Source organism: Ammodytes marinus (genome assembly GCF_949987685.1).
Source record: "Ammodytes marinus genome assembly, chromosome: 15".
NCBI classification, from domain to species: Eukaryota; Metazoa; Chordata; class Actinopteri; order Uranoscopiformes; family Ammodytidae; genus Ammodytes; species Ammodytes marinus.
In genome coordinates, this window is record NC_137219.1 from 7,948,112 (window position 1) to 8,092,290 (window position 144,179).

Consider the following 144,179-nt stretch of genomic DNA (forward strand, 5'->3'; position numbering starts at 1 on the left):
AGAGGAGAGATAGAGAGAAAGAGAAAGAGAGAGGGAGACATGTGAGGTGGAGGTGGATGAACACTACATGGCTTCCCACACACTCATACTGGTCCTCAACATGATACATTTGGCCAGTTACTGTACCTCTAAGATGCACAAACCAGCGCAATTATGTTTTCTTTAATACAGAATTAGTCATTGTCAGCAATCTTTACTATATGAATCCCCCCCAAAGACTGTAATTGATCACCAGGGGATGCACATTAGGGCTTTTTTCAGTTTGATTAAAATTCCTCTTGACTGCTTTTAACAAATGTGACACCATTACTTCATCTGAGCAAAAGGCAGGGGTATCTCCATTCAGATATACACACATGGCCATGTGGGCGTCTGCATGTGCACACCCACACATGCAGCACATGAGTGTGTTGGCATGGTTAAGCCAGGGGTAGTAGGCATTAGTGCAGTGACACACATACTGCATACACATATGCATACATATATTAAGGGGAGTCACTGCAGGCAAAAACATATTTTTTTAAAGCACTTGTCAATTTTGGAAGCTTTTTTGCTTCCATAACATGTCTTCGTTGGTACTTGTATAAATAAAAATTCCAAAATGTACATGTAGGTGTTTATTTCACTAAACTCTTTATGTTTGCGTCTGTATATTTCTCCTATAGAACCATCTTTAATGGCCATTTAGAAAAAAAATCATCTTCTAAAGCACTATCGGTATAGGCTATATCATCTAAACTACCATGATCATTCTGAGCACTATTCTGAAGGTTATTACAGTTTCAGAACGATTCGTTTTAAAAGTTGTTACTCGTATGATTTATGATACATTTTGTCCCTTAAAAAACATGCCGAAATTGTACATTTGTAAGACATGTACATAGTCATTTTGATTTATAAAATGGAAAGAGGCTGTATGCAAAAAGCTTTGGACACACACTAAAAGGTTTGAAAAATTTAAATAAAGATTTTAACTCTGACTTTTTTCAACATCTTGATTTTTTGTTATAATTAGTAAAGTATTGCCACATTTGCATAATTGTTCAAATGTTTCTGAAAAATATATATGTTTTTAATGTAAGTCATCAACTGGAAAAGTTTCATGACGATATCTTAAAGTTCAAAATGATACCCCATTCACCTGCAGTGTCTCGCCTTAATAAATGATGTGTTGCATGAGAGTATCCATCTCAGTTACACGTCTGCATGCAGACACATTCACCCATCCTTCTATGAGAGGCCACACAATTATGCGATTGGATTCCAAATTGATTTTTTTTACAACCCATACGGTTCGCCCTGACACCTGACAAAGAGCCCATTGTTTATTTTTTAACCACAAGGAGAGTACGACCATGTGTGAGTGAATGAGAACATGTGATTGATTGGCTTTATCACCGTGCGATTATCTTCACTTTATACAGTCTGGTAGATTGCACCGGCACTAAATCATCAGCATGCTACTCCCATCTCTCTGTCTCCCATCCTCTTCAAATACCCCACACATGTCTGTTAGACCTCATCTGTACTGAAGAATTATATTTTTTTGTGGTATTGATTTCAATTTGCGTCAGGCATCACACAGGCACTCAATTGAAGTTAAGATAGTAAGTGGTATATTAAAAGAGTATTTAATGTGACCATCATTATGTGGTTAAGAAATACAAGGCTATAAAACAATAGGGATGAAATATGTAACAACGATGCTCTGCCATGTCGCCATGTTATCTAGGCCACTGCTTCGTGTGGTGACTGAAGTGTGACTGACAAGCAAACATAAATCAGCGAACACACGCACACACGCACACGCACACACGCACACACACACACACACACGCACACACACACACACACGCACACACACACACACACACACACACACACACACACACACACACACACACACACACACACACACACACAGCATTGCTCACATTCAAAGTCGGCTCTCTGATAGATACACATATTTGAAATGAGTGCATGTTTCCATCACACTCTCACTCAAATATCCACACTATGCAGTCCTATTCTGTGCAGGTATCTCCACTCCACATTTGTGCATATAGGGACAGGTTAAAGTGCCCCTGTGTGGCTGAAAGTTGTCATTACATGACAAATTCAACAATACCATTATGCACCCGGATGAAGTGGTGCTTACATCTTCTCTAAAGTGGCCCCAGGAGCAAAGGCATTTCCTTAAAGAAGTCCATCACTTTACTTTGACTAGACTTGTGTAGAAGGTAGATTATAGCACACATCAGTTTGAACAATGGACTTAGGTTTCAGTGTAATAAAGTAGCTGATTGATGGCTTACGTAGCATTTAAGTTTTATGGGTGTTACTGATAGGATCAACACCTTAATCATGCACACATCCCACATAGATCTATTGCTTAAGTGCTCCACGGTAACACTTTGTTAGTGAGTGTGCATTTACTCATTTAAGGTGGATAGCTTAATAACGTGGATGTATTCTAAATTGTAGTCTGTGTCCTTGCATTTCACTGTGCAGCAGGATTTGACTGTGTAGTCCAATTCTGCACATGTGCAATGCAATTAGTCGATTAAAGAATTCTGAATGGGTTTGATTGGGACCAAATGTGTCAAAGTGATTTTGACAATGTTCTCATTGTTGTCACTGACAGATTATTATCCTTAAATTGTCCCAGGGGGTCAACGCTTTTCGCTGTCCACTTAAAGTATAGCTACTTAGAAGTTTTAGATATTACTAATACTTTTAAACAGTCAAATTTTTCCTCTGATGATCATAAATGACATGTAACAGCAAACGAGACCATCAGTGCAAAGAATGCTATTTTGATATAGTTTTTCTTAATGCCTTTGTCATGGGTACGCTTACCCAGGAACAACAGCTGGCGTTGTAAAAAACACTACCGCTGTTGTCCAAAGGGGCCGCTAGACTTAACACAAACTGAAAGCTCCTCGTATAGCACCTTTACAATATGAGATAATGCAAGTAAATAAGTATATAAATGTTTATTTCAAAACATGAGAATGGTCATTATGATAAAATTCAATAATATGCGGATACAATTTCTTTTTTTTTATAAGGGGTAAATTTAAAAGTATTTGTTTAAATATCCAGTACCACAAGCTCTTTTTTCTCATCAAAGACCTAAAATATATATTTGTTTTTCCTCGTAGTAGACACCATGGCGATGTGAACACAACCACTTCACACACCACAGCAAAAGTTTTTGAAACGTTTAAATGTACATCAGTACCACCATCACGAAAGCCTAAAGTTCTTGTTTCGGTATATATCACTGTCTGTGTCTGGGGGGGGGGGGGGGCCATTGAAATATCCAACACCTGTCCGAAGTGTTCAAGATGTTTTGCACAAAACTGAGTATCCCAATGCTATTAGGTGACATTGCTTTGTGTAGTAGTAGTAGTAGTAGTAGTAGTGCTGGATTGATTTCACAAAAGGCCTTTCTTTCCCCATGGTCCTCTGCCTCGCTGCGTGAGAACAACAGAGAAAAATAGCAGCTCCCATTTGTCACAGTTTTTCACAAGTCAATTGCTTCGATTGATTTATCTGCAAGTTTTTGTTGTTGTTTTGCTGGAATAAAAAAAAACCTCGATCCATAAACGGTCCATTGTTCATAGCCATGGGAAGCAGAGAGGGATGCAGCTCCCTCTGGTGGGGGAGACCTGAATAAGTCCCAACACAAGTCAGCCACTCTCTCTCTCTCTCTCTCTCTCTTTCATTATTCCAGGTTATTGACAACATGAGGCCATTCAAACTTATTTCACCTTGTTTTGAGCAGAAAGACAAAAAAAACATAAGATAATGATGAGCATAACAAAACAGAATCTGAATGTTATCGGAGCTCACTCAGGTCTGCGGGGAGACGGTAATCTTGCTGACTGTGTGAATTCATGCGCAATGAATGTAGTCACTGAGCAAGAAAATAAGAAATATTGCCAGTCTCAAGATACGTTCCATCAGTAATGAATACGGGGGTAAAAAAATTCATTCCAGATTCATAGCATCTTGTTTACAGATCCGAGCAGATATGCAGCTGTTTTGAGCTGTTTGGGGGTTTATTTTCTTTTTGATCAGATAATTAAAAGCCAAGGTTCCGTGAAACAAACTTTGAGATAATTGTACATTTGTTTTGCAGTTTTCCCTTGTCTCCATTATAATATGATATGTGGGACTTTTGAATTATATTATTAAACAGTCTGAAAAAGATATACAGAACCACCATCTTTATCAACCGACTGCTAGATTGCTTTGGACAATGGAAACAATTTTTAACACTGATTTTTAAAACAAACTCTGACCCGTGTTTCTGCAGATATAAACGGACACATTACCCTATTTTCCCTTTAAGAAAAATTGTGGAAAGACATCAATTCCGACTAAGTTTTGCACATTACGACAGTGACACAAGGCAACAATGTGGACAAAAACTATTCTAATGGCATGGTTAGTTGATTAAACCTAGCAGCCATACAGTACCATGGTCTATAGGTGTGTATTTGGCTCCAACCAGCTGGAATCCATTCCACTATAGGCAGTATAACAGACCGTTTTCCACACAAGGTGGATTTTTCTGATTTATAGCATCCCTTTTTATGTGGAACCCATCAAATCTGTGTCTGTTGGCTCAGCTTGCAAGACACCCTTTTTTTTTGGTTATGAATCATTTTACGAGGATGGGAATTTGTTATAAAAATACTTATTAGTGTTGTATGAATAGGGGGACAATACACACAAAAATACAGACGTATCAAGACTCAAAAGGCTTTTACAAAAACTTTCATTGGGATCTCTGGGTACATTAATTCACGGATGTACCACTCCTTCTCGATAATATTCTAAATTTCTTCAATTCACATTTTTGGGAAATTATTACTTGAATAACTTGAAATGGTGGATCTTTGTCTCCACTCGGTTAACGCGGATGATGGTTGTGCAGTTTTTCTTTTCTTTGTTTGTTTTTTCACATTGGGCTAACTTTGTTTTTTTCTGTGCTCTCTCGTCATATACGTCTCTGTGCTTGTGGGCCTCCTAAACCAGAGTAACACGCCATACTTTTAATCTGCTGATAACCTTGAGTTTGATAGTTCCTTCGGGTGAACCACTGGTCTCCCAAATAAGCACTTTGATTGCCTGATCTGGGTTTTTACTGAAATTACTTTTTGGCTCGCGTATTACACAAGATTACATTGCTTATTTAGGATTTAGTGACTGACGCAGACCTTTCAATAGTTTCTTCAAGCTCAGCTAACGGTTTTTAGATGTCATTTCAAGCGAGTGCGGGAATAATTCTGGGTGAGGGTGAAAATGATTTTGGTAAGTAATGGTGTGAGTTAACAAACACTGTCGTTTTTCAAGCAAGCGAGCAAACTTAACCCATTCCACACAGGCCATCTTCCCACGGCTATGCAAGCACACACTTTACAGCTCCCTCTGCGACCCTCCTAAACATCAGGGGCTTCAAAAACACAGTCAAGTCCCGCTGCTTACACCTGATTGGTTGGCTTTTGTCCTGTCCAAAGTGTTCAGAGTGCTCGATAGGTTAACCTTCTGTCTGTCCAGGCTGGAAGTGTTCCGTGAATGGACAGTAGTTATGTTGCTGGCACCTGGAGGTTGGATGATGCGGCTTCGCTCCAAACTGTTGGCGGTGCGGGAGTGGACAGTCCTCTCTCCCGTCAGAGTATTAACGGAGCGTAATTGGTTGGCTCTGCCTCTGTCCAAACTGTTCACTGTGTTTAACTGGCTGCTCCTCCCGTGCTCCATAGACCCAGGACCACCTGATTGATTAACCCTGCCTGTCTGTTGATTATTGAGGGTTTGCAGTTGGCTGGTCCTGTCCCTCTCGGGGATTTTGGACTGAGCGGAGCTGCTTCTGTCCGTGTTAATGGTCTGTGCCCTGCTCTGTCTGTCCCTCTCCAGACTGGTATCCCTGCGCACCACTCCGCTCCTCTCCCTCTCCAGGCTGCTCTGGATCTCGGCTCTCCTGGCCAGGGCCTCCCTCAGCTGGGTACGGAAGGTCTCGATCTTACCCTGCAGGTCCTGGAGCTCCCCTTCCCACATGCTGGTCTGTGCCGCCCGGCTGCCCAGGGTAGAGAGCACCAAACCTGGGGAGGCCAGCGTGGAGACTGGGCCCCCGTTGGCTTGGAGGCTGATCTGACGAGGGGAGGTGAAACTGCCCAGGTTACAAAGCCCGAACCCTCCCAGGCCGAGCCCAGGACGTCCCACCATGCCGGGCCTGCCGCGCACAGAGGCGGTGTGTGTGCGCAGGCGGTAGCTGTGAAGGGTCTCCAGGTCAAAATGCACACGTTTCTCCTTGGGCTCGTGGGAAGGCGAGGAGTTGTCGGTGTCTCCGGCCGTGGTGGAAGCGTTTTGGGATGCGGGAGACGACGGAGGAGGAGGCTGGTGCAGTTTCCTGTGCAGGGTGCAGTTCTCTGAGATACAAGAGGAGGGGCTAGTGAAAGAGAGGAAGATCAACAAGGGCATATATCCAGTCAGATACTTTCCAGCAGTATACATTGAAACATATTTAGCAATAAGCAAACAGAAAACACAAAATAAATACGACATACATAGTAGTACATAGTATATTAGTGGGATAATCTAGGGTATTATCAAGTGCAGACTAAGCAATACTGAGATTCACCTGATTTGTCTTGAATCCTTTCTGTTTTTAACATCGAATATTTGACTAAAAATTTAAAAAAATTGTTTTACTTTCTAACTAAATAAAGAATCCAGATCTCAACAGTTTTGTTTATTCATGTTAAATGGGATTTGATTAGATGAGACAGCAAAAAAAAAACAAGTTTGACAACTACATTTTGAAAAGGTTGACTGTGTTTGAGATTGACCCATTTGGCTGTCACTTAAAAAAAAGAGAAGAAAACTCCCTTCCTAACCAGTCATTTTGTCATAAAAGTGCAGTAAATGAGGCTGCTTCATCCTACTGCTTATACAAATCCACTCGTTTAAAAGAAACAGCTTGACATTTGGGAAATAGGCTTATTTTGCAGAGAGTTAGATGAGAGGATCGATAACTGTCAAATATTATGCCGCAAGCAGCTGTCGAGAAAACGGATCGAAATGAATAAGATATAAGATGTGATTGGGTGAGCTTGTAGACCCTCCCCAAAAGGTCAAACTATTCCTTAAAGGTGAAGTAAGCGATTTATTTATGTTAATATAAGTGTTAAATCGCTCGTTATTCGTACAGTGATCACTTATAGTGTGCGAGTTTTATAAAGCCGATCTCTCAATCGGCAAATAAACTTTTCGGGGATCCCACTACTGTTAACCAATCAGAAGAGAGAACGCTACAAACCGGCACCCGTCTCACTGCCGGTGCACGTGCAGAGCAACAGATGGGTGAATGTGTATGTGCCTACAATGGCGGAGCAGGTAAAAATCCTTCCCAATGTCTTTTTTGATGGTTTTTATCGCATGTTGTATCGCACTTATGGATCTGAGATGATGCTAGATAACTCGCTGCTTGAAGACCGCAGTGCATTAATGTGGTGACGTGGGGACGAGGGAGGGGACTGCTAACTGCAGTCACTGACAGGAAGTTAGCTAAACTGACCATTCCGCTTACTGAACCTTTAAAGAATTTTGATAAATTAGAGGTAGGTTCTTTAAAGGTGCTATGAGGAACTTTTAAATATTTCTGAAACAGTCTCATTTTTCCTGATGATCATAAATGACGTGTAACAGCAGACCAGACCATCAGTTCAAATAATGCTATTTGTATATAGTTTTTTCTTATTGCCTTTGTCATGGGTCCCTCACCCCAGAACTATAGCTGGCATAGTAAAAACACTACCGCTTTTGTCCAAAGGGGCCGCTACCATTAACACAAACTGAAAGCTCTAAATTCTAAACAAAGTATGGATGCATGAGAATGTGGAGAGAAGGTAAGCATTACTTTTCTTCAAGTCCGGTCAGCTCCTTTCCAACGTCCTCATACGTGGTGTGGAGGGCCCTGTGAATTTTCTGCAAGTAGAGAAATGAAAGAAAGAAAAAACAATGACAAGAACTACTAATTAGAAATGTGCAACTGGTTATCAAATAATCAGCTCTGAAAGAAATCAGGGGGAGATGAGGAACCATTTGCATTTCTCAGAGTCATTATTCTACCCAGAAACATCTGTGACAGCTATATTGCTCGCGAAATCCGTCGGCCGTGCGCCTTTGAATTATTTAAATCAAATGATTGTCATTCAGTGAGGGACATTTCTTTTCTGCTTTAGAGTTGTGAGAGAGGTTAAGGTATCAGTTGCTTAAGCCCTTCTATGATTAAGGTGCTTTGGTTAGGCTAAAAATAAAATAACCTTTTGAATTATTATTTTCTGATATGCGTCTTAAGGTGTCTAAAGTAAGAAATTTGACTTTTTCCTCTTGACAGGGATTATGCTGAGGGGGACGTCTGACTCAGGAAAGCTGGTCTGGGTTTTTTTTTTTGTGATGGATGCTCGAGGCTGCCCCGCGAGTAGTTGCCCTTTTTAGCGGAATGTGACAAACAAATGCGAGCCGACTGGATTTTCACACCGCTATAGCTCCGTTTATTAACTCCAAAATATCAGCGCAGACGCCTCGTTTGGTAATGGCTTAACAGTTTCATAAATAACAAAAATATGACCTTTCAATCCCCCAATTTGTAGTTCCCTTCGGCCGTACGTTGTTTTGAAACACAAATTCTCCAACAGTCTGTTTGCAAAAAGAAAACTTCTGTCGGATCTAATTTATCCCATTCTCTTTGTATTTCTTCTTCCTACCAGTCAACATTTTGTAATTTGCATGTTAAATAACGCATAGATGTCAAAGTCATTCTGTGGTGATAAACGAGACAAGACGTGATAGTGAATGAAAAGGTTAATGATGTGTATGTGATGTTTATAAATCATCTCCCCTCAGAATAGAACAAGCCTAACAAAACAAAGGCACGCAGGCGTATGGTGTGGTCATGAAGCGATTAATAAAGCGCAGCTAATGGGAGCGGTTTAATAACTTTTTTCTTAATGAACTCATTCGTTTGAAACAGTCACGTTGTTTACAGAGCACAATTAAAGCAATAATTAGCTAATTAACAGAGTTCTTAGTTTGCACGACTTAGTACATTTAGCTTAAAGTTAAAACTGTACTAAAATGAGATGATTCACTTAAAACATGACTTATTCTTGACTGTTATGAAGAGTTTCCAACAGTAGAGGGCGTAGTTTACCTGCAAAAATAGCAGTTTGCTCCAAAGGGTCTAGGCATGGCTCACCACCAGCAAGTGAATGTGTGTTCTGGCATGTGAGTGTGTGCGTTAGTGTTCTCATATGTGTGTATTAATGAGCACACGTCCATACCGTGACAATTACAGTTGGTCTTTTTTCTTTTTTTTTCCTTCCTTGAGAGACCTTGAGAGAATACGTCAGCATGGTAGACGTGCATGCAAGCGCTCTCACCAATGGCATATTTTACTCACCTGGCTGGTGTGCAGCCAGTACTGCAGTGTGTGTGTGCGTCGGAGTCGGGGGATGACCAGGTGATAGAAGGTGTGTTCACCTGCCAGGGTCAGCAGGGCTCCACACACACCCATACACAGCAGCACAAACAGGCCGGAGAAATGCTGGATCCCCATCTGTAAGGTCTGAGGGGGGGCCATGAAAGAGAGAGAGAGAGAGAGAGAGAGAGAGAGAGAGAGAGAGAGAGAGAGAGAGAGAGAGAGAGAGAGAGAGAGAAAGACAGAGAGAGAGAAAGACAGAGACAGACAGTCACGGAGAGAGAGAGAGAGAGACAGAGAGAGAAAAAGAGAGAGAGAGAGACAGAGAGAAGAGAGGGGTTGGGGGAGTGACACAGTAAACACTTAAGCCGTCGGAGAGGACAAATAAAGACATTGATGATTTGTGTTTACACATTTACCACTGTTTGTTGAATTTGATATTATGCTGTTGTGTTTCTAGTTCGGCTGTGTAAGCCCATAACAATTGATATACGGGGGGAAGAGAGGTCAGAGGCGTAAAAAGGCATGTTTGGATAGAAAAAAAGGGTTGCTTATGGAGAATAAAAGGCAGTGGAGACATAATGCATGGAGGGCTAAGAGAGAGAGAGAGAGAGAGAGAGAGGCCAAACTGAGAGTAATAGAAAGAAACGGTTAGCACGGAGATGGTAAAAGGAGACGATGGTTAATTGAAGAGCGGTTCGTTCCCATTTGGTTCGCCCACATACATTCCCCCCTCTCTCTCTCTCTCTCTCTCTCCTTCTCGCATAATGTCTATCTCTGATGAGGCCTTCTCATTGGCCCGCAGGACGAAGTGGAAGAGACAGTTGGTGGTGGTGTGTGCGCTCTCTAATCATGTTTCCCTTCACCCCGCTCATTTCTGCACCGCCTCCCGTGGCAATTAGCCCCGCGCTGACTCGACAAATTTATCAGCCACGACACTCACTGACCTCCTCATGCCCCCACCGATCGAGAGGGAAGGAAGGAGGGCCCCATCGCATTGACGGCCACATTGTTTGACAGTAGAGTCCATTTGGGGCACTTCCAATTTTGACAAAAAATGGCATTAGCTTGCAGGCGCAGGGCAAAGTTAAGGTTTTTCCACTTCACTGGCTGAAAAAACCTATGACTGTGTAATTGCGTCGATTGCTGTAATATGATTTCAACTTTGAAGTGGGGGAGTTTGAAAGGGAATGGCCAAAGGGGAGTATAGTCGAAGTCGCTCCTCTGTGTTTCACAAACAAGAGATTGCCTTTGGATACAGACGGTGCGCTCGCTTCGTCTGGAGGTTTCGTAGTTCTTAAAAAAGAGATGGAAGAAAAAAACATAGGGGGGGCAAGGGGAGTGAGAGTACTCTGCTGCTGTAGCACACACAGGACACAAATAGCCTAAGTATCTACTCTCAGACACAGTACGTGACTAACTCTGGTTAATGTCAATATATAATCCCGTATGTATGTTTGTCTTTCTCTTCATGTGTGTATGTGTATGTGTAGGTGTGTGTGTGTGTGTATGAATGTGATTGTCTGTGTGCATGTCTGCTCGGCTGGCAGGCACTCCTGTCGCCGTCCCAAAGGGAGACTCATTTATAGGAGTACAGCTTTGCTTTTGTTTTAACACGCCAAACACGTACACAGTCAAATGAACATATACTCTCTCTCCCAACCAATGGCTGCTTACCTCAGTGACTGCAAATACTCGCTTCCCGCAAGGCACAACCTTATACCATTTGTCATGTAGCGCGTCCATGAAGCCGTCCGACTTGTAGCGACTCACAAACTCGGACACATTGCGGGTCAGAGGAGAGCCCTGGGGCAGGCCTATACCGTAGCCTGGGAAAAGAGACAAACAGACAAACAAAACAGAGGCTGATGTAAACACATTATGCTGAGGCAAGAAACAGAATATTTGAGCAATAGTCATGCCCGAGGAAGAGACATACGAATCTAGTCTTAACTTGGTTGTTTTGTTGTTGTCTATAAGCCACAGACAAGTCAGCCCAGTTGCAGTAAGCCAAAGGGAAAGATGCCCTCTGGAAAGGAGATTTATGGGTTCACAGAAACATCCCCTTTTTCCCCTGTTGTCAGTGCATATGTGGGCAAATACCTAGTAGGGTATTTGTGCGGCTAGACAAAAGAACAAAACCCTCCAAAGCCGGTGCAGGACAGGTGTCCCCTCGTGGCACAGAGAATACAGCAGATCAAATTCTGTTATTGAGTTGTTTTGTTTCTCCCCTTTATCACCTTCTCTTACCCTTTATCACCTTCTCTTACCATTCCCTCACCACTGGCAAATGGAATAAAGGTATTTTTTTATTTTCTTTTTTTTAACCACTGTGACTGTGATTGGTTTTCTGGAGACCACTAAATCAAGGCCAATTACACGTCTAGATTGTTCAGTGTGGGCGGGGCTTGACCTTTGACAGAGCTGCGCGCGGAAGTGGTTAGCGTGCGGTCAGTGCGCTCCCAAGTTTCTGGAGGAAGTAAAGTCGAGGAGGTTCGGATATATTGCTGTGAAAAATGACACTATAAAGGAGAGTTACACATAAGGTTAGAAGTGCACGTGAGATATTGCTTAAATTATGCTATAACAGCAAGGCAAGGAAGCGAGGAAGTGCCCAAATAACCCCAGGCAATCTGGGCTTCACCGAGTCAGATGCGAAATCCAGGAAAGCTAAAAAAAAAAAATCACCCACACTCACACAACGTACAATCGATAATGTCACCTGTTCTTCCGTCATGGATACTCTACAAAGATGGTGCCCCCAATACACTCTCCAGAGTAGGCTATATTTATTTACTCCCAAGGGTCACTGCCTCTCAATTACATGTGGCAGCGTGGAGAGATTAAAACTGAACGTCCCTGAACAACTTGACTCTGCTGTCACCGACCGGAGAGTGAGCTGATCACATTCAACAGATGACAATGAGAATCTTCCTCAATGTTCAAACTCCAAACCACGCCGCGCCGCGATGCAAGCTGATGTCCAATGTTGCACACGGTAAGAGATTAAACGCTGCTTTTACGCCCGCCGTGGCCGATGACTGTTAATAAATAATGAGAATGATGCGTTCACTGACAGTGCTGTCTCTGTGTTGGCCTTGCATTTCAAGCGGTTGACAGAGTGAATCGTTTAGTTCTTTTACAAGAGACAATGTCTGCAGTGGTGGTAGAAGTGGCCTATTCAGTTATAGTTTTATTAAAAAGTAGGCTACTTATAAAACACTGTGAGAATACTCCATTAAATCAAAAGGCCTTCATTCAAAACCTTTCTTAAGATATGTAGGCAGGCCTATTAGCAGCAACATGTAGGCTAGTTAAAATATCCAAAGTCAAACTACTAATTTTGAAGAAAAATGGTCCTTGTCAGTGTTACATTTATATGTTTATTACGTAGAGCCTACATGTATGTTTGGGTCATGTGTATGTTACATTATACTACTGTGGATGTTTATGAAAATGAAAAACACAACACAGAGGCATTTCTCTTTTACAGGTGTGTTTTTTTCCTGTTTTCACGACTGCCTCTCAGTAGGAAATAGTAGACAAAACTAGTGCCATGATAGATGACAGTTATGAACGATCACCTGTCACAGTAGATCATGATATAACCCTGCCACGGCATGGCTGAGACATATGTCACAACAAACTGAAACGGCAACAAATATTACCCTGCTGTCTTTCATGACATGCAAGACTTGCAGAGTTGACATAGGCAGTAATGGACTATAGAGTAGGGATGCACTGATTGGGCCAAGACATCTGTGACAATAATGTGACCCATCAATATTAAATACGATTTATTTGTCAATGTCATAAAAAAACCCTGTCTCTCCACTATAAATTGCATTCATTAGTCACAGCAGGCTGCCACCTCAGTTTTATTTTTTTTAGTGCCTGGCCTCGTTAAGTACCAAAAAAAAAAAAAAGAAGATTTCTAGAGTTACTTGCAATGAGAGGTTTACACATATTCAAAGCTGGGGAGGAGAGAGAGAGAGAGAGGGGGGGGGGGCGCACTGGTATCTAATCTGTACCTTGAGTTGAAGCACTGCGGTTGGTATTAGGAGTGGAAAAAAAATATGGATTAGTGGATCCCTAGGCTAGAGATAGACTTCCTGGATCAGTGTCAACATCTAAGGCATCTGGAGCGTCACCGCGCATTCTGTAAACGTTTTCAAAGTGGGGAGTCTTTCTGCCGGGGAGCCTATGTGTGAGGCAATCCCAGACTATAGATTTGTCCATTGCCTGTCATCTTCTAACGTGAGGCGTGTCACAAGAGAAAAAAAATGACACATTGTCATGCTACCACCGAAATACTCATGCCCATTCCCAGCTTCCCAGGCGTCTGTCACACGGGTCTGGTCTGGGGGGTTAAAAGTGGGATTCAAGTTTGGTCTCAGTGCCTCCCAGACTACCTTTTGGTGGATAGGGTGCAAATGTGCTCATATTTTACCTGACTGTGCTCCTAAAAAGGGCCGATTGCGTTCCCTTGGGAGCACATCAGCATGGCCCTCTCCGGTGATTTATCAGCGTAATATAAATGACTGCTGCACGAATGAAACACTGTGTGGGAGGAGTTGGTGCAGCACGACTATGTGTTATGAAAAATGACTCGAAACTTAGGGTGAAGAAATGTCAGTCATGTTTTGTTTTTTTGTCAAAAAGAACAACATTTCCTGGAGAATATACGTTCCCTAAATGACTCTTTTCTCACCTGTGTGCACCAAACACTTTTCCCTTGTCGCCCTCGATTAATGTCGTTAAGTCTCATTTCCCCCCCTATGTGCTTAATTATTTCTGTTTTGTTAGACTTTGCCACCTTTCCATTAGTGCTTTCAGAACACGGGTTGTAGCCGAAACACCCTGAAGGTTGCCTGAGGAATACTAAGAAGTACGCGACACTTTGTACTAGTTCAGCCATCGGCTTGTAATGTATGTATTATTCTATCATCATACTGGCGGCTTTATGGCATACTTTGAAAGAAAATGTTTTAAAATCTGAATAGAGAGAGATAGAGAGAAATAAAAAAAGAGAGAGGGATAGCATCATTTTCCAGATCTGTTTTGTCGCCCCACACACTTCCAGATTCCACAAAATAACAATCGCCCACACACAGCATCAAAAATATAATTGGAACCTCATTCCTCTCAAACTTTTACCTCATCACATGGGCCGCCGGTTGCGAAACGCTTATTGCATTCCGTCATGCAGATCGTCAACCACACACTCACCCCCCTCCGGTTACTGACACAATATAACCACTTTCATACAAAGGGCAAACCAAGGCCAATTTCACTTTCATTTGGAACGGGAGCTTGATAGCATAGCTGACATTAAGCTCCATAAAAAAAGCCTAGTACGCTTTTTTTTCTGTTGTTCTTCTCTTGATAGTGTTCCTTTTGAAATAACTGTGTATTTTTTTGGTTAAACATCGCTGGTCATGGTTGACAGTAGCCTTGGTGCACTACATTTAATAACACACTTGAACTAGTTTGACAGTATTCTAGTTTACATTTCTATGAATAAAAAGCATTGAAGTACATTTGAGTACAAAGCCTAAGTGTTTTGAGAATGTCCTTTAAATACCAGAGGCAAATGTTATACCATTTTCACAGAGGCAACTCACAGTTGATAACTTTGCACAGCGATGATTTTACATGCAAAACATACCATGTGCTAATTAATATATTATGTGCAATTAAGAGTTTGAACCCGCTGTGGTCACAGATATGGACTTAATGGCTTCAGACACAGGCATCTTAATTATGCAGTCAGTAATGCAACTCATTGTTGAAGCACATTAAATATGAACCTTGCGCTTGATTTGCAAGAAATTGTTTCTTCGTCACTTCTTAATTTCCCTCCCGTTAAAGGTAAAACTCACAGCAGTGTGTGCAGTAATGAGTCCAGATAGGGCAGTCCATTTGAAAGTAGTTAGAGCAACCTAATCATGTAACTATTAAGGTTTTTGATTAACATGCAACACTGTTGATTGGAAAAAGCGCCACATTGATGCATCATTACAACATTCCAATAACTGAGGCAAATATGGCTAAATGAGACTTTTTAAAACTGCATTTTCATTTTATTTGCAGTACAGCCCAGGCCACATGTCTGCAGGGTACAAAATGAGAGAAATCTGTCCCTCAGCTCAGAATCAAACGCCCCACCTCTGAGATGTATTGCTCTACAAGATCTCCTGGGGTTGTTTGTTTCATTTCATCTGTGCCGCAGTCAAAGACACAGTCATGCCAACAGCGTTTTAGTGTGTGTGTGTGTGTGTGTGTGTGTGTGTGTGTGTGTGTGTGTGTGCCTGCCTGAATGACTCGGACATGGCGGCTGTTTGTGTGTGTGTGTGTGTGTGTGTGTCTGTGTGTTGTCTGTCAAGGTGTGTGTGTGTGAGCCTGATGGGGGTTGCACGCAGGAAGGGAGAAGAGGAGAAAAAGGTTCACATAACTGTCACACTTTGCTTCCTACATGACAAAGGCTGTCTAAGCTCTCCCTCCCTTTGCTCTCACCCTCCTTTCCCGTCCCTCCGCTACTCGTCATTTTCATCCTTTATTCCCTTCTGTTCTCCCTCGTTTTCCCTGTCCGAGGTCATTCCACTCCCACCATTGCCTGCTAGTCTCCTCCACAGTAATACTGCTCCTTATCTCTGTCATCCCTTCAGTTTCGCCCAATTTCTTTTTCCCTTTTATCTTGCGGCCCCTTCTCTCCCGAGTCCACTGCTTTGTCTTCCGTACGTCTCTCTCCTCTCTTTCTTATTGTCAGCAAAGAGAGACGTTATTTTTTTTCTCCATCTCCATTCGAATTTACTTCTAAAGCACTCAGTCAAATAGTGAAATACAAGTGGGCAGCCACTTGTCATTTGTTTTAGATTTTTTTCTTCCCCCAGACATCCGCGTGTTCCATCCATCACAAGCCTCCAGTCCCCACAGCTGTCACTCAAATCCCCCACACACACCTACTCACTCACTCACTCACTCACTCACTCACTCACTCACTCACTCACTCACTCACTCACTCACTCACTCACTCACTCACTCACTCACATCAAGCTTTTACTCCTGAACTCTTTCTATATGTCTGGGAAATGTTTCTATACTCCTCTCTTTTATTTTGAAAGGCAAAAATCGAGGAACGCCACTGTTTAACAAGCAGAGCAGCAACTCCGCTCTGTTCTTTCATCTTAATTTTAAATTAAAATATTGGTATCGCCGCTTTTGATCTGACATCGTCGCCGCTAAGCGCTGCTTTCTTTTGCGTTTATGTTCTGTAGCTCTGAAAGATTATTTCATAATCAAACCACAGTGGCAAGTGTTGAATCTTCGTCTTTGATTTCTGTTTTTCTGAAGTTGGGAGACTTTGTGTGTGTATGCCGCAGTCCTTTGGTCTTCCATTAATCGCTAGTGGTACAAAAAGCATAATTTCCTGTGTGCCAAAAAATCCCCCCCCCCCTCCCACTTATTAAAATGTTTAGTTTGACTGTAGGAAATGTTAAAGCTTGGTATTGATTGTGGTGATTCAATCAGGGATAGAGCAGTTTTATATAGCATATATTCGGGTTGGGGAGACGTAGCCAAAAAATGGCTGTCAAGATGAATCGCCAGATTTACTTCAAACTTCAGACATAACAATTCTTTATGGATCAGTGGACGCATTTTTTCCCCCAGTCGGTTTGTCCTGTTTAATCACGGTAAGAAGTAAAGACACTTTGGGTTGAACTTCTGTTTCAAAGTTAGTTCTTCTTGGCATCCATATAGCTATCAGACTATACAGTATATCACATTTAATACAAATTACCAGATGAGTACATGTAGGTCAGGAAGAGATTGATAATGTCTGTAATTTAATAAATGTCCTTTAATGTGCAGCCCCTAGTATATATAGTTAGATTAAAATGCTTTGGATGGATAATTGCCACAATTCTAGTGGTTGCAACTGAAGATTCTTCTCATAGTCATTATTCTTTTGATTATTTTCTCCATCAATCACTTGGTCTAAAAATGCCAGAAAAATGCCAGTAGCAATTTCCCCAAGGCCCGAGTGACGTCTTCATTTAGCTTATTTGTCCGACTCACATTTCGAAAACAAAAAGATATGCACTTTTACTATTTCTCCAGAAAGACGAATGCACCAAATCTCCACAACTGGGGCGCTGGAATTAGGGAATGTTTGTCCCCTTTGCTCAATTAATGTTTTTATTCATTTAATGCTTGTCGAAATACTGGCAGATTAAAGGTGGAGTCAGTGATTCTGGAGAACGCTTGTTGTCAAAATCCCTTTTTCTCAATGATATCTGACTCCACCTTTTAATCTACACCACTGAATTCACTTTGATCAGCCCATTCTAGAAATACTATTTTTTGTTATACGAAGGCAGTCTTACTTTCAAAATGAACATCTTCTACCCACATTTCCAAACATACTCTTAGCAGCCAAAAGCCATGGGTACATCAGTGCTGCCAGACGTGAACTAACCGACCGCCCAACAACAGCCCTCAACCCGACAACAGAATCTTCTGCCAGGCTCATTTTGATCTTCAGACGCGCTCTGCCCTGCTTGACTGAGCTCGTGTAGGCCACTTATGCACACAGGAACACACACACACACACACACACACACACACACACACACACACACACACACACACACACACACACACACACACACACACACACACACACACACACACACACACACACACACACACACACCGACACCCACAAACAAACAAGCATTCGAGTTGCTGCTGCGTGTTCGGCGGCAATATTATTAATGGGGTGTGTCTAGGCTGTCGTAAACATCTCCCAACAGCACTCAGTGTAGCGCCCTGCACCCCCCCCCCCCCCTGCACTTCTCAACACTTAAGCAGCCCCAAGAAATTCAGTGGAGCACCTTGCCGGCAGCGACTCCTTAACAGCAGTCCCCCCAATAGTTCTGTTTGTCTCTCTGTATCTGCTCCTGACCACAAACCAACCGCTCTATAAATCCCAGCCTGCATGCATCCTCATAGGGGCCCTTTCTGTCCTTTCTCCCCCTTCCTCACTCCATCTGCTTGGGGGTGAAGGTTTGTCTTGATTAGGGGGGGGACTCTGTTGGCTGCCTCTTTTATCACCCGCAGTGCAGAAGGGCGCAAACTGGCAGTGGGCAAATGAAAGCCCTCTATCTCCTGCTATGTGCTCAACTCCCACCTCGCTCATCCACTCCGCCAGCCCGCCCCTCCAACTGGCCCTCCCTCACTCCTAGCTATGGTGCTCTTCTTTCCCTTACTTTCTTCATTCCTCTCACATTCAGTCTTCTTCTCTTTTTAATGCCATTATATTGTACCAAAATTCACTATTTTGAATACATCTTTTATTACTTTTTTTAATCATTTTTTTAATCCTTTGCATTAATTGCACCTCGGGTCTGAGAGAAACATATTCGACTTCTCTGTATGTCTGGCACATTTAGCAAAAATTCACAATAAAGTTGACATGACTTGACTTTTTCTTTTTTTCCCCCCAGCCCAATCTCTCCTCCTTATCCCTTCTAGCGTTTTCCCTTTCACTCACTTCCTGTCTGGGGGGCCACTTCCGGCTCTTTCTTCCTCCACACAGTCATATCAGACTCATGGAGCTATTCAACCCTCGGTCTCATTCTTCCCGTACCCAGGCCGTGGAGGTGAATAGCTACCAAAGGCGGTGTGGATTTTCCTCGCCCGCCTTTTCCATGTAGACAATGAATCAAGCAAGTCGTCAAGCTGACTCCACTACTCTACATACCAATGAGCCCTGGCTTTCTCATCCTCTCACAGTCCTGAGTAATGCTACTGCGATGCCCCTATGGCTCATTGTGTCTTATTGTGGTGAGGAGAGCACTAGATAATCTCCAGTGAACAAGAGTTTGTACAGTGAGCAGCAGCTGGAGTGTGGGAGCGGGGTCTTTCCGAGGCTATGCTTTTGATCGACAGAGAAAATGTTATCACAAAGTTATAGTGTTGGCTCCCATGCGGCACCCTTTTCAAGTATCAATATCTGTGTGTGTGTGTGTGTGCATGCCTGCCTCAGAGATAGGTGTGGAGAAGAAAAGGAAAGAACACATGAAGTTACACACACACACACACACATGTACGTCAGTGAGACGTGAGAGCGCACACTAATTCAACATGTGGGTGTTTGGGTTAGAAGGTTAAACGCTTGATTCATCTAATCAAACGTGTTGTGTCGGCGTGGATTTCACTTCAAAGTCACCTTCACAAGGCGTACCCATGTGTGCAGAATGACATGTGAGTAGAATTCACCAGCGCTTGCAATAACAGCTTGAACCTGTATTTATCTTAACCGAATGGAGAACCAGCCTTTTATTGGAGCAGCATTTTGACAGCAGCCTTATATTTCTACACGTGATACAATTTACTCTGGTTCTGCAAATGCTCCTATGTATTCATATGAGCATAAACGTATCACTTAGAGAAACTACTTATACCACATCCATGTGTTACTATTACTGCTGCTGTCATTCCTGCTGGAACTAGTCATTATAAATGGTAAATGGACTCCACTTATATAGCTCTTTTCCCTGGTTTTTCACAGACTCAAAGTGCTTTACATTGTTTTGTACACATTCATCCATTCACACACCATACCTACACCGATAGCAGCAGCTAACTATCGGGAGCAATTTAGGGTTCAGTGTCTTGCTCAGGGACACTTAGGGATGTTGCGGGGAGACGGGGGATCGAACCACCAACCCTGCAACCCACTGGACGACCCACTTCGCTACAGCCTCCCCAAAATAAAGTACATCTGGCTTTTGTGGTGCAAAGCCTTTGTTTGAATCAAAAACTAGATTTATTACTAGTAATATATTGTAAGCTATTGAACAAAATGGTAATTAGTCTTGTAACCAACGTATCCACATTAAATAAGACCTTATTGACTTACACAGCAATGCTGCAGTGATGCATGTGGCAGTTATGCTAGGTAAGGATTTCATGTCAGAGCTGGCAGGGAATTGCAACTGTACCCAGTAATACTGTAGGTCTGCTTGTTCCACTAGAGCCAGCAGCATATCTGTTTTTGGTAATAATTTGGATTTGCCTTAGGCTAGGCTATTAATAATGTACGAATTTTGACCGCTTTTGCAATAGTTTCAGCTCGAGTACTACACATACAGGAGTTATCCGTGTATAAGAAGGGGGTGAGGAGAAGGACGTAAGACAGTGTAACATTCAACTTGGTTAAACATGACAGCAGGATAAACTGTTTTTGCAGCGATTATTGGATCTATACTATAGCTTTCATTTTTATCTTGTGGGCCGTATGTTTTATATGTTGATTTTCAGAAAGGAGAAGCTAGGACTTTACTTAGGAAAGCAACTTCATCAAGTTTAACACTGGAAGAAACCTCTTACACACACACACACATCCATGTGCATAAATCCATTAATTAATATAGAAAATGGTGAGAACACGAATATAATAGCCCCCTGTTTAGATCGTTAACACATTTTTTTCATTACTGTTAGTAGTAAGTTACCTGTAAGTGTGAAGTCCAAAGTGTTCTGACTGCACATTGTTGTAAATAATAGAGGATTGAGTGCAATCACATTACGGGGACACATCTTTTCATACAGTCACATTGTGAGGACCCACCTGCCATCTGGGGACAAAAAGCTGGTCCCCACAAGGCCGTTCATTTTTTTATATGATCATAAGACTAGATTCCTGGGTTAGAAATAGAACTATTATTAGTTTATGGTGGGTGTAACATTTGGACTCAGACATTTAGTCTTAGATCGTTACAAAGTGCTTTGTGGGAGGTGGGGGGGGAAGACGATAGAATGTCCTCACAAGTGATAAAGACTAGTGTCTCGTGTGTGTGTGTGTGTGTGTGTGTGTGTGTGTGTGTGTCTGCATGTGCACCTTCAATGGCAAAAGGCTTCCCCACGGTGAGCAGTTTGCATTCGGCGTCGATGGAGACCTCAAAATCCAACAGGGCTTTGTCCATGATGAACGCATCCAGGAGAGGGGGATCTGTCCTTCACCACCGACACACACACACATCACAGGGGAGAGAGTGAGAGAGAAGCATTAATTGACAACTAACCTCAAACTTCATGAAGACCCCCAAACAAACACGTTTACTTCCCCAAACTTTTCTCAGACACACACACTCCCCTAGACCTGTGCAGGAACCCTGTATTCGGGGCTGTCATCCCACTTTGTCATTTGTACAGAGGATGAGATTAGCTGTTTTCTAATACACTCAGTAAACACATATATCATTACCTAAACCAACAGCCTCTGTGGTGGACTGATAAGGCTCTTAACACACCGCCGTAGACTCTCCCACTCAGACGATATCGATCCAATCGACCCTAATTGACCCCTAATTATATAGAGCGTTCCTCTGTCCAGCTGACCACGACTGGCAGGGGATAAGTTTCAGGATACAAAGACGACTCAACACTTTAATAATTTAGCTACACACGAACACAATGATTGAGGGAAAAAAAATATATACACATTTTGTGCACACATCCACACGTACCGGAGTTTTCAAGACACTTTTACTGTCAAGTTGTGGTGTTTAGCGTGTGGACAAAAGGCCCATCGAAAATACCTGTGTACCTTTGGACACGGAATTAAAAGGCAGACGGATACATGAGTGTAAACTGCATTGTGTCTGAAAAAACGTGCACTCACACAGAATCAAACTGAAAAAGTAGAGTACCTGAAACTTATTCAGGATGTTTACTGAAAAAAAAGAAGTTGACTTTACAAAGTCTTTTCCTTGCTGGCAAAGCAAAAAAGTGTTTTTTCCTTTTCTTTTCCCAGACCTGTCAAATACGAGGCACAGGGAGAAGAGAGAGGATAGAGACTTCTTTTAGGGCTAAAGGGGGTCGGAAGTTATCCGATGCTTGGCTTTGGAGAGTTGTGTGTGGGTTTGTGTGTGTGTGTGTGTGTGTGTGGGTGTGAGAGAGAGAGAGTGTGCACGTGTGTAGGCATGTGACAGCATACATTTTAAGCCTGTGTGAAGGAATATGTGCTTGCGTTCTGTCCTCTGAGCCTGTACATTGGTGTGCATGTGTACCTATGTGTGGAGCCCGTCGGCGTTCTGTCTTTCCAGGAGAGAGGCTTGTGATTTTAGTGTTCCCCCCCCCCACCCCTTCTCTCTTAAGATTTGAGTGCAGTATTGGGGTCAGTGGTTCTGCCAACACAGTATTTTACCGCCTCACTCCGGTTCTCTGCTCTGCTGTGACTTCCACTTCTGCCGCGCCTCACGCACAAACAAACGTCGCCTTCATCTCTCGCCTCCCCCCCCCCCCAGTTCTCCTCTCCTCTTTCCTCCCGAACAAGCGCTTTCTATCTTCACACTTGTATCACAGTGTCAGCACATGAGCGCTATCTCAGCATCTCCCCCGGTGTTCTATGGAGTACGCATCGTGTCCTGAGAATTGTATGTGGGTATAGCTGTGAGTGGTAGAGTGTGTCTGTGTATCTTGTGCTTGGTTAAAAGCCACAATGAAAAGGTTTTCGCTATCGTAGCATGGTCTGAATTCCAGTGGTGGAACTTTATTTATTACATTTACTCAACATGTATTTGAGTAACTTGTGCTTTACTCGAGTGCTGGCCATTTCATGATACTTAAATACTTCTACTGACACCTGTACTGGGTCAACTGTAAATGTCTTACACCAGTAATGTGAAGGATAAATGTGTTGTTGCTCTTGTCTTTCATTATTGTTGATCAGATGGGAGATGATGTATCGCGCTCACCATTTAAGTCTGAAGTCTGATAACCATTCCCAGTAAAGATGTAACAATTAGCTCTCTACCTCTAAAATTATTTTCTCTTCTGCCTTTCACTGAACCTTCAAAACTCTTTATCGTCCTGAACCACATCCTATGTATGTTTTTCAAGGTTTTTTATCTTGTACCTTTTTGAAAAATTGTTCCAGCCCTTCAATGTTTTTTTTTGTGCGCTATCAGTGTTTTAATGCATTATGCAGAGTAAATGAATCTGTCTATGTGAATAAGACGCGTTATATAAATGTATTTGCCTTGCTTTCTTGCTTTCATCTGCTCGCAATCCCCATTCGACACCAGATTCATCCATCCAGCGCTCACTTCATCAATTTTGTCCCTGACCTTCGTTCATCTTTGAATTTGTCACTTTTTAATGAAGACATTTTTTTTTTGCCTCAAACGGGATGACTGTGTTAATGTCATTTATGTTATTCCTAAGCTGTCACCTCGCTTACACTTTGTGCTAAGATACAGTGTCTGTGAACAATGGAGGGAAAAGCTCATTGCTAATGCAGGGTGTAAATATATGCAGCTCGCGGAAGGGATGGGGTTTTTTTTTGATCGTATCTCTTGTCAAAATGCAAAAGCAAACAGCTTGTTCACTTTATAAGAAAACATCCCCCGATGGGTTGCGTGCAAAATCTCCGCGGGTGGAAACAAATCAAAGATGAAGAACACGACTTGCACAGTTATTGCATTGATTTTACATAGTAGAAGTCAGTAGGTACGGACATTAAATATTAAAGGGAATCAAAGCATCAGCATTTTGAAATGATGATGCCAATGGGTGATTTCGGAGTTGGCATACTGGCAATTGATTAATCACGGACTTAATGGGCTTGCAGACGTTTTAATTAGAATATCGGATCCCAATTCACATTCAATGGGTGTGCAACTGGCTATTCAGGACATGTGCACATATTCAATGATGCTGTTCAATCATTCGCTGTCTGCGACTTCAAATCCTCCAGGCGACATCGTGAACTCTATCATCTCTTTTACCGCCCGAAAAAATTCATCCGTAATGCGCGCCGGGTAGAGACAAGAAACGGATAAACAGATTTGAACGTGACTAGATTGTTTAGGTCTGGATTAGGGCGGTTGTTTAGGGGTTGCAAATGAGGTCTTTGTCTTACTTTAACATGTGCACGCCTTCCGGAGTGGTGGGCTGGTTGAAGCGTCTCATGTAGTCGTGCATCTCCGGAAAGCTTTTCCTCATGTACTCCTCGGCGCTGCTCTCCCTCACCGTCCCAAAACGGAAGCCCATGGAGGGATGGTGCAGCTAAGGGAATAGACACAGGAAGACATGGATGGAGATTGTTGTGTGGTTGATAAAAAGAGAGAGAGAGAGATATATTTCATAACAGGGCTCATACCAAATTCATTCTAGCTCCGAAATTCCGATACAGGCTTTTGGGAAATGGAAAGCGATAATCCTTCACAAATAATCCCGCTCTTTGCTCATTAGCCTGTCCTTGTGTAAGATTAGTTTGTGCGTTCACGTAGCAGGGGGTCTGGTCTGTAAGTGTGTGTGTGTGTGTGTGTGTGTGTGTGTGTGTGTGTGTGTGTGTGTGTGTGTGTGTGGGTGTGTGTGTTTGTGTGTGGGTTGCTGACATGCATGCAGTTGCAAGTTTACGTCCTTGCACAAAGTCTAACCTTGTCATCATGGATTCCAGAGACCTGTTCGAAGGTCTTCTCTCCGACCATGACCGCAGCGAGGTTGGCGGTGTAGCTGGACAGCACCAGTAAACAGAAAATGGCCCACAGGTTCATCAGGAAGCGCCCGGTCCAGCATTTGGGAGTCTGTAGATTGGAAATATACAGTATATCCAAGGGAGATTTTCCTTTTTTAAAGTTTGTTTTGCTTTTAGCTGCTCATTAGCACATACAAATAATTTCAACTGATAAAAAAGAGGAGGGGGGGGGGATTTGCTAATCTTAGGGATGAGCGAATCTAAAAATATCTGATGTTCAGAACTGAACGATGTCATGGTGTCAACACAGAAAAGCAACCGAAAAGAAACAGTTCAAGAAAGTCAGAAAACCATTAAATATAAAAGTGTGTGAAGAAAGGGGCATTCAGGTGTTGATATACAGTAAATGCAGACACCCCCGCGAAGCTCTCAACCGCCTCCCTCTCATTATCCTCATTATTTAAAAGTCAGGGTGATCAAGGTAAGCAAAACAAACCAGAACAAAAAGCAGAAGAAAGAATCTAGCAATGTGTGAGACACATCACAAATACCTCTCCATGAAATTGCCTGCTGCCTTGGGTATTGAATCCACCTGAACACTGTGATCACAGTGTTATTATTTATTCCACCAATTAAAACCCACTTAGCAGGAAGAAAAGAAACAAGATACACTTCTCGTGTTTTAAAGGCTTTCAATTAATAGGAAATTAATTATACAAACATGGTTGTAACCCATCATTATGAAGGTGTCTTCAATGTTTAGAACCTTAAGCATAATTAGCTGGTGCATTGAAAGGGAGTAAGGCATGCACACCATTACCGCAAACTCTTCAATTGCCTTATATTGTTATTTTGGGAAGAAAGGTGAACTAAGGGAAATTGTAAATATTTCATAGCGTGCAGTGGAGCTTCATTCAAGCTATGATGATCAGAGTGCTTTGAGTGGCCCCATGTACTGTAGGCAATGAGTTTTCCTGACAAGGTATTTTATTTTACGTTGTGCTTACAAGCTATACATTTTAGAGAAAAATGTGACAAATAACACATCTGCGAAGCCATGAAATGTAATAGAAGCCCTGTCCCAGTCAGTTACTGTTGATACTCCTGTCAAGCTATCCATCCCATATGCATTACACAGTGATAATAGGGGCAGAGTCACCACTTGAGTTTGTGAATAATTTAATAAATTACATGTCCTTGATATCAGATTGCTGTAGACAACAACATAATTATATCTCTGTCAATTTTGCTAGCTAAAATGGGACAGATTTTATCGGCTGTAGCAGGCTAGCTAATTAACCTCACCATACCCCAGTGAGATGGTTATAGACACTGTCTAAGACTGACATTTTAATGTTTCCAGTGGACTGGTTTTAAAGCGAGAATCCCGGCAAAGGTCTTAATTGTAAATTTAATGGCTACTTAACAGGATATCATGTTTAAATAGTGAAGCTAAAGCTCCATGTCCCAGGCGGAAAAAGTCAGTGCAAATCAGAAAGTTATTTCAATCTATCACAACCCTGTCTGGCAAATGTAACACTCCGTGGGGTAACGTTGGCCAGGGTTGCTAAATTGTTAAACCAAATCCAATGCAGAGCTGGACAGAGATGCTATCCCCTCTGCTAGTATCAAGGACCAACCTGGAATCCCACAAACCCCATGTAGTTGCTAAATGATGTGCTCCTTGGAAGTAAAGCTCGATTACACCAGTACAATAGGTTGTAGGCTAGTAGCCAGAGACCTGCTCAAAAATTGCAGCACTTTAATAAAAAAAAAACACTTCATTTCCTTACACTTTTTTCTCCTGTGGTTTTTAGTTTTTGGAAATTGTAATTCCATTTGATTGATCTGTTTTGGAAGACTTTAAAATGGTCCGATCCTTATTAAAACTGAACACTGCAATAAAGGTGTCTCCGGGGAAATAAGCCATTGGCAGTGTTACTGGAGCCATCAATTTAGTCATCCACTGTCTTCCCGATGGCCTAAATAATCATGACTCTCTGGCTCTGACCATGGCACACAGAGGGTTCAGAGTGTTGCTCAAGGGCATTTTAGCAGGTCACAAGGCCGCTAATGGACACAAGCTGTTAATTGAGACATTGCCAGTTGCGATCAAACCTGTGACCTTTCAATTATGGGAAGGTCTCTTTAATCACTTGGCCACCGTTCCACCCAAGTCATTTGCACTGCTTCCTTTAGGCACAAAGTGGGATTTTAAAGAAATATTATGATGGGGTTCACACTCGCGCAGGAGGGTAGGATAGACGGGAATAATTGAGGCATATGCTGTGTCAAAAATGTGTCTGAATGTCCTGCATGCAAATTTGAAGAGCAAGCATAAGTTTATCATGCTGATGGATTTTGGCACAGTATATTTTTGATTAAAAATGGACAGAAAATGCAGAGGACACTCTGTTTTTTTATCTGGTGTTGTGGATGGGCATGTGCAGCCGTGTGACTGTGGGTGTAACACGATCGGTCAAATCTGACAGGTTTCTGATGAATGTTGTTACTGCAAAGGTGCATTTAATATTGTCGGGTATTCATAGCAAACAAATTACATGGAAATAAGAGGATTTTTTTTATTTTATTTTTGGCTTTGAAGTAAAATAGATTGTTTCACCTTATGTATTTTTCAAGATGAGTTTTCATTTGGGGGCATTTTCAATGTTTTATTAGATAGTCTAGAGGGACAGGTTTGAAACCGGAAAGAGAAGGGGAATACTGTGCATGCAGAAAATGGTCCAGGCTGGAATTGAACCAGGGACCGCTTCAACAAAGACTTGGCCTTAATTGGTATGCATTCTACCAGTTGAGCTACTGGGTGACCCTTGCTATGAATTTTTAATAGACAGATTCACCTTAGTCTGGGGATTTGACTCCCATTTGTTTATGGCGATCACTTGTCTCGCATAGCACTTGTGTCATACACCTTTGTTGCCTACTCTCCAACTTTTTCCCACCCATTTGCCCTCCACCCTTTACATCATCCTGTCTGCCCACCTTCACACGTCATCCCCCTGACTGTCTCTGCTTGCCCACTTACCCTTTCAACCCTATCTCACCATTTTTTTTGTCAACTTCCATATGACCTTCTTTTTGAAGTCAATTGCCTGATCTGCACTCTCACTTCACACCCACTATTGGCCCTCTTCCCCCCTTTACCCTCTTGTTTTCAACCTCGGGCCGGTCTCACTGCTTCTGGGAGTCGACCTCTATTTTCTCCTTCTTTTTTTCCCACCTTCATCCATCCCCATCATCCTTGCCATAACTCCTTCAATCTCTGTCAGCCCACTTACCCTTTCCCCTCTCCCTCCCTGTATGTGCATTATCCTCCCTGTACCTCTCTACTTCATCACTGCCTACCCTTTTAACCTCTCGCCTATCCATCTTCTCCCCTCCTTCGCCAGTCATCTCATCTCTCTCTCTCTCTCCACCAAGCCTCTCTTAACTTCCTCCTTCCGACTTGCACTCACTGTTTGTGTACTCTTTCCCCCATAACTCACGTCCCAATCCTCTCTTCCCCTGCAATTTCTATTCCCTGCCGCATCACTCTGCATCATGCCTATTCATCACACAGGCGGAGGAGAGAGCTACTTTACCTTGGTGGCGACAGTGCGTCCAAACAGTATCGCGTAGCAGAGATTGAGGGCGGAGGAGTAGGAGAACACACGTAGCCGGTTCCTGCCGTGGGGCGTCATGCCAAAGGGGCTGTTCCACTCGTACAAGGTTAGGAAGAGAGCGGTGAGGTGCAGCGTGACGAAGATACCCACCCACATGGACCAGTGCAGGGGCCACATGAAGGCTCCTATGGGGGCTGCGGTGTCTACGCTACGGACCTGGTGGATAAAAAACAAATAATGTGTGCAAGAGACTGGCTTGATGCAGTAGATACTACGTCTCTGCCAGAGTGACATGTGTTGTATTTTGTGCAAACTTGTGATTATTACTGTTCAACTTCCAGTTTGTAAGATCTTAAGGGCATAATTTGTTTTTTTTTGTTTTTCCAAACGCATACGTTATTTTTTTTTTGTGCTTCTCATTTTGTAAGTGCAAGGAATAAACTTTTTGAAATAATGGGAGTTTTTTCATTTCCAAATGGAACTGTATAGTCAGATTATATTATCTACTGCAGTCTGTCAGCCACAGAGGGGGATTCAACAAATCAAAGAATAACCACAGCGTGTTCGAGGACTCTGCAAAGATCGCTTCTCAAAATGCATCTCAGATTCACACACACACACACACACACACACGCACACACACACTAAAACTTCATTTCGTATGTCCACCGAAGGCTAAGCAAACTAATTATTCACAACTAATCCTCTCCTGTGCCTCGCCAGAAGAACGGTTGAGCGGGGCATAAGGGCAAAAGAGACAGATTGACAAATCAAAGTAACACTGACGATTACGATTCTACCACTGACTCACAATGCAGTGTATTTTTTTTAAGGACATGCCCCCCGTGTCTTCTATTACGATCATTAAAATACAGTCTGAAAGCTTAATGATGACTTCAAGCTATCGTACCAGAATGCCCAGGCTGGTGGAGTAGAAGGGCGAGGTGAAGTCGATGACTCTGCTCCGGGCAGAGTTGATGGAGAACGAGGTGACGGCCATGTCCGCGGTTCCGCTCAGCAGGTCCCCGACTAAACCCGTCCAGCGCCCGCTCCCGCTCGACGCTCCGTACTTGCCGTCTCCCACGATATAAAGGTCAAAGGTGAAACCCATGTCCTCCGCCAGTTTCTCCAGCAAGTCGATGCAGTACCCGTAGCAGCACTTCCTCAGGTCATCCGGTATGTCTGAAGGGAGAGAGATAGCAATCTGAAATGTATCCACTCATTTCATTTTCATTTCATTTAACCTTTATTTATACTCGAGAGATCATTTGAGGGGTGATCCTCATTTGCGATGATGTGTTGAGTCAAACAAATGCAAAGCAAAAACAACAACACAATATACAATGCAAATACATCAACTACACAACAAGCTGATAAAGAGACAACACAATTGAAACATTTAGACAGCGATGTAGAATGGCTGCAATTAAAATGAGCTGGCTGAAAGTCCTATACAGTATAGCCTAATTAAAACAATTACAGGTAGAGTTCGTCAAAATTTAAGTTAATATGTCTAAAATTTGTTAAGGATATGAAGTTATTTATTTTATTTGTTGCTGTAAATTGTTCCAGGAGTCAGTATTCGTAAATTCATGTGCATGTGTTGCAAATGCAGCAGACGTTACAACTCTTGGATTTTGTCCATAACTGTTGACCATAGATCATGTAAATGTAATGGATCATCGCAGGACGGTTAAGCTTAAGTTTTTTTAATGGTCCCTGTGCCCAGGCCTGGAATACATTTAGTCACATTAAGGTTTTGGCTGGAAAAATTCAACAATCCTGAACTACATATAGGGGGAAAAAAGGAGTTGGCATCATCGACATGCTAATATTTTTACGTTCTTTTGCCCTTATTGCCATTTATAACTTTTTTTTGCAAACTCAGTCACTCAGGAAATTCAGCACTATGCCAATTGCTCTTGAAACTTGGCACAAATCTCTGCACTACTTCCGCCTAAGCACATTATGGAATAATGTGATCAGATATTTTATAATTACTCTATAATAATAGAGGAGATGCCACTTACAATTAGGCCTATAGCTCTTGAAACACTGGTTACCACATTTACTTTCCCTTAATTCCTACATCGTCTTCAATTTATATTAGCTGTCTTCCATTTCTCACTTGCTGATGATTAAAGTAAAAGAAAGTTCCCTTGCCTTATATTAACCATGCATAAGGGTTTGGATATAGTTGGCCAATAATCTCCTCAGTCAGAGATGTAGTACCTGGTTTTTCTTTCACATTGAAGTCTTGAACCCGTATTGATTTAGCACCTGCATTCCTCTTCATTCAAGAAACAGATGTTGCAGCCGAGCCTTTGACATTGCCCCGAATACATTTTTGAACTGGCCTGACCAACCATGATCCCTTATTGATTTTCCTTTTAAAATCCACTTCAATCTTGAGGAGAAGCAGGAGAGATGTGGACATTGACATAGCAATGAGATCTAAGCCCAGAGATCGAAGAGTTTTCATAATTTATGACTCAAACTCATGCATCTCCTCCCCACAAGTTCTATGTCATTTCAGAACTTTGCTGTAAACTGCTCTACTCAAAGGACATATGCCAAACCAAACTCACCATTTGCGTCCGTTTCTGTCGCTGTAGAGTTTGGGTTGTGCAACTGGTTGAAGAGGCCCTGGATTATGTCGGACTTGTTGGTCCTGGGGTCTAGACAGAGCTGACCGGCGGGACACAATCCATCCTCGTCCACCTCCCGTGTGAAGACAAAGGGGTGTTCCACCAGTGTCACCACCCTCAGTCGGCGTCCCTCAACCGGAAGTCCCGGCCTCCAGTGTCCTCCGATGTGACTGTCCCCCTGGCCGTCCCCTCCCCTCACCCCGGCACCAAGACCTTGACCCTGGCCACTCCTGAACCCTCCAACCAGTCCCAGGATGCCCCCTTCTAACTCCAGCCTGCCTCGGGTCCATTGGCCTACAGTCACCCAGGCCGGCTGTCCAAGAGCGCCCCTCTTCAGGCTCCATACGTGGAAGAGCTGGGAGGCGGAGACCCGCGAGAGACCGGCGTCCACCTGGATCAGGCCGGTGGCCCCGGTGAAGGAAGTGTTGGAGAGAAACCTCAAAGGGACAGAGAGAGACAAAAACAGACAATAACCAAGAGACAATGACATTGAGAAAAAGTGCAAGATCCTTGCTTTGTTACTGCTGTTCAGAAATGAAACCCGCAATTATACACAGCAGTTACAGCCGGATGAAAAAAAGAAATAGAAAAAAAACATGAAAAAGCAAGGAAAAGGTTACAAACGATTGGTGCAAACCGGCATGGTCCGGTTGTGGAGATTTTGCAAGTCTCCGATGGATAATTGCATCTCCCATAAAGTCATAATTAAAAGTTAATGCAGTGCAGTGAGGGTCTCTTCCTATCCGCCAGTCCATACAGACGGTCATTACTATTCGCCTCACTCGCCTGGTGTCCCTGCACTGGTCTTTACGGCGGAATACATTAGGAGGAGCAATCCCCTTTTGCACATAAATCTGCCCTGGCCTCTTGAACCATGCCGGGATTGTTAGCTCATGTCTCAGCGTTTTATCATGTGACATTGTCAGGAGCTGTCTCGATGTGAAGCCATCCAAGTACTGTTTGATCATGTCGTGATTAGTGGAGGGATTGTCGGGAGGTCATTGAAAATCATAGGGGGTGGTTCTTTAAATGTTAAAGTATGCAGGGATCACTGCGTATGGTATGGTTGTTGAACCGTGCAGGGACTGTTGATTATGTCTGGGTCAAGGCTAGAAATGGCAAGTTTTCTAATGGAAAAGGTTGGCTGTATAGCGCTTTCTCGGCGGAAGAGGAAGCTTTACCCTCTCGCTCTTTGTTTTACTTTCTCTCCTCTGTTTCTCCCTCTGTCGTCTTTAAGTTGTGTGTTGAACTGATGCATACAGAATATTTAACTTTTCCCATTACATTTGGGCTATGTGATGGAAAACGGAAAAAAACCTCAATAGATCATGAGGGTCATTAACCTCATCTCCAAACTCCAGCCTGCACTAAAGCCTGTCTACACCCCACGGAGAGCAATACAACATGTGCATCTATGTGAGGTTGTTGTGTATTCTGCTGGTGCTTTTTTGTTCATTGCCCTTCTTCCCTCACATTGTGATTTACTCCAATGGCACAATATCAATTTATAAACCCATTCTTTGCGCCATAATTCTCGAGAGCCTGATTAAAAGTGCCTCTGATTTGAAAGTCATTCCCATCCCATTCCGCGTTAACTTATGTTTTCTCATCAGCGGCTCCCTCTGTCTCCGTGACCATAAAGCCCAAGTGCTAGCCATGCCTTGAGCTGAAATCATTCATGCTAATAGTGGGGCCTGAATCATCATATCCCACAGACAGCAGATTCATCAAGCCAACCCACTCCAGACTCATATACCATACTGTAGTGGCTACTTCTGGCCACGGGAAAAATTAACCATACGCTTCAATTTACATCTCTTAGCTGGGCAGAGACTTTCAAAAGCCCTCTCCCCCCTCTTTTCGGCACTTTGTGACATTTTTGGATCAACGCCCATCGCCCAGGGAGAAGACAAAAGTGAGTTAAGAGTGTGAGATAATAAAGAGATAAGAGCAGCAGGGGTTTGAAAAACGACCACACTTTCAGACGGCGGCACCTTTTTTAGTTATGGGTTTTTCAGGGTTGTTGTGTCGCATCAGGCCAGAGTCGGACGCTGCATTTTTAGAGAATGACTGTGGATGTCAAAGACGTTTGACAAGTCAGCCAGTGGTGGCAGAGAGTGATGGCTTCCTCCCGCTAACACCTGGCCCCGGTTTACACCACTCAAGGAGCAACTGTCAGCCGAGTGGCCGGTAAATAATGACTCTATAAGAGAGAGTCCCTAGCCCGGCGTGGCTCTCACTCCCTTATCACTTCATCTCCTTTAGTTTGGTTTAGAAAGTTTACTCCCTCTGTCTTTTGTATGTATGGGATGCGAGACACGTCTCGCTTGTTTCAATGGTTTTAATCTCTTCAGGGGGGAGAGATAGGATCATCGTGGCAGCTGTGTCGAACGACTGGCAGATCTCACCTTGATAAGAACAAACCTCTTTATATCAATTTCAGTGTTTAGATCAGTGTTTTTCTTACTTTTCTTTGACTTTATCTCTCTGTTTTATCTGAAGCCATTTCTGTCTTCCCTTGCCTTTCATCCATCTGTTTTGTCTTTGACTACTTTCTTCTTCTTCTCTAATGTATTTTAGGGGAATAAGCACCCAGGGATTTTTTTTTTATTATTCAAGACATTAAGAAGAACCACATGAAAGTGTCTAGTTTCTCATATCTTTATACTCCGGCTTTACCCTCATTGCTTCTCTGCTTTGAATTAGAAACAGTAATATTGTGCAGTATCTTGCTCTTGTCCTCCCTCATATACCTTCCTCTCTAGCTTGTATCTCTAGACTTCCCCTCTTCCTCCCTACCTTCCTGGCTCTGTCCCTTGGGCATTGAGCTGTTAATTGCCTTTTCCGCGTGGAAGTCTCTCACTTCCCCTAGCTTTGTTATGGCTCTCCCGAGCAGTGGCATGTCTGGCTGTTGCAGGGGGAGGGATAAGAATCAGGCAGCACACACTGGAGGGTTATGGAGTCTTAAGTGGACCGGCTTGAATAGTGCGATAGAAGAACCCTCTTTTATCAGTCTCTCTAAGAGGCCAAGAAGAAAGGTCACTGACACTTTATTGTGGAGGACTCTATTCTAAATAGTCTATTCAGATACTCTTAACTATGTCCTAATTGGCCCCTCCACAGAAGGACGGTGAATTTGTCTGGTGTCCAGATGAAGCTGGAGTCAGTTTAAGTGATTGGCTAATTACCCCTAAGCATATAGGTTGGCTGTGCTTTTGAGGCTGTAGCTCCTAAATTTTGCAGCTCTCTCCTATTGGATTTACGATCTTGGGAGTCTGTAGAATTTTCTTTTTTTTTACAGCTAAAGACCCATCTTTTAAGACGTGCTTTGCCTTAGCTTGTTATATCTCAATGTCATGTCTGTTTTCCCAGTGTTGTGTGTTTTTGCTTTTACTGTCTGTTGTTCTCTTTTATGTTGCACTTTGTGACATCTGCCCTTGACAGGTGGCATGAAAATGTACATATTGTTATTATTATTATGATTATAGAGTGCAATTGAGGTTTGATGGGAATGTCATTGATTTACAGGTTTTTGGTATTCACTGGGGATGTAACTACTAGTTATTTTGCGTGTCCACTTGTCCTAGGGATGAATCGACAAATCATTAGATAGAATTGACAAGTGTTATACAAACTAATGCTGCATGAGTTGCACTGCATCCCTAGTATTAACTAAATAATTGGACAAACACAATTTTGACATGATGATCGCACTAGAATGGTAAATTTAAAGGATCACCAATGCTGTTATACTATTTCAACCAGCCTGATATATGAATACCACATTTTCCATGGCATTCCACCCTACAGTTGTCAAGGCATTTCATTTTCAAACTCAAAATGTCAACTTCATGGTGGCACTAGAACAAAAGTCAGGGAATAACCTAATGAGTGCACTTGATCCTTTTGGGACCATGATGTCTGCGCGACATTTTAAATCCATCCATTCAGACATTACCATCCATAAAAAAGGAGCAATTTAATCACATTTAACATAATAAAGTTGTTTTAATTCTAATGATGAATCGTCCCATAATAGCTCTTTGTAACCCAACTCCCACTCCACTTGTTTTAGCCCCTGGCCCTCTGTGCCAAATTGTTCTGGCATCCTAACGCTCAACTTAGCTGTGGAAGGAGGGAGCACTGTGAGAAGACAGCCTGTGATTATGTGGGTGGCGTTGATGATCACTCTTGGCTGGCAGGCAGGCACTGTGTGTGTGTGTGTGTGTGTGTGTGTGTGTGTGTGTGTGTGTGTGTGTGTGTGTGTGTGTGTGTGTGTGTGTGTGAATGTGTGTGTGTGTGTGTGTGTGTGTGTGTTCAATATTTGCTATGAGCCCAAGCTCAAACCACATATCCTTCTTTCACCAGTACCATATGACCACAGAAGTTGGATACGTGCGGTTTTATCTACCGCTCCGATTGAAAAATATCCACGTCAACTGGCAGAGCAGAGATATTAAACTTGAGAATGAGTTTATGGCATGGGGCTTCAATGCATCACCAGGCATCAGACACACATTTCGCTTTAGCTGGGTTGCAACGTACGTGAGCGAGTGTTCAATTGGTTTCTCTTTTCTTTTTGCTGTTTACAAAAGTGAATATTTCATTTTTTCTGCTTTTTAGGAAAACGCATTTATGATTTAATATGTATTTCAATATTCTTTTATCCCTCTCCTTTGTGGATGCGTTTGTTATCACCGCACCTTGACAGAGCCCCGTGATAGCTGTCAAAGAGCCCCCCCTCCCCCTTTTTAAATGCTGCAGGGATTGAAGCAGCAGCAACAGTGGAGCACGCCAGACAAAACTCTCTGGTGTCAGTGTGTGAATCTGTATGCCATAAAGACCACCTCTCCCGGTATGACTGAGCTATTCAGAAGGCGCCACCCCCATGGTGCAGAGGACAGACAAGGGCAACAACTGGAGCATGTAGTACCAGGAGTGGAGCCAACAACTACTCACGAAAAAAATGCCAAAGTGTCACTCAGAAAGCTAACAAGCTTACAGCCATTAAGTGGTGTGACCACAGGAATCCAATTGCTTTTTGTCAGTGTCTTCCATATATTATTTGGTTGATTTAAATGTGTACACTTTTGGTTTAAAGCATTTGTGCGTGACCAGGAATCATAACAAAAAACTGGATGGTTTCTTGGCAGGGTGCACAAATACTATTCAAGGTCTGACCCTGACCAAAACATTACTAATCCTATCTTGCCTAAAGCAATGAATGTTATTTTTGGGAAGGTAGAATTTCATCCATCGTCAACCGTGCTTTGGGTTGCTTGAACAAATCTGTACCAGCTACAGGTATTCTGCTCTGGAACTGGCCTTGGTCCTGACTCTCTGACCAATGGTGCACTGTGTATATTAGCCTTCATTTTAAGCTATAAGTTAAAAGAAATACATTTAAAAAAAAATACACTCTATCAAATGAAGTCAACAGTAAAAAGGTTAATAAGGTCTGTGGATCATCTAGGGGATACTTACCAACGCTATTGGAAAGATATGTCTATGAATTTTTTTGAAGGTACATTTTAAATATTCACGTCTATTGTAGTGGGATGGAAGAAGACATTTCAGAGGCAGATATTTCAAGTAAGCTCTAAGTGTAAGCTAGTTAGGGAAAGTGAAAGTTTGTTAGCCTATCTTGCTATCACCTGCTGAGTAATCGAGCACCAACCTCCCGGGCTATAGGTGTCAAAGAAGAGGGTTTTACCTAGTGTTGGCTGTTTCTCTTTCACAAGTCCATATTGGATGATGGCAAGTGACCAGACTATCAAAACTTTCACAGCGAGTGAGTTAACTAGTTAACTCTAGATACTGCTAAAGGTAAATGTAAAGGTTAAGGGGCAATGTAGACAAAAACAAAAGTTCTCTGTTTCTTTGGTATTGGGGTAAACGGACCCTTTTTTGATTAGTGTTCAGTTTACTATGTGTTCAATTACCTGGCCAGATATTGTCCTGAAGAAGGAAACTCGTGTTGGCTTGGTTTGTCGTAACAGTTCACCGTGTTCTGAATCAGCGCCAAGTCCGGCCTCACCATGGTCGCCGTGCCCACTGCTCGGCTGATCAACTGCAAAGCGTCCCGGATGTAGAAGCTAATGGGCTTCCTGCCTACCTCCCCGTAGGCCAACAGTCCCAGGGGGCCTCCTAGAGTGTGGAGCGAGTCTGGAGACAAGGGATATCCCATGATCCACTGCAGCGCCGGTAGCGACGGAGCGAGGTGCTGAGCGGCCCTCAGTACAGAGGAGAGACACTCTGGATCAGAACCCAGGAGGAGAACGGAGGAGATGGGAGAAGGGGAGCGCAGGAAACGGGCGGAGAGGATCTTCAAAGCCTCCTCTTCCTTCTGGTCCTCGTTCCTCTCGGCGCTGGTGTCCCCTCTTCTCTCCCCGGCCCCGGACCCTGAGATGTGGGTGAGGTTGATGATGTCCCACAGGTGCCAGGTAGAACCGATGTGGGTCTGCAGGTGAGAAAGCAACCCCTCCCCGCCCTCCTCCCAGCCGGGGCAGACCACGGCTGCTCCTCCCCGGCTCCCTCGGTCCCTGTCCCCGTCCTTCCCCTGCAGCACAGCCAGCAGCAGCCCGCCCAGGGTGGAGGGAGGCACGCGGGCCGACATGTGCAGGTGGAATGGGTTCTGTAACAGGAAAGAGAAGAAGGAAGATTTTAGTAATACAATTCACTTTGATATTTTTATTTACTTTTTATTTTGTATAGATTGATCCATTCACTTCTTTACATTTTTTAAAAACTTTTTTTAATAAAAAAACAAATCTTTAACCTTTATTCAACCAGAAGAAAACCCATTGAAAATCTCATTTTTAAGGGTGACCTGGCCAATACAGGCAGCAGCATAAAGAACACATAGTGTCGGAAAAGAAACACACAGGGACAAAGTTAATAGAACTTAACTAAAGCAAATCAATTTACATTGCATCAATTTAAAAGACCCATTTTTGTTGTAAACAAAGGTTGTAAACTTTCTTCGTGCTGTGTGTTGCTTTAAGGTGTTTGTCTCTGTTCCTTTCTATCTCTATTTATGTATCACTTTTGTATTATACCTCAATGTGTGTCCGAGGAGGACCCCCTTTAAAAACAAGATGCTGCATCTCAAGGGGTTTATCCTCTAATACACTTTTTGAACCAGTAAAAAGGTGTTGAGGGAACAGAAAAATGATTGTAAAGAGAGGCAGAAAGAAAGTTAAAAGCAAATTAATAGAGGAGTGAAATCAAAAGGCGATTAGAAAAGGGAGGAGAGAAAAGAGAGGGCAAGATCAAAACGAGGAGATTAATAGACATAACCGAAACCCAAACACCTCGGGGTGAATACTATACAATCACATTAAACACAGTCTGAGTGCTGCAAAACAATCCCTGTCGCTGCGGTAATTCACCACAACACTGATCAGAAACAATCAGTCACATTTGTTCATTATCTCTAGCCCCCTGAATGAAAAGAGTCGTGCCGGTGCAAACAAGGAGTCAATGATACGCGTCTAATCTGAACAACATCACAGTTGAGCTTGGCAAAGCAACAGTGGCGTCCACAGTTCATCCAGACTCCCCGCATTTCCCCCAAACTCCGCTGAAAACACTGGCTTGTTTCATACGGTTCCAAAATGGATAACACTGTTGTCCTTGAATGAAGCCCACAGATGGACCTTCCCGCACTCCTTCCCCTTGGGGGCTTCTATCCATTTTTCATCCTTTTTTCAGCGCTCCAGGCAAGGTCGAGGGGGGACGCTTCTTTTATATAGAAAAAAGCCACAAGTTTAACTTTGACTTAAGATTTCGCACCATCTCATTGAACTGCGATGATAGGAATGCATTAGTTGTTATACTCATAAAGACCCTCGGGCACAATTGCAGACATATTTTTAGCATCCTATTGTTATGTATTTTTGGGTAATGTTTTTAATGTATGCAGAACATATACAATGCTTAATTAAATCCGTACATACACTGCAAATCTCCATGCAGGTGCATACAGTATTCAAGAAAAACGTACATGTGTGCCTGAAGATGAGGTATTTAAACCCAACTGCAAACACGTTCATTCAAATGGAAATATCCCGCCCCGGGAGTACAAAGCAAACAGACCCAACCCTCTGCTGAAAGTCCTTGAGTCCCATAAGAAAAATTGACTGAAGTCTGAAAAGACATGGATGAATTAATGCAGAGTTCGTATTTATCCCACTGGGAGAGGCTAGGAGTGTGTGTGTGGGTGTGTGTGTGTCTGTGTTTGTTTGTGCGTGTGTGTGTGTGTGTGGACAAGTCAAGACCGGCTCCTTCGTTTGAACTCTATGGGTGGCCAGAAAGAAGTCAGAGGTGGTTCTAGGAGGGGGCTGTCGGCGAGACTTCAGGACTAGAGATAGAAAGTGTGTGTGTGTGCGTGTGTGTGTGTGTGTGTGTGTGTGTGTGTGTGTGTGTGCTACAGGTGTAGGTGTTATCCAGCATATTACCCCCCAGTAATATACCAGACATCATGCATATTTGGTCAAAGAGAGTCCAAAATGTGATGAGAGAAGATCAAACCAGAGCCTCAAGGCAGCTGTAGGAATAAGTATGTAAATCTATAGCGGCTCTCTCTCTCATTCTCAAGTTACTCTGGGTAAGATCCATCTTTGCCATCTATCCTTCAAACACAACTGTGCATCATGGACACACAAAAAGCTGTAAATTATGCCCTCAGTGAATACTGTACAGCTTGTTAGAAAACCAGAGAAGGCATCTTACTAAATATATCGTTGTCAAATTAATTACAATAATGATCATCTGTGCTACACCCCCCCACAGCTGTGTCAGTTGCTTTTGTACCGGCGCTATTACATTATTTTTCTCTTTTCACTGACAATCACGGCTAACTCCTAATTTGCTCGACTTTAAGGGGAGATTCTTTTAACAATTTCATTTACATTCGAGGCGTTTAGCCGCTCGCTCTTATCCAGAGCGATTCGCCAAACGAGCACAACAGTAGAATTACTTCAAGAGTGAGGACGTGACGATAATAGTAAGTGCCAACTGGAGCTTTGTAGGAGTTGTATTGGTAGTGGCTGCTGTTAGGAGAGAAAACAAATTAGTGTGAGGGGGAGGAGGCGAATGGTGGGGGGGGGGGGGGGGGGAGCTGTGATGTGAGGGTAATATGAGCCTTTTTGTGAAGACACGAGTTGCAGCCCTTAAGATGGGGAAAGCACTCTCTGCTGTTTTGACTGCGAGGAGGGAGGACTTATTCAAACATTCTGTGGCCAGTCAAACGTGACGGGCACCAAAGTGGACCCGATTTAACTTCAGCACATCACTGGGGTTATTGCCTGTTACGACTGCAGTCTCCTATTGCCTTGCATTTGATTGTTTTGGCACAATTAATTCCAATGATATATCGGAGCCATAGCTCACGAAAGAGCATTTTTTACTCTACTGTGCTTTTTAAGTACAAATGCGATGCACCGTGGTTCCTCAAAGGGGTTTTTGTTTGCAGTAGTGTACTTTAATACTAACAAAACAGAATTAAGTAAGAAAAATCACTAAAGTCCAAGTGTGGTGGAAGTTCTTCAGGGATCAGAGGTCAGCTCAGGTGGAAGGAGACTTTGTGAGACCGGGATGACTCATGCGGCAATATTTATAGGAGCTCGGGCCGAGGAGAACAGGACAGCAGCTGCAGGTGTGTTGCTATACCCAATCCTGCCACTCACTCCCTGAGATCAGTGTCTTAACCTTGTGCTATCTCTGAAGGCACCAGGATTGGGGCGCCAGGCATACCAATGTGTTGGGTCAGAGCTGGACACAGTGAACCATAACAACCCTCAGAGTCCAGGGAGATGAGTCTGTATCTACAGCTGACCCCACAGTGTCTCCTCACAGGTGACAGAGTTGAACTAACTGTCAGAGAGAGAGATAGACACATAAGCCATCTAGCTTAAAGTTGCTCCGAGGGAACTTTTTAGATTGTGTTCATTCTTGCACCCCCTTTGGACAAAAGCAGGAGTGTTTTTACTACGCCAGCTGTAGATCCTAGGTGAGCGTACCAATGACGAAGGCATTAAGAAAAACGATATACAAATATAGTATTCTTTGCTCTGATGGTCTCGTTTGCTGTTTCAGAAATATTTGCAAGTTCCTTGTAGCACCTTTTAATGAATGGAAATTCCTTCACACTAAGTGAACATAAACCTACAGCTTGTGTTTAGTTTCAATTTAGAGATTGGGCGGCTGTGTGTTAGGCTTGGTATTAGGTTCATAGCTGTATTAGATACGTTTCAAACCTTGTATAACAGCGTGGGATGTTGACTTTTCAAAACTGTTGAAAATGTGCTACGCAGGTTCAGGGGGGACAACAGCACGGAATGAACAAATGAAGCCACGTCATTCATTTGAATGAGGCCACTTCAGTAATGCAGGGAGGGTGCCAAGGTTGTCCTTCTTAAAGCATTCATTTCTTTGGTAGATTACTTTGTAACGCTTGAACAAGGTCATTCAGGTGTTAACCACACAGTAAGTTGCAATTAAAAATATAATGATTGCTGCTCTGTTAACTCTCTAAAGTGGTAAAATTCTTTCTCAGTGTTAGAAACCTCTGTACCGTTTTAAGGCACCATCCCGCTCTTATTTCATTTTCTCAACAGTATACCTTCAGCAACATGCCTTGCAGGATCATTCTTGGTTTGGTTGCACCCCTTAAACTGACTATCTTTGGATTGCTTAATTGATGACCAATCACAAATAACCAATAGGCAATGACAAATAGGATGTCTTTGACTAAATGCTGCAAAGTGGGCCACTCTTTGAGCTACAGTGTAGCTGCCTATGATGTTTTTTTTTCCCCAAGTCATATTCTCCCTTCCTTTCCTTCCACACAGATATTTGTGAGTGTGTTTTAAAATGAAAAGGTTCGTTTTGGGCCACTGATAATGAAGCGTTTGCCATTCATTCCCCAAAACAGTCTCTTTTTATCAAACAAGGACAACACCCTACATGTAGCATCTTGAAACATTTCAGTCTATCGAGAGAACAATGAAATCCCTGCCTGTCATCACTCCAGCTTAATCCAGCGTGTCTAAAAAAAACAAGCTGGCGGCATCAGAGTTTATCCCTGTGCCACAACAAATGTATGTATGATTGTGTGTGTGTAATGTTAATGTATGCGTATATGTTTGCATACTTGAATGAATGCTAAAAACAGATCCTCAAGTCAACTCGGGCTGTCTGCGTGAAGTTGTGTTTGGTTTCTGACAATGTGTGCTTAGATAACCACAGTTTAGTTTTCATATTGAGAGGAATGTAGGCAGTATTTTTTCTTTATGATGTCGCAGTCTAGACAAGATGTAAAAGGTGGCTGTATACCATCTGGTAATGTTGGCCGACTATTGGCAGTATCTTCTGAAACGCAGAAGCACACACACAGACACAGACACAAACAGACAGCACCTCCATGGCTGACAGGATCAATCCTGAACCCAGCTCTACTGCTCAGGTCAATCCAGGCCCAGGTCTGTGTTTTTCGAAAAATACAAAGGTCTATAATAGGCCTGGTAAGGAATGCAATGCATGTTTTTTCTAAAAAAGCTGTTTAGATCTCCATTGTGTATCTTTGTGTGTGTGTGTGTGTGTGTGTGTGTGTGTGTGTGCGTGCGTGTGTGTGTATTCATGTGTTTTGGGTATTCTATCTTATCTTTCTTCTATTCTCTATTTTCAGGTAAAAGCTAAATCCGTAAACACAAGGTCACACGGATGCAAGATAAGCACAGCTATAGAAGAACTGTCAGCATTATCCCGGTATAAAATATAAAAAATCCATACCTCTTTTCACACATCTGCAAATGAGGTGCCTTGAACTGAACCTCTGTCTCTCTGCTAAACCTGGCCGGTGCTGTTTGATCCACTGGCCTGAAGATTTTCAGGTTTTCAAATTCTCCGTATGTGCACGAAAGCATGCACCGAAGCCGCCACCCACACCACCACCAAAACAACACAGACACACACACACAGATACAAAAAAACACACACACACACACACACACACACACACACGTGTAAAAGGCACAGCCAAACAGGCACCAGTGCAAGAACACACAGATAAAGTACAAACACACGGCGCTTGCGAATACGCTTGCATAAACCCAGAGGGATGGTTGGGCAGCGTGGAGTAAGCAAACCGACAGGAGTGCGTTGAATCAGAACAGGAGGGAGCTGCTCCCTGTTATTACTAAGCTCATTCTTTATTTAGGCCTCCGTCAAAAAAATCAAAAAGCATCAACACTTGGAAGGTGTGCAATCGAATGCACAATGCCAAAAAAGAGGAGAGGAAAAAAAAGAGATTTCCCTGTACAAAGAAAGGAGCAAAGAAGAAAGAGCAGCACCTGCAGTTTCAGAGCTTATTAAAAGCAAGTCGGGGCAAAGTGCATGGAGGTGGGACTCGGGAGTGTGTGTGTGTGAGAACTTGTGTTTCTGTGCGTGTGTGTGTGTGAACTTGTGTTTCTGTGAGAGTGTGTGTGTGTGTGTCTGTGTGTGTGTGAGAGTGTTTTTGGAGGTTTTTTGGTGGTTGAGAGAGGCTAAAGGAGGCCTAAGATGTAAGTCGAAGTTCTGAAAAACCGGGTATCTCCTCTTCGTCCCTCCTCATCCACAGCCCCGCAGGCTAGGGGGATCTCTTTAACTCGGTGCAGCTTGACTCATTGCCAAAGCCCACTTTAGCCCCGGTTGGGCTTAAAATTGCGCTCATGAATCATTAAAAAGACGAGAGAGAGAGAGAGAGGGGGCCCCTGCTTTTGAGTTGTCCTCGCCCGTTTCATCCATCAGTGCTGTCCTCGTGCCCTAGCCTCTTGAATGGATGCTTATAGCTTTCTATTGTGTCCGTAAAACAAAGCTCATGGTCGGGGCAGCACTCCAAAACAAAACAAACAACAACCACACTTCACTGAACACATTCATATTTCACAGTCACCAGGTGAGCTGGCTGTACGTAGAGCACCATGGATACAGAGATGGGGAGAGCGAGAGAGAGAGACAGACCGGGCGACATCATTGCCGCGGATGTGAAGATATGTTTGAGATGAAAGGCGGAAGAGAAATTGATAAGTGGTTTAATATCCGTATTTGTGAAAGCAGGGAAAAGGGAGGGAGGGTGTGTGTGTGTGTGTGTGTGTGTGTGTGTGTGTGTGTGTGTGTGTGTGTGTGTGTGTGTGTGTGTGTGTGTGTGTGTGTGTGTGTGTGTGTGTGTGTGTGTGTGTGTGTGTGTGTGTGTGTGTGTGTGTGTGTGTGTGTGTGTGTGTGTGTGTGTGTGTGTGTGTGTGTGTGTGTGTGTGTGTGTGTGTGTGTGTGTGTGTGTGTGTTAGCCGGGAAGGAGCAGGCAAGACAGAAATGGTAGTGTGCTTGACAAAGACGGAGAAAGATTTTCTCAGCGGGGTGTCGGTCTTAGACTTCAGAAAACCCTGAGATGAAAACTGAGCGTATCCTAACCTGAATGTCAGACTGAAATGTCACAGCACATGTGTAGGCTCACGTACAGGTGTAAAAATAATCTCTATCCAACCTGGCCAATTTGATTCAGCCTGCAGTGCAGAACTGGATTCCTGTCAAAAGAGCAAAACAAGAGCAAATAGCACCATATGCTTGCATTTAGCTAATACACAATGGATAGGAACTGTTGAATATGTCTAATTCTTTCAAACTTCCGAACAGTCCGAAAAAAGCAGCAGTGATTGAATAAGGCCAGCCGGAGATGTTTGCATAGTTAATGAAGCGCCGCTCTTTAGTTCACCAGACAGACGGCGGGGTAACCAAGCTGTTTGCCTTGTTGTTATGTAATTGTATGCAAATAGCATTGTTTAATTTTCTCATAATTTCCCCGCGTCTCCCGGCGCTAAGTGTAATACGGGTGACTTTAATCTTACTCAGCCATGCTGCTGGCTGAGTAAGCTTGGAGGGGACAGCACAGATGCAGCAAAGACGCACGCGCAAACGGCACACACACCAAAAACTACAATAAAGACACAGCAGGCAGGGAGAGCAGAAATTACTTCCACGTACGTACTTACACATGCATTGACGTATGCCACACATACCCACACATGCACGTATGCACACAACTGTGAAGCAATCAGCCACTTAACACACAGCAAATGACTGTGGTTATCTAAGCATAACAGCCTGTTGGCTCAGAGAAACGGAGTGATAAGCAGTAAGATACACACTATTAAGTGCCACCACTAGCAACAGATTGAAAACAGGAGTTGAATCTTGTTTCACAGTTGATGGAGATGAAGCCATATGTATCTCGTATTTTAACCACTTAATAACATGTGCAAATTCCTCAACCCCACATAATTCCACCCTCCATCTACCATACAGGGATGGAGGGGAACAGTATGCTGGAGAATGTGGCCCATGGGGGAGCATGACCAAGAACGGCAGTCGGAAAGTGGAGAGTGCACATTTGGAATTAGGTTTGATTATAGGGAAATGGTTGCTCGTCATTTAGGCGTCTCGTAGCCTAACGTAACAGCTTTGTGACTGCTGGAAGGCATATGATATGAATATGTTGAGTCCATTAAACTTAAGCACCTTGTTAGTTTCCTTGGTGGCCTTGCGGGTCGGGAGGGAGATGGGGTGTTATATACGGTAACATCGTAAAAACACCATTGTTGTCCCGAGCGATTGTGGGGAGAGCCATTAAAGTCTTGACGGGCCCATGTCTCTTTTCCTCCAGGATGTGAGTTTATTGGGACCATTCTGAACGGGAGAAAAAAAGCTTGAGAGGAAATGTGATTTTGCTCATTTCGTGCATCGACATGGACGCGGTTGTGCGATTAAAACTATGCATATGTGTGTAAAAAGTATTAGTACGTCCGTGAGTGTCTTCAAGCGTGTGTGTGTGTGTGTGTGTGTGTGTGTGTAAAAGAGAGAGTGAGAGAGTGAGTGTGTGTATAAGTATGATTGCCTGTGATTTACAAACCATTAAATAGAATATTGTTCTCTGCACAGCTCCAAATTAATTTGAATGATCAAGACACATGGCACTCCAGCAATTTTTCCCCCCTGAAGCACTGCAAGCGACTGAAGAACTGGGCACACACACACACACACACACACACAGTTACAACACACATACCCAAACAGTGTATCACATACTCAAACCAGCCAAATGCTTTGGGCTTTGTGCATTACTCATGAAGAAAACAAAAACGTTTGCTATGTGATTTGTAGTCACACAGCTCAATCGAGTGGCATCCAGAGGGAAGAAATAAAACGCATACACATATCAAAGTATGCAAATGCTTCCCTGCTAATCCGTAGTGTTTAGTAAACGTAAAAAGTAATCCAGTGCAGAGTGTTCACTTTTATAATCAGTCCAGTTGTGATTTAATCAACCTCCGCGGGGCCTGCGGATGTCCTGGTGTCATCAATAATAATCAGATAAAGGCAACAGCGGGGGAACTGAATTTTGCTGTTGTGGACTGGTTACTCAGGTCCCTGTAGTCAGCCAATGTTAGTGCTGAGTGCACTGCTAGCATTGGTGAAGGCTGTCATCTCAGCACGCTGCATCGGCTCCTCTTTTGTCAGGAGCTCCTTTGATCCCTTCCGTTGAGATACAAGCCCGCAGCAGAAATATGCTGAATGGATTCCGTGTCTTATCCCTCCCCCTTACAAACAGCCTCTGGCCCCCTTCACTATTTATGATCATAATAGTTGCAGTTATTTATTAAAGAGAGCGATTGTTGTCCTTGCTCTCTATAGACAATGTTGTTCTCTGTCTTTGTCGGAAAGAATAATATTTGTCCTTTTTTTTTGGCGCGGGGCCCCGTGTGCGATATGAGGCGGTGTACTGAATGTGATGGTGATTGATCCCTGTGTGGAGCGGTGGGGAAGAGAGGTACAGCGGAAAGGCTAATCTGAGTTATGATTGCCACTGTAATCGCATTTTCTCACCCCCTGACTCATCCATCCATAGCTCTACGCTAGTAGCGCATTCATATGCTATACCGTATTCTGATTACGGCGCTCATCTGTCGATAAGGAATACTGCACGATGGAGAAGGCAACATGTGCCTTGTTTCCTTTCTTGATCACCTTCTGCTGGTTTTCCATCACCATGATTTTCTGGATCATAAGTCTCTCTCTCTCTCTCCTTTCACACAGGCCTTTTAGGTTTATCATCCTATGATGTTGCTGCATGGCTTGCCAACCTGCTGGAGGTGGCGTCAAGCGTTTGCGGTAATCATGCCATCATGTTGGGGGTAAAATAAGCTGTTTTGGGGGGTGTTTGCGGGTCCCAGCACAGTGGATGTCAGGGTTAGAAAATGGTTTCTTGCTGTGTTGTAATTCGACCAGCCGGCAGCTGGACCAGTAAGACGGCAACATTATTTAGGGGGGGGGGGGGGGAATGTTACCAACAGTTCCCTAAGTACAGACGCAGAGTGCCGTGATGTCATTAGCAGTCAGCCCACAGGGAGCATAGCGGCAAACTTCAGGGGGCACACATTTGTTCACAACACCCCAGCGGTGAAAACACGCCATGCCAGTAATGAGATGTCTAGAGCTTAGGGCACCAGGGTGAGTGTCTGAATATGTATCTTGGCGTCTGTGGGCATATTTCTGTGCTTGTGTGTGTGTGTGTGTGTGTGTGTGTGTGTGTGTGTGTGTGTGTGTGTGTGTGTGTGTGTGTGTGTGTGTGTGTGTGTGTGTGTGTTTGTTTTAGTGAGCGTCTATGCACAAATGTGCGACTGAACAACTTCTTAATGGAAAATATCCATTTTTGCTGTGCCGACGTGTTGAATACTGAAACTCATACCAGGGCCTCCCAGGAGTGAAATAACACACCTAGAGAGAGATGGAAGTCATTTAGGGTGCGGTGAGTTTGTGCGAGAGAGTGTGTATGCTGAGAGAGTGTGTGAGTGTACGTTTCTAGGATGGATGTGCTGGCGGGTGAGTAAATGACCTGCCTTGATTCCGCCTATCAGCTGAGCTCTCCACCCAGTCTCCCTGATATCCCCGTTCATCCATCTCTATAAGAGAGAAATGACGGAGAGATGGAGAGATGGAGGGAGCAGAGGGAGAGAAACGGAGGTGATGAATATGCACATAGAAGAGAAGGGAACGATTTAAAGTGCTAGAGCCGAGCGGAAAGGCGGGCTAATTAGAGTAGAGGGAAAAAATTTGGGGAGAGCAAGAGTGACGGAGACAGTTAGGAAGTGAAGAAAATGACTATTATTCTGAATCCGGGGTAATATATGTTTGACAAACTGCACCCTGTTCACGCCATAAGTGACTCTCTAATGTGAACCGAGAGTCCCAGTCGATTGGGGGGGGGGAGGGGGGGGTCATTTGGGGTGAATTGATTTGGGACACATTTATAAGCATGTTGTTGGGCCTCATCCCCGCTTCTGGCTGCTACGTTATGAAATATGCAATGCTGCAGCTGCAAAAAGAAAGCAACTAGCGGCAGCAGGACTGAGCATGAGCGTGAGAATATGTAGAAATGACGAATTTCAATCATAAGTCTAGTGTCGACCATTTGAAAAAAAAGATGTCTCTTATAATGAAAACAATTCCTTTTTTCAGATTAGTATTATTATAAAAAGGAGTGATTTGCATACCTTTTTCTTACCAGACGTTTTTTCTTTTGCTTATCAGATGAATGTATAGCTTTTCGCAGGAAATGGAATCCATCAGTATAATGTCCTTGCGGTGTTGCTGTTGCCGTACCAACCTAATCCACCGTCGTCGTCCCCACCCCGCCCCACCACCCATCCTCAGGGGGGAATAGCTTTGAGATTTCTGATTTGTTCTCAGTGTCAACTTTGGTTTTCCGTAAACGCTCGAGAAAATGGGCTGAGAGAAAGTCGTTTCAAAGGACATGAGATCTGTGTAAGAAAAGTTGTTACAAGGGCACGGATACAGATGCTGATAGAAACATACGCAAACAGAACAGCTGCAGTCAAACCACTGCTGCCACAGACCTTAAAGGAAAGTTTTACAACTTATGTTTGTAGTTTTGGACCATTACAGTACCATTGTGCTCACTCAAGCAAGCACAACAATGGCAAGTTCATCAGGTCAAAGTAGTTTGTTTAAATATGTTGATCATTATCAGATTGCTTATATGTAATGCCCTGTCACATTTTTTTTAGATGTTCCCAGATCTCAGCAATTACGTTGGTGAATACAATGCTATGATTACCAATATCACCTTTGTCCAAAACTATGAAAAAGCAAAGTTTGCTCTTCCAGACTATAGGTTCTCTTTTACTGGTGTTCCTAACTAGATACATGGGCAATCGTAAGGCACATGTCCAAATAAATGTTGTGCACCCGGGCCTTTCATTAGCTGAGTCTGCCAGTAGGCTGTGATTAAACTGAACTAATGTTGTTCAAATGAATGACTTTAAAGAGAGGATTACTCACAGTGGCTGCTGCAGCACTAATGCAAGGAAATATGAAGACAGTTTTCCTGCAGCCGCTGCCTTTTGTTATATCTATATTTAAACCTTTATTTATCCCGGGATGATTTGCTGAGCATGCATGTTCATTCACACCAACAAACTGGTACATTTACACATATATTCATATTTAGATAGCTGCACGACGCGCACATCCTTCTAGACCAGGAGTAAGTGCCTTTCCCATGGACATTCATAAGGCTCAGGAAAAGTTGTTCATTCATTCACATATGTGGGATTCGAACCACTGACCTTGGCTGCCAGCTGTTTGCCCCGGCGAGCTGCTGCATCATGATTATGCATCCCTCACACTATGTTTTTCATCAGCGCCTAAACTACAATACATAAACAACAGCAGTGCAGCTGTCAAATGCAGATTTCAGAATGCAGTAAATGTCTCTGGGGAGATAAATGTTTTGGCCTGTTTTTCCTTCCTTGGATAAGCATAAACAGTCGTATTTTGTTGTGCAGGTTGCTTGATTATTCATCCAAACAGAGGGTGGCGTAGAGTTTACTCCCGGCTTATGTTGATCTCATGGTCAAACCGCCGTAGAATAAGGTTTACCTGCACGCAGAATGCCATTGGAAACCTTGCAATGTTGTTGGAAAAACAAGCATTATACCTTCTGTTGCTGTTAAAAAGTTGGCTGAAGGCTGAATCAGATTACCAAAGTGCAACATTTCTGTTTTTTGAAAGCAGTTTTATGTTGTCCTTTCTGTTAAGAATCTAAGCTAATATACATTTTTTTACAGTGGGTCTTTGCCAGCTTTTTGCAACAATTGAATTCATAAACGGTGATAGCAACTGATGTGTTCAACAGGATAAGACACTGTCGCCCCGCTCACTTAAGGAATCCATTTAAATACACAACCAGGGCTGAAGTATGTACTTAACATACTCTGGAGGGATGATACAGATTAGAAAAAAATCGCTAGCAACATCACAAGAACTTTGCACTTAACATAGCACCCCTGAGCCCTTTTTCCCATGTAAATATCCCATTACTTAGTTTGATGACTCATACTGTGTGTAAAGGTCTAGTAGGGTGCAGCAACCTCTCCCTTCAGATTCAACCTTTAAGCAACCTTAAAAGAGGCACATGCATTGGTTCCTTCACAAGTGTTTCAGTGCTATTCATAACATCAGCATCAAACACACATTAAGCTGCCTGTAGGTGAAAGCACATAGAATATTTCCTACTGCCTGTTCAATTTTCAGCTGTTATTACATCCGACCCTGTGCTTCGGCTCTTTGGTAACTAATGCTGGTATCACGGAGAGAGCCAATTATCCCAGTATGGGGCCTCTGTGCTTGAATGAGCTCATGGCCCTATCTGGATCCACAGGTATACAGCACATGAAAGAAATCATTCTCTTCCAGGAAAAGCATCAAACAGCGTCAGTCGTTTTAAATAAATGCCCCCCAGAAATGAAATGTCGGACGTGACAAAGCGTGTAGTTTATGTGAAAAATATAATGGTTGAATTCAATATTTACTAACCCAAAATGCATTGTTTCCATGAGTTTTACAAAGTACATTTTGAGATCTGCTATGTTCGTATTCATGTTTTCCTTGCTTGCAGTGTTCTTCGTCTCCTCTTTATTGGTACACTGCTAAGTATATTGGCTCATTACTGCCACCTGTTGATTAGTGTGGAACCTTCATCACGTATGGTAAGAAAATAGGGGAACTGCCTATGAAAAGGCTCCCACATAATGGTAAAGCGTGCACCTTTTGAATAATTTTATTTAATCTAACCCAACCCAGGAGATTTCCCTGGTTTATTTTGACCTAAACCACCCAAGCATAATATCGACTGAATTAATAAATGTTTTAAAACAGGATTAACACTAACAAAATGGCCTGAAGTTTTAGGACCAAAACCATTTTTAGTTCATAGTGTTCTTTAGCGGTGCATGCCAAAGACATTGGCTATCAGTCAAATTGCCACTTGTAATCTCCAAACATTTTACCTCAGGCATTTGGAATGGACACCCTGCAAGCTGGAGGCTCCTGTGTGTAGTCCTATTTGGACTCTTCACTTTGCGCTGTGGAAGAAAATGAAGTCTGTAATCTGGTTTCTCTGGTTACCTCTGTTTCAGTAGTAATTGCTGCATCAACTAAATGGGCCAAATCGCTGCACTAGGTCCTGATCACTTATCTGCCATTAGTGCTTCTAGCCAGGGGGTGTAATTGGAGAAACTCACATTTGTGGGGAAAAACAACTTGGTGGTGTTATCAGAGAGAAAGGCGCAAGGGTGGCCCACATAGAGCCAGAGCAACTTGAGCCAGAGTTCAGAACAAAAATAAAAGGGAATAGATGGCAACTTCTCTGGCACTGAATTTTTAATGCGTGTGCTGTGTGCTATGTGAAACAATGTGCCTTGCTGTCCATGCATGTACTGTACAGAACACAGGGCTCTGATGTTCAGATGAGTGTGTGTTTCTGTTGGTATGTACGCTGAAAGGCCACACAGACACATCCAGAAATAAAGTCAACCGCTGATGATACTTGCCTCTGAGCGTTTAGTCCCTCTCTTGACAGAACCCAGATATAACTGCAGCTCAAAGCAAGGGGGAAGTAAAGAGGGCAATGGTTCTCTCTGTAGATGCCAGCTCAGAGTTTAAAACTCTACAAAGTCACCTCCAATTTAAATAAAAATAAAAAAATAAAAAAAGATTGCATGCGTCAGATCTTCCCTAAGTAGTGGGACTTTTTAAGAGCCAAACGTAATTTCCTTGCTTGGCAAACACCTCTGCAGAATGTGTGATCTTTTCAATTAGAGGCAGCAGCTGGTGAGCTCTGTTTGATTTGTGTGTGCGTGCGTTGTGCGTACTTCAGCAGAGTTACTGTGGTCCACAATGACATTTGACCCTTTTTATTTTCTAACTGAATGGAAAGCCATATTCACTGATCTGTGAATGTCCTCCCCTCCCATCCGCGGCAGCATTTTTTTCAGTCTGAATTTATATGAAGAGCTGCGTTTCCAAGGGTTGATTGATGTTGATTGAAACATGTATAGGGCATCAAAGAGCAATAAGGTCTGGCTTATTGGCCCACACACACACACACACACACACACACACACACACTCACACACACACACACACACACACACACACACACACACACACACACACACACACACACACACACACACACACACACACACAGTCACAGACACACACACACACACACACACACACAGACACACACTCAATTTGGGCAATGCAAATTCAAATTATCTCCACTATGTCTGTCAGCTGGTAGGTATGCCCGGGTGCGTACCCCCTTGTCCACTCAGTATGCCTGAGGTGGAACACATAATTTACCAAATATCACAGATAATCATGTCGAGATTAACGATCTCATTTTGATTAATGTTTAATTAACTCAACTTTAGCTCTTTGCCTCGTCAGAGGCCCCCCTTGCATAGCAAATAGGCTCCTTTCTCAGTGTCAGGTAAACCGTGGCCATGAGTGTGCATGCCGGTGAGAAGCGGGACAGATACATTTTGTAGTAATCTCCCGGGATGATATTTGTGGGCTGCCATGTGCAATGAATAATTAATAATACCCATGCAAAATGAAGAATAGCCCAATGATGAATAGCGTATATCAGCATTTGTGTAATGGAATGTCTAGTATGGTTTGAAATGTGTGTGTGTGTGTGTTAGTGTGTGTGTTTCACATTTGCTTGCTTCTTCTTAAGAGCATTGCTTAAGTCTCTGCAACGCATATCAAACGTGTGAGTGTGTGTGTGTGTGCTACAAGCACTAACATGCTGTGTCTAATATGATGCATATACCATAAACATAGAAGCACTTCTAGAGTGTGCATCAACATGCCAAAAAGCAGGGGAGATTATGCCAACGCTGTGTACTCTCTGTGCACGAGTATGTGTGAGTGCATATTATGTCGGCGATTATACGCTCCTCTTTCTATCGAAGACATTTCTTTGAAGCTTAGGTTGGTGTTCGAGACAAAGTAAGCGTGAAATTGACACCCAATCCTGTTGGCCCGGCCACATCCACGTTCAAATGAACCACTTGAACAGTCCTGGGTAAAAAAAAAGGATGTGAGCCTTTCTAGTAATAATTCATCAATATAAAAAAAAAAGAAAATCTCCGCTTTTCAATTTGTATAATGTTCCATTGCCAGGATATAAAGCCTACAGTGTCTAGAACATTTTCTCCTCCTGTCTCTCACGCCCCCCCCCCCCCCCCACACCCCCACCCTCTTCCTGGCGTACCCTGCACTAGTCTGATAATGTGATTTTACGCAAAACCCAAATCCTTCACGTGTCTGATTTATACATTCCTCTCTCTTTCTCTCTCTCTCCCTCCCTCTCTACCTCTCTCTCTTTCAATCCCCACCTGCCCCCCAAAACCCACTCTTCTTCTTTCAGCCCCCACTACCCCACCTGACATTTGTTGGGGTGGCTGCTCAAAGGGAAAGGATGTGGCATTAGCAGGTGTGTGTGTGTGTTGTGTGTGTGTGTGTGTGTGTGTGTGTGTGTGTGTGTCTGTCTGTCTGTCTGTCTGTCTGTCTGTCTGTCTGTCTGTCTGTCTGTCTGTGTGTGTGTGTGTGTGTGTGTGTGTGTGTGTGTGAGAGAGAGAGGGGGAGAGAAATCAATGTCTTTTGCAGGTGTGTCCCTGGGTGAGAACAAGGAAGAGGCAGCCAGAAAGAGAGAGGGTGTCATTGACGGCTGCGCATGTGTCTCAGAGGTAAATGGGAGCTCTGAAGGGTAGTGTAGCATTTGGGGGTACATTTAATATCAGATTAAGCATCTGACAGATGAGATGAAAGGGAGAGGGAGTGTGTGTGTGTGTGTGTGTGTGTGTGTGTGTGTGTGTGTAAAACTACAGCCTTAAGAGAGAGAGAGAGAGAGAGAGAGAGAGAGAATGAGTTTTTGAAAGATAGCCAAGAGATTAAATGACATTTACGGATCAGAACTTCACACGTCTTCCATTCTTGTACATCAAGCAGTCTGTCCTTTTCCCTGGGACAGATCACTCATCTCAGCTGGGCATCTCAGCTCGGAAAAAAAGTATTTTGTTCCCCACAAAGACCAATTTCCAAAAAAGTTTTTAATTTTTTTTGCTACGAATTCTTTTCAGAGAATATCAACCAATCACGCTAGAACTTTAGTACATTCACCTTAGTTCACAGCAGTCTTCATCCATCCTCCACCACCTCGCTTTATAAAGCACGTATATACTCTCCCCACATTTTCCCCAGCAGCAGCCGTCCAATCCAAACCTGCTTCTCCGACCTTAAGGCTACACTACACCCACTTCCACAGAAGCATGAGCATGAAGCAAATCGATCCACATAGGTGTTCATGGGTTCTAGGAACAGGTGTGGGGGTCCTTTCAGGGAGCGTGACATGTTTTGAATTAAATATTAGAAACTCTGGAACCCGCACCGTTAGGTTCATTTTCTGTTTGGACACAAAGTTACAGGGGAGCTACAGGGAGCATAACCCATCATTTTTCCGCTTGAGATGTGGGGTGACCAACTCGCCCGTTACACCTATAAACTGTGCATTACACAAAGAATGAAAACATCTGCAGAGGAAGCAAAAGCTTAACGGACTAAAGTTATTTAGCTACACCCACGAAAAGACTCTATATACTAGCTGATCTGCAGCCATGTTTGACCCATTTGGAAGAGTTCAAGACTGGGCCATAAGAGTTATACTCCCTTAAGTTTTAGTATAACTCAGTAGGATATACACACGTTCTCAGCAGCATGGTTTTCTGGTTTGAAGTAGTGTAAAACAATGGCATACTTTGCTAAACTTTTCTTGACTTTCTCCAAACTTTTGCTGCCCCAGATCAAACAAAGGTGCATATTTGTTTGAAGGAAAATGCTAGTTTGTGTCATATTGTATCTATGTTGTAAAAATAATATAAAAATGTCATGATTTGAATTTCTGCTTTGTATGCGTGGCCTCAACAGTTTCTAGTTTCACAAGAGACCAAGAGTCTACAGCCACGCTATCTGTAGGGCACAGTCATGGTTTGAGACAAAGGGTAACATTAGCATGCAACTGTGCTCACAACGACAATGTTGAAGATTAGCATGTATTATGTTAACTATGTTTTCCATCCCAAATGTGCTTGTTAGCATGCTAACATTTGCTATATAAAGTTCAGCCAAGGCAAGGAATGCCATAAGTTATGCAGCGATTACACTATGAACAAAACCTTTGGGCATTTTGTAAATCTGACTTAGCTCTAAAAGAAAATTCAGAATATCACATTCTGAAGGGGGGCAGGATTTTATTTACAAAAAAAGCTGGGAAGATACAAGTATATCAGTCTGGGCCAAATTAGCCGTGGGCCGATGTATAAACATTGCCACTGAGAGAGCTAAGCTAAGCTAAGCTAAAAAAGGAGGACATAACAATGTTAACATGCATGTGATTGAATGACCCAGAAGATCAGTCAGTTATCAGCCAATGGTTCGTATCCAGGTTACGAAGACAGAATACTACTGTAACCCTAAATATGAAATAGAAAAAAGTGTTTGAGACTCCAGAATCAGGATATATTTAAATAAGATTCACAACCCCATAAGGTAAAATACATGTGAAAAGAAGCATCTGCACAGTGTTTCTACTTGTTTGTCTGAGTGATGGCTGCTGGAACAAAGCTATTTTTACAGCGCTTTGTCTTACACCTTGGGGCCTTTAAACCTTGGCCCCAGAGGGAAGAAGCAAGAGTTCACTGTGCAAAGGAGTGAAGCCATCATTTACAATCCAGCCAGTTATGTGTGCAGTTACTGTCTGATGTACAGGGACGCTGCCGGGTTAAGCTGTGGCTCCCCCCCAATCAACCCACTAGACCATTCAACAAAAAATAACTCATCTTCTTTATAGATAGGTTTCTAAACCGTGACACCAAAGGAAAAGGAACAGATCATTTTATAAAAGCAGCATAAAATGAGGTCATCATGGTTTTGTCAATATAGAAAAAAGGACAGTTTCAAATGCTTGTGTTTCTTTTTGCACATGGCTTCACAATTTTTCTTCAAAGTTCAGTTTTTGTGTCAACACATTTTCCTCATGGTGTTTGTAAGATTGCACACAGTCCACACTGCCGTATTGGATATAACTTGATGGCTTTTGGCACCCTGGACTCCTGTGTGTGGTCTGTATATAGGCCAACTGCATGGGGGTCAAGTGTATCCTGAATTTTGCTCAAGGCTTTCAGACCTTACCAGTTTTTTCAAAGGTTTTTATAACAATTATTGTGAAAGCAAGTTGTCTGAAATGATTAAGAGTTTTTGGGCATCCTGCCAGACCTCCGGTACATGATGTGTCTTTAAAGATTTATTAAAATGTAACACAGTAGACTACTCAATTCTTTTGCAAAACATTTAAGTAAGAGACCACGGATGTTGTCAGGTCCCTGACTCTTAATCTTACTGAAAGGGAAGGCCTTTTCAACACACTTTTTCCTCCGTGTAAAAGTGCTGATTGCGTTGGAGTTTATGACTCGGTAGCTGAATTTCATTGCGAAAATCCAAAGTATCAAAACGAATATAAAAATGATCAAGGGCATTACCAAACCCGCTATCTGAATTGAAGCCATTCCCAGTAATGTGGCTGCTGTTTCTTTTTGATTCTGGAGGCCTATGGCTTTAGTTTTTAATGCTTGGACCCAGTCTGAGCCAAGGTCGTTTGCAGATCATCTTGTTCTCCAGTTCAAATTTATAGCTCTGTTTTGCTTCGGGAATTTATATTCCCAGGCCCCTTGGTGCCTACACAGGCAGCCAAAAGAAGAAAGTCTGCTTAAGATTTAACTTTTGAGTCCCATCTCCAAGAGTCCATGCCATGCGAGAGGGGTGTTCTTCTCTTATCATTGTGAAATATCTATAGTGTTATACGCAGTTTGCGGTTTCATGCCACAAAAAAAAAACACAACCGCAGATAACAATGTCATTGATCAATCCCGCAATCATGTTAGAGAGAATTTCTGCCTAAGTGAACAGTCTGGCAGTCGGGGTTTTTTACAAGCCAGTGAGAAGGTGGCAGCCGACTAAAAATAGCCCTGCAGCACGGGTCTCATAAATGGGGAAGGAGAAACAGTAGCGGTGGGGGGGAAAAGGAAAAGAAAAACACACGCACGGACGGCCAAGTGGTGATTTCATTTCCCTAGCTGTCATAGCGCGGCTAAATAACTCCGGTCGGGGGTATTACAAGCTCTGAGCGCGATGGCTCTGCAGCAGCAATCGCTTACAGGTGGCAAATGAGCAGGATGGAAAGACAGGGAGGGCAGGGGATGAAAAAGGTAGAAATAAGAATGGATATAAAGGGTGATGGATGGACAAAGAAGTAGGTGGAGAGGGGATAAGAAGAGAGAGAGTATAAAAGAGGTAGGAAATGGAAATGGGGAGGGGAACAGGAGAGAGATGGAGAAGGGGAACGGACAAGTCTTAATAAGAAAAAGAAGGATGGTAATGGGACAAGGAATCGGAACGGCAGGAGGGACAGGAGGCAATCGTGCTGTGTTGAGCGCGCACACACACACACACACACACACACACACACACACACACACACACACACACACACACACACACACACACACACACACACACATACACACACACACATACACACGGCGGAGTGAATCCCAGTGAGGTAGATGGAATTACACACTCTCCTATGACTCTGTAACTGTCCTACAACACACACAAAGGCAAGAGTTCTAAAGGGCAAGGTTACTTCCTCAGCAAGTTTAAACTCCGTCTCTTTTCCTCTGTCCCTCCCTCCCTCTCTCTCTCACACAGACAGACACACACACACACACACACACACACACACACACACATACACACAGACACGGAGATAAATACAAATTCTCTTCAAGTGATTCCAATCTGTACCATATTGCACTGTGTGACAAAATAACTACGGTGGTCTCCTGCCAACACAAAGATAGAGTGTGTGTGTGTGGGTGGGTGCGTGCGTTTGTTAAAGATAGAGAGAGAGAGAGAGAGAGAGAGAGAGAGAGAGAGAGAGAGAGAGAGAGAGAGAGAGAGAGAGAGAGAGAGAGAGAGAGCAGAAACAGGGGGTGGTGGGGGATAAAATATGTGGGAGGGGATACAAGAGAGCGGGAGACAATAACCAAAAGTAAAAAAAAAAGGCAATATCTGTTTTGTATTGGTGCCAAAGCTCTGAGCAGACACAGGACATTGTTTGCTAATAGATGACAGCATTAGAGCCCCAGTCATTAAATGATGTGCAAACAATGAGACAGGGAGAGAGCGCAGGTATTACACTTCAAGGTACCGATATATATCCTCCTCCCCAGCCGCCTCCCACTTAGGATAAGAGTTGCATGATCTGAGTGTATTTAGGCTTCAAGGACACTTGATTGAAGTCGTAAAAATGAAAAATGACTTGTTGGAACGGAGTCACTGCATAGCCTCTCCCTCAACTTCTCTCTCTCTCTCTCTCTCTCTCTCTCCCTCCCCCTCCTCCATCCTTCCATTTTTCTTCCCTCTCTCTCTCTCCATCTCTCCTCTGCGGACACTTTATCCTGCCAAAACAGTGCCTTCCCCACCCCATAACCCCTAAGAGGTAGAGGCATGGGATAATTGAAAAAGTTTTCACACTGGGAGTTAAGTAAAGCAGATAAGAGGGGGTGAGAAGTTGGAAAGGGAGCGGAAAAAATCTTATAGCCGCACACAACAAATATGGGAGGATGTGTGTGTGTGTGTGTGTGTGTGTGTGTGTGTGTGTGTGTGTGTGTGTGTGTGTGTGTGTGTGTGTGTGTGTGTGTGTGTGTGTGTGTGTGTGTGTGCTGGCTGGTGGTGGGAGTGTTTGCAGGGAGAGAGAGGGAGTAGAGAGGAGGAAGAGATGATGAATCTGTGCATCATGAGTGAAAGAGGGAGAGAAAAAAAAGAGAGTAAGCAATAAATGGAGAGTTTGTGTGGCGGTATAACAGGGCAGGGCAGGGTAGGGTAGAGAGAAAAAAAAGAGAAAGAGAGAATGAAAGCTTTATCTCATCTACTTTAGCCATCGCTACCGTCCACTGGCTCAGAGCATAATACCCACTTATGCAAATACGTCCCCGTCGCTGCTCCCCTGATACAGTGAGGGAGCTCTAACAATATTGTAACGACGTGTGTTTTAGTGTGTGGACTATTCTTGCATGTAACTGTCCCCTATGTGCCCGTGTGTGTGTGCGTGTGTGTGTGTGTGCGCGTGTGCGATGGGCTCAATGCACCTGTGTGGATCTTGTGTGTTCAGGAAGTTGCTGTGCCAAGAAAGACACCGACATCCCCACAGCCCTTCCTTCAAGCCGTCCACACACACCTTGCTCCCATTCATCCAATTCCCTCTCCCTCTCCCTCTCCCTCTCCCTCTCCCTCTCCCTCTCCCTCTCCCTCTCCCTCTCCCTCTCCCTCTCTCTCTCCCTCTCCTTCTCCCTCTCCCTCTCCCTCTCTCTCCTTGCACCAGTGTGTGTGTGTACCTCCCATGCTACGTGACATCACTCCCCCTGTCCCATTCCTTTTAAACTTCCATCATTCTTCCGTCCCTCCATCCTTCTTCTCCATTCCTCCCCTCCTAACCCCTCTCTGCCCTCCTTCTGTCCCTGCCCTGCCTTTGTCTTTTCATGGCCACCTTAAAAATGGCTTCGGTTCAGATCAATCAAAGGCACTCAACGGAGTTTGTTAGCCGAGCCACACACTGTTGTGTCAGAATAAAACCGTGTACCCAAGGGGTCTGCCCGGCCTCATAATTAAATAGCTGGAGGACTGAATGCTTTGCCTCCCGAGAACCTCCTGCACTCTCCGCTGACAATCTACCTCTGTGTGCGATTTGTGCCGCTGCAAAAAAAAAACTAATCACTTAGCCCTGTGCAATCTCAGGCTTGCCATAGAGAGAGGGGGGGAAAAAACGAGCAATATTATTAGGGTTTGGAAAAAAATATCCACTGTTAACAAATGCATTACTGGAGAAGCAGCTGATGCAGATTTGAAAGCAGAGGTTAACCCATTGCTTGCCTGGAAGAATGGTAGGTATGTAGGTTATGCTGATGAAATCTACAGTGGATTGGGATGGTCAGCTAGCCCCAGCTCCCCCTGTCAATCACAAAGTGATTTACGTTAAAGCTGGGGGAACAAGTTGTGTGTGCAGTGTGATCAATATCTCATCCTTTTTAAGTGCCAGCGAGGAATTACAACTACCCAGCATTCCTTTTTTACTGTACGACCTACACACCAGTACACTCACACCTCCGTGTTTGTTTATGCACAATGGGACTGGGTCCAAGAGCATTTGATCAAATAGATACTGCAGATAGGGATAGAGAATAGACATAACTTAAAGATCCACTTATTATTTTGATATCAACAATGGATCAAATAACTGTGTGAAAGGTATTGAGTAACCCACTACTACTCGTCCATGACCAAAATTATATACAGTATAGTATATATATATATATATATATATATATATATATATATATATATAAAAATAAAGAGTGAATATTGGACTTTCATTTGTCGGATTAGAGAACATGTTTAACATGACAACTCTGTACAATTACAAGTAACTTGTAATGCAACTACCAAATGTGCACATAATGCAACTACCAAATGTGCACACTTCTTTACACACACACACACACACACACACACACACACACACACACACACGGACCACACAAGAAATGCTTATATCCAACATTTTGACAAAAGACACACATGCACACACACACACACACACACACACACACACACACACACACACACACGCAGTAACATTGGCAGAGCCCTGTCACTGCTGGTACAGCGTTGGCAGTCGACCTGTAATAGTCCGGCCGGGCTCTCGTCACGATGCTACTGATTGAGACTGACACGGAATGGAAAGAGATCTGGAACGGGCAGACTGGGCATGTCCCGGTCTATCAGGCAGCCTTTAACCACAACTGACAAGGCTGCCAACCAAGGCTGCAAAACTGTAATACTGTGTGCCATTTTGAGAATTAGCTCCATTAAACCAAGTCTGGGAGGGTCTGCCGCTTCAATGTCCAAAACAGAGATTTCTTTGCAGAGTCACAAGGTTTCCTGTGTTTCTGCCAACAAACAGAAAAAAATAAAACATCTGTCCCCTAGCCATAGCCAAGTCCCATGTCTCCTAGTCAACTTCAATTTAAAAACCAACTCCCTCGTTTAGGAAGGGCAAACAAATGTAACAAAAATTCCAAGCACGCAATTATAATTGTTATGCTTGATCTCTCATGGAAAGTTTTTTTTTTCTCACGGCCAGCATGAGCATTGTGGAATGAGTGTTCAACATTTAAGCTAGCAAGTCCCAGCGAGTATATTCATAATGCGTTATGTAACCTTGGCACAATAACACTGTTTCACTATTGTTTCAATATTCTTTGGCAACTTCAAGCCTCGACAAGCTAAATATATTCCAGTACGGAGAGAGGCCTGTTGGACCTTTCTTGGACATTTTGTCAGAGGTGTGAATGTTGTTCCCCATGTAGAGGACATTTTTTTTACAGTTTAGTCACTGTGCTGAATGCCTTAACTTGATGTAGACAGCTGGTGACAGGTGAAGAAAAGGGCGACACAAAGTCTTTCTCTTCAAAGCAGCGTGGGTGAGAGTAACACAGTGCAGCCGTTTCCCTCTATGGTTCTAATATCTGTTACATTATCACATGCTGTAATGGCTGAGAAAGTTTTGATTTTAATCTGCTCTTCGGTGGCACGTCGAGCCGAATTGAGCTATCTCTGCGATTATTATACCCGAACAAATCTCTCTCTTGGCATTCCTTCCAACAGCTAGCAGCAAGAAAATGATATCTCAATCCAACCATTTTGCCCAGCTGTGATCTGAAAAGATGCTTTCTACCAAACCATTCAACCAGAATGCCTCTGTTGCCTGCTCACCGGGCCTTGAAAAAGGGACCTCTAGCAAGAACTCAACCTAACATGTCCTCCTGTAGGTCCAGCACATAAGCAGGAAAAAAACAAACATTTGCCACCCAACAATTTTACCTAAACAATCCTAAGCTTTCCCATTCATTTTTTCCTCAATTCAGTCGAGTCAGTTATTCTGGAGAACACTTGTTATCGAAATCACTTTGTTAAAATCAGTGAATAACTTCTCAAGATCCACTACCTATCTGTACTGTGTGTGCGCTGAAAACAAATCCAGTGTAATACACAGTCTGTAGGCTTTGAAGGCATGTTTTTTTTTACATACCCTCACATACCCTTTGTTTGAATACACATTTACAGATGTGTATTAACACAATTGTTAAAGCACACACAGTGTGGACAGGTAGTGTGGATCATGAGGAGATATTGACTGATTTTGACAACAAGCGTTCTCCACCTTTTTGAAGTATATCTTTCTCATCCGATACTGTATCAACAACCCAACTCTGAACTTAGGTTAGGTAGTTCAATAAGCCCACAGTCCATATGCTACATTCAGACATGAAGGTACGACACTTGTGAAATGTGGCTTTGGTTGATGCCATTTCACCTGGATTGATGTCTCTTCTAGCGAATTAATCTCCAAAAGTGTTATTAAAAGTTGCCATTTTAGGGCGTTCTTCAATTCTCTTTGAGTGAATGGGGGGACAGACGCAAGATATATGCACGCTCCTGACCTGAATTAGAGTGAAATATTGCCCCTCTTTCTCTTGCGTGACTTGGCATGAGATAAGTGGCGACGGCGGTAGCTGCTTTTAACGCTATCTGGAGGACGCTCTGTCCTCTGCTTCGAAGGGCAACGAGGAAAGGGAAATTGATCACATCCGGTTTTGTCTTCTCCCCATCTCATTTTTGTCACCATATATATCGTCTGTCGCCCTACCCCTTAAGATCGCATTTACCGCCTTCTCGCCTCATTCACCCATTCCTTTCCTCCAATCCTCTCCCTTTTTCAAACCTCTTTCTCCCTGCTACCCCATGTGTCTGCTAGTGAGTCTTTATCTGTTGTGCCATGTCTGCATGTCTTCCCTTCCAGCTCATAAATAGTGTTTATGAGTTGAGATGTTGTGAATATGAATATCAGATCGTCTTGATGTGTCCCCCTCCAACGCCAGCAGTCAGTCAGCCTGGGATATATCACTCAGGATTTATCTGTTGCTTCCGCTGTATGCTCTGTTTTATGAAGGGAGAGCCAACACAGAGGTCAGTACATAAAGGGACTGGGAGAGAGAGAGAGAGACAAACTTCCATAACAAATGACCAATGCTTGTGTGTATGATGGATTGTCTTGGATACAATCTGACTGAAAGTGAGCATCATGGATGTGTGATGTTATTGCCATGTCTGAGTGTGTATTCCAGTGTGTCTTGCGTACAGGTGTGTGTGTGTGTGTGTGTGTGTGTGTGATTGGATCTACAGCAATATGTCCATGTAGTACATTACATGTTGGTAAGAGGAGATTACAGATGTGTAACAGAAGTAGTGTGTGCTTGTGCAGTGTGTATTTATCTGTGTGAGAAGTGGCTCTGTAAAGTCAGAAAGGAGGTGGTGATTTTTTTTTATTGGTGTTGGCTCTGTACTCCAGCACATCGGATTTGAAATGAAACAATAAAGTTAAACTGCTTATTTTAGGTATTATAGCCCTTTGTATACTTTCCTGCCGCAGTTATAGAGGACAGAACATACTTGAACTGTCCTACGACAAGATAATGGAACTTCAAAAATAAAATGTGTTCTTTCTTGCTATAAACATCAATATACTGCATATATTTACTTTCTTTTTTACTTGTGAAAATAAACACCAAAATCTACCCCAAAGGGCCCTCCATGTTGATGCTTTTTAGAGAGTAAATGTTGGTACCATTGTTGGTGTCTAATATACTGTAATTTGATTGGTGCATTTATAGCTGGTTTATCACTTCAATTCCAGCAGCCAGATTTAGTTGCCTCCCAATCTGTGGCATCAGCATTCTCTACAGTACTTTACTGCATGATCCCAATATGTCACACAACATGTCCTGCTTCAAATATTAACCTTACGCAGTAATAATGTCACAGGACTACCTGTTGCTGTCATTTGGACAATCTGGTCAATAGCCATCACCACATCTGGACCCATGAAAGAGAGCCAGCTAACGCTAGCTAGTCCCCCTCCCCTCTCTCTCTAAAGCAGACAGCACCGAGTGTGTAGTGGCTGCCAATGACTCTGCAAGTGTTGAATTAACATGAACGAGAAGCGTCCCCTGGGAATCGGTGCCAAAGTTAGCAAGCTAGGCTAACAAGCATTTTGGTTGTACTGAGCGGAATACAAAATGGACTGCACCATTTTTAATTCCGGCGAGGCAGAGGTCTTCAAACTGTGAAGAGAGAGATAGGCTGAAGGCAAAAATAATGCATGTGGTGAACGGCAGTAAAAGGTGCTTTAAGGTACTTAAACCCTTAGATTGATGTATAATTCAAAATTCATGCTCCCTCTCAAAGTCGTAAAGGCAGTCACTTAATTCCAATACCCATAAATAAAGGTAAATGAATGCCCGTAAATCTGCTTGGAAAGCATAGAATAAAGATGCTCCTTATAACTCCTTAACTGGCCAGAGAATCATCATGTCATCAAGTTTTCTGCAGCATCATAGTAATCCAGTGATCTGTGCATCCTTGGGTACATCGCGAACAGGAACCGTTAATCGCTAATTCAGCATACTTTTAATGGTGCCAACTGTAGCTCCGAAGCTTAGGGCATGATTATGTCTAGACGGAGGGTGTTGGATGGAATGGAGGGAAGGTGTGTGGGGGGGGGGGGGGGGGGTCGGATGTTTCAACTTTGTCTGAGGAAGGGCCCGCAGTGTCATACTTTGAAAACTCCTGGTAGCCGAGACAACACACAATGACAAACAATATGAACAAGGAAAATCATAGCACTGTATTATTGATTGGAAGCTACACAATAAGACGGTCATTAGTCCGTAGCGCACTAGGGAAGACACTTATTTTTGTCACCTAACAAAGCCAGCTTTAACTACATTAGCCATAGTAGGCCTATACTTATAAATACGTAGTTAAGGCTTTCCTACACAAAAAGTCAGGCGTTTGACACCAAAGCAAGATCATATTTAATATTTGAAGCCTGTGATCCATATACATTAAGCATGGAAGCCCTATTGTCTTCCTTGGTGAGCCTTTACTTGGCCTGTGCTGCAGTTCCACATCACCTATTTCTTCATTCCACATCACCTATTTCTTGGGGGGGGGGGGCTTTTTGGCCATGAGTCCATTCTTCAGCGTGACAAACACACACTTAATTGTACTGGGGTCAGATGACTGACAACCAGAATCTGTGTCCTCTAATGTATGTTCAGGATCATTGCTCCAGTAAACCCAGCGTTTCAACAGTATGGTGATTATTTAACTTCGGATCCAACGAACCGAAGCCGAAGCCGCTGCATTTATACACCACTGTACCTGATGTTAACCATGCTGTTTATGCGCAGTGTACTAGTGTGTGTGTGTGTGTCTCCTTGCAGACAGCTTTCCCTCGGTGGGGCAGGTGCTGTTGTAGCCCATCCATATGGGCTCTAAATCATCCCGCTTCTCTTGCCAACTCCCAACATAAATATCCTGGAAGGAACACAGAAGTTACCTTGGGGTTTACCATCTTTCAATCCCCTGTCTTGCGCTTTCGCCCGCCCCTCAAATAACTTCATCTCTGACAGCTTTTTTGCTCCCTGTCACCTGCGGGTCCCCATTTTTTCACTTCATTTTTTTTAATCTCTTTCTAGCTTGCTCACTTTTCTTTGCTGTCTATTTCTCGGTTCTGAGTCTTAAATTTGTTTGCCCTCTCTCAACCTCTCAAAATCCTTTCGCTCTGTCTAACCCATATGCCGTTCTGTTTGTCTTTTTTTGTTGCCTATACCTTTCATTCTTTTACATTTAATTCCCCCATCCCAATTTTTCTGGATGTTTATCTTACTTTCTTTTTTTACACCTTCACACCCCCCCGCGGGTGTTTGGCTAACCTGTCGCTTTGGTCGTTCGCTCAGCCGTGTCCCACAGCCATCTGCGAGCATCTGTTTAATCTCACCAAGGCACACGTCTCTCCCTCACCTTCTCCCCCTTCACCTGTCTCGCTGCCTGTCTCCCTCTCCCCGTCTGCTTGTCTTTCACCCGTGTGACCCTACGGGAGCTTCTGAAGGGGCCCATGCGTGTGTGTCGTCTCACAGTCTGCCCTTATCACTTACGCCCACCTGGCCTACATTTACCGTTCTCTGCCTTTAGTTGTCACCTAGTTTAACGCAAATACACACAATCTCTGGTGGATTTCTGCATGCACAAATCAACCAAATGCCAAACAGTTGATAGCATTTAGGGAGAGACGGAAGCGCATTTTAGAGAGATGAGTAAAGTTTGAAAGTGTATGTCTTTTCATCTCTGTGTGTTTTGAATAAGTCTAATCTATACTGTGCAAGCATCAGACAGTGCATGTGTATATACTGTATGTGTAGGTATGTGCACCTGTGGGAATTCCCTTATCTGCATTCATGGGCGTGCACATTTAGGTCTGTGGGTGTTTTTTTCTTCCAATCACAGATAGCTGGAAGTTATCACTCTCTAATCCCCTGATGAACCCAAGCAGTTTAGATAAAACTGCCTCCATCTAACTCCTCGGTTAGAGGAAGGCTCAGGCGGGCCTCTCTGTCATCACTCTCTGAATCCCCCTCCCATCCGTCAACTCCTTTTACCGTTGCTGCAACCCTCTATCAATCCCTCGCTCTGTTGATCCCTTCTCCACTCCTCTTTCCACACCCCATTCCTAACTTTCTTTTCTGCAGATTTCTCCCTTTCTCCCTTTCTTCTCCCTCCTTCCTGTGATCCCTATACTGTCAGGTTGACCCCATTTATTCCTCCATCCGTCCATCTCTTTACTGATTCTTTCATTTCTTTGTGATTACTCTCTCTCTCCTCATTGCATGCCAACTGATTCCTTCCTTTCCTTTTTGCCCTCCTTCCCTCGTTCCTCACCTAATTTCTCTTCAATATGGCATATAAACTGCCTATACCAAGTACGGGTACTAACTGTTGGCAGTGGAAAAAGCTAGACTTAGGGTGACCGTGCCCTGCTGTGTAACCGAACCCAAGCGAACTGTTCTGCTCAGTGGGAAACCAGAAAATCATAAATCGATTCCTCCGTTTCTTTTCTCCTTCTCTCCTCCGTCCATCCCCTCCCACCACATGCTTCTCTTTCCTCCTTCATCATTCTCTCCTACATAATGTCACTGACATCTTCCTCAATCCTTTGCTTGTTTCATATAGCTGTTGCCTTTTCCTAGTGACTTCACTCCCTACTTGATTCTGTATTTTTCCACACCCAGTAGTCCCCTCTTTTCTCCCTCCAAACCCCTTTCCATCACTCCCCACTGCTTTATATAATCCCTCCTTTTTCTCTCAATCTCTTTTTCCGTCACTATGCAGCCGATTTCTTCCCTTCCTTCCTTGATTGATACCTTCTTCCACCCATTTTTCAATGATCCCTCCATTCCTTGTTCTCCAACTCTCCCTGCATTTCATTTCAAATCGCATACTCTTACTTTTTTTTGTATTCTTCATACTAAGGCTGATCATAAAAAGTATGTAGTTAGCATGCAGTAGGCCTACAATTGGGACATATTTTTACTCATGTATTTCGTCATAACATCGCGCCTTGAACTTGCCTCTTGCTTATACAGTATATCCGTCTCATCGCTGGTTGTCTTCCGGTGAACAATGGATTGTGGGTGAGAATCGCCAAAAAAAGCATGCTGAGTTCCACACTAAAAATACCGACATGACGTAGTAGGGCATCTGGGTATTTTTAAGCATGTTGCATCTGACCATAAGTATTGGGAGATCCTAAATATTTTTCTACCATACTAAATAGCAGGAATGTATGTTTATTGGAACACAGGGCCAGTTTTCCTTCCCCCCACTTGATCCCACCATTCAGCATTTCCCTACCAACTGAATCCCTCTTCTTTCCCTGATCCCTCTTTCTTTGATCCCTACATACCCCCACAATCCCTCTATTAACTCTACATAATGACAACCACGTCTTTTACTTTCCCTGACACATTCACAAAACCTATAACCGTCTATTCCGCCTATAACCATCACCACTCTGCTTCATTTACTTTACTTATTTATTTATTCTAACTCTGTGGAGAATATATATTAGTGGTTGGGTTGTTACTGGAAACATTTGCTTCACCAGAGGCCAAAACAAAAGCCCAAGACACAAAGCCAAACATTGGAACTCTGGCTCCCAACGCCATAGCGAGCGGCTCAAACAGTGCTTTTGGTAATACACACTCCGCCGTTTCTCCTCTGCTCAATTAATCTGGCTCAGTCAAGACTCTGCCGAACTGTCATCATAGCCCTAATAAAGAAAAAGCTCAGAGCTGTTTGCATTAAGTGGCCTGCTTGTCACAGACTTGTCACTTTGCCTGCGGCTCCCGGCTTGGCACAAGTTTTTGTTCCTCATTCCCCCTCGTTTATTCCACTGTTGGTCGGGGCACAAATCCCCTCAACATCTCAAAGAAAAACACTAAAGGCAGCATGGCCATGTAAAGCCTCATTAGGCTTAATAACCTTCAGTTAGCACTGAACACACACTGTATGCGCGTTTGTGTGTGTGTGTGTGTGTGTGTGTGTGTGTTTCTGCGTGTGTAAATCACATATATGCCGGTATACATTTATGTGTGGTGTGAGCATGTGCTGCTCTGTAAATGTGTAAGTGTGTGTGTGTGTGTGTGTGTGTGTGTCTGTGTGTGTGTGTGTGTGTGTGTGTGTGTGTGTGTGTGTGTGTGTGTGTGTGTGTGTGTGTGTGTGTGTGTGTGTGTGTGTGTGTGTGTGTGTGTGTGTGTGTGTGTGTGTGTGTGTGTGTGTGTGTGCCTTTTTTAGAACGTGTCTGTCCTCTGAGAGCAGGGGCTAGCTTAGAGCCACAATGCGTCGTATTCAGCAGGGTCCCTGGATTAAAATGTAATTTCATTCAAAGTCGCAAATTGGGTTTTTTACTGTACTAATCTTCATTTTACTAAGCAGAATGAGGTATGTCATTAAAGAAAGAGGTGACTTATTGAAAGAATGGGGGGATGGATAGATTGCAGAGGGGAAAAGTAGTTCTCCCCCCGCTAGGACGATAAAGGTTATTCCAAATCATAAACAGTAAAAACTTAAAGGTACAACGAGTAAGTCGGCACGTTGGCGACACCTTTGAACAAAAGCGGTAGTATTTTTACGACGCCAGCTGTCGTGAAGCTGTTTTCTAGCTCGTGCAGGGCCTCAAGATTCAAATAATCAGGAAGCAATATAGTGCGTGTCCGTGTGTTGAAAGTGTGAGGGCACCGGACTCTTTTCGGCTCGGTGAGAGTGGTTAGTGACACAGCATCAACTACACCTGACCTGATTGCAATGAGTTGATCCATTGTCACCTCTCACGGAGCTGAACGAGTATGTGTCCCCACACAAAGCGAATGAACGAGAGACGGCAGTTAGTTATGGATCACGATGAGGTAATGTGTTTATGTTGTTGTAAATAATGACTATTTCAGATGAATAATGGTCATCTGATGATGCTGGTGAGGCAAAGTAAACTTTGTTTTAGTAGGCTACCGCTCATTCATTTAGGAGTAAACACTGCAGTCTAGGTTCGCTGCGTGAAATTGTGTATACGTTGCTTGGCAACGCCCTCCCGCCCGCCTATCACTCTCCCTTTGAGCTTTTCTTCATTGCATTTTATTTTTTTTTCTTTGATGGTTCAGCCCCGTTATCAGTCATTATGACGACAAATAACTGTCTCAAACAAGGCTCCCGCTCCCCTTCTAGGATGACCAGATCGCATTTCCATTACTTTTCACACGTCCCGCAAATTGAGACGTTGTCCCGCATTGTTATTGAAAGTGAGCCCCCCTTTTTAAATGCGTGTTTTATAATCTGGCATTTATCCGATAGCTGTCAGGAGACAGCAGTCTCCGTTTGTCTGTGTGTGTGTTTGTCTGTGTGTGTGTATCGGGCTGCTGGGCTCAGTGGCTCTGTGAAGGTGCTGCCTGCAGTGCTTCAACGTTCACTTTCCTGTTACTTCAAAATAAAAGCCAACTCACGTTTGTCAAGTGAAATGCTAATGTGAAGCCAGTGAAATGCTTTTAATGTGAAGCCGCAGCCTTAATGCTCTATTTGTTTAACAGTAGCTAACTTAACTGCTGCACGCTGATCTAAAGATAGTGTTTTTTTAATTTAGAAAGCCGTGTCTCTGGCATTACCGGTGGTGACACGAGTTTATTTTGCTAAAAAAACGGCACTTTGTCCCGCATTGTCCCGCACAAACGTAGTCTTTGTCCCACATCTGGTGAATTGGGATCTGGTCTCCCGCTCCCCTTCCCTCACCTGGAGTGATAGGCTTTTCAATTCACGTTCCTGCGCCACACTGAAATCTGCGACCAATACGGATATGTGACCATAGAGCATGCACGCGTGAACCGAAAATCGGACTGGGTGTACGACCAGATCAAATGCAGTAATAAAAACTATATAAAAACGTCTTTCTTTGCACTGATGGTCTCGTTTGCTGTTAAAGGTAATTTATGATTATCAGAGGAAAAATTAGGCTGTTTAAAAGATATTTAAATGTTACTCGTTGCCGCTTTAATGAATAATACAACACGTGCCTGGATTTGAGGGGAGCATTGAAGTGAATATATTTTAGGGAAAGGGGATAATAAATGACAATGGCATTTGCCGTTCAGGCATTCAACTAATGTTTTGATTCAGAGGAGCCAAAGTAAAAAGTGTTAAGGGTTGGAGCAACAGGATCCAAGACAATACACCTTTTATAATGAGTATATTTGGAAAGTATTCCTCTCTTTTGTAAGACATATCATAATATAACTTTCACATAATGCTAATTGAACTGCAAAGAGGAAATCAGAATTAGGCCCATGCACATTGTGCTTTCTGGATACATTTCCATTATATTAAGTGCAACTGGGGATGGAGTGACAGTAACTGAGCTCAACCAACACAGCGTCTTCCACTGTGAAGTGTGACAAATAATGAATTCCGAGCCCCACCACCCCTCTGCACCCAATCACGTTCAGGAATCAGCAGAAAAACCATTTCCTACAGCTCTCCCTGCTAATACATTTCCGGGAATAGAAATCATGATCCACAAAAATAATTTATCTGATATTATCTTCATCCAATCTGGAATTGTTTGATGAGATGAGCGCATTAAAAAAAGGGCTGGCCACATAAAAAAATGGACTGAGTTGGCAGAAGATGTTCTTTTTCAATTAACCATGTTGGCAATTGCACAACTGAATCATTTTATTCTATGATGACTATGCTTTTTTATCACCAACACACACTAGCATACTGGTAGACTACCAATTTAAAAAAACCCATCTTTTGGATTTTGTCACTTAAAGGTGGAGTCAGCGATTATGGAGAATGCATGCTTGCTGTCAAAATCACTTTTTGTCAAAATCAGTGAATTTCTCCTCACGATCCAATACCTGTCCGTACTGTGTGCACTGAAAAAAATCTGGTGTTCATACACAGCCTAGGCTCTGTAAATTGGCATGTTGCTAGCTACGATGGTTGTTTACATTGTTTACATTCCAGTTTACAGAGCCTAGGCTGTGTATCAACATCAGACTTTCTTTCAGTGCACACAAAATATGGACAGGTAGTGGATCATGAGGAGATATTCATGGATTTTGACAGAAAATTGATTTTGACTACAGGCATCAGCCTCCAACTTTAAACAGCAAACATCCTCAATTGAACTTCTTACCCTCCTTCCATGAAAAGCTACTGATCACCTGCCCAAAATGCACATTACGGCCCTGATGGGAATTACAAGCCCATTTCCTTTTATTTTTTTTTATCCCTCCCCTTCCCTCCTCTCTGTCCCTTCTTCCTTTCTCCTCTCCTCCACTCCCCATCGTCCCCTGCCATAGATGGACAGGAGAGATTTACAGTTGGGGGTCACACAGTGGTTGTAATTAGCTTAAGTAGGTTGGGAGGAATAAGCACTTCCTTTGCCGAGACGCATCACAGAGTCCCACAGCTCTCTGTCTGACTAAGCAGAGGGAAGGGGAGAAACAACCAACCTCTGTATACCTTTTCTGTCCCACTGTCTGTATGTCTGTCTGTCTGTCTTTCTGCCTGTGTCCTTTTGTATCACTTACACTTTCCCAGTATTGCAACAGGGGAATATATTTGACAATAGAGGATTTTGTGAGATGACTTATGGGAGAAATGTACCCCGTCAAGTGCACAATGATGCTATGATCCTTTTCAGCAGTGGTTTTAGGTATTCTGAAAGGTAGTGTGGAAAAACATCTGTCATCGCCAACCCTCAAAGAAATGTCACGGCACACCTCTCGACGCCCCCATCGCGGCTCTGCCAAGTTCAGTTCTTTGTTTTTGTTCGGATGAAATTTCAAATGGATAGATTTTGTCAAAAATGAGCTTACAGTAATGTTTTTTTTTTTTTAAAACAGCGCCAAATACAAATGAAGGGCTCATTTTCCTCATGGACATGTTCTTTGACCTTGAAGAAGTCTGTGATGGCAACACCCTGAATAAGTCACCCTTTTTTCTTTCTCCTTTTTTTTTTGTGGTATTTTCTAAAAGTTGTGTCGAATTGACTTGACAGTTGGAAGGTAGCAAAGCAAGTGTCACTCTCTCCGTGTTTGTGTGTGTGTGTGTGTGTATGTGTTTGTGTGTGTGTGTATTTGTGTGTGTGTGTCTATCTCTCTCTGATGTCCAGGGGAGGGATCGTTTCGACCACAAAAAAAGATGGGCTCAATTCCCAGTACCCTGCAGAAAAAAATCTCTACAATTTCAAAAACTCATGGGGGGAAGACTCGCTTTCCAAGAGAAACGAAAAAAAAGAAGAAAAACCCTTTTTTCTTTTTGGATCAATCTGTGACGGATCCGGCAAATTTTTTGGCAGGCGTTTTTTGTTTTGTCTCTGCATTTCTCCGGCCCTCCCTCGCCCTCTCAAGAACACTTCTCCTCTCCCTGATGCTAACATGTAAATAGCATTTCGAATTAGAATGACAATCTTCAGTTTTTTCTGTTGTGAGTGCTATCAGCAGAGAAACCTGTGTACGATTCCCTTGTGTTTGCCTAGGGTAACAATTTGTCTCCCTGTTTTTTTTTATTATTATTTTATTATTATTCTTCCGGACAATTACACATAATACATAATTTTCTCATTGCATATTCATACATATTACTTTGTGTTATCGTCCGAAGGGAAGCAGGAGAAGCCAAAGGCTAAACCAAGACCAACCATCACTGTCCCCCTCTCTCTCTCTCTCTCTCTCTCTCTCTCTCTCTCTCTCTCTCTCTCTCTCTCTCTCTCTCTCTCTCTCTCTGTTTAAGAGCCTGTCCCACGTCCTATACCTGCCTCCTTGTTTTGTTCTATTTCCCTACAATGCTAGATGTCAATGGAGTGTTAGAGGAAGAGAATGCATTACCGTTTTTCACATGGCCATACACTGATATTTATATTTGTTTGTTTTAGGGCTGTGCCTCATACTTTTGCATTGTGTTTGATAAAGCAGTTTTTTTTTTTTTTTTGCGATAAACCGATCAATTGTTGACTGTAAAATGCCCCTCGCCAGGATGGGTCCTTAAATTGCTTCCAATCAGAAACACATTGAATTGACAATGATATAAATGGAGAAAAAGCAGCAAATGACTTCATATTGGATGGACACAGTCTGCCAATTTTGCTTAGTAAATGACCACACAATTCATTTTCTGCTTATTTAGTAATGATTTCAGCACTATATAACAAATATGTGTGGTATTTTAAATAATGCATGACATTTAAAAAAAATAAAAAATATTTTTTGTATTATATGTTAGGTTCTAAATGGCTCCTTTTTTCCTCACTTCATTCTCCTTAAGATGCATGGCTCCTTCTCTGGTCAAACATTGTATTCAGTGCCGTACCGTGACGTGAATGTAACCAGGGATTCCTGTGTTTGATTAATTCTGAGTTTCTGTCTCAGGGACATATTTGTCTCTTAGCTATTACTCCTCCATTGTGTTTCCCTTCCCTTCCCTTCCGCCTCTTGAAAAACAAACACATGTTGCTGCAGACAGATATGGAGAGCACACAGCACCTCCTGTGAATCAAAAAGGAGACTAGACTGACACTGATAAAAAAGATTTCATGAATTTAATATACTGCCGGAGCACCTTCCTCGTAGCATAAACACAGAGGCTGAACAAAAACAGGTATATGGAAAATGCTGCTTGATATTTTTCCTTAAAATACTGGCAGGCTGACACGGAGAGACAAAGAGGAACAGAGGGATGGTAGCTTCTCTTTTGCCCACTGACTGCTTGGCAGAGCTCTGTGGAGACTAAAAAGGCCTCCCACAGCTCCCGAAAACCCTTTACCTCCTTCCAGACTCACACCTCCTTTTCCATTTCTCCCCTCATCTCCCCTCTCTCTCTCCTTCTCCCCCTCTCTCTCTCTCTCCCTGCTTATCTATTAGCATTGCCGACACATTCGTCAAGTGGTCTGACTTCTTGTTCATGCGATCTTCATTGAAATCGAATAAGCAATCCATTGTTGACTAAGAGACGCGGACAACGAAGCTTTCAGACTTAAACTATAGATTCCCCTTCACACACACACACACACACACACACACACACACACACACACACACACACACACACACACACACACACACACACACACACACACACACACACACACACACACAAAATGCCCTGAGACCAGGTTGCACACACACACACACTCACACTCCTCCCTCTTTCTCTCAACCCTTATCTCCCTAATACTTTCTAGTTCAGACTCTGCCTGACGTGTGTCTCTCAGTTGAATCTGTGAGAAAGTTGAAAGTCCTCTTCATGTGCACCTGCCTTTCTCTGTTGTGTGTCCTTTGGCACCTAGTGCAAGAGTGTGTGTGTGTGTGTGTGTGCGTGTGTGTGTGTGTGTGTGTGTGTGCGTGTGTGTGTGTGTGTGTGTGTGTGTGTGTGTGTGCGTGTGGCGTATGCATGCGTGTGTGTGTGTGTGTGTGTGTGTGTGTGTGTGTGTGCGTGTGCATGTGCATGTGCATGTGCGTGTGCGTGTGCGTGTGTGTGCGCGTGTGTGTGTGTGTGTGTGTGTGTGAGGGGATTCAGTTGGCTGCTCACTTGGATTGAGCCGGATATGACTGAAACTGGATTGACTGACTGGCAAGGAGCTTGACTGCTGCTTGGAATACTAACACGACACACGCTCGCACCCACGCGTATTGCCTATACCTACAAAATTGTATCTAAAATGGAACCTATACACTTAGCAGCATTCACACATAAACAAACATATGTGATCAGATCACATACAAATAGTAGGAGTCGCAGGAGGCACAGCATCCATCCACCAGCACTTTAACCCTTTTGAATGATTCGCTCTGAAAGGTGCCAAAACACAGCTGTCTTCAAGCATATATATGCGCACACGCCCATTCAGCCAACCAGACACAAATACACACTCACTCATACACAGTCAGACTCCGTCAAAAACACAAACGCACACGCGCGCACACACACACACACACACACACACACACACACACACACACACACACACACACACACACACACACACACACACACACACACACACACACAAACACACACACAAAAGAGGAGAGCTTTAAGAGGGTAAAAAAAACACATTTCACTTTAAACCACCGCTGCTGGAGGGCTTGAGGGTTCAATCCAATACCAAAGCAGAGCTACCAGATATTAAACATGCATGTGAAGGGCCTAGAGGTTCACCAGCAAAGCTCAGCCGAGATCAATGTGAACATCAGACTCTGCTTGAGGAAGACATTTAGTGTCGAAACTTAAGAATCTGACACTCCAAAGGGAGCTTTTTAGAACCAGTTTTCCAATTTTAAATCTTTTTTCTATAAGTCCCTAATGAATCTTACTTATAGTATTTATTTTAATATTGCTCTTGATAATACATTGCCTTACTATCCCTGTTACAATAACCTTTCCTTAAAATATTCCTTTGCCTTTAGCCAGGCTTACCAACCTGGCAGGTAAGAAGTTTTGCACACCAGCTCAGACACTAAAATCCTAGCCACGGGCTAATGGGTCAGTCAGAGGTTCATTCGTGGGCATCAACCCCTCTGATAAAGGTCCAAATGGAAATATGCTTGGCCGTGGGCTGCTGCTGATTGAAGTGCAAGGTGCAGAATCATACATAAATGAAATGAAAGCACCCAAATCAACCTAAGTGTTTAATATATTCTTTTAACGATACTACACAGGTGTCACTGGTGCATTTAGGGACTGACGCACAGAACCGCAGAATCAATACACACATTTATCCATTTTATACCTTCGTCACAAGCGGTTCCGTGTCCTCCAGGATGGAGATGAAGGGGATTTCCAGGAAAGACGAGAGGAACTCCACCTGGATCAGCTCTTCCCTTGAGCGGGGGAAGGCGAGCACGGCGGACACCCCCCGCACCACCAGGTCCTGACAGGCGCACCGGGACAGCGACTCCGGGTCCCCTCCTGCGGGGGACCGGGCGACCATCTCCAGGCTCAGGTTGTAGGGCAGCAGGGGGGGTGTTTGGGAGGTCGTGGTTGTGGAGGTGGAGGAGAAGTCTGCTGCCGCTGCCCCTCCGCTCTGGTGCCGGAGGCTAGCCAGGGCGCGGTTGAGCGCGTTTTGTATCCGTGCCGGCTGGCGGGTCGGCAAGAGCGCACCGAGGCGCACCGTGTGTCCTATCCGGGCGAGGATGTGGCAAGGCTGGGTAGGGAAACAAGACTCCGGGGAGCAGGGGAACGCGGTTAGTAAAAGAAGCAGCGAGAGAAGCGAGAGGAGATGAGGTCTCCCGGGGGCGAGGCAGTAGGTCCAGAGTCCAGGGAGAGACACCATGCTGCAGCTCCGACACACAACACAGGAGGACTGGGGTCTGCTCGGCGGGAGATGGCATAGCTCCCCTCTTTTCTCCCGGCTGCACCGCTTTTCCCTCGGACTTGATGCTTCTTCTATTATGTTTTCCCCCCTACCTTCTTTTTCTGCTTTGTTGACGCACGCTGTCGACCGGTGATTTGTCGGCGTTTTGACGTTTCGCCGTTTCACCTCCTCAAAGTTTGTGTGTCAACAGTAAAAAGAAGAAGCGCTGGTGGTGTTGGAGGAGAGGAGAGATGAGCGCTCGCAGCTTAGAGCGGTCGCCCCGCTTCTGTCAGTCTCTCTGCTGGAGGAGGGCACACCAGCTGTGAAGTGTGTGTGTGTGTGTGTGTGTGTGTGTGTGTGTGTGTGTGTGTGTGTGTGTGTGTGTGTGTGTGTGTGTGTGTGTCCATTCGCCTGCCTGCTGGCCAATAATCTAACCTCTCACGGAGCCTATGCTGCTTGTTGTTGAATTTTAATGAAAGTCCCGGATAGAATTTGAACTTAATGTTTAAATTCCGAATCGAAACCACAAGCAATCGAAGAGGTTTCCCATCTTAATTGTTAATGTGTCTTAGGTGCACCAACCAGATTAGAAATTAACTTTGGGGATCAGAGTCTATACTATTTCTGCATTTTACTGACAAAACTTGCTTAAATGAAATATTACCCTTACACCTTGCCCTATATGGCGTTCAGAAAACGTTGTTAAACACACATTTGAGCTAAATTGCATTCATTTAGAAAAATATCGATTTTTTTTTTAAAGAGGGGAGAATTGGATGCTTTTTCTGAAATTGGATTCCGTTATAAATGGCGGGTCATTTGTATTGTGAGGTATTAGGTCACTTTTTAAGCGCCATTTTTCAGCACTGGCTGCAAATGTCCCTGCCAGGTTGGCCAACACAAACCTAATAGCTTGCTGAAATCTTAATTTTCATCCGAGATTTATCCCCTGCTTTCGCAAGTATAGTGGAACATTATCCGCAGTGTAACCACATCTTTTCAGCACCACGGACAGCGCCAGTGCCATAAAAAGAGATCTACTCTTTATGCTAATTTGGACTCATGCGAGGGACAGCACTCAGTCCTCTCTCTCCCTTCATTCATTCTGCCCTCACTTCCCTTTCCCCCTGATCTAATTTGTCATCCTTGGGAGCAGACCACATCCGGTGAATCTACGTCAATCAAGTGAACTATGGCCAATGTTTTGGTTCTAGTGTTTTTTTTTCGAATAATGTTCCTTGACACCACTGAACGCTTAAAATGTTCAAATGTTTGCCTCTGTCTATTTTTCTGCCTCAGATTTTCTTTCTCTCTCCCTCCCTCTCTGCGGGTTTGGCACGGGCGTGATGCTGCGAGGCCAAGTCAGTGTGAGGTCTGACATGAAAAGGTTTCTCTGGCGTTACAGCAGATAGAGGTATCACTGGCTCTCTCTGTGTCTCCCCCACACACACACACACACACACACACACACGCACACGCACACGCACACGCACGCACACAAGCACACAAGCACACACACACACACACACACACACATCACATCACATCCCGGGGATCAACAAGTCATTTCACAGCCTGCTGCGTGACCTTGCGTGATACCGGTGCGATTCACTGACAGGTCTGATACAGTTGGTCAGAAAGTGTTTTCTCCTTCTCCTCATGCTCCACTTGCTCCATGTATAGAGAAAGAATATGAAAACCAACACAGTGGGCTTTGTTCTGCTGCCGAAACCATCAGCATTAAACTTGCATGGATGTTCACACACCCACCGTATACATACCTGTTAAGGTTAGGCAGGTTAAGAGTAAAAACTAATCATTTCCAAATATGTTTCTCTCTGTTTTTGTTGTGAAATGTAATAATTGTCAAGTTCATCATAAGGTGCCTTGAACACAATGAAATGATGTAAAAGTTATATCAACAAAGACCAGAAATTACCCATGATCACATGCTGGTGGAACAGTTTTTCTTCTTACCTTATAATCATGTGGCATTTTCGCCTTTAATAGATAGATGAAAGCTGCGAGGCTGACTGAAAATATGGGGAGAAAGAGAGGGGAATGACTTGCAGCAGGGTCATCAACTGAAATGGAACTGGTGACATAGCAAGCATCTTATTTTATGTCACATTCATTTGAGTTCAGATTTCTAGGTGTTATTATTTGGATTGTATATTCTGATAACTATATGAAACCTGTGCTTGCAAGAATGTTTTAATACCATTATCTCATGATGAGTAGTTCATTGTCTCAATAAAAGAAAGCTAATGTTCTTATTATAATGTCGAAACAAAAGCTTCTTTCCTCATACTAATATTGTATTATACAATTTCTCCATATTGGGATCTGGTTGGAAAACAAAGCTCGTTTTCTCATGATGATGAAACAATTTCACATAGGCTACAATATTATTTGAGTTTTCCATAATAATCTTGTGATCTCAAGAAAAGGGACCTGTTGATATCTCGTGATAACAGGGTTAATTAATCCATTATCACGAGATAATGGCATTAAAAATGAATCACAAGCGTAGCAGTTCTTGGCTCACATAGTACATCACTTTCAGTGCAGTGGATTATACTGTGAATGTAATTTTTTATAGCGGAGATTCAGTATTATACACCTAGTACAACACAAGATACAATGAAAAGAAATGGGGTAAAATGCAAGTCCACGTGTAACCAAGCCTGTGTCAACAAATGCCAGGAAGCCAATGTGTTATCTACGTTCAGGGTTGCCATTTGAAACTTGTTACATTTTGCTTGCTTCTTTTTAGAAGATACAAAAAATCAGGAATGTCTCTGGTTGTTTTATATGGAATGCAGATCTTTAAAAACCAACTAGAAACATTCTTGATTCAACAATGTGTAGACATCGACAGACACATACTGTAAAAAAAAAAAACATTTTTGATGTGAAAAAGCGTTTATTGGTTTGGAGAAAAATGTCACATTGTGGGAAAGAAAACATCACTCCAGACTTATCTATCCCATCTTAATTAACTGGGCGTTTAAAAAGAATGCATTTTCCCCTGTGTAAGTGAAAAATCAATAAGAACAATGTTCTTGTTTGGATAGCATTCACTATTTAGATCATAAAATGTTTGAATGGCTGAAATCCAATTACTCCCTGGGGCAAGATACCAACACAACCCCCCCCTACCCCCCTCAATACTGGGTTTGTTTATGAACAATTATTCGGTCCATTCTAAAATCGTCCTCAAACACCTTGCATTTTATTCAGTAAATATATAAAGTTCTTAAAGGGGGCATCCTCCCCCATTGCCGCTAACATGGAGACACATGCCATTCTAAATATACAGGAGCCTGTATACAATATGTACCAATAAATACAATGAGTATATAAGAAGGCAGTCCAAATCGAATCTACCATGAGATTGAAAATAATTAATTGGGAATACATCATATGCATTGTTAAGTATACCCACAACTCTAAAGGGCTAAGTGGCTATATGACGAATTTAAGCATTGGGAGCACTGGGAATAGATATTGCAGTAGGCGCACAACATAACTGAAAGAACAGTGCACCCAGATGTCATTTTGTATTTTTGGGCAAGGTGACTTGTTTTCCACTTGTTGCTCTCCTGTATGCTCAAGCTGAGCTCAAGAATAGAATGATTGTGTTATTATATTTCAGCAGCATAATACATTCCAGGAGGACAATGCTTATTAAGGGTCCCGAGTGTGATGGCAGAACCCCCCTTCGGTGCCCATTCATTGCACTGGGAGCACTATGACGTGGGGAAATGCCCTTAGTTTGTCCCCAAAGGTTGTATACAGGTCTCCCACCAGCACACACACAGTATCTGTATTACTTGTTTCCTATTAACGGAGTCTCCCCCCAATGGGTGTATTTGTTTTGATTATGTACATTGTGAGGGATTAATATGGAGAATAGGATTAAGCCTTGCATCAGAAACCCAATTAAAGGAGTCCTTCATCTTTGCTAGCAGGGGGGCTCTGTTATTCTTTCACTGTTTGAGAACCCCACTTCCAGTCCACTCATCACCTCCATGCCCCTGTGTGTTCTTTATTTCTTCTCTTGGCATTTTCCAATCTGCACACATCCTCTCTTCATCCGATTCCTTTTTTTTTTCGTTTTCCGACCCAACTCAACCTATGTCGCCCTGCCTGCACCTTCATCCCTTTTTCCCTCTGATCTTTTCCTCTCTCTCTTTCTCTCGCTTCCCCAATCTCCTTTTTCCCATTTTGTGTCTCTTTGAGGTAGACAGGAGATTTGCTACTTGCCCCCCAAACACACATCCCACACCATTAAAAACCACACACCAATGATTCATTCCCCTAACCCAAAACCCTGTAATTACACTGGTAAAAGACTGCTGGAGAACATAGTGGTTCAGCTGAGGGGTGAGCCAACAACAGCTGCCAATTTGAGTAAGGGTGAGTGCTGCTGCTCTATGGGGGGGGGAAGTGTGTGTGTGTGTGTGTGCGTGTGTGTGTGCGTGTGCGTGTGCGTGTGCGTGTGTGTGTGCGTGTGCGTAAATGTTATCCTAAGTAATCTGGTAGAACAAACCCAGGTATAGGCACTGATGTCTGCTGGAATGCCATGGGAGGGCCGTGAGTTAGTATTCCTGGCACAGCACTAAAGGAACTAATATCACCTTTTAGCACAATCCTCTCTTAACAAGGAGCCAGACAGAGAGATGGCCAGAGGAAAAAAGGACAGAGAGAAAGGAGGAGAAGAGGGGAAGAAAAGACGCATAAAGAAAAGACAAATAATCAGGTGGAGCAAAAACTGGAAAGGGTTGTAGGGAGCAGGAGAAGGTACGAGAGAGGGAGTGAGGAGCAAGTGGGAATGTTTGAGGAAGATGTGGTGTTGGCGGGCGTGCGCTGTGTGTGTGTCTTTAAGAGTTGAAACAAATTAACGACATGAGTTCGTTCCCTCTCAATTCCTTTCACCCTCCGCTCCCCCTGATGTACAAAGACACTGGTCTGTGGAGAGAGACTTATCTGAAAGCAACAGCAGCACCCTGCATTTGTATGAGACTTCGTGTGCCAGTATGTGTGCCTGTGTGGTTTTTCAAGTGGTGTGCGTACTGTGTGTGTGTGTGTGTGTGTGTGTTTGTGTGTGTGTGTGCGTGTGTGTGTGTGTGTGTGTGTGTGTGCATGGGCACTGTGTATGGTAACATTCTAGGTGGCACACAATGTGAGGCCTCTCTTTGTGTTTGTGTGTGTTCCATTTTGTGCCAAGACTTCCTTGTTTTGTTTAACAGTCACTGCCCATGTCGCACTGAGCTGGCACACATATTTAAAGAAACTCACTCCTTTCTTGTGTTGTAAGATTTTTTTGGAAAGAAAATGTAATTCGTATTTCAGCTGTGTATGTTATTTTCACGTCTCTATGGCAATGCCAGTCAGTCTGCCTGCCTCGTTGCTTGGTCCACAGCTTTGGACTGAAATATCTCAACAGCCATTGGATGGATTGTCATGCAATGTTGTACAGTCACTCATGGTCCCCAGAGGAAACTGCATAATACTTAAATGATCAACTTTTACTTTTAACGCTATTGGCAGGTCACTTTTATCAGGCCAGTACAATTTGTCAACATAACCTACATCAACTAGATGGATAAGCGCACATTTTGGTAAAAAAAACTTTCATTGTTCCTAGATTGTGTATCCTAAAGTTCAACATTTACCAGTTGTGCACGTCCCCCCTAAGGTTAACATTTGTGGTTTAAAATGAAATAGTTCGGGGGCGCCTTTAGCTCAGTCGGTAAGGCCTCCCCCTCCCGGGCCGGGCCCAGCAGCAGACCCGGGTTCGATTCCCACCCGCGGTCGTTCTCTGCATGTCACTCCCCTCTCTGCCCCATTTCACCTCTGTCTCTCTGCACTGTCAATAAAGCATTACAAAAAATGCCAAAAAAAAAAAATCTTAAAATGAAATAGTTCACAGTAGGGTTGCAAAATTCCGGGAATTTTCAAAGTTGGAAACTTTCCATGGGAATTAACGGGAATTTATGGGAATTAACGGGAATTTTGGGAATTAACGGGAATAAACGGGAATTTACTAAATTTAATGCAACCCAATGCACTAACTTCTCCTAACTATGTTATTTCAGTCCAGGCAAACATTCTAGACTGTAAAAATAATTTTTTTCAACTAAGTTTTTATATATTTATGAACATTTCATTTCAAATCAGATTTTTTTTTAAGTTTATTGAGACACCCAACTTGATATCATATAAGAACAGGTTTACAGAGGCTTAAACTGTGATTTTAAATATAGTTGGCGACAATATATTTTAGCATAATCTTGACTAAAACAACCAGATTTCATGCAAGTAGACTTGGCAAATTGCACATAGCACACATCCTACTGCAGGGGTACTGAGGCCACGCCCCTTACATGCACTGTCTATTCCTCCATCACATGGGGGGCATTTGACTGTATTTATTGAATGGGTGGGGTCAGACAGATGAGTAATATTTTACTCAACATTTATATTTTTTCAGTGAAATTATTGATTGTTCATAAAATAATCAAAACTTGATAAAGTTTACTAAAAATGTAGTTAATTCCTATAATTTCCAATTTTGAATATTCCCAAAATTCCCGAGCGGAAGTTCCCGTGGAAACTTTCCGGTAATTTACCGGAAACTTTCCACCCCTTTGCAACCCTATAGTTCACAGTATAGCCCTCCACCCTCACACTGTTCATTACGTGTCTGTTCTCGCCATTGGACTTCATAATTTTTCGGTAATTGCCTCCATTGGCCAGACTCCTGTCTGCCTATTTCATCCTATTCAGCAGTTTGTATAGGTGTTGATTTAATATGGATATTAAAATGTTCCCCTTCTGAAGAATTTTTATAACTTTTATGATGAATTAAACAAGGGCCACCATCAGGCAGGATTTTCATTAATACCATACTTTGGTTAATTGACCAAATTAAATAATTTATATCTGCCTGACTATTATCATTTGCTTCAGCCTCAGCTTGTACGTTGTCTTAGGAGTTAATTAGCAAGTGTTTTGACACTGAAAAGGTGAACATGGTAAATGTCCGGCTAAACAATAGCATGTGTTAGTATTGTCATTGTGAGCATGTTAGCATGCTGACATTAACATGTGGTTCAAGCTACAGTGTCAAAGAGTTGCATGGCTGTATCTGCCTCTCTTTCAGTATTTTAATATTTTGTTTTTTTGTCACATGGAGGACAATGTTTGCAAATAATTTAAGTGGGATTTACACTTGCCTCAACCAAAGCCAAGTCTTAACCCATAAAATGTGAAGGGCAACCTTGTCTGGACCCCTTTGAGAGTCCCCCACAATCTGAAGATTGGTGATAAAACAACACTTGGTATTGCCCCATGCAATTTAATTTCAAACACAGGGGTTGACACAAAATCCAGACACACAGTTTGAGCAAGGTATAAGTTAAAGTGTACATAGCCCCAAAGTCACAAATTATCCTTAAGTGCCTTGTATTATGTGCAATATATCTCTCAGTCCTTAAACCCCCTAAGTGTTTCTGATGTGTCAGCTTACTTTAATGATTTTTGGATAGCTTAAAAATCATACGGATAAACTGGGGTGTCAGGGATGCTGAGAGTATAAGACTGACTTTGCTTAATTTGCTGTTTTCATTACACCTGCAGGATAAAAAAGATTTTGAGACAGTTTTGAACCCTGGGACACTTCAACTCTCCACTGACAATTATGATGACACAGAAATGCTCTTTAGTGATAAATTATTCCACACGAAAAGCTTCAAACAATTGAATAACACTATCAAATATTCAAAGTACAGTTGGCCGAAGTGGCATTTCGGTGTTCACATCGCTTGAGGATTGTACAACACTTTAACACCGACCACTGTGTGACTCAGTTCCAATCAGTTCTCTTTTTTTTAACCTGTCATACCGTAGATAACTTTTAAAGCTTGGTGTCCTTGAAAGGACCTTGGGCCCTCAGAAACAGAAGAAAACACGTTTGACAGAGGGAAGATTAAATAGAAGAAACATACACTATGTTGATATTCTAATGCTTAACGGATTGCCGTCACTGTCTCTACACACATATCACTCTTACCCTAGGCAAGCCTGATGCGTTGTCATCTACAAAAGGCAGCACATTTTCATAACAAAAACATCATCAACAACCAGTCTCATTAGCATCCCCCTACTGCAGCAAGAGAAGAAAATGATCTTGGGCGCTCCTGTGATACACACACACACAAGTGGTTCCATTTTCATGAATGATTTCACAAACCCATTAAAAACCCCAAAAACCGCCAAGGTAAGTTTTGGGAGGAATTCATTGTTGCTGTTGCATGAATAGACTTTACAGGGAAGGCATGGTGACAAATGGCAGCATAGGTAGTAAATTCGGTGAAGGACCATCTGCGGTTGGGGAGCTGCATTGATTAGGCCAAATCGTCTCCAAAAAGTGATGTAGGCAAAACTTTGCTTTTCCCCCATCCGCCTCCCTGAAAAGAACATGCACCTGTCTCCTGTATGTGAGTGGGTGTGTGTGTCTCTGTATGTGTTTCAACACAGTGAAGCGCGCTGTAAAAACATCCAACCTGAGCATCTGTGTTTGCAAGAGAACAGATAGGAAGAAGCAGGTTCTTATCTTTCTGCGAGTGTGTAGGCATACCAATGTGTGCTCAAGTCGGTGTTTGACGGTGTGCGTGTTCGCGGCATCACCTCCCTATGAGACGTTGTGGGTCCGTGCAGCAGGTGACTGAGGTGAAGTTTTTAATCAGGACCTCTGGCAATGTTTCACTTAATATATGCTTATGGAAGAAGGAATATAAAGTCAATGCCCAGGTGGGTATTGCGTACTTGCACGTGTGGACATGACTGATTAATTAATGTGCATATAATACTATTCTGTGATTAACGTTTTCTGAGACTGATTGTGTGTGTGTGTGTGTGTGTGTGTGTGTGTGTGTGTGTGTGTGTGTGTGTGTGTGTGTGTGTGTGTGTGTGTGTGTGTGTGTGCGTGTGTGCGTGTGTGCGTGTGTGTGTGTGTGTGTGTGTGTGCATGTGTGGGGGTTTGTGTGTTCGTGTCAACACACACACACTTGTGTCTTTTGAGACTGTGTACTGTTAAAATTACACTGATAGTTGAGTAAAAACAACAGTTTCCCTTCAAAGGATTTAGAAAGGCCTCATTTGCCTGCGGGTTTGTTTTGTTTCCTCAGAGGGGGTCTCGATTGACATGCAGAGAGGAGGGACTCAGCTCTAATTAGGTTGGCTCACACATTCCATGATTCAACCAATCAATGGCTTGCTAATGGGCTGTCAGTCAAACGACAGGGTACTGGGACGGGTCAGGGTCGCCGCGAGGAATGCCTTCATTTCGCAGCAAGAAATGGGATAAAATGGGTTAGATAAAGAGTCCGGCCAATGGGAGCAATTATAGAAAATGATGAGGTCCAATTGCGAGACCAGATGCATAATGAGTATAGCAGGATGGTGGAGGGGTTATAACTGTGAGCTTTTTTAATCATTTAAACATTCCCAAGGTGGAAATATTGGGCTTTTGCCTGCTGCTCTTTTTGGGTTATCCTTCCCTCTTTGTGTTCCCTCTTGGTCTTTTGATCACGATGTGTTTGGGCCTCAGACACATTATTACAAGCTTGTACCGAGCATAAGCAGCAATGTGAAAGACGCACATGTATCGAGTGACATCTGCAGATTTTTCACGCGTCTTTTATCTCAGTTGATGTGTACTAATAAGACTGGTGATTGATGTAACTTCATAAAAAAACACATATGCTGTTGTTGGCGGGTCTGAACAGCTTGCCATTGTTTGTTCTGTCATTTTTTTTTGTAATGAGAAAACAAATGATATGAATTGGATGAAAAGGATGGAAATGCAAAAAAAAATAACTATTAGCCAAAACTAAGCTTCCTGTCAAAGCAGAGACAGTTTTTGTGTCATTATGACAAAGATTGTTTGGCCACAAAACTGACATGAAGGCTGTTGACATTCTTCTTGCTTGGTCACAAACTTGATTTTATTGGCTGCTGAAAAATCCCCTCGGTGGTTCCAGTCTTTTACAATTGCACACGACGGCATAATGAAAGGACCGGTCTCAGTTCTAATTAAATGCAGTGTGTGTTTTTTTTTCTTCTTTTTTTTTGCAAATCACGACATGACTGCTGGGGATTGAGTGACAGCAACGGAATTATTAACTCGCACAAAATGTGCAACGGTTACTGGACAAGTACAGCTGCAGCCGTGTTGATTACACATGCTTTATTCATTGTGTCATACAAGGGCAAAGATTTGAAAGCTTTTGTGGTCAATATCGTTTTCTTTATATTAACAATGGCCCTATGTTGACAGACTCTTGGGGAATTATCGCACACCTGTGCATTTCCCCTCTGCTTTACAGATGTTTTAGCCATTTTTAGCTTGCTTGTTTTGGTTTCTACAAAAGTTCTTCAACTTTTTATGTTCTAGTTCAATCTTACTGATTTCTTCAACCTTGTTCCTATTTGCAGCTGTCCTCTCTTTTAAATGGATTGTTCCTTACCTGCCCAGAACCAAACGACAAAACAGGAACGATCAATTAGCGGTGTGTTTTGGTTGTTAGCAAGTAGTCGTGTAACATTTGACAACTAAAGAGACACTTTAACTCTCTGGATTTTGGTGGAGACAAAATGGGACTACATCTTTGACCAGCATTCATAAGATGACCAGATACAAGGCTCCCAAATGAATGCTTATGTTATTGTGTGTGTGTCAATTTGCAACAGTAGTATGCTAATATATTTGCAATTTCAACTTTTTGAAATTGTTGTCAATATGTTGCCAAAAATTGCTTAATGAATGCTGCTTTTTAGTGTCAAATAAAAATCCTTCAAGTATCTATAACTGATCTTAGTCAACACTTTTTAAAGCAAAAATAATTTTTTGTGGACATTTGGAATGTCAGATTGCATAGAACTGGAAGAGGTTGAAGCTTAATTATAGCCTTCAGATTTTAATGAGATGGCAGATGGCGGACTGAATGAAATGCTTAAGAATCACTTCCAACATATTTATCCTCTTAAGTAAAAACATTATAAAAGCAAAGAGCAGTAGGGAGTAGGGGGAGTGACACGTTGCAACACCACTTTACTGCAGTCAGTAATAAGGGTTACTGGAGATGTGATCAATTCCAGAAGCATAAGAACTAGTGTAACAAGACTATACCAGCATTACATGGAGCCCATACCAATGCTCTCAAACGAGGATTCATTCATTAGGAGTAATTACAGCAGAGTTCATTTCACAAAGATATACTCTGTTTAACATTTCTTGCTTATGCTGCATCTGTAAAATATCTGAAAATTGTATTCTGTATCTTTTTATCATCCCCCCTGCAGCTTTCAGAGATATATTTTTTGCTTTTGAATCATTTATTGAGAGTCCACTTGGTCTAAAAATCCTCAAATTTGGTCTTTAAAAAAAAAAAAAAGTTTTGCTGACTGAACTTCTCGCCTTTCTATTTCTCCAGAAGCTTCATTTCTCCATTTCATCACTATGCCGATCATTTCGTCATCTCCATTCCAGCCTTTGATCTTCGATATTTGCCAATTTGCCATAACAATCTTCGCAGATTGAATGAGCCTGTTATGAACGTTAAGCTTGAGGACTATGGACTTGTATCTTTTAATATCTAAACAAACGTGGATAAAAGTTGTCTTTGATCAATTCCTGATACGTGTCAAATAAGTACGTGTGTGTGCTTTTTTTATTTCATGCTTGGGGGATGTGTGGGTTGATACATTTTTTTTTCTTCAATTTATCGGGGTAAAACGATTAACTATCAACTACGATTTCTTGCTGAGGAGGAGAAATCTCTAGCCAATACATACCTATCCAAGATAAAAAATGTCTCGTAACAGCGGTGCAGACATGAAACATTCCTGGACCACTTTTCTTCACGCTGTGCTGTGCTGTGCTGTGTGGGAAGAAAAAAAAATCTGGTCTGCAGCAGGCTGTCATGGTGTGGAAGATGTACATGTTGAGTTCCACAGGTTAATGTCCCCCGGGCTAACAGTGAGCGGTGATAATACGTGAGAGCTGTAGCCATTACTCCCATTGTCGTAGGGGGGAGGCTTTACAGTGCTGAGCTGGCAGTGCTAGTTGCAGGGGGGGGGGGGGGGGATTACATTAATGTGGGCCACTATGACTTCTCTCCAAGCGTTCACAGCACTTTGCAATATGTATAGAGTGGGAGAGTGGAGGGCGAGGAGAAGTGAACAGTAAAGGTGCATGAGCCAGCTGGGTAATAATGGGAGGTCCTGTATGGGGCTAATATGAGCTAATCTGTGTCTGCTGTGATCTATTCAAATCTAATCAGCCCCTTTCCCGTGAAGGCCATTAATCATTGCATTAACATGGGACCTGGCTAATGAAGTTGAGGACAGACAGGCTGCTCTTCTTGTTGTCCGGTATAATAACGCAAGCGCAGAAGATGTTCATCCCCGCTCCGTCCAACTCTTGCTAATTCTCAACACCCCCCCGCCCCAAACTCCTTCCTCCCTTCTTTTTTTTTAAAGATATGATTTGCCATTTTTATGCTTTATTGACAGTGTAGAGACAGAGTTGAAATGGGGCAGAGAGGGGAGTGACATGCAGAGAACGACCGCGGGCTGGAATCGAACCCGGGTCCGCTGCTGGCCGAGGCCCATGGGGGGGACGCCCTACCAACTGAGCTAAGGGCGCCCCCTTCCTCCCTTCTTCAACACATCTGAATCGTAGATGTGTTTTCATGTCTATACTATGGACTTATTCACAGTCAAGGTCAGATAAAGAATTGTTATTGGCCAGTTATTGCAGCCTTGCATACACTACTGTATAGTCAACAGTTTTTTTGGCAGCCATGTCAGATATCTAGAGAGCAATTTACATACACTGTCAATCTTGTTTGTGTTGTCCCACTTCTGGGTTGGATTTAAGATGCTCAATCGGACCTCACCCAACCTCTTTAAAGCTATAGTGCGTAACTTCTGTTGTTATTTCAACAACATTGTCTGCGCATCCACATAAGTCTTCGGTCATCGCGCGTTGGAATTTATACCTTCTGCTGTACATCCAGGTTTTTTCTTAGCAGTAGAATCACCATCTGAAACATATATTTTTGCGCTTCTTTGGATTTTTCAGAGCTCCCGTGCCAGTGTCAGGGGGAGACACAAGCTTGTAAACGCTGCCATACTGAGAAACACAGACAGGGTCTTGTGGAGCTGATAGGCTTAATCAACTTTGTGTCAACTTGTTCGGCGATGGCTTAAATGGGTTGCGGCACATCCAAAACAATGATAATCTGAAATGTGCTGAGTTGCTCAGTTGAGAACTACGGAGTTGGGTGATCATTTTAGATGGGGTTCCGACAGTTCTAACAACCCCCTTTTCACTTCACACAAAGTTGCCTCATCCATCGTTGGTATGAAAACAATGACAGGTGCGGCTTTAACGATGCATAACAATGGGAGGAATTTATTGTTTCACATCTTCGGCTATCAATTAACCCCCCCCCCCCCCACCCTCCCCCCTGTTGGTGCACCAAAATGTGTAGCTGTGTTTAACTTTCCACTTTTACTGGGTGGAATTTATGAGCGCTCAAGCACAAGGCCCCGCTCCGGTCGGCCATGTTGACAAGACCATTACATCACAATTTGATCCTCCAGACATCATAAAGTGTCACTCATGTACATTGTGCCATAAAAGCTGACGGAACTTGATCGCAGCTGCACTCTTTGTCTCACTTAATCACCGTCTCACCCGAACGCTTAATCGTTCTTTTTCTTTTCTTTCTTGTCTTTCACTCCGTCCTTTTTTTATTTCCACCCTGTTCCCTTCTTCATTCACTCAGTCAGACTCAGTCAGTCCACCTTTAGCCTTAAATTATTCAGTTTTTCCCCTTCCTTACGTCTCGCTATTCCTCCTTTTCACTCTCTATTTCTAACTTTATCAGACAAAAAAAGAGAAAAAGAATGGAGGTGACTATACCATGTCAAACAGCTCCAGTCTTAATTTTTCCAGTATTAATTTTTTTCCGAGTTACAAATGAGTGACTTTCATTTTTACCTCATTAACTTGTTGTCTCAGGATAATGAACCTTTGAACGTAATAATTCATTTGAGATCACATGCTAATATATCTTGACTGAAGGATGACTTGAACACTCATGTGAAAGGGTAAGCTTAGATCTGCATTTGTTTTGTTAGGTTAACTTATCTTTATTAGTCAATTTACACATTGAAATTCGTATTTTCGCATATCCCCTCTCAGGTTACCACTTCGGAAGGGGGTCAGAGCGCAGGGTCAGCCATCGTACAGCACCCCTGGAGCATTTCCGGGTTAAGTGCCTTGCTAAAAGGCACAATGGTAGAGATGGTGGGCAACGTAGATGTAACACCAGCCACCACTAGTTTTTACAAATAACACCCTCCTGTTCGGTGCCGGGGATCGAACCAGCGACTTCATGGTTACTGGTCAGCCCTATAGGCCATCCTACCACTATGCTGTATTGCAGACACATATGATAAACCTAAACCTCCTTCTACCACTCACTACTTGCTCATATGCTCTGCTCACTCCCTCACCCCCTGCCTTCCCCTTGCCTCCATGCTTCCCCCCTCTTTCTCCATCTGTTCCACTTTCACTTGCTTCCTTCATCCATCCTTGTCACTTAGTCTTCAGCCTCCTTTTGTGCTCCTGCTCCTCAGACACTGATGCCAGCTCCTGACTCTACCACTCCTCCTCCCCCTGTCCCTCTGTGGAAGCTCTCCCACTCTCCCTCTAATGGTACACTTTTTTACTCACTTTTCAGTTTCTTTTCCCCCTTCCCTTTTCCTCTCTCTATTCCCCTGCCTCACGTCTATTATTCTCCCTCTCTCTCTCTCTCTCTCTCTCTCCCCTATCTTTCTGTACACCCCTCTTCTCTTCCCCCCCTCCTCCTTCATATATTCCTCAATGTCTCTCTGTCTCTCCCCTTCTTTCCATTCACTCTGAGCGATGGCTCTATTGATTCTCTCTGTGATGATATTGCCCAAGGACAACCACAGGGCAAAAAAAAGGATCTCTTACACTAACCTGTCTGTGTACAGGCTTTTTGTGTGTGTGTGTGTGTGTGTGTGTGTGTGTGTGTGTGTGTGTGTGTGTGTGTGTGTGTGTGTGTGTGTGTGTGTGTGTGTGTGTGTGTGTGTGTGTGTGTGTGTGTGTGTGTGTGTGTGTGTGTGTGTGTGTGTGTGTATGTGTGTCAGTGCGTGTGTGGGGGTGCAACCAGAGGCCAGTTGAACTTATGAAAATCATCGCTATACACATGTTAGAAAACAGCTTCCAGAATGTGTGTGTGTGTTTCCAGATTGTGTCTGCAGGCATTGGTTTGTTCATGTGAAGCCAGCAGGGATGGGGATTTGTGTGTTTTCATGCAGCGTGTGCGAAGTAGTTAAAAGACACAAAAAGTTTGCGCCCCAATATTATTATTTTTTCATGTTGGGGTGTGGCCATCTCCGGCGGGCTTCATGGCGCGACATCAGAAGCTATCAGTCTGTGTTTGTGATAATCCCCCTCCCCCCCACCCACCCCCTCCGTTCTCTCCCAAGCTCTTGGAAAGCCTTCTGTATTGTTGGCTTGCACAACAGGTGGACGTCTGCCTTTCGTCGATGCAGATGCTTCTCAAGTAGCCAGATTTTACTAGTGTGAGCTTCCTCCTGCTAGCTCTGAATACTGAGCTGTATACTGAGGCAGGATAGATGTCCAGAGACCCTCACATGCGCTCATACCAGCAATCACACAAACTCAGATCAGCCAAGATACCGGAGAGAGGGAATGAACAGTAAAAAAAAAAAAAAAAAAAGCAGACTCTGCAAACTGCCAAACTCCCATTGGTGTACATGTATTTAAGGTTTCCCTGACATTTTTGAGCCGCACAGCAGATATTTATTCAATTCACTGGAAATTAACCTGCAGTGGTGATGGCTGCATAGCAAATTCCTGCCTCGCGTGCAGCTGTCTCGCATTAATAAAGCAGGGATATCTACAAGGAAGCCAATTTGTTTTGGTTACAGTACACTTCCCATAAGTACAGCAGTGGTATGGGGAAAACAAAGCGCATCTGCACTGTGTCTTCACCATTTCATCATGCATTCATCATGCGTTCATCCCCATAGGCTTGCTTAAATTCAGTTATGTAATGTTGAGCCGAAAAGCACCTCTATCCATAAACCTCAATACTCACACAGGAAAAACGTTCAGCAAAATAAGCTGAATGGGCTAAAAAGGAATTTGTGTCATTTCACACAAATTAACAACATCAAATGAAAACATATGGACATGCACAATTTAGTACATAGAAAAAGAAATATGTGTTCGCACTCGCAGCTTCTTACTAACTGTGCATGCTGAGTGGTACCCCAGATGTCTTGGAAGATTTGTTATGGGGGTTACACTTCACTTGTGACTGAAGCTCTCCCAACGAATAAACTGCTTGTTCATGGAGAGGAAGACATCAGCCTTGATTTCTACCATGAAATACTGTTTGTACAGTATATATATATTTATATATTTTCTTATTCATTTATAATCCCGTGGGGGGGTTAGAATCACCACTGAGAGGATCACTAAGCAGCTCAAAGCTTCTGCCTTGCTTGAGTCCACTTGGTTCTGGTTTGTGGAGCCAAGTAAGACAGCCAATAGATCACAATTAATTCACCTACTTACCCTTTTTTTTTTTTTTTGGGCTGACCGCTTCAGAAGTTATGAAGTGAGGGGGTTATTTTTCCCTCCACTAACACATTTTCCCCAAGGCCACCTATGTCTCACACACTAACCTCTCTTGTATAACAATACCCCTGGTCCCTGATGAATCATTACAGGGGTTTGTGTTACTCCATAAACATTTTCAAGATGACCTTTTCTTGTATTCTACTCCTCAGGCGCCCCTCAACCTATGAAGAATAAGAAAATCTAACAAGTAAGTGCAACAGTTGGAATCGGATGCTTATCATTACTGTATATAATAAAACAGGGTGATGTAGTATGACCATTTGCTTGTTTGCTGTTGCTCAAAGCTAAACCCCGTCATGACCCACGCCATGTTTAATTTGTAACACCTCCTGAGAGATGGTGTACAATAATTGCTCCGAACCGCGGGTGGTTTGGCAATTTTTCCAGGATAAGATAACATATTGCAAGGTCTAATGGAGTTCCCGTGGAGAGCAGAGAGAGAGAGAGAGAGAGAGAGAGAGAGAATGGAGGGAGAGTGGGAGCGAAAATTAAGGAGAAGGACTGAGGGAGTGTGTGTGATTAAAGGGAAAACCCTCAATCTTTACCTTATCCACGCTGGGGCTGGCAGGCGGGCGTCCACACACACACACACACACACACACACACACACACACACACACACACACACACACACACACACACACACACAGAACTCTCGTACTCACACAGGTTCATTCTTCCACTAAGTCTCTGTCACAGTCGTCCAGGCATGCATGCACGCATGTGTGACTGTGCGTACATATACACTCCCTCGGAACTAAGCCAATAATACAAAGTGAGAGCATGCATAAATTCTCGTCGGTAGGTATAGCAGCTTGTCCCGTGAAGGTCAGAGCATTTGCTTCTCAGCGAGCCTGCCGTTTGACAGATCCCCGCTTCCTTCCAAATCCATCTGTGCACAGCCAGCTTCATCCTTCTCTTTTCTGGTGTATTCATCTCACCCATTTCAACCTTTCCCTTCCACTTTAAGTTATTTCCCATATCCTTCCTTCTATGGCGCTATTCTTCCTTTTTTGGGGGGGTTTCTTTGAACTGAAGCTCCCTTTGCTTTATTCTGACTTTTTCCTCTTTTTTTTGGTCTCTGTGACTCACTCCTCTGTCTGCTGTCTCCTCTCCTCTTTTCTTTGATCCATAACCAACTTCTCCTCACTGTCTCGGCCCTCTCATTGTTGATGGGCCCTGTGATTTTCTTCATTTGTCACTTATCTCACTCTCTGTCACACTCTTTTTTCTCTCTCTCTCTCTCTTTCGGCAAACGGCATCGCGACGGTTCAATCTTTAATGATGAAACGGAGAAGTACACAAACATGTCTGAGCCGTACAATTCAAACGATCCTCTTGCACTAATCCCTCTCTCTCTCTCTCTTGACGCCCTATCGCAGTATTTGCAAGTGTATGCACGCGTGTGTGATTTAAGGATGCTCGGTGTGTGTGTGTGTGTGTGTGTGTGTGTGTGTGTGTGTGTCTATCAGACGCAGAGCTAATTGAGGTCATTCACACGCTCAAGCAGGGAGATGGCGAAAAAAAGAAGCCCAAAGCTTTGAACCATCCCTCTGCTCAGTGCACTGCCAACAAATCTCTCTCTTCCCTCTCTCTCTCTCTTTTTCTCATCATACACTAATAACACACATATTAATAACACACACACACACACACAGCACAAACGCACAGAGAGGCACACACGCTTAATTTTGTGACCAAACAGAAGCTTTTTAATCCCTCGGATTTTGGGGAGACTGGGCATATGTGTTTGGAGTGCACTGAATTTGTGTGTGTTTGTGTGTGTGTGTGTGTGTGTGTGTGTGTGTGTGTGTGTGTGTGTGTGTGTGTTTGTGTGTGTGTGTGTTTGGCTGTCTTTGTAAATGAATATGAGGGTTTTGTAAGGTATTCCTTTGAGGTGTGGTCTAGAAATGAAAATAAATCAGAGAATGCAACGTTGTCCTCTTTCAACCTGGGGGTGTTTCTGTCCTTCTGCTGGTCTCTATAACTGCACACACACACACACACACACACACACACACACACACACACACACACACACACACACACACACACACACACACACACACACACACACACACACACACACACACACATAACAAATAAAACCGTTCCACCCCACACAGTGCTCTAGGCCCCGCTGATGGTGACTGATAACTCACTGAGTCGGAGGGCTACTGGAAACCAAATTGTCAGTGCTCACTGGAAGACCAGCATTTCTGTTGAATTGCTTTTGTACATGCAGTCCCCCCCCCCCCCTGGATCTACAAACATTTTGGGACAAACTCATAGAAATCCCAACTGTTTGCTCTCCTAGCCTCTAAATGGTGGACTAGGCTCCCCATTGACATCAGTACAGCATACATTCTACACATTTTCTGCCGCAGACTCAAAACACATCTCTTCCCACAGCACATTTGCTCAGGAGATATTGATAGTTTATAGCTAATGTACTTACATGATTGCTGCTATTCTGGGGGTTTGTATCCATATGGTTGAATTCACCTAATGGAAGTCGCTTTAGATAAAAGCTTCAGCTAACTGAAATGCAATGTAATGTAAAATCTCAAAGCAGTGGAAAGAGAAGTAAGCGTGGCATACTTGAAATGAACAAACAGCTTCCACCCCTATTAGCTTATTTACCTGTCACAAATGTAGCGTGCAGCCTGCCTTTACAATTCTGCCTCACAGTTCACTTTGCTTTCATCATATGGATTTTTATAAATATTTCTTATGTGCTTCAATCAATTTGGGTTAAATTGCTTGTTTTTCTTTCTCTTAATGTATACGTAAAAACCTTTGTAATCTGGAGGTTTTGAAACTTGCATTTCAAACCCTGTCCAACCGGCTTGTGCAACACTGTGTGTAATACGGCTGCAAAGGGATGATTCTTGAAGATTTTTCATTCCTTTGAAGATATACTCCTCAATATTGGTTCACATAAGAACTCCTTTGTCCCCTTTCTCCCTCCCGGGGGAGTTTTTCCTTATCCGAATGGAAGGTCTAAAAGGATAGAGGGTATCATAAACTCTACAGATTGTAAAGCCACCTGTGATACATTTTTATGTGTGATATAAGTAAAAAATGGATGTGACTTGACTTGATAATGTATGTTCCGGTTATTGCAATGGGTTTGAATTATTCTAACATTATTTTCGAGGCATCATGTTTGGTGTACATCCGTCCTCTAAATACAAACGATTCCCTCTCTCCCAAGACAGCACACCAGGTAGGATCAGAGCAGTAGTACATTTGAAAGACTGCACCATGATGGATGGCTGGCATAAACAGCTGACTGTGTCATAAAGTTTCTGCAAAAGTCCCTTACATCTTGCACTCTCTGTGGGCGGAGCACAATTCTAGGTGCCGTGATTGGATCTTTCCAACTGAAATGCACTCTGGGAATTATAGTACCTATTTGAAATAATGGTAACACTTTACAATAAGAGTACATTCATTTACTGTTAGTTAATGCTTATTTAATGCTATTAACGGTTATGTCAATGCTTGGTTTAGCATTAACTATGCTTAGTTAACTCATACTTACTTAGCATAACAGTTAGTTAATGCTTAGTTAGTTAGTATTACACATTAACTAAGCAGTCATTAATGGTAAGTTATTGCTAAATTGATGCTTATAAGGCATTGACAAAGCATCAAGTAACAGCTCATTAATGTACCCTTTTTGTACTGTTACCGAAAATAATTCCTCCTCCATACTTTAAATCTGTGTTATGGTCCCCGAAATAAAGAAAGATGAATTGAAAATAAAAAAGATTAAAAAAAGACACATCAGTGTTCATTGACAAGCCTCTATTCATGATGCATCACCTTCAGGTGCTGCTGCATCAGTTCTTTGGTACAAGATAATTTAGATAATCGATTAGCAGTCTGTGGAGGTAGCAATTGCATGGGGAGCCCGGGGTCACAGGGTATATTATGAACTAGCCGAGGGCTCGCTGGAGAAATGATACTGTAAACTGCTGTCGCTGTCGACACGAGGCGCCACCCCCGCGCAATGATAACCATTCATCATACAAGCGAAGCATTAATTATAAGCATTCATAATTAAGGCCTAAAATGACACGTAATGAATATTGATTTCACAGGAGGACAAACAGTCGAGGCTTTCGATACACAAATACATCAAGCTTATACTTCTGACATCAATAGCATGACTCATTTGAACTGGGATCTAATGTGTTCTTACTGCATTGGTCTTGGTCAAGGTCATCATTTTTGAAAGCAGAGGGAAGACAGTGTTGTTGTCCGTGGTCTAATATGCCTCATGTACTTACCATCGCTGTGACATGCTACGGCGAGTATCAATAAAGATATAATCGATTTCCAGGCATCACGCCAGTTGGAAGATGTTTATGATGTATTTTTTGCTATCACGCTGAGAGACACAATAATGGCCTTCTGGGTGTGTGTGTGTGTGTGTGTGTCTTTGTCTTTCCCCCATGTAATAAAAACAGGCATTTATCGATCTAGTGGTGTGAACTCACTCAGTCAGCCTGACGGGGGAAAATACTGATCCGCAATGAATAAAAGTTGCTTCTAATGAGAAACGTGAGTCCATCCCGGTGAATCTAATATTGAAAATGCTTCCCGGAATAGAGAATTGAGAAACATTAAGATACACATATGGAGGTATGTAACATAGCTGTGAACAGGAGATTGAGCTGCGTGCATTGGTAAAAAAGCTCTTTGTGTTTCTTTTATGAGTCTTCCTCCGTGCTTGAGCCGATATAGAGTTGGAGTTAAAGGCAATCGATAACTCTCCCATGGAAATGTTGGACATCAAAGCAATAACAAAATTCTCAAAGTGTAAAGAATATAAAGAAGATATCTGCCTGACATTTACTTGAACTATTTTTTTTGCAGCAATTCACTTCATTCCGCATCTAAAAAAGACAGTTACAGCCACTTTGGAGACGTGTTTTATGAACCGCAAGAGATAAAATTTGCAATGTTGCACTCATATTTTAATGATTCTCATTGCACCATAAAAGCTGTGTATTGCTGTAAGATGTGATTTATGCCCCGAGTGTTACCTTACAGTAAGCATTACAGGACAGATTTAGTCTGAGGGAAGTTAGTTCAAACCTCATAACACCTTGGATGATTATCCACTCGGAATAATGACACTCAGGGTACTTGGATGAACTTGACAGTAAATAATCTTAAAATATACAAGGAACGGGATTTACGAGCGCGTCGTAAAAAAATAAAAAATAAAAAAATGTTTTACGCAAGCTCTGATTGTACTAGAATATCATAAAAGACAAAACTCTAAATCATCTAAAAGCCATATAATTTTCTTACAGCAATTCTCTCTCTCTCCCTTCTCTCCATTAGATTATGAAGAACTCGTCTCTCCTCTCCTCTCCTCTCCTCTCTCCTCCCTCCCCCCGCCGCTCCTTAAAGTACAAAATTGAAAGAAGAAAAAAACAAGAACGGCAATGTTCTGTTAAAATCACATTGTTTGACAGTTTGAGAAATACCCCGTATTTGCTTTTTTTGTAGCACGTCATAGACGAGAAGATGGATTTTCTAATTTCTGTACCGTCAATACGTATAGCTTTGGGCCAGTGGTCGGTTAGTTTAGCTTAGTACAAAATTGTTCAGAAGGTATACCCAAAATTCACTTACCCGCACCTCTTTATCTAATCTCATCTAAATCCAATTAACATGCCCTTATCTTGTTTGTTCTTATCCCCGCAAAGGACAATTATGTGAAGGACTATTTCTTGGCAAGGGGGAAAGTTTCTTCTGAGCCAAAAAAAAAAATCAGACGGTTTGAGATAGTTAATTTAATTATTGTCAATGCAATAAATGTTTCAAGAGTGATCATCTTGATGCACTGATCTGCCTTTAAAGGTCTTATGTGTACAGTACACAAATTACTGAACGCAAAAACACACAACACAAAGCAACTGAATGGTAAACAAGTAAAATTGTCTTCGGTTTTGAACAAATGCTTGTCAAGACTACAACTTTTAATCCATAGAAGGGCAAAGCCAGATGAAGTACATCAACACTTGCTCAAAACTTTAATTAGGTTTTGAAAAAGATTTCCTAAATGATTAACACCTAATGATCATATTGAACCACATATTAGGTGACACAAATCCAATGCGTTGTGACACAAGGCGATAATGAGACCTTTACTTTGCCAGTTAAAAATGGCTACTCCGTTACTGGAAGCAACACTAATGGCTATAGCTGAACTGTTTGTCACATATACACATTTTGTATCATATTGCTATCGATGTTGAACTTTCTCTGCCATTTCCTAACTCACATTAATGCTTAATGTAAACCCTAGACCACTCTAAAATAAACAAAAACACTTTGTGTCCTGCCACAGATTTGAGACCTTATAGAAGTATTCCAATTAGTCTTGATTGCCACAATGTGCAGAGGCTGGCCAGCACAACTTATATTACATTTGTTCCACCCGTTTGTTCACAGTCTTCATGCCATTGTCATCATCTTGTTAGCAACCCCAATTTCATTTTGTTAGGCTAGAAGGAAGATTAAAGAGAGCAGCAGAGCAGACTGAAGAATCATAGTAGAAAGAACTGATTATAGTGGTATGGCATAGAACAGAATAAGGAAACTATAAGTGCAATTACATTAATGTTGAGGAATGCATACGCCAGTACTTTTCAGCATATAGTTTAACAGCCATACTATCGTTTACCTGTACGACCATGTACCAGTGCAGGTGCAGTATATAGGATTGGCCCCTAAATGTGATTAGGGAAGGATTTCTAATACAGCAACGGAGAGCTGAGATAAAGCAGATTCCCGGCCTATCTGAATACCTCTGCATATATACGCTCTACATCAGCACTGCTGACAAAATCGCACAATGCTTGTGCATATACTAGCATATAATGAATATTGGCACACATACATGGACCTGCACACAACCAAAAAAATGCACATACCGCATCGTATTAAAATGCAAGGATGCACATGTCCATATATGGAGAGACACACACACACACACACACACACACACACACACACACACACACACACACACACACACACACAGGCTAAGCAGCTGATGACCCTCGGCTAGCTCCTCTTATCAGTCTAAGCCGGTCCTGGCTTAAGGATAAGCAAAAGGAAACCACTGGAACTGACACTTTGGATAGATTTGGGGGAAAAAATGTAATGTATAATTTTTTGCAACCATGAATGATTGACTCTAGCTATTTTACAATGAGTTGTTGTATAGTTGCCTCGTAAACACATAATGTTAAACATTTGCGATTCGAGACTGTGGATTGGTTGCGTATGCACGGTTTATGATACACACATATACATTGTAAATTGCACCCCTTAGTGCTATGGACCGCATTCTCTCACAATGACGCTTTTGATTACAAAACCGTGGAAAATAAAAGCAGTCAAGAGGCCTTCTTTGGTCTCTGAGCTTTTATACATCTACATTTGGTGTATTAAATTTGCCAAAGGGAAGATCAGTCACATGGATTGAATCAGAGGAGTAAAAACTGTCCTCGAATTTTGTCAGCCACTTAAATCCCACATAAGCAGAAGTCGCCAAAGCATCGCAGTCATTTCAGCAAGCCAGTGGTGAACTCGCAAATCCCTTTTCTTTCTGCCTCTCTCGCAGCTTAGGGCTGCAGAGCGAGCGGAGTGCCTGCTATGGCATGAGTCTTTGAGGTATTCAAACACACACATACACATGACTGGACAGATGAAAAAGGTTTGTGGTGTCGTCCACAGGCAGGTATAGGGCCGTGGCTGTTCATGTGTACCTTTTTTGGTGAGTCCATGTAGACGTGTGTGTGTTTGTGTGTGTGTGTGTATGTCTGTCTGTCTGTAAGTGTATAAACTTTTGTGAAGACTGTGTTTATATACTGTATGAGTAAGTACATCCATTGGAGTTTCTGCTTTTCTGCAAGACTCCAGCCACCATTTCCTGGTGCCTGGCTCGCCGCTGATAAGGATGCGATCCTCTCAAGACTTAAATACTTTGCAAATTGAAGAGACAATTAGCGCTTTGTTGTTCTACAATCAATAAAGTTGCTGCAGCACAGTTAAAACAAAGAACGCTATTGAATTAGCACGATGATAACTCAGTTGTTGTCACTGTCTGCGGCCCCTTTATACAAGGGCCCTTTTGTAAAAGGTGCGCCAAGTCACAATTGAGCTGTTTTTAACTTAATAGAGTGTTCCTACTGCTGCTCAGCGATTCATGTAGTTCAAACTGGCAGCTTGAGGCTTGATTCATCCACTGCTAGCTCCAGCATCCAACATTAATCTCCTGTGTTGGACAGTCACGTTAATTCAGCTATACACCTCTCCACACACTTTAAAAAACAGAGGCGCAACCAATATCAACCGCTTTCTCTGTGGTTCTGAAAAAACAAGTGGGCATTTCTCATCGCAGTTGCACTGTATCCATATCCCATTCTTCTTAAGATACCAGATTTGACTCTCATTTGTTTTTTTCAAACTAGTAGAGGGAGAGCCCCTCTACTAGTTTGAACATCCAACATAAATCTCTTGCATTGGACAGTCCCGCCAGCCTCATTAATTCAGTTAGCACTGGACACCTCTGCGGTACTTTTAAAACACAATATCACACGCCTTATGTGGTTCTGAAAAAAAACCCAACAGGGCACATTTGTCATCATGGTTGCACTATCCATGCACCCTTGTTAAAATACCAGACTTTTTTCCGCCTACGTTTTTTCTTTTCTTTCCCTTCTCTCATTTTCTCCCCTCCATCTTTTCTCCATTCGTCCTTGAGAAAGCCTGATTCAGAGCATTGGGTGTCAGCTCTGCAGCCCTCCCGTGTCCCCTTGTGATCCCCTGCCTGACCATCTATTACTCCCCCTAGGACAACTATCCCCCCCTCCTTCCTTTCTTCCTCCTCACCAGCTCCTCTGATAGTAAATCACCTCCAAGAGTTATCTAAGCCTGCAGGAGGCAGGGGGGGGGGGGGGGCAGACGGCAGGAAAAGAAAGAAAAAAATAATCCCAACAAAAACAAGAAATGCAATTGGCTGCACATCAGGGGACAGTGATGCCAATTTCAAAATGTTCAGGTTTCCATTGTTTTTTTTTCTTGGCCATTTCAGTTATTTTATACACAAATAACTTTTCTTTTGTTAGATAGTGATCTATTCCAGACTATCATCTTCAAAGCCACTCACACTTTAAAGCACAGAAGAGGTAGGAGAAGAATGAACTTGCATTTACATCCATTTTGAGTAATTGATCAATACAAATTTATTTTAATTCTTTTTAAATGTATTTTTTATTTCGTTTTACAAATGTAAATTCTAAGGAAAACTGGCCTTGAATGAGGTGTGTAGTTGCAGTTATTTATTTATTTATTTATTTATTTATTTATTAACCGTAATCGTAGTACACTGATATTCTGTTCGATGAGTCAGTCAAATCTACAACAATCAATATAGTGTATGGATGAAAAGCCTAGTTGCGTAATTGCTAAGCGATTGTGACCAGTTTATAAAATGCCAATGCACTAGTGCCCCACCGATACACTTCTCATCCCTCCCTAGCCTCCACTGGGTTACTCACTCGTTCACTCAGCTCTGCAGTCGTTTGACGGACAAGCCTCTGCAGTTGCGTGGAGGTGTAGTTGAAATGTGTCATCTGTCTTTTCTGTGGTGTGGGCTGCTGTCAACCCCACTCTCATGTGAGATGTTGTTTTGAGTGACAAACGGCCTGGGGCGTGCCAGCCACACAGCATGATGAGGGGCAGTCAGAGGTATATAGGGATGTGGGCCATTTTAATATTGGGATGATGGAGACGCTGCTATGGGCCCTGAGCCAGATTGCTTCTTTAGAGAAATGAATTAAGCTCAATGTCTCCCCCCCCCCCCCCCCCCCCCCACACACGAGACAGCAAGTTTACAGAACTGAACAGAATGGAAAGAAAAACATGGCCGAGGTGCCGCGGTACGCACGGAAATGATTGATGAGATGCGAGATCAGGATTTCCTTCGGCTGAATTACTCGGGCCTGTCCCTAAATTACAGTATAGCAGCTCCTTGCTTTTTTCGTGTATTCACCTTGAGCCTGTTCTATTTGACGTAAGACCAGGCTTGCAACTTTGTGTGTGTCTGTGTGTGTGTGTGTTTGTGTGTGTGTTCCTAATCCCTATTTATTCAGGGAAGGTTTGCTTAGCACTTAGACTTCTTTGCAGCAACACTAGCTATAGTTATACACATTCTTTTAATCGTGTTCATGACCAATTAGAGTAATAAACTGTCAGCTGTTGAACAGTTTCAATGAAACAAAAGGGGAATATGCGCCTGATGAATGCTTCAGGACCTTTTTTGATAGCAGTTATTATTGGAAAGGAGAGGATTACCTTTTAATTTGTGCCGTGGCCATCTCATGCAGCAAGTTTTCAAGATTCAAATCAAATAAAAAATCCGACATTATGCAATGATCGCAGTCACTTTGGGACAAGCTCAAGTGGAGCATGTTTCATAGGCTGGGTGACAAAGCCAGTGTGATCTTAAAGCGTGTGGTGGAAAAAGTCATTAGGATTAAAGGCCCAATCAGATGCTAATCAGCTGATCTTGGGGGGACAAAATGGGGTCTTGTTTTCCTGTTACAGTTGAAGCTACACAAAGTAGACAAGACGGAGGAGGAAAACCTTGCACACATGCACATACTGTTTATGCATGTGCGCAAAAGCCCACACGCACGCACCAACACACGGCATAAGAGGGGCAGGTGTACTAGATGCCCCGCCATGGCTGGCTGACTGGCTGACTGGCAAGGTCACATAGTATTTGGATGAGTATGCTGGGCATCACTGAACCCAGCACTGACAGGGGAAGAGGAGGGCGCGCATGCACACTTGCAAACACACACACACACACACACACACACACACACACACACACACACACACACACACACACACACACACACACACACATACGCCTGTGGGGATCTCTCTCTCTGTTGCACACACACACACACACACACACACACACACACACACACACACACACACACACACACAGTCACTTTTAAGCACAGACAAGCACACACACACACACACACACACACACACAGAGGGCAGAGAAGCTTCCATGATTAAATTGGTTTATTTAAGAGGGGTTGCAAGCCAGGGAGAAAAGGCAGATAGGGGGTAAATACATTTAAATGCATTTGTATGGTTAAGCATACATATGGGTTGAGGAGGGGGAGGGGAACTTAGAAACCCATAAATGCAAGTTTTTTCAGGATAGAAGCAAAAGAGGAAGTGGAACATATAGCAAAGCCGAATGAGAAAGCATTGATAACAAGAATGTGTGTAATAAAATAAATATTTGCAGGCAATCCAATTTAACACAACACAGCTGCATGCATACACACAGAAATGTATATGATTCATGTACAGTATACATACCGTATGTGCATGGTACAAACTCAAGCGCATTAACGTATATGCGCAAGCAGACCCATACAAACATACAGTGCATGAACAGTCACAGCGACACACAAGCTAGTGGTTAAGACTGGGGCAGTTTCCAACTGCCTCTTTGACAAGCAGCTAAACCGCATTAGCAGGAACAATGGAGCACTCAATCTCTTCAACGCTCCCTGGAGAGTCCCACAGAGGGGTAGCGGGGTGAGAGAAAGGAGATTTAGCCTAATATACGTACGGAGGCTGGGGCTTTGGCATGACCCTGTTTCCTCACCACCTGTCTGTCAGCTGGTAATTGAGGAATCGCAAGGTATAGGCCAGATCCCTGAGTCAGGGGATAAGTAATGATCTTCTCGGGTCATTGACCCCCGTCCATTATAGTTAATCTAATCCGAAATAAATAAATAATGAAATTCACCTCATGAGGCAATCCCGGAGGAGATCAACACTCGTGCCAATGTGTCAGCATTCATACTAAAAAGTGTCGATTGCTACCTTTTGAAAAGGCAAGCAAAAGCCAGTTGATAGACCAGGTACAGCTGTTTATAGTGCCCGAATGACTGCAGAATCTGTCTGTCATTCTTACTGTCGGCCTTCAAAGCAGTATTGATTGAATTATTTAGCCATTTGGGGCCCATAGACATGGGACACACCATTGACTTGAATTATCCTCTTACTTACTTGATATGGTGAGCTTAGAAAACAAGCTGCCTATTTACACTTCCAGTAGACATCCAATAACTCTGAGTTCTTGTGTTTGTCTCCACTAACTACTGAGAGAAATATCTGTCTTTTTAGCTAATAAATGTTCTACTATTTTCACCAGTTAGTGGCTAATTGTGTCTGTCTGTTGTTTGGTGCAGGGCAAATAGGGTACAGTGGCTTCATTGCAGCTTTCTTGCTGATAGCGGCTTCTTGCTGCGACTGAAAATGAGATTGATGAGAGCAGTGAGAGTGAACCAAACAGTAAAGTTGTGGGCCATAAAACCAATGAGCTGAAAGATGCTGAAGCAATTGGTTAAGCTTCGGGGAACGGCAGACTTGAATGATAATTCTCTGGGGCCGGTTTCCCAAAGCCTTCGTAGAGCCTTCTTAACGCTATGTCATTCGTAACCCCTACGTAGAGTTCCTACTTAACATTTCGCCTGTTTCCCGAAACGTTCTTTGCTACGAATCTCTTTCGTACGTCCTACGTTGGTAAGGTTGGTCTGGAGCGCCCGCAGAGCCTTCTTAGCTCTACCGTAGGGATGTTTCAGCTCTCATTTGTGTCATTTAACTAATAAATCTGACTGTATTTCATATCAAACGGACACAGCGATGACTGTATTAAATAACAAACTGTTAAAAACGATAACTGTATATAGCGTACATTTCACATTTAAAGTAAGCTATATATTTTAGCAGAATACCATTCACTCTGATTCACAAAGTGTTCAAACTATAAGTAGCCTACATAGTCATCTAACTGACTTGACAATCAGCATTAACTGATTGGATGCGATGTCCGTCAATATGAAAATAGGCTACTTTATACGTGATACACTACAGCCTACAGTCGGATCGTTTTTATCAGTTTGATATTTAATACAGTCATCGCTGTGTCCCTTTGATATGAAATACAGTCAGATGTATAAGTTTAATGACAAGTGAAGTCCCTGCGATCGCTGTGGCATCGCCAGAGATAGGCTTGGCTACTACAGACCCCCACATTTCCTTCCGTAAGCACCATGCGTAAAACGGACACGAGTGACATCCCTGTTGCGCATGGAACTGCCACAAGTCATTCATGAAGAAAATAATTGCTGGAAACAATCTTAATCTCCTCCGCTGTTTCTATATTTTTCTATAGCCTAGGCTACCTTTTTTAAATCAGTAGGCCTATAGGCTATGGTAATACGTTCGACCAAGGTTAACACTAGAACCATCGCACTGTGTTCCACACACTGCGGAGCTGTCAGCTGAGCCGGCTCAACTGACAGCTCCGCAGTGTGCGTCGGATTCTCCGCCTCAAAACATGTAAACGTGTGAAAAAATTAATGAATAATCAATTAAAGCTTACCTTAAAATAAGTGTGCCATGTTACTGTTTATTGTATTTAGGATTTTAGCTCATTTGGACGCTGTTTGGGCCGTCTGTTTTTATTGATAAAGGCCATCGGCGATATTCTACTTTCAGTTTCCTTACTGACCCACCACGAAACGTGATTATTGTTCTTAAAGATACTTAGATTATAAAGCAAGAGGTGTTAAATAAATGTTTCGGCTTAGAAGGATTTCTAGTAATCTTTTATTCGCAAAGACTTGTCATGCAGCTTCGCATGAAATAAGCAGGAAATGGAAAATCGAACTCTGAGCAATCGATTTCAGCAGTGTACGTACGACGTATGGAGTGTTTCTCCTAAGAGACCGTTCGGGAACCACGACTATAGAGGTAAACAACTTTGGTAAGTCATAACGTAGGAGTCTTCGTAGCTCGCTAAGAGATGACGTTATCGGGAAACCGGCCCCTGTACCGTAAGTTAATCACTCTGAGCAAACCCTTTCACATTACATCACTTGACCCATTGTTAGTATAAAAAATATCAACAATTAAGGACATACTCCTACTGAGATGAGATGTCTTTGCTTTCAGCATGGAGTTCATTTTAAGCCTAGCTAAGCACAAAGAATGGAGGAAGCTGACCTGGCTCTGCCCAAAGTCCCCTCTAATAATAGCAAATTTAAATGTGTTATCCCATTTGTTTTCGCCCACTTCTCACCTTGATCTAATTAATTTTAAACTTTTTGTTCACGTTTAGAAGCAAAATCATGTTTTATTGATTCATTGGTAGCGACGAGTGGTGTTCCCCAAGGTTCCATCCTTGGCCCCTTCTCGTTTTCTGTGTCCATTCTGCCAATGGCTCATAAACGTACATGAACACACACCCGAAAGTGGCTCAGGTGGTAGAGCGGGTCGGCCAATGATCAAAGGGTTCTCGGATGAAGAGAATTAAATTTTGAGAGTGGGTGCTTTTCAAAATTGATTTCTCTTCATCCGAGAATCAAATCCTTGTGTGGGTATATTTGCATGACTGATGTTAATAAGTGGATTCCAGTGGCAACCTGTGAAGCTCTGGTGAACTCCATGCCCAAGAGGGTTAAGGCAGTGCTAGAAAATAATTGTGTGTGTGTTTGGGGTGAGGGGGGCCTCCCTGGCCAATAATGCTTTGGGCATCCAAAAGCTTGGCAGCGGCCCTGCAAAATGGTGGACTATCCCTTTAATGCAATGTAATCCTAAAGTCCACTCATGGCCCGACTTCAACTCAGTCCAGTACCGCAGAGCCCCTCCTCAAGATGATGTACGAGTCATGACGTGTCTTCCTCTCTCTCTCTCTCTCTCTCTCTCTCTCTCTCTCTCTCTCTCTCTCTCTCTCTCTCTCTCTCTCTCTGTATCACTGCCCAACAAAATCCCATCTCCTATATTAGATAATGCACAGCCCATCATGTAAAGAGCAATAGATTATTCTATTGCCTGTGACAACAGAGGAGAAAGGGGGAGTGAAGGAGGATTATGAAGAGCAGAATGATGAGGAGGCTAATTTAAGCAGTTTGAAAAAGGCGGGGAGAGAGAGAGAGAGAAAGAGAAGGAGTGGGTTAAAGCTTAATGGAAATTATGTATATGTGGTAAGGCGCCAACTGTCTGAGAGTTTTGAAATATGTTGTAGAACAAGTATTTTCGAAAACAAAATGCCCCTCTCCTCATCCACTCTTCTCACCCCAGCTACCTTTACGTAAATCTCTGCCCAGCACTAATGAACTATTATTACAAATACGGAGAGTATATTTACTGTGTTGACAGAGGCTGTGCCCCTTATTCCCAGAGGGCCAGAATGAGTTATATATCACCTTCTTTTATTTCACTCCTCTCCCCCCAGCCTATGTCTGATTCCCTGTTCCTAGTTGTAACTCTCTTTCTCTCCCACTCAGCCATATGGGGAACGACACTCATATCTCTCATCTTCCTCCCACGAAGCAACAGTGCTGTGGCCTAGTACTGTTATGTCCTTTTGCAATATATAGTTAGCAGAGCTCGTGTTGATGTATTGAGTGTAATGGCCAACAGCGTTTTTTGAGATTAATTGATACTAATGGCTAACGCACTTAGCGGTGAGTGATGGCTGCTACACCGCAGACACACTGGAGTATTTCGACACAAATCAAGTTGCGACTCGGGCTCCCACTGCAGCACCGGCACGTCTGTGTTTTGTCATCTATACGCTTTAGCCACAAGTGAGATAAGAGCTTTACTGAGTGGTTTTGTTCCAAACTGTGACATCCACAATATAATTTGGAAGATTGGACCGACACGTTTACTGTTGTTGAGTATTTGGCCGTTATCTGTTTTTGAAGTAATAAAGGGATCAGCAACAGCAGTTTGAAGAAGAAAAAAAAAACATGCAGGGTGCCTAATAAAAAGTTGTATCTTCCTTAAAATAAAGTGTCATGAAAAGTAACACGTACAAACATTAGCCAGAAAGTGCTTTTGTGCGCATGCTAAACAGGTGGCGGCAACATTATCACTGAAAGAGTAATATGTATATGCATATTGCAAGAGAGGAGAAGATGTTAGTGTAATCCATTTTAATCGTGTCCGTGCAGAATCCAGACAAGACATGCATGTTAACAACAGGCATATGGAGCCACGGATCTAAAATAATTTCCCCCAGTATAACTAAGAGGCAACTTAAATTTGGTGAAAGCTCTCTAGGCGCTACAGCACATTTGCAAGAAAGGATATTTATTAACACTGGCTTACACTTTTACTTTTCTGTGTGACAAATGTCTCACATTCACATATAGAAAAGTCAGCAGAAACTATGCCAAAACTCCATCAATATTCAGGCTTCAGTTTAACCTGACATAACTTCAACAGAATTCATTAAAAACTGAGTGCTGAACTATATGCTGTTAAAGGACAGCCAGACCAAGACTCTGTGGAAAGAAAGACAGAATCAGAACCTGTAATTAAATCGATTTTCTTTTTTCAAATTATGGGAAACACTAATCCACAAGGAGTAGTATCGGGAAATAGCAATTACGGGTACCCATTTTTGAGAGCTTGGTTCCTAAATTAGACAAGTATTTAAGGAAAAAAGATGATTATACTCTGCCTGCTTAATAAAACATTTTACACTTACTAACACTTTTTTTCTTAACATATTTACTATGCTGCATTTTGAAATAAACTTCATCAGTTGGCACAGTCACGTCGCTGTTGCACTGTAGCAAAGAAACCTGACCCTCCTCTCCCGGGCTTCTGCTTCCTGTTAATCACTGGAATATGACTTGACAAATATTTGAATGAGCACCCATCATTCGCCTCGGGCCAACGATGACTCATCCAGTATGGCTGCCACTCCATCACCGTGAAGCTGGCCTTAAAATGGTTCCCCTTCTCCCTCCAATCACTTTATCATCGCTCCTCTTCACCTCCCCGCTTATAACTCATTCTCTCTCTCTCTCTCGACCGCACGCGCCCACCGCCCCTCAACTGGACCACCGGTCTTCCTTTGCAAAGACAAAGAGTGTGTCATAGCTCCTCATCTCGAGCAATTGCCTGACTGACATCTCAGACAGCATGAAGGGTAGGAGGGGAGTTACTCTGCCGTGCTTCCTCTCCCCTCTGTTCCCCCATGCTTTTAACTTTACACTGCGTTTAGATGCCCCACAGACAGACAGACAGACACACACACACACAGACACACACACACACACACACACACACACACACATCACACAGTCACACACATATCACACAGTCACAGTCTACATGCACCGGCGGCCCCTTCTTTCCCTCCCCAGGAGAGCTAAAATCCCATCATCCCTCTATGTCAGCGTCGCTGTTGCAATCCTCACCCCCATTAGCATAATATTCCCATTCCCTTGCCGCCTCACTCCTCGCGTATCAGACAAACTGCTCTGGGAATCATAGTGGGATATGGCCTGCTCATGCTCAGTCTACTTTCTTGTGACTCTCTCTTTATTCATCACTGTCTGTCTGTCTGTCTGTCTGTCGGTCTGCTGCCAGTGCTGTGCCATCTGTCTGTCTGTCTGTCTGTCTGTCTGTCTGTCTGTCTGTCTGTCTGTCTGTCTGTCTGTCTGTCTGTCTGTCTGTCTGTCTGTCTGTCTGTCTGTCTATCTATCTATCTATCTATCCATCCATCCATCCATCCATCCATCCATCCATCCATCCATCCATCCATCCATCCATCCATCCATCCATCCATCCATCCATCCATCCATCCATCCATCCATCCATCCATCCATCCATCCATCCATCCATCCATCCATCCATCCATCCATCCATTTATTAGAGGGGTGGGTGAGAGAGGTTGCAAGCAAAGAGAGAGATATATGAATGAGATACAGAGTAATGGAGTGCACTGCGCTTCACTCCTCTGTTTACATGGCTGACTGGCTGAATCCACTTACCCCAATGATATATAATGTGTTTGTATCTTACCACCTCAACCCTATGTGTCACATACACACACACACACACACACACACACACACACACACACACACACACACACACACACACACACAGTGTGTTGCAATGGGGCTGAAGCTCACCACCGGGTCGTGATACAAAGTTAGGTGTCTTTTGCGTATATTTTTGGTGAAGTTTTTCAAAAAAAGTTCTATTGTTGACACTCAGCACACATACATGCATTTATAAACTGTGGACACAAGCCTAACCCTCAATAAAAGCGCAGCCGTCTGTAATGAATGCAAAAAGCCATGCTGCAGTTTCAGCTGGGGCTGGTGCAAGAACAAGAGGGCAGACCATTAAGTGCTTGCGGCTCTCCATCTGAGTAACTGACTGAAGGAAATATCTAAAAAAAAAAGGGGGAAATAGTTAAAGACATAAATATTGAATTGGGTCAACTTTTGGTCTCTTCTTAAACTTAAAAAGCTACATGAAATAGCTGCAGGAAATATTGGTCATCACAAGATACACACGTGTCATTACCAAACAGAAAAACAGCTGGTTGCAACCTTGGTTTTCCTGCAACTTGTTGTACTGCTGACACAACATTGTCTTATTCATTCCTTGCTTTCCTGGTCCAATGAAAAATAATACAGCCCATGTTAGATTTTGATAACTGTGGTGAGATGATACTGTTAGGAGGATACGCAACTGAAGTGAAAAATTGCAGGCACTCAAATTGAAACGAAGTAGAGATTTCTGATTGACACGTGAGGATGACTACTGCCTTTTTGAGACATCTGATTCAGAGCCAAATGTATTTTTGGTGCTCATAACAAAACAAAACAGGGCTCAAAAACTATTTAAATCAAATCGGATTGACGAATAAGTAAGTAGGCCAAACATGCCATTACATCAGTGACCTTGTGGAACTATCCGGAGCGCCTCAGTCCGTCTCCGTCCTCCTCTTAAAGTGATTGCTATGCCGCCGCCACGTCACTGGCCTAGTGTGAGTGATGGAGGACTTACCTAAGTCCATCCAGCAAGGGCGGAAGGAAAGGGAAAAGAAACACTTATGTTTTTACAATACCTGAATGTCAACTGTAGAACAGCATTGCGCTACATCGCCCTCTGATGGTAATCTGGAGTACAGAGAGCAGTGGTTCAAACAAATGTAAGATTAAGTGGGAAGCAAATTGACAGCAGCAGTGGAAGCACAAAAACAAAATTGCACGAAAATTGTATTTATCCTATAGTATTATCTCTGGGTTCATGTAGTATTCAAATCAAATCAAATCGGTTTTATTTGTATAGCCCAATATCACAAATAGACATTTGGGGGGGGGGGGGGGGGGGGGCAGAGGGGGGCCCATCAAAAAAATAAAAAATGCCGACAATGAATTGAACTGGTGGCGAAAATAAACGCAGCGATGTTTCTATGGGGATATTTAGCTGTACGGAAATAAGTGCTGGCAAAGCTAGAACAGTTTAAGACTCCACATCACTGTGGCAACACAACCTATCTATCAGCTCAGACAGCGCAGAGAAAAGTCTGATGAATGCATGAGAGTGATGGCCATGCACAACTGTAAGGTCAGTGTGTGTTGTATTTTCGTATTCAAATAAACAGTTGTTTATTTTTATTTTTTTTATTTCATGATTAAACCATATACTGATTTTGCCACTCGAACGGACCGCGTCACTTGTCTGAATTGGAATTGGACCAAAGACTCCAGACTAAAGACAACACTACTATTTACGTCGTCTCCTTCCACTTCCTTGTGAAATCCTCCGCAGGGATTCTCGAGCAGGCGCAGAACGAGAACTCCGATGTGCGATCCTGTGTAAATACAGGTAGAATGCCGACTATGAACGAGTTAGGTAGGCCCTGTCCCGATTGGAAGATATTTTAGAATATTGATATGTCCCGTGGCTGAGTGAGTGAGTTAGTGTGTGTTCTAACCAGGCCCAGCTCTTGATCTTACGTAGCTCCTTAGTGGCCCATGTTGAGAGCGTCTTGGGGGTTTTACAGCATCGGCCTTTTGCTAGGAGCTCGTTGATCAGCGGACAAACTTTAACCTTTAAAAAAATTTAGTTTTTACGACTTTTTTGTGTTTTTCGCGTTTCTTCAAAAAAAAAACGGAATGTTCTCCAAAAAAAAAATCTGGAATGTTCGCGCATAATTTTGGGCAAAAAACACATTAATACAGTTGGGGGAACCTTATATAAATAGCTAACTAAGTTCCTCAAAAATGGCCGGCTGAAAAATATTCAACTAACGCCTCAATACTTTAACAGTGCACAGGTCCGGTAACAAACAGTCAAAAGTCAGATTTATTTATAGAGCACATTTAAAAAATAACATTAGTTGACCAAAGTGCTGTACAAAATATCTATAGTATCTATTTAACGCACACACACACACACACACACACACACATTTTCAAGGCAAATAGATGTAGTTTGAGGGAGGGGACTGATCAGGAAGTACCATTTCAAGAGTAAAGTCAATAAAAAGCTAAAAAAAGAGTACCCAGTGTGTCCCTCTCTCACACACACACACACACACAGTGTATTACTGACCAGACGAACGACAACACAAGAATTACATGGGGAAATAATTTCGTTTTATTGGGAAAATAAAATGGGGGGTGAGAAAGTCGGGGGGGGGGGGATAATAAATTTAGTGCACATATATAGCTCTTTGCTAGTCCTATTGGAAAACTCAAATTACTATATATGGCAGTCACATTCACACACACATTCACACAGTTAAGTTAAGGTGGTAAGCAATGGTAGGATGTCCTAACAAGTAGGTAAAGGGGGCCTCCCAGTAACCATGAGGTCGCTGGTTGGAATCCCCACACCATCTCTACCATTGTGTCCCTGAGCAAGGCACTGTGTCAGGGCCAGCTCTGTGCTATGGCTGCCCCCGTGCTCTGGCCCCCTCCCCAGTGTGCTAAATACTGGAGAGGGGGTCTGCTCAAAGACAAGAAAAACAAAAAACCCACCTTAACTTAACGGTGATTGGACCGACTTACATATGATAGTAAACAGCGCTTTGCTAGTCAGAAGACCACTCAAATTGCTGTATACACACACATGCAGTCCATCCACCCATTCACACAGACAGTCATACACACGTTCACACACACATTCACACACACACACACACACACACATTCATACATCAGTTTGGCTAAGGGGCAATGGGCTAGACTAAGGGGGTAGGAACTATACTAAGGGCATATATTAAGGGGCTAGGATTGAAGCTAAGGGGGTAAGGGGAGGGGTAAGTCAGGGAGGGAGAGAGGGGGAGGGAGGGAGAGAGAGAGGGGGGAGGGAGAGAGAGAGAGAGGGAGGGCGGGTGTGTCTCAATTTCTGAAGCAGAAAATTCTCTTGAAGAAAGATGGAGTGTGTGTCTTCAAGGCTTCATTTTCCTTCTTGCTCTGTGTCGGGAAGAATTGGAAATAAAACAAAGTTAGTCCTGAGATAATATAGAAAAAAAACATGTGCAGAAATCAAACAGTAAGACAGCACGTAGTAAAGGACTTAAAGGTGCTCTGAGGAACTTTCAGTTTGTGTTCATTCTAGCGCCCCCCTTTGGACAAAAGCGGTAGTGTTTTTACCACGCCAGCTGTTGTTCCTAGGTGATCGTATACCCATGACAAAGGCATTAAGAAAAACTATATAAAAATATCATTCTTTGCACTGATGGTCTCGTTTGATGTTACATGTAATTTATGATCATCAGAGGAAGAATGAGACTGTTTCAGAAATATTTAAAAGTTCCTCGGTGTTTAACGGTATTCTCATAAAGCTCTGGAAAAAATTAAGAGACCACTACGAATGTTCAGTGTCTGTCTGTCTGCCTGCCCGCCCGCCTGTCTGTCTGTCTGTCTGCCCGCCCGCCTGTCTGCCTGTCTGTCTGTCTGCCTGTCTGTCTGCCTCTCTCGCTAACATATCTGCTTCCATACCGTTTCACGTGGAGACAGTTGACACTTCCCCTCAGTAGACAGGTTACTAATCGCTCTCCTCATCTCAGCCTCACTCACGGGCTGGACCTTGGTCTTCATCAAACATCTTCCCACACGCTTCCACCAGCTCAATTTCTTTCGGTGACTTCTTTTGAGGGTATCTTCACTCGTTATCAACTCTGCAATTAGGCTTTCATGTCCGTCAAAATCGCCGTCCCACGATAACGAGTCCGTCCCGTTCATTGACGTTAGTACAGGGACTGAGGGGGACTTGTGTGTAGGTGTGGAGGGTGTTTTGATGCCAGATGGTAAGGCTTTGTTTGGGCTTTCGTCCTCTGTGTTCTCTTGTGTTAATAGAGGGATGGTTTGGCTGCTGTGGTCTTCTGTATAGGTCGAATGGTTTGAATCGTCTTGGTCGAAGCTCTCTCTGCTTTTGACATGAATGCGAATCGTGCCAGAGAAAGTTGGAGAGAGTTTCTGTTGAAAGAGGAAAGAGAATTAATAAAAACATATCTCACACACACACACACCACACACACACACACACACACACACACACACACACACACACACACACACACACCACAAAATAGTTTTGACATCAACAAGTTATAATTGAATTTGAAGGAATAGTAAAAAAAATATATATTATCTTGTTGCTTCATTTTCTGGTTTTGTTTAAAGGTGCTTCGAGGAACTTTCAGTTTGTGTTAATTCTAGCGCCCCCCTTTGGACTAAGAGCGGTAGTGTTTTTACCACGCCAGCTGTTGTTCCTGGGTGAGCGTATACCCATGACAAAGGCATTAAGAAAAACTATATAAAAATAGCATTCTTTGCACTGATGGTCTCGTTTGCTGTTACATGTAATTCATGATCATCAGAGTTTTTTTTCTTTTACTGTTTCAGAAATATTTAAAAGTTCCTCATAGCACCTTTTTAACAACACATGTACACACTTAAAGTTAAAGTACAATAATCACCAGCGTTTCAGCGTCCGTCTCATCCATCAATAAATTCATTTGGACATCGGGGGAAGAGGCAAAGAGACACGGAGAGAGAGAAATCACTTCTATCTCTTCACAATCCATATCTGTCTCAACAACTTTCTTCTCATGGTCTTCTGTCGATGTGTCCTCCATGTTTAAGCCACAGTCCAGTGTCGGTGTGATGGTTGTCTCGTTTACAACACAGCCCTCTGTCTGTGTGTCTGTCTTGTCTGCATCACAGGTGTGACTGTGTGTAGATGGATGGAACATGGATGGGCCCTGTGCAGCGCGTTGAGTGTCTGTGTGTGTGCATGTGTCTGAGTGTGTGTCTGTGAGTGTGTCTGTGCTCAGAGGGAGAGGGGAGGGTGGGGGGGAAGGTGTGGGATTGTATAGATCCTCTTCCTCTTCCATCACTATCCGTAGTCTGTCTTTCGGCCGACCGTCTTTGGAGATGTACAGTGGACGGAAGAACTTTTCCTTGCGGCCGTATCTGCTCCTGAATTTGATGGGAGAAGGTGTGGCGGGCGTTTTGAAGAGAGCCAGAAGTTCTCTATCACTGTCCAAGTCATCCTGTTGGGGAAGAAAATTGAAAATGGTTCGATAAACAGATAGATAGATAAACAGACATAAAGACAGACAGACAGATAAAGAGACTGACAGACAGACAGATAGATAGATAGATAAACGGACAGACAGACAGACAGACAGACAGACAGACAGACAGATAAAGAGACTGACAAACAGACAGACAGACAGACAGACAGACAGACAGACAGAATCAAATTTTCCAAAACTGTTAAATGTACTTTTCACACTTTTTAATGATCACACACATTTCTCCAAGGAACTTTTTAAATACGTCTAATGTTTCCTCTGATGATCATGAATAACATGTAACAGCAAACGAGACCATCAGTGCAAATAATGCTATTTTTATATAGCCTATAGGAAAATAGCAGTTTGCTAACACCTGGTACAATGCATCTCTCCTCTTGCTCTAAACAAGGGTTGCGTTCCGAATCACATACTTTCTACTATATAGTTTGGTAGAAAAAGATTTAGGATGTCCGATTCTTGTGGCCAGATTTAGGATGGTTAGAAGTACCCGGATGTCCTACTTCATGCGGCCAAGATTGTTAGTGTTGAAAACTGCATCCTATTTGGGCGATTCTGACCCACAATCCATTGCGCACGTGAAGTGACGTCACATCGACGAAGCCTCCATATGAAAACAAACGGGGATGCGACGGATATAAAAGCAAGAGGCAAGATCAAGGCGCAATGTTATGATGAAATAAGTAAAGTATGTCCCAATAGTATGCATACTGCATCCTAACTAGATTATTTTTATCGTCGGATGCAGTATGTAGAATAGAAAAAAGAAAGAGTATGAGATTCAGAACGCAACCTATGTTAGAGTTTCCTTTGTACATTGTCAAATAAAGTTACATTACAAATAAAAAAAACAGCAGGAATCCTCACCAATTTGATGGGAGAAGGTGTGGCGGGCGTTTTGAAGAGAGCCAGAAGTTCTCTATCACTGTCCAAGTCATCCTGTTGGGGAAGAAAATTTGAAAATCGTTAGATAAACAGACAGATAGAGAGAGAGAGAGAGAGAGAGAGAGAGAGAGACAGACAGACAGACAGACAGACAGACAGACAGACAGACAGACAGACAGACAGACAGACAGACGTGCATGTCATTCCCCTCTCTGACACATTTACCTCTGTCTCTACACAACTGTCTAATAAAGCATGGAAAAGGAAAAATGCCCAAAAAGACAATATTAAAAAAATAATAAAAAAACCCAACAGGACTGCTCACCATATAGTCCTGAGTTGGAGATGAGGGGCAGATTGTTTGCTCTTCTACATTCTCTCTAGTGATTTCAACATCACAATCCAGCCAATACACTACCTCCCCTGTGGAAAAAAAATATGTATATGAATTATCAGGGAAAGCAGAGAAGTTTAAACAGATATGTCAGCCTTTCCTGGACTATATAACAGTACTGAAGGGACCTACATGACACCTCGTTGACTTTTTATTTTCTGCTTAACATTTGTCTTTAGTTGAAACAATGTCCTTAGAAATCTGTTAAGTAGAGTACGCCATGTTAGTTGTTTTGTTTTGTCTTTCATTTGTGTGTGTGTGTGGTGTGTGTGTGTGTGTGTGTGTGTGTGTGTGTGTGTGTGTGTGTGTGTGTGTGTGTGTGTGTATGTGTGTGTGTTCTGTATCTTTGTCTGTATATGTACAGTATCTGTGTGTCTCAGTGTCTGTGATTATGTATCTGTGTGTCTGTCTGTCTGTCCGTCCGTCTGTGTCTGTCTGTCTCTCTCTGTCTATCTGTGTGTGTCTGTCTGTCTGTCCGTCCGTCCGTCTGTGTCTGTCTGCCTCTCTCTGTCTATCTGTCTGTGTGTGTGTGTGTCTGTCTGTCTGTCTGGGTGTTCATTAAAAAAAATCAAAATGATCAAACCTGGTGTTGCTGTGTCTCCCTCCTCTTCACTCTCAGTCTCCCAGTCAGGAGTATATGACACTGACCCACTGTCACCCAAACCGCTCCATGGTCTAGGAGACATTTCTTCCTCTCTGTTTATGTCTTTATCCTCATCCCTCGTTACTTCCATGAGGGTTTTAGGTAATGAAGAAAAGTCTAGATTTTCTTGTTGCTTTGGAAAAATTATCCTATAATCCCCGGAGATGTTTATGTCGAATACAGCCAGTAAGTCGCGTGGCTCGGTGGCCAGCTGGAATGGGACAGAGAGAGAGAGTAAGTTAGTAAGATGTATTTATATAGCCTAGCGCTTTTTACAGACAGGGTCACAAAGTGCTTTAAAATGTGTAGATAGATAGATAGATAGATAGATAGATAGATAGATAGGTAGATAGATAGATAGATAGATAGATAGATAGATAGATAGATAGATAGATAGATAGATAGATAGATAGATAGATAGATAGATAGATAGATAGATAGATAGATAGATAGATAGATAGATAGATAGATAGATAGATAGATAGATAGATAGATAGTTAGAGACAGACAGATAGACCTCTGTACCTGTGGCAGTGCAGACATCTTGTGGGTGAATCTTTCTTCGCTCAGGAAAGGTCCAGGAAAGTTTGCAAAGTTCAGTTGTAGATATTAATATATATATTTCAGGAGGTTTGATACTAATGTGACTGTCTGTGTCTGTGTCTAAAACTGAAATGAGCCTTTCCATACTCTAAAACGGTGACATCACAGAGTTCTATTCTAAACATGTCATGTGACCCAGTGTGTGTAGGGTTCTAGAAAGTTACAATTCTAATTTATGCAAATGATGTTATGTTTTAAAATGTGCATTACTTTTGTTTTTTTTGTGTGTGTGTGTGTGTTCTATAGAATGCACACTCAAACTTAAACATGGCTTCCTTATAATATGAGGAGCTTCGTTGATATAGTGCATTTCCAACATATAGCCGCTCAATGTTAATATTAAAGTTTCTAAAAAACACAGACAGACACACACACACGCACACATAGACAGACAGACAGACATGCTGCATCTGACATCATGTATTGGGACAAACTCAATCTGTTTCTACCAGACTAAATAGCAGGGAAGGATGGGGACTGGAACACACACACACACACACACACACACACACACACACACACACACACACACACACACACCGAAAAGTATCTCACTATGAAGAGATAACTGACTTTTAGATGACTGTAGTTTGAGATATGTGGAAACAAGCTCCTTCAACTGGTGTACACGTGTGTGTGCAGGGCCGTCGGACTGCGGGTGCAAGTGTGACAGTCTTGGGGGGGCCCAAGGCAGAGGGGGGGCCCATCAAACATAAAAACACAAAATATTTTTTTTTAATAAGCTAAATGTGGGGCCCCGATCTTCTAAGGCCCTGAACAATGCCATTCCAAAAAAAGAAATAATTGACTGGCTCGTGATAGGCCCCTGACCCTTGCAAGGAGATCAGGGGCCTGTGCATGACTAATGCTGCATCCACACCAAACGCGAAAATTCGCATTGCTCCGCGCGAACCGCGTGTAAATCACCGCGGGGGTGAATGTGCCCCAGGGGTGAATGCGGAGCGGTGAAAATATTCGCGCCGCGTGAGGGGAGGGGCTTATTTGGTAGTTGGAAAACAGTTGGACAACAACAGTTGGAAAGAGGTTTAAAAACAAGCCGGCTTAGTTTTAATTAGCCTACGCCGTTTTTATTCAGCAGACAACATGGTACATGTTAACACCCTAGCGTGTTTGTATCTTCTCTGGAAGAAGCGTCGCACCCACCGCCGCCGTATCTGGGTTCACAGCATCACCCGCAGTCGGAACCAGCTGGGTGAATATCACCGGCTGATTCAGGAGCTGCGCCTGGATGACTGTCGTTTCCAGCGCTACCTCCGGTTGACTGTGGCCCAATTTGACGACCTGTTGGCCCGGATCGGTGACAGGATTTCCCGGCAGGATACCAACTACAGGCGTTCCGTCCCAGCGGCGGAGCGCCTGTCTATCTGTCTCCGGTAAGTGAGTTTACTAACAAATGTTAAAATGTATCAATAGTAACTGCAACCAACATTTATAGTAATCTCTCTGACCGGTACCAAAACGGAAATTTCACTGTGATCTCACAACAACAAATGTATCAAAAGTAGCCTACACTGAAATAGCTAGGCAACATCATTTTAGGTACATAAATGTGGCAGCTATATTATCTTTTTTTTTACAAACAGAAAGGCCTACATACTTTTATTATAGCCTATTGTGATGTTGTAGGTTACCTATTTTAAGGGGCTTATTTGGTAGTTGGAAAACAGTTGGACAACAACAGTTGGAAAGAGGTTTAAAAACAAGCAGGCTTATTTTTGATTAGCCTACGCCGTTTTTATTCAGCAGACATAGTACATGTTAACACCCTGGCGTGTTTAATCTCTCTGACCGGTACCAAAACGGAAATTTCACTGTGATCTCACAACAACAAATGTATCAAAAGTAGCCTACACTGTAAATAAATGTGGCAGCTATATTATCTTTTTTTTTTTTTTACAAACAGAAAGGCCTACATACTTTTATTATAGCCTATTATCTATTATTGATTACTCTGACTTTAGAGCCATATACATAAAATACTACCACCAATAACAGCACAAACTAGTATAGACCTTGACATAATAACTCAGTTAGCCTATATTAACTGTTGTCTGTGTTGCAGGTACTTTGCCACAGGGGATTCCTACAGGACCATCGCCAACAGCTTCCGTGTTGGGGTCTCCACTGTCAGCATCATCGTCCCTGCTGTGGCCACTGCCATTTGGGAGTGCCTGGTGGGGGAGTTTATGGCAGTGCCCACAGCAGAGGATTGGAGGTCCATCGCGGCAGTGTTTGAAGAGCGCTGGAACTTCCCACTCTGCTGTGGAGCACTGGATGGGAAGCATGTGACCCTCAAAGCCCCTGGCAATACTGGCTCCCAATTCTTCAATTACAAGGGGACATACTCCCTTGTATTGCTAGCAGTTGTGGATGCCCAGCGTTGCTTCCGGCTGATTGACGTTGGCGGGTACGGGAGATCCAGTGACGGCGGGACACTGGCCAACTCTGCGTTCGGTCAAGCCCTGCAGTCTGGAACCCTCGACCTGCCCACTGACCTGCTACTTCCTGGAGCTGACCAGAGGGGACCCCAGCCGCATGTGTTTGTGGCAGATGAGGCTTTTCCATTGCGGAAAAACCTCATGAGGCCATACCCTGGGCGCATCCTCCCTCGTGAGAAGAGGATTTTCAATTACCGTCTCTCCCGAGCTCGACTGGTAGTTGAAAATGCCTTCGGGATCCTCTCCTCACAATGGAGGATGTACAGGCGTGCGATGGAGGTCAAGCCAGAGGTAGCAGAGATGTGCGTCAAGGCAACCTGCGTCCTGCACAACTTCCTGCGGAGGTCAGAGGAGGCTTGTGCAGTGAGGGGGAACGTCCCAGTTGTGGAGGTGGAGCCACTGCCAGACCTGGGCAGAGTTGCCGCCAACAACCCGGGACGAGAGGCTGTCAGGGTGAGGGAGGTCTTCACTGCCCACTTCTCAGCAGAGGGGGCTTTGTCTTGGCAAGACACCATAGTGTAGCAGGAGCACACACAAAACGGCTCTTTTAAGAGCCACCCACTCAGTTCAATTGAGCAATCTTCCTGCAATTTGTACATAACATAATGTTTTCTTATTTAAGCACTGATGGTAAAAATTGTGTAAAGGTAAGTAGTAGTTGTGTTCACATTCAGGTATGTTTAATGTAAGAATATGGTTCAATTGAACTTGCCACTGTCTCACACCTGGTCTGCATCACCAATCAACCCACCTACTTCACCTCTGGCTTCCCTGCTGTCGTCTCCAGATCGTACCATGCACTGTATGCATGCTGTACAATCCTGTATCATAGAGCACCGGGTGCCGGCAAACCGCAATGATAAGTTGGTCCTCCATTGTTGTTGTCATGAGCGACGTTGACGTCATGACGTCAGAGTGAGTGTCAACGCTGATTGGCTTTCGCTTCAAAGCGTCACGCGAAGTTTTCGCGTGAGATGAATATATTCAACTCAAGCGAATGAGTGGCGGAGCGAATTTCGTGTCTTTCGCGCCGCGCCATTCGCATCATTCGCGCCGCGCGAGAAGCATTCGCGTCTATTCGCGTCTGTGCATTGACTTTGTATGCAAAGTGACCGCCCCTCCCGCCCCAAACGCGGTTGGTGTGGATGCAGCATAAGGCATGTGTGCGGGAGAGTTAGCAGGAGCAAGCCGACATTGAATTGAACTGGTGGCGAAAATAAACGCAGCAATGTTTCTATGGGGATATTTAGCTGTACAGAAATAAGTGCTGGCAAAGCTAGGACAGTTTAAGACTCCACATCACCGTGGCAACACAACCTATTTATCAGCTCAGACAGCACAGAGAAAAGTCTGATGAATACATGAGAGTGATGGCCCCTGCAAGTTTCAGTAAGTTTACAGAAGTACCACACTGTTACTGTCTTTGAAATACATTTAGACAGTTTAGGGGAAAACACATTGTATTTATTATTTCAACTATTGAGTTATTTGTAAACAGCATGCTAGTGTAGGCCAACAAGATTGATTTTCTGAATTTTCAATGCTGCTTTATTTTTATGTTTTAAATTGGGAAAGACATGTTCCAAAACGACCAATAACCTCTGTATTTAAAAAGAAATCAAGCAAGTATGCTATTAATAACCATTAATGAATTATAGGCTATCGCATCACAGTAGGCCTCTATTGTCCATAATAATCACAGCCCCCCATCCATAAAGGAACTTTAAAAAGTAGAATTTGCACTTGATGTGCATACACAGGTGTATGGTCCATTATTTGTATTTAGTGTGTCTGCATAGTATTGCACCAAAACAGTAGAAGTTTTCTTTAATTGTGCTTTGTACTGTCTGCATGTTTGCACAAAAATGTTACCTGCACATAGCAAACAAAATGGCACAACTGTAAGGTCAGTGTCTGTTGTATTTTTGTATTAAAATAAGCAGTTGTTTATTTCTATAGTGCGCATTGGCATCTTTGAGCAAAATACCCCCAAAATGTTCGCCAGAGCGCCGCGCCTCCTGTGACCCTGGCCAGTGACCTCCTTCACTAAGACATTTTCTGGGGGAAACACTGTAAAAGTAATGATTTGGTCATTCATCAGATGAAATATTGTGGAGTTGTCTGGCTCAGAGAGCCATGTGTATCGTAAGACCGCCTTTCAGGGGGCCCATCAGGACTTTTTGTATAGGGGCCCAGAATTTGGTGCTACGCCCCTGCAGAGAGCAGTGGTTCAAACAAATGTAAGATTAAGTGGGAAGCAAATTGACAGCAGCAGTGGAAGCACAACCACAAAATTGCACGATAATTGTATTTATCCTATAGTGTTATCTCTGGGTTCATGTAGTATTCAAATCAAATCAAATCAGTTTTATTTGTATAGCCCAATATCATAAATAGACATTTGCCTCATTGGGCTTTACATTCCATACAATATGATACAATATGATACAAAATGACACCCTGCCCTTACACCTTTAGCTCGGCTGAGAAGAAACTCCCAGTAAAAAACCCTTTACCGGGATAAACATTTTTTTGAAGAAATCTCAGGGAGAGTCGACAAAGTAAGGGATCCCTCTCCCAGGACGGACATGCTGAAATAGAGAAAATCACAAAGGAATTTGATCATTAGTATTCATATACAGTAGAACAACTGGGCAAATTTCTGCGCCAAGGCTCTGTGCTGTTTAATTAATGCTGACGCGTTACAAAATATCCAATAATAACCAATGATTTTATATTGGTTTAAGGATTCATTGAAAAGTGAAATAATTATAACAAATGTGTGTAAAAACATTTATATTTCTAAACACTGAAAAGAGACTTCAATTAAGCAACAACATGGAGAGGAAGCTGCCGGTGGCGTACTGCCGGGCAACCATTGAAAGCGTCCTCACATACTGCGTCTCTGTGTGCTATGCGAGCTGCACTGCTGCAGATAAAAGGGCTCTGCAAAATAGTCATCAGGTCTGCAGGAAAAGATCACCGGCTGTTGCCTGCCCCCCTGGAAGAACTAGCCACTTCACGCTACCTCAGCGGAGCAAAGACACATCATTAAAGACCCTTCTCAACCATGGTCACCCAACTCTTTGAACTGTTGCCATCTGGCAGACGCTACAGAGCTGCCAAAACACAAAAAACACCAGATTCAGAGACAGTTTCTTTCCCACAGAAATCAGCACACTATTTTTCTACTGCCTTTCTGCCATACACTAAGCACTTTGCTGCGCTTTAAATATTTTTATATTTATTTATTTGTATATTGACTTTTTGGTAAAACTTTACAATAAGGTACCAACATTGTAGTAACTACTACATAGTTATGTATTATTTACTTCATGTTTTTTAGTAACTACATGTTTTTTTTGTTTTTTTAGTTACTACTTCATAGTTTTTTTTTAGTAACTACATATATATATGCATTACCTACTACATAGTATAGTAAAATGTGAGACTTTAACATAGTAGTTACTTGTGGCCAGTAGATGGCAGCAGATTTTCTTGTTACATTTTCTCAACTCCAGGCCAGTCAAACCTGCACATGTTGATATATTGTATCATTGGATGTGAGGAAGGGGCAGTGCACTCCAAACTTTTTGAGGAGGCAAATAAAAGTGGGATGTGTTGTTTTTTTTCTCCTCCCTTCTTTTCAATTTTTTTTTTATCTGTATCTAACCATCTGGTTGGTTGTCAGTTTGAGTTTTTTTTACTCCCTTAGTGAAATGTCCCTTATAAAACCTGTGGTGATGTGAATGCTTCACTCTCTGGAAGTGCAGCTCGACTGATGGGATTACTGAATATCGAGGGAAAAGTCAACTCTTAACACTGGATTAATTTGTATGATGGACTATACATTCTAGTATAAGAGTTGAAGGTTTTCTTATTCAACTTTTTGGTCAAATTGTGTTGATCACTCTCAACTTTAGTTTGAAAGTTTTTGAACCCTGGGACAAGTGGTCTTCTTCACGCACACTATTCTGCGCCATGGCAAACTCTTGTCTTTTGCTGAGCGGCTTTCTCTCCAGCTGCTTTGGCTGGCTGGGCATTATAATCGCCACAACAACAAACGACTGGGTGACTATGTGTAAATACGGCTTGAACACCTGCAAGAAGATGGATGAGCTGGGAGCCAAGGGACCCTGGGCCGACTGTGTCATCTCCACAGGACTCTACCACTGTATATCTCTGACGCAGATGCTGGACCTGCCAGGTATAGGCACTGTTTCTGTGTACATCCCTGCAAAAGCATTGGGGTCGTATTCATTTAGATACATTGCATTCTATTCTGTTTTCTTATGTGTTTATGACATTTAGTTACAAAATCTTATTTTTGTATTATTTATTTTACCCTTTTCAGTAAAAAGGTGTAACGAGGAACTTTTCAGAGGAATATTTCCTCTGATGATCATACATGACATGAAACAGCAAACGAGACCATCAGTGCAAATATATATATTTGTATGTAGTTTTTCTCAATGCCTTTGTCATGGCTCACCCAGGAACAACAGCTGGAGTAGTAAAACAACTACCGCTTTTGTCCAAAGGGGGTGCAAGAATAAACACAAACTGAAAGTTCCTCGTCGCATCTTTAACATTCCTACACGTTCAATTATAAAGCAACGTTTCTTTGAAATCATATCTATTTTTTTACATTAATATCATATATGTTTGACATGTGTTTCTATAGCCTACATCCAGACGGCCCGTGCTCTGATGGTCACAGGTTCGATCCTGGGTCTTCCAGCAGTGGGGATGACCCTCATGTCTATGCCTTGTATTCACCTGGGCAGTGAACCCCAGAGCTCCAAGAACAAACGCAACATCGTGGGAGGAGTGCTCATGCTCATAGTCGGTAAGAGTCTCAACTTTATTTTGATTGACACATTGCAATTGGACAAAGATCAAAATGTAGGCCTACAGATAATGTAAAAAAAATCTCACACACACACACACACACACACACACACACAGACTAGCGCACACGAGATCCATTCCAACCATCCTGACTGTGACCTCTTTTAACCTCAGCTCAAATGGTTACAAGCTGCTGAGAGCGAAGGATGCAGAATAGGACTGCGCCTTCCTCCCTAGGGTGCACACATGTGCATTGTACACACACACACACACACACACACACACACACACACACACACACACACACACACACACACACACACACACACACACACACACACACACACACACACACACACACACACACACACACACACATACTTATATCTTCCTGTTCCATCCAACCCTAGGTCGCATCACATTCCTCTCTTCCACCTACTCTCCTCCACGCCCTGCCTTTGTCCCAGTCCTCATGGAAACTCACTCCCTGAAATACCCAGTTTAACTGCGCTTATAAATATTTGACCGGTGCTGCTGCATTTTCCAACGCCCGCGTCCCCTCAAATTAAATTTCACCACCTGTGTGCATAGTTTGACGTTTTCCACTGCCCATGTATTTAAAAATCATCCCAACAAGTGTCGTGCCGCTGACGCACAAACATCAATATTATATCCATATGAGAAAAAAAAGTTAAAGCTCTGACTTGGCTAATATATTTCTCTTTTGTCCCCGGGACACTTAAACTTCAGCAAGGATTTGTTTTGTGTGCGTGCACGCTTGTTGCACAGCCGAATACTAATCCACTCACCGTATTGACTTGTTCTGCCTCCACACTCCCACAGAACTCGTCCCAGTAGCAATTAGTTTGAGTCTAACTCAAATTAATTTTCTTTAAACCGTGTTCTCCGAAGCGTTGGTTGTAAAGCTTTCCTTCGGCGCATTATCTGCGGATTCAGTTATTCCTCATTCAAGTGAAGTATATTGAAATTTTTATTGCAGCTAAAAGGATTTAATGTATTTTGCGCTAGCCTCAGGTGTATACTGGCAAACAGCCAACATATACTAGATGTGTCCCTGTCAGCTCTATAGGGATTTCGATGTTTGTTTTAAAAATCTCTTTTCTCTCTTAGTTAAAGGCAAAGCTTATAAAACACTTTTAAGTCTCGCTGCTAACTAAAATTATTGAAAACACATCTTTCTTCCAGTCTGTTAACCCCTTGTGTCCCATATGAGGAATAAAACTGTCATACAGTAGCTACTTTAGTTAAAACTGCTTCTTCTATACTTGTTAAACTTTTTAAATACCCAAATAAAATGTAAGTGTACCCTTCAAGTTCAAATATAAGAGGAACTGGTTGAGAGGTAGAGTTTTAAAATGCAAAATATTTTTCCTATGCTTCCTAACCCAATTTTGAGTTGGGCTCTAGGTTTCTACAGCTACTTTAAGTGTGGGGTCGTACATGTTGTGTTGTGTCTGTATCCCATTAGATAGATGAGAAAAAAAATCCTGCTAAAGCAATGGATGTACCACTCTTAATACCATTTAGCAATTCACAGTTATGACCAGCTACCATCTGCACTGCATACTTACACCAGCATGCCACCATTTATCTTTCCTAGCCTTGGTCACCATCATTCATAATTTTCTCTTTTAGCAGCACCATTCTGCATCCCCATTGTATTTACAATTTGCTGCCTGTAATGTGGTTGCTTTACCACCCATAAGTCTATTGTTTGTGAATAGGTAGGATGTATGTACACCATTTTGCAACCCCAGTCTATTATGTAATTTGCCCTTTAAAGATAGGACCGTGTGTTACAAGATATATCCATGTATGTATAATGTTCAGAATCATCTTTTGCATTCTTAATGTCATTACACGTCATTCAAGCATGACTTAACTTTTCAAAATACAGTTTTCACTTAACTTGTGTGTGCTTTCATTTGCACCATTTTGCATCCCTTGGTTTTATTATGTGATATACCATTCTGAACCCTCCATGGTGTTTTGTGCCCCCAACTGAGCCCTCAAGGCAGCACTGCCTGGAAGGCCCTATCCCCTAACCTTACCCCTAACCTTAACCAGTGTTGCCTTGAAGGCTCCGTTGGAGGCACAACACACCAAACACCATTCTGAACTTATTATTACTTGGTAATACAAAATGTTTGTCTATGTTTATTAAAACGCAGCAGAAGTTCATATTCCCACTTAATTACACTTGAATCAGACTTTCTTCTTAAAAGTAAATTGTATAGACATGTCTTTCAGGTGCACACTTTTACTGTATATTCCTGTATATTTGAATACATTGTTTCTATTTCTCCCCAGCTATGTGTGGCATGGTGTCTACAGTCTGGTTTCCCATCGGCGCTCACCAGGAGCAGGGCCTCATGTCGTTTGGCTTCTCGCTCTACACTGGCTGGGTGGGCACTATCTTCTGCCTGCTGGGCGGATCCATTCTGACCTGCTGCTCCTCGGAATCCTCCTCATCTCGCGAATTCCAGGACAGCAATCGTTTCTACTACTCCAAACATGGAGGTGGCAACCCGCCAGTAGCCCCCTCCACCAATCACGCCAAGAGCGCCCACGTCTGAGGAAAGGGAGCGAATCCCGAATCTCGAGTGGGATGCCTTTGGGGGACTATAGTTTGCATACAGAGACATATACACACACATAGCGCACATACTCCAACACACCTGCACACACACACAAACATACACACACACACACACATTCAAGTTGGGTTGGTCCAGAAAAAATACACAAATTCTTGAATCAGCACACACACAAAAATACATAAAAGAGACATTCACACATCCAAACACACAAAGGCTGTTTTTGTTGGAGCTCTTTTCCTTCGTACATCATGGATTGTTTTCGTATCACCAGAGCTCATCTTCCGACCTCCTCATGTCGGGCGTGGTGTGGACTATCCCATCTGTTTCGCAAGTGTTCAAGATTTTGAGTTAACTGCATTAACAGCAAGCCTGAGGTCCCAATCAAACCGAGGCCTTGTGGACTGATGGAGACATTGATCTTACGTATTTTCTTCAATTTTTCTATTTTCGATGCTCCTAGAGATGAAAAGTGTCTTTGATGATAAATATGTTGTTTTTTTTTCAAACCATATATCATGATCTGTTGTTTTGACAAGAGCAGGGCATGAAAGTGTTACGCTTTGGAATTGAATGTGTTCATTAACATTGTTTATGATGTGTATTGATTTTTTTTTCCTTTGACAGTATTGTACAACTCTTTAGTGATTTTTTTCTCTGGAGGGATAGACTTGATTAAATTAGCTATAGCACTGTTTTTTCTTAGCCACTGCGGAATGACTGCAAAATGACAGGATCATAAATTTCACAGGGGATATTTAGCCGGAAGTGTTACAGTTCTGTATTGGAGACTTTAGTACAGTATGTGCACAGACATGGCAAAAAAACTTATTAGAGGAAAAAAAATCTCTTTTGTCCATAAATTCTCTCATCCGACTGTAATATTTCATGATCCAAAATTACCTTACACATTTATATCTGACTAACCTGCTTCTATTTTACATTTAAATAACAACTGAGTGAGCAGCTTATCCTGTAATTGTGGAATTATAATAATTTCCTTTACACACTCTTGTCAAACTTCCTAAGCTCTACAAAAGGTCTCTAGCTTATACATATGTTTCACTAGTGAGCACAAAATAAATCATTTGTATGTAGATTAGCTTTTCTTGAAGGAATGCAATGACATGAATGTTCCATATCTCCAAAGCGCTCTGAATACAAACAGGTGGAACTGGATATTTCAAAGCTAAAGGAACCACACACACACACACACACACACCTGCCTGAAGGAACCTGCCACTTCCAACTCAGAACCTTGCCAAAGCAGTATTAACTGGTTATTTATTGTTTCACTGGTGTGCTATTGTTTGATTTTTGTACAATAAAGACAAAAGAATTAAAGCTGCCTTTGTCTGGAGTCTGTCGCACTGAGATGATCTCATCCCACACATCGCTTTTCTTCTTCTACCAACCTGTGTGTTTAATGTTTACATTTGACATACAACATTCAGAAAGCGTATGTGTGTGTTCTGCAAGCTGAATATGACACTGCTTGCTATCAGGCCCGGTTCTAGACAGTTAGATTAGGGTGGGCCTGTAGAAATTTTAGGTGGGCACACTGGGCAGAGAGGCAGAGAGGCAATTTTTTTTGCCCTTGTAAGATCTCTGCATCTGATTTTTGGCACATTTACTGTGAATTGTGTAGAACACAATATGCAAATAAACTTTGAGTATTGCTGTGTGGGAGATTTGATTCTTGCATGTTTTTTTCCTAAATGTTTATGAATAACATATAATATACAACATAATGTATCTTTTTTTCTTTAATCGCAGTGTTAACTGTAGGCAGCCTCAGCTGATTGAAGAGAAAGTTTTGGGACTGGGCAACCTGGATGGTGGTAGTCCAGAGCTATACACACTATATAGATATACAATAGTCTTTCCACTAATGCCTCCAATGTCCAGCTGGGTGAATTTAGTAGCCAGCTGAGGTCACGACCCTGCTAGGGTGGTCCGGGGGTATGCCCCCCCGGGAGATTTTTTTTTTTACCTTTTTAAAGTGAAATGCATGAATCTGGTGAACTTTGAGAGGAAAATTTGAGGCTAAATCTGAGGAATTTTGTGTGAACAAATAATTTGGAGACACTGGGTCGGTTGAATTAGAAGCTATTGAAGAAAGACACATGGATTTTCCATAGAAATATAAATTTGAAATAAAATATTATGCAGGGTCCTCTGGGATGGGCTTGGTGCTCTTTTTCTTTTACGGGACATATTTTCTGTAATATAATGAATTCATTTAAATGCAGTGAGAGGGACGAAGCAGAAGAACTCTGTTGTCCAGTTATCTATTTTTCCACAGACGAGGCTGAAATAGGCTATAGACTATACAAAGTGCATGGGCAACTGAGGGCAGCCCCATTTTCAAATATGTTATAATAAACTCAATACACACTGTGCATGCTACACACTGTGCATGCCATTGACGTGAACGTGACGTTATCAGTTAACCTCTGATTACCTCCCAGATGAACTGATTCAATTATTAAGCTATTAACTATCTACCAAAACATTGTATTCCTTTTATTGTATGATAATTTACATTTACATAATATGATGTTGATATCAAACACACAAACAAAAAAAATTGGGGGGGGGGGGGGGCCCTGGCAGTCGGGACCCTAAGCAACCGTTCATTTTGCTTATGCCTCGGGCCGGCTCTGCTGACCAGTGACCACTATAAGCGGGGTGGGTAACTTGGAGGCAGGCTTTCCTGCCCACCCAATAATACAATTAGAAGCAATGCATGGTAATGGTATATTATTTAGTATTAATTAATTGTCTGAATTTTATTTGACATTTTCTTGGACAGCGAATGAAAAGGTCCGTCCGATAGTGGGTCCGGACTTCCACCTAAAAAAAAAATTAAAAAAAAAAACAATTGATTGGGTGGGCACAGCCCACATTTGGGTGAGCACGGCCCACCCTGTCCCCTGGCTACCGCCGGCCCTGCTTGCTATACGTTGATGGTGTATACTTATAAAGTGTGTGTGTGTGTGTGTGTGTGTGTGAGAGTGCGTGCATGCGTGAGTGAGTGATCATGTGAACAGAAGCTGAGGACAATGGAAAAATAACACAAATTGTTTTTGATGTCTGCAATGTGACTCAGTGACCTTGAGTTAGGTCAGCACAGAAGAGCCTGTCCAAGACACTCAGAGCCACACACTGTGCCAGCCCTCCCGTTCCAGACCAGAAACACACACACACACACACACACACACACAGTAGAAGGACGAGGATTGTGTCCAGTTTGTGGCTGACTCTGTCCACATCAAGGTCATATCGTTGCTATTACATGATACTTTGGAAACAATATTTGCCATCTCATTGTACTCGGCTTATCTTCAAACACGCAGGCAGACACACACACACACACACACACACACACAAACACACAACCATCCGTCTTAGTTGCATACTCAACTCCCCTCAGTAACTGTATTTCCACACATCATGCTGGCACTTTATATGGCATGTGTATGTGTCTTTTCTGGAACGTCTGTGTGTGTGTTTGTGTGTGTGTGTGTGTTTGTGTGTGTGTGTGTGTGTGTGTGTGTGTGTGTGTGTGTGTGTGTGTGTGTGTGTGTGTGTGTGTGTGTGTGTGTGTGTGTGTGTCTGTCTGTCTGTGTGTGTGTGTCTGTGATCATGTTGCTGTGTGTACTCCCTGGAATGGGATGCTGTTCCAGGCACAGGGCCATCTCATCCACAGGAGGCAAGTGGGAGGATTGTGGGTAACCAAGCTGCCATGTATCGCTGAGAGAGACTGGCAGTGTTTTGATATGCTATGCTAAAACGTTGCTATCTAAAGTTCTATCAATGATCAACATAACTTTGACTAGGAGGATGTTTGAACAGAGAAACTATAATTCACTAACCATATTACTCTGTGATATTCTATCCTCTTTGGCAAATTTTTCTTCTTCTTTCAGTGCAGTGTTTATTTGACTTTCCTTGAGTATCCACTGTCCACATCAACATGACCTTTCTATTTCTGCTTCAATTTCTGAATACATTTTTCTAAGATACCATTCAGTAAAACCCACATAACATCCATGAACCTTTCCCCTTCCCTTGTCTGTTTCTGAGGAGGTGGTGAAAACAAAAGACCTAGCAATAATGTTAGAGCAATAAAGTGTGTTTTTTTAGTTGAGAGAGAGAGAGTGGGAGTCAAGCCCTCTAATCCAAACACATCGTCTTTTGTGGCTTTGTTTTGTTCTGGTTTGTTGAAGCCATAGGCGTAGATTTAGGGGGGGAAGCAGGGGACGCGTCCCCCCAAAAAATTAGAGGAGATACATTTGTCCCCCTCAAAAAGTAAGGAAGACAACCCTATTCTCCCCAAACTAGGTAAGAATTACAGTTCAGGGTGTTCTGGTGACTGGGCTGGCCAGTCCTGGAGCACCTTGATCTTCTTCGCCTTGAGGAACTTTGATGTAAAGAAAATAAATCGCTAAAACGCAAGAATGCAAAAACACAAAAAAATTGCCTAAAGTCGCAAACATGAAAAAAAATAAATAAAAATAAAAATAAATAAGTTCTGACTTTTTTCTCAGAATAAAGTGAGAACTTTTTTTTTCATTTGTGGCCCTAATCCTCTTCCGTATGCATAACTATGTAGTAATTAAAAATGAAATAAAAAAATGTATTACCCTAGGTAATGCATATCTATGTAGTAGTTAAATAAAAAAAATAAAAAATATAGGCTATATTACCCTAGGTAATGCATAACTATGTAGTAGTCAGTTAGACATCCTCCTATCCCCATGGCTATAGCGATCAAACATCAGACACTCGACTAAAGTAAGCTACAACTTGTCACCTTAGCCTTATAACCTCACTGAGAGAAAGTTGAAAGGAAAATGTTAAACTTACCAAACAAAGCAGGTCTATTCAGCTGATTCCACCCGGATTTAATGGACCGTCTGTGATTTAAAGATGGAGGCTTGCGGTTGTTTTTACCGGTTATTATTACTGTATTTAGTTTGACAGTAGTGTAATATTTCCCAGAATGCTTTGCAAAACGACAGTAATTTACTGTCGAATGCAAATACAGTAAGATACTCATGACATTACAGTAATATTACTGTGAAAACAGCCAAATCGACAGTACTTTACTGCATAACAAAAATGCATTAAGATACTGTTGACATTACAGTAATATTACTGTGAAAACAACAGAAATAATTTACAGTGCATTGAAAATGTTGTCGTTTTAAAAAATGTTCTAATTAGGTCTCAATAGGGGAGATTGTTGAATACCATATTGCTCCAACATGGACATGAAACCATGTTGGTCCTTCCATATCTGTTTGAACATGGAAGACATCCACATGTACAGCCATGCATAAAATCAGTGCACAGCATCATTGTGTATAGCGTACTTATATTCTTCCTCAAATGTGTAGATGTGACAGGACCTATTATAAAGTCTTTATTATCAATCACAGAAAGGAAACTATGAAAGAAATGAGCAAGCCTTTTTTTGGTATTTGCAATAAATAACTTTCATTGTTGCATGGAAGCAATATCAACAACTGAGCAAAAAACAGTGCACCCAGGAGCAAAATAACCACATATATGGAAGAAACCATTTAAATTTTTTTTAAAAACATAAAAAACAACTATATAGTACAGCCTTGTGCTAAAATATACAGAAGAGGAAAGGAATATCTAGTTGTTGCGAGAGAAGCCAATCTCAACACGTCCGACACACACCGACTGGACACTTGGCCACAGCAAACACAGAGCACAGGAAGAACATTGCACGCTTCTCAGAGACAAAATAAACAAAGAGTATAGCTGACTTAAAAAGCAATATAGTGGCAATATTAGATTTTGCTTGTAGATTTCTCCTTGTATTGTATTAAAATAGTTTCTGCACGTTTTACTGTTAGTACTCTTACTCCTAAACCTTCTACGGTCCTATTGACGTCTAGAGCAACCATTTCGAAATCCTTCAAAAGGAAAGGACTTGGGTTGATAAATTAGGTTTATCATTCCACAGAGACTACGGTTGTTAAAAATATATTTTTGAGCAGTTTTCTCTCAGGTCTTCCTCTTGTGATTGAAGAAAAACACAGAAAGTGAAGTCTGATAACTCCACCCATCTCTGTTGTGCACACACCTTCCCCAAGAGGACCTATGAATCGGAGACAGTTGTAGAAAAATACTTTTTCTTGTAGTACGCTTCTCCTTTCACTTTGTATACTTTTTCACTGTGTCAACACATCTGCTATATAGTCATTGGACTCTAAACTAATACTTTCAGTATTTTAATAACTTAGCAACTAGGGTTTTTAAAATTTTTAATGTAATTGTTGACAACGTGAAAGAAAGAAGAAAACTCTGTCCTCTTGTGATTGAACTGATATTTGCAGCTTATTAGCAGACTCCCAATAAAAATCATTTGCTCTGTTGAGTCTTAAGTGTTCAATTTGAAAGAAGTCACCTGTAGGTGAAAAGTAAACACACATTGTGGACTTTGGCTTGCAGAGGTTGTGGTTGAGAACAGGGATATACAGTACAGGCAGTAGGGTAGACTGTAGGTGGTCGAGGGAGGATGTGAGAGCAGTCATTCCCACAGCCACGTGCTCGCTAAATGTTCTACTCCCTCTTCAAACCAAGCCCTGGTTCCCATACCTGAACAGAAGAGAGAATATTGGGAAGATTCTAATTGAATCCATCTTCTTTTAGCCCATGACTTTACAACTCATTGAGTTGTGAAGTACAAGGTTTTGAATCTGAATAGAATTGATAAGGTTGTGCGATCAACACCTGTCAGTTCAGGTCACTATTAAGGATCCTGAACAATCATGTTTTTGAAGCTGATTTGTTAAATCCTCTCAGCACCAACAGGCCACTGTTCCCAGGTGTAAGAAGACAAAGCCTTTCCGTTTGGTTTGGTGTTCTATTGTGTCTCGTTGCGATCAATCACCACATGCAGGTACGACATTTACATCCTGGGCCTCGTGCATGAGAGCATGCTACACATTCACCATGACAGTCACATTGAGGCGCAGACGCACACCACAAACACGCAAACATACTGTACATGCACTCAAGCACTGGTATGCAAACGCACGGAGCAGATAGTATAGTAAGTTGACTGTACAGTCAAGTGTCAGATGCATGGCAACGCCGGTATTCGCAGGTTTTTGTTTTGGCTGAACTATGAATCCAAACTGAGTTGAGATGTGAGGGTAGTTCTTTGAGCCGAAAAGTACAACAATTTGTATGTTTCTGGATGTGTGTTTGATATAGTGTTCAAATGATTCAGAATCAGATGGTATTTCCAAACGTATCTCCAGACAGAACCTTGATATTGGACAATTCTGCAAAACGTCAGATTACGTTCAAATGCAACCTTTAAAAAAAAGACGGTATTTTTACAGCATTTATGCAACGCATCCTCTGCACAATGTGAGTATCATATTACTGCTGTGTGTATCAGCATCATTCCCTGTTGTAATGAGCTTGGTGTGTCCTTGTCGAGAGCGATGAGATCAGAGCCTAAATTCCAAACATATTCCACTTCCAGATAACAATCCCTTCCTAAAACAAAAGTAAGTGAAACATCATGGTTTCGGGAAAAGGGGCGATAATTCTTGGTCTCGGGGTTCAAGTAAGGATTTTTAAAAATACTGAAGTCATGAGCCAAAGTACCTCATCCGTACACCCCTCCCAAAATGTTGATCAGATACCAAAAAAAGACTGAACTTTTTTCTTTTGATATTTTTGTACTTTGTTTGTATCTCCCTATGTAGGCTTAAAATCTGTATCAAAGCATTATCCAAACAAAAAGGGATATGATTTGAAATGGTGAATACTAAATTGAATTCATTATTCATTTGTGTTGGGCTAACAAGCTTGGAAAACATACACCATGTCCAACATACTTTGCATTGGCAAGATGCAGAATCGTCCAATATCAGCGTAATTCCTTGGTATACTGGGCTGATTTCTGGAAATGATTTCAATATTGGGCCTATATGAAGAATACATGTGTGGATAGTTGTGGATGGTTGTGGTATGAGCAAAGGTAGGAGGGGGTTTTTGCGTGGCATCTTTAGATTTAGTGCATTAGCTGTATAAGGCTTCCCTGGAAGGGACAGATGCAGCAACAGGGGGCAAGAGGAAAGGTTGCAAGGAGGACAATCAGGGCATTCACCAGCAGCTATGGTAGATTCTGATTCTTCATTCTTAGTAAGGAATCAAAGGCCTAACCTTGACAGCATCCACTTACACACTGACTCTACAGGACTACGATGGAATTTGATTGATTTTCAAAATATATCTTCAGTGTGCAACAACAGTGTCAGTTACGTATGTAAAGTAATGTAAAAAGTGGGGACTTCAACTGTAGCTACATGCATAGGGGAAGGCAACAGGGAGGTTCACTCAGACTACTTTGGGCTTGGTTTATAGCAGCACCACAGGGAAAGAAGTAAATGCTCTGGTGACAAATCAGTAGAGTGATAGCAGACACCCTAAGGTGAAACAGCATCTAATGGATCATCAGGCCACATACAGTGCAGATTGCTCTTTCAAATCCTGACTGAAAACCCAATCTAGACTCTGTCACTTGTGGCTTGGAGTGGCGACTCCCTGCTGACATGGTCTGATGAATGTCAAGACCAGGAATGAGGTGGAAAATGGATGAAGGAAGAAGTTTGGTTGGAAGAGCCAAGGAGTGATGGAAGTAGATGATGTGTAAAAGGTTAAGGAAGAGGGGAGAAAGGTTGACAGGTGGAATAAAATGTCAGCTCACTCAATGCCAAAGTACAACTCCAACTTATTTCAAATAGTTCTCAGTGAGGGACTGTACAACTAATTGGTGTGGGGATAGGGGTTGAAACATATGTATCACTAAAAAAAGAAATTGATGCACTTTTTCCCTTAAATTTGTTCCATAAAGGAAAATTTAAAATAACATATAAAAGTAATACTAGGAAGGGAACCAATTAAAAGACACTATTCCCACTCCATTATTTTGCTTTCTGCGCTGCGAGAAAACATGAATATACTATGAGGAAAATCGATTTTCTGTATTGAGGGAACTGAAAATAAATTCCTTCCCAGTCCTGGTAAACAGCAAGAACGGCATTGACGTAGAGACAAGCACACAGAAAATACCGAACAGAAATGATGACATTCGTCACAATGAACCATGCAGGATGTCAATACAGATTCCACCTGTTCTCTCTCTCTCTCTCTCTCTCTCTCTCTCTCTCTCTCTCTCTCTCTCTCTCTCTCTCTCTCTCTCTCTCTCTCTCTCTCTCTCTCTCTCTCAGTTACACACTGGACTCTCTCATCCTTTTAGGTACACCGATGATCTCACAGCCAGTGTGTTATATCGTACAATGAGCTGCTTTGGATTGATTCTGAGCTTCATGCAAGGCGCAGGAAAAACAAAACAAAAGAAATACCTACACATACACAGCAAGGGAACCTGAAGAACACACTTTATATCTACACACACACACACACACACACAGACGTGAGAATCAATGTAAAAGGTTGAGTTTGATTGCACATACACCCTCACGCACACACAGGCAAAATTAAAGTATAAAAACACACATAATTGGAAAAACACACATACACGTATTGTGGATGAAGGCACTATTGCAAGCAAAGTCCAAAAGTACTATTTGTGGCAGACAACATCAACACCCTCTTCCCAATCCAGTCCTGAATCCCTTGGGCTAGATGTTAGAGGGTCAGGGGAAATAATTAAAGATGGACAGAAAGCAGTTTTTAATTTTAAGGACCATTTGTTTTTGAGTTTTTGAGAGTGTGTGTGTGACTGCAGTCCGCTCTGTTGAAAGTAGCAGAACGAGCAGAGAAAGTCAGACCTGTACATAGGAAATAGCTCGGGCGATCATGTCATCTAATTTTCCCGTATGTCGGGTGTTATAACCGGAAGGGAGGTGCTGATTCATCTGTCCCTCGCTCACCACCACCACCTTCTTCATCTTCTCCGGTAAATTCCCGGATATAAACTGTTAACTGATTTGCTCAGTACACACACACACACACACACAATGTGTCATGGCTCACAGAGCAGCGAGTCACATTTTTGTATTTTATCTCTTGCTACGTCTGCACTTCTCCAGCTGGCTTCTTTTTTTATTTTTGCGTGGGACGTGGAGACTCCAGTAAGTGAATAACGACTGTGTGACAAAGACACTTGTGACCTTGACGCTCACATTTTTGCTGTGTGAGCTTGGGAGCAAAGCAAGTGGTTGAGTAAGGTGAAAAGCAGTTCCAAGAAACTATCTAGCCCAAGGGTAAGAAACACCAAACAAACACACACGCAGACACACACACACACACACACATGCTGGCATGCACACACATATACACCCACACAATCATTAACGCACTCACACTACTGTTCCCCACCACTTTCTTTTTTTTCCCCAGGCAGCAGACAAGGCAGTACATTCAGGGTAACACACAAGAGAGTCAGTCCTTTCAGAAATCCATGGGATCCTCTTCTGCCAGGCCGTGATTGGCTACGGTCCTGCCTGCAGCTTTAACTGGCGTCCCGTCACTTTGGGCTTTAGCTTGTGAGGGAGGGGGGAGCCCTGACCCCCCCTCCTCAGTGTTAGGCGGGTAGAAGTCGTCGTCGAAGCCACAGAAGCCTTCGTCCACACCTTGATCGTAGCGCTGGTAGGTGGAGGCGTGCACCTCGTTCTCTCTGGCCCTGATCTCCAACGTACTGTTCCACATGCCATAGCCAAAGTAGATAATCACACCTGAAAGGCACACACAGACAAATATCAGCATGTATACTGTATGGACAGACACGTACTGTACATACACGTAAACAGATAGTGTTTTAGAGCTTAGAACACTACTTTAAGAGGTTAAGAAAAACAAATTCAAAAGTGCATTTGAAAAACAATTCGTCCCACTCGTATTGAGTCAGAGGAATAAAGCAATCCTACTCACACGGTAAAGAAAAAAAAGGCATCAGTTTTCAGCGTTGTTGGACACTAGTCTGAATTAATTATGTCTTTACATAAGCAATAAAAACTACAAAGAATTAAAAGGATTGAAATGGTAAGTTCAAGTAGGGGAGAACGGGGTAATTTGTCACATGGGTTGGATGTCACATACGTTATATCTCGCCACCAGAGCGCGCTAGCTCTGAAATGTTGATATAAAAAAGGTCCAGAATTGGGATCAGAGGTCACATACATAGACTTCCTTGGAGGAAGACAGCTGCATTTCAGGTGAGAGGATGTTTTGTGTTTTTCATGTCAAATTCAAAATATTTTGCTTCTCAGTATTTTTCTTCTAGGCTTTTACACAATGGGTTTATAACAAAACACTTGTTACCCTCAGAAAGTGTGAATGGTAAACTATAGTTTAGATTGTGGTTAGCAAGCTAATTAGTTGTCAGATGGTTGTTGGCCTTGATGCTAGCAAGAAATTCAAGTTGGGGTTGGTCGTCAAATTTTTTTGGGGGTTGGTTGTCACATGTTATCTCAAGGCTGCAGCCAGAAAAGGAACCCAATAACGAAAGAAATTGTCAAGCTGTATCCTCACTGACACCCGAGAGAAGGAAAGAATAGAGCAGGAAAAGGCAGCTAGCAAGCAAAAGAAAAAAGGGCAACAAAATCAAAACAACCCAGTGCATCCCAAACTAGACCAGCTGCCAAGGCTACAGAACGTTATGTAGGCCTATTTGTCAACTTGACAATGCAATTAAACATTCAAATTTGGTTCTGCCTCCTTGCCTTCTTTTTAAGATTTTTCCCATTAAGATAACATTGTGACAAACAACCCCATAGTGTGTGACAACCGACCCCTTGATGGGGTTGGTTGTCACAATGTGTCAGAGTGTCTTTGATGGTAAATTACTTCTTCATTACAATAAGTTGGAAAAAAAGAGAGACACACATTTCTAGCCAACACCTTAAGCTTCAATTTAATGTAGGAATGGCTATTGACAGATGTTTTGGTGATGAGCAATTCTCACTAGAGTAAAAAGTGTGCCTACTTACCCCGTTCTCCCCTACATGGTGAGCGCTTTCCCACACACAAGTACACAAACACACACAAAAACACACGCATACACACACAGACAAATACAGATGCACGGATAGATACAACCGAGGCAGGAAATAAAAATGAAATGAGACTTCCTTATTCTTCCATAACAAAACAAAGTGAGTAAGCCAGACACACACTCGATTTTTCTGTCTCGCCGAGCCAAAAAGAGATAAGTAATTTCAAGGGTGATGGATTTATCGCTCTATTGTTTAAGATCAAAACACGGTCAGTTCCCATCTGTACAGGTTGGCAGAAAGGACCTAGATCCTGTCTTAAAAAAAATCTGGTTATAAAAGACTCCAAACCTGATAAAAACAAGACAAACTACAATTCAGTGAGATGGCCGCTTACCCACGAGGCACCAGACTGAGAATCGTATCCAGGTGATGACAGACAGTTTGAGCATGAGGTAGATGTTGACCAGCATGGCTGAAGCAGGGACAAAGGGCACACAGGGCGCCATGTAAGGCAGCCGCTTAGGGTTCTCTGGCTGCTGCAGGATGATGATGACGAGCAGGGCAATGAAGAGGATGAAGAACACCAATAGCATCACAGCCCACCAGTGACCCTCGCCAATACTGCTCGATCCTGGACAGAGAGGATGGAAAAAGAGAAAGAAAAGACGTGATTAAAGTTTGCTCTGTAAACGGGCATGTTGCTAGCTACGATGGGCTGTCTTTGTTTACAGAACCAAGGCTGTGTTTTAACACTGGATTTTTTTTTCACAGCGCACACACAGTACGGACTGGTAGAGGATCATTAGGAGATATTTGCTCATTTTGACAACAAGCATGAGCATACTCTACCTTTAATTGTTACACTGTATTGAAAATTCCTGACTGTATGTTGTTCACATGTTGCTCACCAAAAATGATGAAGGAGCAGAAAGCGAAGATGACGATGAAGAGGAGCAGCACACACAGGGTGACAGTTTTCCCGGTGGCCACGGTCGGCCTGTCCATCTTTGCCGGGAGGCCCAATCGGATCCGCATGGTGTAGTAACGTGGTCCAATCAGCTTCTTCAAACGCCGGGACACCCCGCCCTCTGTCTCCTCTGCTTCAATGCCGGTGGCCATATCCACCGTGCCGTAGTTTGGGTGGTTGGCAGTGTAGGCGGTTTTATCCGGTTTGCCTATGAGCATCTCGTTGTCTCCTAGCGACGGCAGGTTTTTGGCTCCGCAGGTGTTGGTGGCGGGCCCTCCGTACTCGTCTAGCTCGCTGGTGGGCGACAAGGCGTCTTTCTCGCACTCGGCCAGAACGCCTTCCTTCCTCTTGTTGTTCTGCTCCTCTGAGAGAAAGTTTACAAAGCCATGGATCTCGCCCTCCGGTTGGTAACGCAATAGGAGCACACACAGGCTTACCTGCAGACAAATGAGGGGGAATAATTATTTACTTTTTAAAGCTGAGATATTGTAGCCCATTGTCCCCCCACAATTATCTTCCTGCTAATAGTTTTTCCCACAAATAAAAATGTTTCAAACTTTTTAAGAAAAAACCTATGCTATTTAAGTTTTAATTACTTTTTTTGTTACCACTGTGGATATGGAGCATTATTTTGGTACTGATTGGTTATCAGGATTTCATTAAAACATCAGTACCTGGCTCATTGATATCTCAGCTGATCAGCTACCAGTAACAACAACTATCCAATAGAAGGGCATAGGTTAACCTTCAATGAACCTGACACACATGCACACAATGATTGATGCTGGAGCTCCCCTCATCAC

The 144,179-nt window shown here is 42.7% G+C and overlaps 4 protein-coding genes across 4 annotated transcripts in view; 2 read left to right on the forward strand and 2 right to left on the reverse strand.

Annotated features, from left to right (window-relative positions):
- Positions 1 to 5,481: 5,481 nt before the first annotated feature.
- On the reverse strand, positions 5,482 to 77,620 carry grin3ba (glutamate receptor, ionotropic, N-methyl-D-aspartate 3Ba; the record flags this gene model as incomplete). The annotated part of the gene is made up of 12 exons (XM_080042974.1): positions 5,482 to 6,460; positions 7,931 to 7,998; positions 9,476 to 9,640; positions 11,171 to 11,322; positions 21,402 to 21,517; positions 24,426 to 24,571; positions 24,946 to 25,092; positions 28,586 to 28,822; positions 29,517 to 29,788; positions 31,195 to 31,691; positions 37,197 to 37,888; positions 77,078 to 77,620. 12 exons carry the CDS (start codon positions 77,618 to 77,620, stop codon positions 5,482 to 5,484), a joined length of 4,014 nt encoding a protein of 1,337 aa, XP_079899100.1.
- A 43,945-nt stretch (positions 77,621 to 121,565) lies between these two features.
- On the forward strand, positions 121,566 to 123,442 carry LOC307261649 (uncharacterized protein; the record flags this gene model as incomplete). The annotated part of the gene is made up of 2 exons (XM_080042232.1): positions 121,566 to 121,855; positions 122,545 to 123,442. The coding sequence occupies 2 exons, from the start codon at positions 121,566 to 121,568 to the stop codon at positions 123,440 to 123,442; spliced, it is 1,188 nt and encodes a 395-aa protein (XP_079898358.1).
- Positions 123,443 to 126,672: 3,230 nt separating this feature from the next.
- On the forward strand, positions 126,673 to 131,727 carry cldn11a (claudin 11a). Its single transcript, XM_080042831.1, has 3 exons — positions 126,673 to 127,127; positions 127,605 to 127,769; positions 130,103 to 131,727. Exons 1-3 carry the CDS (start codon positions 126,902 to 126,904, stop codon positions 130,366 to 130,368), a joined length of 657 nt encoding a protein of 218 aa, XP_079898957.1. The 5' UTR covers positions 126,673 to 126,901; the 3' UTR covers positions 130,369 to 131,727.
- Positions 131,728 to 140,865: 9,138 nt separating this feature from the next.
- Positions 140,866 to 144,179, reverse strand: part of slc7a14a (solute carrier family 7 member 14a) — a gene marked incomplete at both ends in the record, with an annotated part of 9,876 nt that continues 6,562 nt past the window's right edge. The window contains 3 exons of the mRNA XM_080041915.1: positions 140,866 to 141,149; positions 142,804 to 143,040; positions 143,318 to 143,813. Of these exons, the coding sequence (XP_079898041.1) occupies positions 140,866 to 141,149; positions 142,804 to 143,040; positions 143,318 to 143,813 (1,017 nt within the window). The remainder of the gene's footprint in view (positions 141,150 to 142,803; positions 143,041 to 143,317; positions 143,814 to 144,179) is intronic.

Excerpts from the sequence above, each read along its gene's own strand:
- cldn11a (XM_080042831.1), top strand. The coding sequence starts at position 126,902 with ATGGCAAACTCTTGTCTTTTGCTGAGCGGCTTTCTCTCCAGCTGCTTT. Across the intron at positions 127,128-127,604 it reads GCAGATGCTGGACCTGCCAG|CCTACATCCAGACGGCCCGT; the intron begins GTATAGGCACTG and ends GTGTTTCTATAG. Across the intron at positions 127,770-130,102 it reads AGTGCTCATGCTCATAGTCG|CTATGTGTGGCATGGTGTCT; the intron begins GTAAGAGTCTCA and ends ATTTCTCCCCAG.